Source organism: Oncorhynchus masou, chromosome 25, assembly GCF_036934945.1.
Source record: "Oncorhynchus masou masou isolate Uvic2021 chromosome 25, UVic_Omas_1.1, whole genome shotgun sequence".
Lineage (NCBI taxonomy): Eukaryota > Metazoa > Chordata > Actinopteri > Salmoniformes > Salmonidae > Oncorhynchus > Oncorhynchus masou.
The window spans coordinates 33,179,498-33,323,676 of NC_088236.1; the positions used below are offsets into that span (position 1 = coordinate 33,179,498).

The 144,179-nt window shown below is 41.5% G+C and overlaps 2 protein-coding genes across 4 annotated transcripts; both read left to right on the forward strand.

The window, feature by feature from the left end:
* The first annotated feature begins 1,069 nt into the window (after positions 1-1,069).
* LOC135514161 (multivesicular body subunit 12B-like) lies at positions 1,070-37,656 on the forward strand. The gene is made up of 10 exons (XM_064937411.1): positions 1,070-1,165; positions 3,719-3,840; positions 10,385-10,480; positions 14,180-14,276; positions 15,178-15,307; positions 15,777-15,869; positions 21,754-21,842; positions 32,639-32,694; positions 33,120-33,179; positions 36,693-37,656. Exons 2-10 carry the CDS (start codon positions 3,727-3,729, stop codon positions 36,765-36,767), a joined length of 810 nt encoding a protein of 269 aa, XP_064793483.1. The 5' UTR covers positions 1,070-1,165; positions 3,719-3,726; the 3' UTR covers positions 36,768-37,656.
* Positions 37,657-61,386: 23,730 nt separating this feature from the next.
* Positions 61,387-116,023, forward strand: LOC135513546 (LIM/homeobox protein LMX-1.2-like). 3 transcript variants are annotated; one of them, XM_064936427.1, is made up of 9 exons: positions 61,387-61,600; positions 61,886-62,005; positions 62,720-62,906; positions 108,120-108,352; positions 110,011-110,186; positions 110,953-111,030; positions 111,449-111,515; positions 113,109-113,270; positions 114,701-116,023. In XM_064936427.1, exons 2-9 carry the CDS (start codon positions 61,942-61,944, stop codon positions 114,850-114,852), a joined length of 1,119 nt encoding a protein of 372 aa, XP_064792499.1. In that variant the 5' UTR covers positions 61,387-61,600; positions 61,886-61,941; the 3' UTR covers positions 114,853-116,023. The 3 variants fall into 3 exon arrangements, with proteins under 3 accessions (XP_064792499.1, XP_064792500.1, XP_064792498.1); XM_064936428.1 differs by having other exon boundaries at positions 61,387-61,568; XM_064936426.1 differs by having other exon boundaries at positions 61,387-62,005.
* Positions 116,024-144,179: the final 28,156 nt, after the last annotated feature.

Here is a 144,179-nt window from a genome sequence, read left to right on the forward strand (position 1 = left end):
CACTGGAGAAGCAGGAAATCATTAGGCCTAAACCTTGACAAGAAAATATTAACATAGAGCACACCCCCAATTATGTGCAGGCCCTATTTGATGTAATTATTATCCACAACACGATGGGAATGGGGAACAGAATTTCTGAATTTTGACTTAAGGTAGGCCTACAACAATTCTAGGACTCTTACCTGCTTACATGCTGTTTCGACAAGCTTTTCTACTTAGATAGTTAAAAATTCTGGAATATGTTATTCCATCATCATCAGATGAATGCCTGAAATGGGTATTCCCGAGGTCCTTCCAAAAGCATGGGACATGATTATGTGTGGTAAGGTTAGATCGACCTATAGAGACAGGCCAAGCCTATAAACTACACCAGGGATGGGCAACTTTGATGGAGGTGGGGCCACAAAAAAACCTGAACTCATCATGAGGGCCTGCAGTTGCTTGCGGGTCTACGTTATAGAGTTCATTTCGTTCAATTCTACACATTTTTCCATGAGGCGTAGAGAAAATGTTGCAATTTTAAAGCAAGTTTGCTTCAATTCTACACGTTTTGCCATGATTACTAAATTGAGATAGCTGGTCGCTAGACTAACCAATCCCAAAAAATGATAGCTGACATGGGCTAACTGAGTGACTATCATTGACTGACATATAGAAAAACCCTGCTGATACACAACCAGGCTGCCAGTTGCCCGACCTGCACTACTAAACTGACTAAACTGATTGCAAATGGCTATTGCAGATGGAATTGTGACACCAAACCATACTGTCAACTCACAAAACAAGTCCGATTCTAACATGTCAATGAGACTAGACTAGACTAGACTAGTGAATGGCTTTGCTAGATGCCTACATTATCAATGGAAAATGGGCACACAACTTTGAGTTATGTAGTTGAGGAAATTTGAGTTACGTAGTGAGGAAAAAAAGTTGAACCGTCTCTGGTTGTAGTTAATTATTTCTTAACCATGATAAGAACATTGACACTGGCTCTGTAGTAAAAGACACAAGCAGCACCCTCTAAGGATCCACAGCAGGACGACATTTAAAACAATTGACCAAGGTAAGGATTACAGGCCTACCTGTCTAGCACCATGTGTCCCTCTCTGTCCTATTCCACACGGCAGGAACACTTTACATTTTTTCCAGGCGGTCAAATTCTGTGGTAAGAATCCCAGTTGCTGGCTGGTCCATTCTTGAAAATTGACACACACTTGAAAAATCTGTAAATTGCCATCCATCTGGGTAATCATGCTCTGCAGATGGAAATTAGTATGTTTGAAAGGAATATTACTCACCGATAATAGGCTACGTAGAATACACAGATAATGAATCCTTTAGTTGATCTATCAGATTTGTCTTACTTTTTAAAAACTCTGCATTGTTGGTTTAGGGCTCATAAGGAAGCATTTCACGGTAAGGTCAACACCTGTTGTATTCGGCGCTGGGACAAATAAAATATGATTTGATTTGACGAATGTAATGTTGCTCTCATAAAATGTCTTTAAGCACGCTGGAGACTTTGGCAAAAAAAAATAGTGTCTACACATGTGAAAACATATGATATGATCTGTGGGTACAAAGATAAAAAATAAATTAAAAAATGCTTCTCTGTAACAACACAGGGTAGAATTGAAAGTGAATAAACAGTGATTTCCAAAACCTAATGAGTCTCTAGGGGGGGGTCCTTTTCTAGCTCCCCACGCAAGCGCGAATATCACAGTGTTTGAAAATCAAGGTTTTAAAATGTTACAAATTTTGATGACGTCATCAGGTTGAACTTTTGAACTGTATCATTCTTTCTACAACATGTAGAAATGTCGGGACAACTTCAGCATTTTAGCTAAGCCTCTAAATTGAACACACTTCACCTAACCTTTGTCGTTTTAGTTCCACGAACCTTTCACATAAATTATCCTAACGTTTGTTGTTAACTCACCTCACCACCAATGTACATTCTCCCCATAATTCCCCTTTGTTGTTAGGATGCAACAAACAACCTGGTCACTCAGAGGAAGACATAGCACTATACGTCCTCCAAACTTTTGTCAAATTCAATCACAGACCATGTACTTGTTTCTGTTTCTCTAATATGGCAATTCAGAGGGAATACGCATTTGCCAATGGAATCTCAGATTACATCATGTAATCTAAGTTTTAGAGCCATTTTAGAGTAACAGAAAAGAGGAAACGGTCGGTGGTTGTATTTAACGAAAATATGGATTTCATCAAACATAGATAAGCCTGACTTTACACGGGACAAGCATACTGTTGGTACATGGTAAGGGTTTAAGATTTTACAGTGACTCGATGTAGTCACAGCTACAGTCTGCCCACACTCATCGCTACTCAACTCATATGTACTTGTATATGGAGAGTTTAGATTTTCTCAGCTAGCCCTAGTTCTAACCCAGACCGTCTCCATCACACAAGAGCATTTCTCAGCTAGCCCTAGTTCTAACCCAGACCGTCTCCATCACACAAGAGCATTTCTCAGCTAGCCCTAGTTCTAACCCAGACCGTCTCCATCACACAAGAGAATTTCTCAGCTAGCCCTAGTTCTAACCCAGACCGTCTCCATCACACAAGAGCATTTCTCAGCTAGCCCTAGTTCTAACCCAGACCGTCTCCATCACACAAGAGCATTTCTCAGCTAGCCCTAGTTCTAACCCAGACCGTCTCCATCACACAAGTCTCCATCACACAAGTACATTTGCATGTGGCAACTTGATGGGATGCAGTATTGAATTTTCTCTATTGTTTACAGTTTTGTTGGTGGCCGACTCTTTGATATGTGCACATTTTACAGAGTGTGGCTTAATGGCAGTTTGCCTCCAACTACTAAACTGCAGTTAGGAAAAGCTAGAATGATTAGTCCACAAATTAACATTCTCCCTCCCTAAACTAATTTGCTATCCTGGATCTCTTTCATGAATAAGAACATCCAACTAACATTTCTTAAATAAATAGCTATTCCTGTATTAAATCTACCAAATTCAATAGACTTAATTACAATAAATTCAGTAAACATTTAGATGGAATGCAGTATCTGTGTCACTTACCCCACTAGGATGCTTTAAACATAATTTAATAAAATGGCAAAGGAACCTCTGCAAAGCCACTTAACCTTGTAAAAGCCTTGCATACACATTACGCTATAGCTTCTTTAGACAGGAATAGATAACAATTGATCTGGATTTTCTTGCAAATATGTGATCACTCCATCTAAGCTGTTATTGGGTGACTTCACTGGGTCACCCTTAATTGCTTTTGGTCATGCTGGTCTCACTTGTCATTCGATGCAAAGCTCAGAGGCCACTTTTTCTTTTGGATCCCAAGAAGCTGACAGAAGTCAATATTGGGCGACAGTTATCATTCTGGCCAAGATGAACATCTTTATGGGTTTAGTCATGATGTAGTATGCTTTACTCCAAAATATATGAGCTGTGCTGTTGCTCAAAATCTTCTGTCCAGAAAGTACAGCATTAGACTACATGCAGCCCTATGGGAAAGATCCATATAAGAGAGAGAAAAGTGTTTTTGAAATAGTTCAATACATGGAAGTTAAGATTATTGACTCAGAAGCTAAGATTCTAATCCTTTTCCCCCAGATGTTCACGTATGTTGAAAAGGTCTTTTGTGAGGGAGTGAAGGCCCTATTACTTCTATTACTAGTATCCCAGTAAGGCTCTGAAGTAAACTTTGCTGTCTTTCCAAGGGTCCAACATGATGCCTGAGGTACAGGAACTGTTTGAGGCTCTCCCAGAGCTGACCTCAGAGCCCATCACCGGAGTCGTTGTGGTGGCATGCCGAAGCAAGGCACCTGCTGAATACTCTGTTGTGAGTAGCTTCTCAGAGCTTTTTTCATCATTCACTCTTTTGGACTGAGGATACATGATTAAATAAAAGCATATAGCTTATCATGGAATATAAATGGATTCGACCATACTTCGCTTAACATTTTCCACTTACTTTGAATTCTACCTCATTTGTAGGCAAATCAATTGCATTATGCATATGTTGTGAAGCAGATGCAGTATGATTTATGCATTATGATTTATGTATAAATTCTATATTTTTTGTAATCAGTGATTAATCAAAACCATGCAGGTCTTTATTAATATTACATTTTTGGGGAACTCAGTCTTACTGTTTTGAGTTAGAATAGTAGAATAAACAAGGTGCCATTTTAACATTTGTTGTGCAACAGCAATTTGTCTCTTGTTATGTCAGTCACTGACAGTCCCTCAATTAGCCTATGTAAGCTAAACATTTTTAGATTGGTAAATTAATCTAGCCAGCTATCTAAACTGGTTGTAATCATGGTGGAATTACCGACCGGCCATGCAGGGCACGTGTCCAGGGGCCCTGACCTCCAGGGGGTCCCCATTGATTTTGTTAGTTAAAAAAATAGATATATTTCAATTTTATTTAACCAGGTGGGCTAGTCGATAACAAGTTCTCATTTGCAACTGCGACCTGGCCAAGATAAAGCAAAGCAGTGCGACACAAACAACAACACAGAGTTACACATGGAATAAACAAACATACAATAGAAAAGTCTATATACAGTGTGTGCAAATTAGGTAAAATAAGGGGGGTAAAGGCAATAAATAGGCCATAGTGGCAAAATAATTACAATTTAGAAATTAAACACTGGAGTGATAGATGTGCAGAAGATGAATGTGCAAGTATAGATACTAGGGTGCAAAGGAGCAAAAAAATAAATAACAGTATGGGGATGAGGTAGTTGGATGGGCTATTTACAGATGGGCTATGTACAGGTGCAGTGATCTGTGAGCTGCTCTGACAGCTGGTGCTTAAAGTTAGAGAGGGAGATATGAGTCTCCAGCTTCAGTGATTTTTGCAATTCGTTCCAGTCATTGGCAGCAGAGAACTGGAAGGAAAGGCGGCCAAAGGAGGAATTGGCTTTGGGGATGACCAGTGAAATATACCTGTTGGGGCGCGTGCTACGGGTGGGTGTTGCTATGGTGACCAGTGAGCTGAGATAAGGCGGGGATTTACCCAGCAAAGACTTATAGATGACCTGGAGCCAGTGGGTTTGGCGACAAATATGAAGTGAGGATCAGTCAACGAGAGCATACATGTCGTGGTGGTGGGTAGTATATGGGGTTTTGGTGATAAAACGGATGGCACTGTGATAGACTGCATCCAATTTGATGAGTAGAGTGTTGGAGGCTGTTTTGTAAATGACATCGCCGAAGTCAAGGATCGGTAGGAGAGTCAGTTTTACGAGGGTATGTTTGGCAGCATGAGTGAAGGATTTTTTGTTGTGAAATTGGAAGCCCGTTGTAGATTTAATTTTGGATTGGAGATGCTTAATGTGAGTCTGGAAGGAGAGTATACAATCTAACCAGACACCTAGGTATTTGTAGTTGTCCACATTTTCTAAGCCAGAACCGTCCAGAGTAGGGACCCTGGACGGGCGGGAAGGTGCGGGCAGCTATCGGGTGAAGAGCATGCACTTAGTTTTACTTGCATTTAAGAGCAGTTGGAGGCCACGGAAGGAGAGTTGTATGGCATTGAAGCCCTTCTGGAGGTTAGTTAACACAGTGTCCAAAGAAGGCCATATGTATATAGAATGGTGTCGTCTGCGTAGATGTGGATCAGAGAATCACCAGTAGCAAGAGCGACATCATTGATGTATACAGAGAAAATAGTCAGCTTGAGAATTGAACCCTGTTGCACCCCCATAGAGACTGTCAGAGATTCGGACAACAGGCCCTCCGATTTGGCACACTGAACTCTGTCTGAGAAGTAGTTGGTGAACCAGGTGAACCAGTCATTTGAGAAACCAAGGCTGCTGAGTCTGCAGATAAGAATGCGGTGATTGACAGTCGAAAGCCTTGGCCAGGTCGATGAATACAGCTGCACAGTATTGTCTCTTATCGATGGCGTTTATGATATCGTTTAGGACCTTGAGCGTGGCTGAGGTGCACCCATGACCAGCTCGGAAACCAGATTGCATAGTGGTGAAGGTACGGTGGGATTCGAAATGGTCGGTGATCTATTTGTTAACTTGGCTTTCGAAGACCTTAGAAAGACAGGGTAGGATAGATATAGGTCTTTAACAGTTTGAGTCTAGAGTGTCTCCCTCATTGAAGACGGGGATGACCGCAGCAGCTTTCCAATCTTTGTGGATCTCAGATGATATGAAAGAGAGGTGAACAGGCTAGTAATAGGGGTTTCAACAATTACGGCGGATATTTTTAGAAAGAGAGGGTCCAGATTTTGCAGCTCTTTCAGAACAAATGGGGAGGCTTGGGCAAGTTGCTGGGGGGGTTGCAGGGCTGTTGACCGAGGTAGGGGTAGACAGGTGGAAAGCATGGCCAGCTGTAGAAAAATTCTTATTGAAATTTTCAATTATCGTGGATTTATTGGTGGTGACAGTGTTTCCTTGCCTCAGTGCAGTGGGCAGCTGGGAGGAGGTGCTCTTATTCTCCATGGACTTTACAGTGTCCCAGAACTTTTTGGAGTTTGTGCTACGGGATGCACATTTCTGTTTGAAAAAGCTAGCCTTTGCTTTCCTAACTGCCTGTGTATATTAGTTCCTAACTTCCCTGAAAAGTTGCATATCGTAGGGGCTATTCCATGCTAATGCAGTATGCCTCAACATGTTTTTGTGCTGGTCAAGGGCAGTCAGGTCTGGAGTGAACCAAGGGCTATATCTGTTCCTGGTTCTACATTTTTTGAATGGGGCATGTTTATTTAAGATGGCGAGGAAAGCTCTTTTAAAGATTAACCAGGCATCCTCTACTGACGGAATGAGGTCAATATCCTTCCAGGATACCCGGGCCAGGTTGATTAGAAAGTGTTTTAGGGAGCGTTTGACAGTGATAATTAGTCATTCTCACTCTGATATCATATTAACATGGCATGAGGCATGGCAAAATGTGTAGAATTGATGGAAATTAGCTGAAGAACTGCTAAAACTTGTCAATGTAAAAAATTGCTTTGAAACAGCAACACTTTCTCTGCGTCCCATGGCAAAATGTATAGAATTGCAGGAAATTAACTCAAATGTTTTTCTCTCTACCGTCAAGGGGGCGACCACTCAAATGTTTTGCCACCTCTTAGGGCCCCCAAAAGGCTAGGGAAGGCCATGAAACCATGTTCTTAATAACATTGTTGTATTGTTGTGGATTCTACAGTATTGTCTTTGGAGGGTAGCCATGAAGCACTTGGGCATGTACTTGGCTAGCACTAGTGTTGAGTAGTGTTAAGTTTTTTGTGAGAGGAATTGAATAACTAACTAATTCATGCAGTTTACTTTGATGATGGAGATGATTACTGCAGGCTTATTTGTTGCCATTAGTCCTTCAGCCGTACCAGAGGCTATGGTTTAACAACCCTTGGTGGATGCCCCCCACAGTTCTGGCACTGTGTCCCCATGTTTGTTGAACACTCTCACAGTAAAGAGGGGTTGCCGGCTGTTTGGCACCCCAGCGAGTTTGAACAATCTGGTTGTGAGAGAGGAAAGTGGGACAGCGATATCACTGGCCCGTGGGAGCCATGTTTGTATTTGTGAAAGAGTGAGAAGTGAGAGAGCTAGAGAGAGAGATGGAGAGAGGAATGTGTTTTGTGAATTTAACAAAGCACAAAGCAAACACAGTGATATAGCCTGAAGTGGGCTCAAGGGCAGATCTCTGTTCCTTTTCTTTCTCTACCCTCTCTCTTTTCTTCTTCCTTCCTCTCATCCCCTTCTCTCTCTTCCTGCCCCACCCCACACAGCGCAACTGTTGTAATCTCTGGTGGGTGTTGGTGGGTTGGCATTGTGACTGTGCTTTGCATACTGGCATTGGGATTCCATGCATGCCACATGACAGTGAATGAGAATGAGACTTCCTGCTTGGTTTCTTCAGTAGGACAGATCCCTATGTTGTTACAGAAGGGAGTGGAGGTGTCTGCTTACGTCAATTTTTAGTCATGTTCTTTTACGGTTCATGTTACATTCTAGGCCTACTTTTGTTGTTTCCTTTTTCTGAATTCATCTTCAACGATGACTGCTTTTAAGAAATACATTTTATGCCGTAGATCAATGAGCTGATTAACTCTTTTGCTCTCCACTACGGTGCACTCACATCTCTGAACTTGAACAGGTTGTTCCTACGCAAGAGAGCAGGCCCAGATCAAACACTGTTCCACAGGAATCAGGAGCATTGCTCAAGCTGCAGCAGCCGCCCCACATCAAACAGCTTAAGCAGGCACTGGCACTGGCACTGACACAGACACTTAGGGCCGCAAAGGGAAGCTGTGTGTAATTCAAATTTGCCTGAGCCTATAACAGGCTACCCTCATGAACACATTAACATACGTTTATTTGAAGGTGTGTGGTGCTAGCCTGAGATTTGAGCCCACTGTAATTGGCTACTGCCTCCACTGAATGGGTTTACCAACCTCAGATAGGTACGGTTAATCGTTTAATCAAATATTCGAACGGACGTTAGTATTTGATAACTTGAGTGAGTTTTCTTTTTATAAAAAATGTTTGTGTCTATATTAAGAATCAAAAAGCTTTGTCCAAATGTAATTTAAATGATCCTTGTGACATTGTTACCTTCAAGGATATACCATGACATTTGATATCCTTAATTTAATAAAACAACAACTTTTGAATGTAGTTTTTGGAACACTTTATTGAGCAGTCTGTCCGCTGTTTATCTCTGCCATGTGCATTTGCGTCTTTTTGATTGGTCAAGAAAGTCAAGAGTTCTTTCTTTAATGTATTTTGACTATCCAGATATCCTAAAATGTCACTATATTATTATATGAATATGAAAATAATTTCAAATGTCCATCCCTAGTAGCAGTAGCATTTCATCTGCTTCTTAGTGCTCTCTCTCATTATAACCTCAATGTCTTTTGAGATCTGTCATAGGAAATACCAGTACTCCCAATAGACGTACCTATTCCATGACAGTTTTGAATCATTTCCATTTGTACAGATTTTGGGAATCGGCAGTTGGATATATTAGTTAATCAGCCGACTTGATATGTGTACATGAACATCTAAATGACAAGATCGGATTTCAAAGATTGATTTCAAGTCAGATCCTGTGATTCCTCTGATCTTCAGAATTTCCAGCAACACTTCCAGCAATGAGCTCTGTTGGAAGATGGGAGCCACATTACAGTAGATAGTAAAAAGAAAATAGAGAGTAAGTCCACCAAAACTTTACCCCTTTACCTCTCCCTCTGCGGCTCTGCGGGTGGCAATTCACATTCTGGGCGCGTCGCCCCCTGCTGCCGGAGCTTTGGCAGGATGACGCCTGAGGTGCCTCCTAGGAGCGCTGTGCCCTCGTTACTCCCTTGCTTGACTTTGGGTTTCACACAGCCAGCCCTTTGTTTACGCTGACAGGATGCACTGGCTACTGACCTGGAAAAAGTGGCCAAGACGGGTTGTCTTGTAAGGAGGTGGGGGCTTCTGGTGATGTATGGGCTCCTCATGGGACTGCGCCTGCTTGAGATGCCTGCATCTCTCTCTGCCTCTCACTTTCTCTCTTTTTTTTTCTCTTTTTTTCTCTCTCTCTCTCTCTCTCTCTCTCTCTCTCTCTCTCTCTCTCTCTCTCTCTCTCTCCCACTCTCTCTCCTCCCTCTAGTCACTGGTGGCTTTGCATAAGTCTCTCCCTGCCATGTTTTCCACAGCCAATTGCTAGGGTCATTCATCATTATTGTCAGGATGGTAATTTGTGTGGGTGGGGGCAGAGATCCAGAACTTCTTTGTTTGAATGAACCTCATTAAATTGAATCGTCTTTGTAAAGGATCCTCTCTGAGAATAAGTCTGGCAGTCATTTTGGTGATTTACCGACGATGGCCAATGTAACATGACGTTTCAGCCAAGCTTGTTTGCTGGTAGCTATGGAGAAATGTCTGACTCACTCATGTGAGGGAAGTCTTGGCTTTATCATTGTTGAGTGCATGCACACTTATAGATATGCTGCCCACACTGTCCTTCATAGCCTTTTCTATGATGTGCCTGGGCTCTTGTGCATTATGTTGCCATATTCAGGCACTTATTTTATTTTTCCTCCAAATAATATCTCCCCATCCCCATCAGGATATTTTAGGAGCACAGTGAACTTTGGTTTTTCTTATTAGAGCAGATCTTTGTCAGGTTTTTATTTAATCAGCCCCATTCCAGGGGATGATCTTTTCAGCCACCTATTTGGAGGCTAAGGCTCCATCTTTACCCACACAGGGCACTAATGAGATGGAGCGCTGAGGCAGGCGACCGTTAATTAAGGGAAGTATGCAAGAGAAGAGGCAAAAAGCAACACGCTCACAGCGTACATACATTAACTTTATCCCACCTCATGCATGTTCTTCTCTCCTTGTTGTTTTTTTCATCCTTTTTTCACGTAGGTTGCACAAACAACAGATGGTTCCGACGCCGACCTGTGGAAGGACGGCTTATTCAAATCCAAGGTCACCCGCTACCTCTGTTTCACCAGAGATAATGTAAGTGGAAATGTAAACTTCTCAATTTCCCTAGGCATCATGCAATAACACCTCATCCCTAACACCTTTTTTGGCACTGGTTTGCTTGATTTGCCCTCTCTAGCGTTCTCCTGTGCAGCACTTTGATAATTGAAAGTGCCATAATGTTCAATGAATTTTAAAAGTCTGTTTTTTTTGTATGAATGTAAATACCAATATGAACTTTTGATTATATGATTGCATGTATATTATTGATGTGTGATATCTTGGTGGGCTCCCAGGTTTATATCGTTGACGTTCTTGTGTCCTCCAGAGAGAGAGATTTATGATTATTCATAGTATTTCAATGAGCTTTTATTCACTTTTTCCAATGAACCTTGTCCCTGCAGAGAATCTGTATACCTCCCAGTGATTCTTCAAAGATGATGCACACATCAAAAATGTTGTTCCCTTTATAATAAATGACACTTCAAAAGGGTTGGAAATGGGGCACCTATTTAAAATAACAATAATAACTGTTAATTGAGCTCTCTTTGAACGTTCTCTACATATCAATTGGTAGGCAAATTTGCATGGTCTTTTTTTACACTTAAAATTTGAGAATAGAGAACACCAATTATCCTGCTATAAAGCCTACAGTAGGTTTGATAAATTACCATGAAAAAAAAAACATGTGTATCATCAGTATTCACCCCCCCCTGGATTTATCTTCACCTTTCTTGCGTTACAAAGTGGGATTGAAATGTGTTTAATTCTTTCTTTTTTTCATCATTGATCAACACAAAATACTCCATAATGTCAAAGCTAAAAATGTTATTCTGCAAATATTTACAAATGAATACAAATTAAATAACTAAAACATAGTTGTTGCATAAGTATTCGCCGCCTTTGTTCAGGCCTAAATTAGTTCAGGAGTAACATGTTGCTTAACAAATCACGTAATTAGTTACATGGACTCACTCTGTGTGAAATAATAGGGGTTGACATGATTTTTCAATGACTAACCCTTCAAGTATTGAATTTCAGGCACAGATTAAACTACAAAGACTGGGGAGCTTTCCGAAAGCCACCCGAAGAAGGGCAGTGATTGGTAGATAGGTAACAAATCAGACATTACATATCACTTTAAGCATGGTCAAGTTAATAACTATGCTGTGGATGACCTCCCAGACACATCAAAGATACAGTCATCCTTCTGAATTGAGCTGCAGGACAGGAAGGAAACTGCTCAGGGATGTCACCATGAGGTCAATGGTGATTTTAAAACAGCTACAGAGTTCAATGGCTGTGAAGGGAGAAAACTGAGGATGAATCAACAACATTGTAGTTACTCTACTATAGTGACCTAAATTACAAATTGAAAAGAACAATATAATATACAGAAAAAAAGCACTGAAATTATACTGCAAGAAAAGGAAGGAATAAACTTGCCTAAATGTGAAGCTTTGTTGGGGGCAAATCCAACACAACACGTCACTGAGTACTACTCTCCCTATTTTCATGCATGATGTTGGCTGCATCATGCTATGGGTATGCTTGGTATTGGCAAAGACGGGGAAGTTTTTCAGGATAAAAATAAACGGGATGGAGCTAAACACAGGCAACATACTAGAGGAAAACCTTCTTCAGTCTGCTTTACAACAAACCTGGGGAGAGGAATTAACACTCCAGCAGGACAATAACCTAAAACACAAGGCCAAATCTACACTGGAGTTGCTTACCAAGAAGACAATGTTCCAGAGTGAGCAAGTTACACCTTTGACTTAAATCTGCTTGAAACTATATGGCAAGACTTGAACATGGCTGTCTAGCCCATGATCCCCAACACCTTGACAGAGCGTTTAATTATTTGAAAAGTAAAATGGGCAAATATTGCGCAATACAGGTGTGCAAATCTCTTAGAGAGAGAAGACTCAAAGCCCTAATTGCTGCCAAAGGTGTTTCCAACGTTAACTCAGGAGGGTGAATGCTTATCTAATCAAGGCATATTAGTTACATAAAATGTAACCGTGTTTAACTATGCTTACTATGCTATCATTTTTAAACTTAAACGTAAAGAATTTGAACAAATTCAGATAAATATATGACATGGGTTTACTCCATTCATCTGACTGATCAAGTTAATGGTCCTGGGACCTATACAGTACATGTACATACTTCAGCCCAAAAGACTGATAATATGTCAACAGGATTGTAATGATTAGACAGATATTTCAACCTTTGTTCCTTCCACAGTTTCTGTCAGTGTCTCAGTTTACAGCCTTGCGGTTGGAGTTAGAGGTGGTCACAAAATCAGTTGAATGAATGCCCCTTTGAACAGTCCTCGACTCCACCCTCAGAACATTTTATACTGTCAAACTCACACTTTTCTTTTATAAAACTATGATTTTACCTCATGCCCACATTTGTAGACATAATAGCATTTTTGCAAGTAATGAATTATTTCTCTGTGTTCACTCTGACATATCCTTGTGACAAGTCAATAATGTGTGGTTGGACACTACTACTAATTCTGAAAATAGTTCCATTAGAATCCTTGTGAGAGTAGTTGAAGCCAGCTCTTGTAAATGCACCTCTTAACGGCTGCCTACCTGCCTGCCTACCTGCCTGCCTACCTGCCTGCCTACCTGCCTGCCTGCCTGCCTGCCTGCCTACCTGCCTGCCTGCCTGCCTGCCTGCCTGCCTGCCTGCCTGCCTGCCTGCCTGCCAGCCTGCCTGCCTGCCTGCCTGCCTGCCTGCCTGCCTGCCTGCCTGCCTGCCTGCCTGCCTGCCTGCCTGCCTGCCTGGGACGGAGCTCAGTCTCGTACACAGTTTAGTATGTGTCACACAAATAGCCTTGCCCATGTTCCTGTGTATTATCTTAAAATGTGTGTCCACACTGTTTTAAAGACTTTGGCACAAATAAAACATGACAGAGCCATCAACAAAGGCTATTTTGTCTGCCAGTCAATGTAGCCCCCTCAGTAACTGTCGTGGACAAAAACAGATTCTGCAAAATTAGCCACCGAATTGCGTTGGAAGGAAGTAAATACTTAGTGATTTATACTCTAGGTTGGAGGTAGATGGCCCTTTTGTCAGGTCCTGATGGGGAAAAACAGCTGAAGAAAGGGTTTCATGCATAGTAATAACATTCATCCATATTCCACCCTAAGTCAGAATGAAAACAATCAGTACATTTCTCTAACGGTGGTGACTGCTGGGCAACAGTGGCAGTGGGAATCCAGATTTTCGGACGCGCCAAGTAACGACTCGGTCGCCCCCCTCTCCACTGCCGCTGTGTATGATTGCAATTTACTACGGCGAAAAATTGAAATATAATGACTGGAGGCTGGGAGGCTGAGAAGAGTCATGCTTGAAAATGTCAACTAAACAGTCCCTGATTGTTTTTAACCAAATTCTGATGAACAGGCAAACCGGCCTCCCTCACATACAACCCCGCTGTTTCCCTCCAAGGGTTGAGAATGATTGCAAGTTCACAGATGCATTCTCATTTTTAAGAGAAGCTATTACGGAGTAATTACTTTCACCAATGTGTCAACTCCTCTCTTTAGAGACTTCCCAAGCTTTTAGGAAATCATTGATTCAGTTGTCTTTGTAATTTCTTTTCAGACCATTACAAAAACGGAATAACCCTTACACTTTTGTAATAAGAAGTGGTTCTTACAATCTATTACATCTGAAACGTGCATATGCAATTTGGAATGTTTTCCTGTACATTAGAGCCAGTCGTCAGATGTGCTCCTTGACATGAGGTTGATTGATTTGAAGGACACTCTACCAGAGGGCTTCATACCCATCCAAGAAACAATAGACACCAGTAAGTAAGCATTTCCCCCTAAACCACAACTGTACCTCTGAAGGTTTTTCGGGCCCCTCACTAGCTTTGACTTTGCTTTAATCAGCCTCTGCGGAAGTCCTCTGGGGCAGCTTAGCTTTGAGATAGTGAATGTTTTATGGGTGCAGGTTAGCTTAATTTATGATAGTCTGTGGGAATAAAAGAAACATTTTGCCCTCGAGGTACACGGGAAGAGAATCATGAGTCATTGTTTATCTCAGCTGGAGCTGTGCTTTTCTTTATGAGGGGCTTATTTATTTATGTATTTATTTGGGGAGAGGACGAGTGGATGGGGGTTATCTAATATTAATGAAATGCATTCCCCAATGCTTTAGTGCTCTTTGAGTGCTATGTATTCCCCCTCACTATCCAGGCCTTGAAAATGTAATAATATTGTGGTGTGGTGAGTGAGGACAGATGTTTATTCTTTTTTATTATCATCACATTTACTCTACACTTTCTATCGGTGGTTGGGAATAAATGGAGGAGGCACAGAAGTAATATGGGCACGCATGGTTATGTTTTCTAGCTGGAATGAACAACAGAAAGAGTACGTGTTGTTGGGCCATGGTTTAATGTAATGTTTTACTACTTTATGTGAATCCATGTTTAGTGTATACATCTAACGTGATGTATGGAATGTTATCCTGCACATCCAGTAGAAAAAAGACATTCATATTTGGCAGCATATATTGTGGCTACTGTAGGGGTTAGCATTTGTCTTTCGGTTTCCAGTTATCATTATTGGATTTTGTCAGTGCTTAGCAGTATTCTGTGTGTTTATAGTTCATATCATTATTTTATGCAGAGACGTGACCAAGAGATTAATTTGGCCTCTTGTTCATGATCCCTAATATGCTCTGTCTCTCTCCTTGTCCGTCAGAGGAGCCTGCCTTGAGGAAGAAGAGGCTGTGTGTTAGGCTCGGCCTACGCCTAGCCACAGAGACTGCTGTGTGTGACATCCAGATCCAGGGGAAGTCCAAGCACACCTGTCCACACTACACGTGTATTGGGTGAGTGGACGGACCTGTAAAAGCAGAAGGAATGTCGTACTTAACACCTGACACTCATGGCATTGTGTTTTGACATGCAGCTCTGTGGCAACGTGCGCAGTAGGTTTTCGTTGATTTTGCAAAGTCTCCAATGAGCAGTATCCCTATTTCCCTTCTCAAAACATACTTTGCCTGCAGCCTGCTAGAGGCACCTGCCTGGACATAAACAGGGAACAGTCTGTCAGTAGTACCTCATTTCACCACAGGTATGCAAGAGAAACGAAGGGCTCACTCAGTCTTCTGCTCTGGTCACCCACATGTCTGCTGTTTTATCAATCATATATGAGCTGTACCCTCATCAATTATGTCATTGAATTTGAGTAATGGATTTGGTCTTGGAATCTTTTTGGAATGTCCCTGTGACAGTGTTGCTCATGAATTGAAGAGTTTAATTTCCCATTTGACTGGTGTGTGACTCTTGTTTCTACAGAGAGCTAAACAATATGGACATTTTGTATCGAACGGGAAATGTCCATCCATCCACCGAAACCGCTATCTACAACTCAATGCCCAACACCACAAGGTACATACCGAGTTCCTAATGATACTTTTATAACCAAGCATCAACACCCTCTCTCTAAACTTTTAGTTCAAAAGGACCATGCCATTGTTTTGTGTTTTTAGTATTTGGAAACATGAGTCCCAAGTTCAGATTTGTCCGTTTTGTGTTCCTTTAGGTATGTTTGTGATCCATTAGTCAGTCAATACCTCTTGAGTGATGTAGTTTATTACACACAAGTAATTGACAGTTCATACTCATACAGTACATGTCCTGATAGCTGTGCCTGGTCAGAGAAAGCAGTGAAGGAGTACTGGAGAGAAAGGGAAACTAGACAGGATCCCCTGAATGGGAACATAAGTTCAACTAGGGCCGAACTCCTGCTTTTTGGTCTCTGTCTCAAGTTGGAGAGCCGGGTCGCTCTCTTACTGTGGTGACATTAGTGCTGTTGTACTGTGCAGACAAAGGGGAAGAAACGTAGCCTGGAGAGAGAAAGAGAGAAACAGCTGCAGAGGAAGGGAGGGGAAGACAGAGGCAGGTAGTGCAGAGAGCTCCACCATGCCATACTGTTGCTGTGCCGTACCCCCATCCTCAGCTGCTCTGTCTGCCCTGCCTGGGGCCCACAGAGAAGGAGCAGGCCTTTGTACTGCGGCCAGATCCAACAGCCTAATTATTTATCGCAATGAAGTACTGGGGATTTCCAGAGCAAATTGTAAGTAAACAATCAAGATTCCTTTTGAATGGCGGTGGGGAGGGGGGCATGGCAGGGGTATCGATGGGCTTGCCGGCTTGGAGTGCTGCTCCTGGAATGTTCGAGGCTCAATGTGGAGAGCAGTATGAAGACTACTCCACTCCACAGCAGAGGTCAGAGTGAAGGTGGCCAGACTGACGGAGTGATATTCAAAGGTGAGACTGTTCATATGGCTACTGGTGATGAGAGAAAGCTGTTTGATTTAACGGTATGAAGTGTGCAAACTATGATTTGAGAGGCGAGACGCACAAATCAGAGTTGTGTGAATCGCGAATATTTGGGGAGCAGATAGTTAATGATGTCTGATGTCTCGAAACGATGGAGGAAGCCTAGGCAGTGTACCCTCTCAACTGTTACCAGTAATCCTTAGCTCTTTTGAAGCCCACTTTCAAGTCGCTGGGGCATTGGGGGTAAGAATAAATTGCACCTCGAAGCAACAAACCCCGTCCTGATGCCTGCTGAGATCACAGGCTCATGTTTTTGTATTAACATTTACAAATTCATGCCACATCTTGAGAGCCTTCCCTTTCCTTCCCTTTAGTTAATTTCCATCCACAATGCACAGACACATAGGAGCAAGATGATGTACTGAATAAGAAACTCTCGCCAGCCAAAGTAGACAATGCCATTTTATGAAGTGAATATTGCCGGCATGTTCTTTGTTGGCTGCTCCAGACCCCTCATTATAGACAGATAAACAACCAATGCATGGAAAGGCCACACTTTCATTATACTGAGTACCTTGTGCTACAATACATTGCAATATTTCTGGAGTGTCTATGAGCCATCCCACTGGGCCCAGATGTCAATTCAACGTCTATTCCATGTTAGTTCAACGTAACTTCATTGAAATTACGTGTTAACAACTTTGATTTCACTGTAAGGTCTACACCTGTTGTATTCGGTGCGTGTGGCTAACATCATATGATTTGATTCAACCAGTGTGTGCTCAGTGTCATATGAGTTATGTTTGATTCAATCAGACAAAATAAGTATGTCCATGTTTTCGAACTACTCAGGCAGTTAGTATCTGGTAACTGTCATTTCTGAAAACTTTTTTGCATCACTTGAACTCTTCCCTCATCCATGTTCAGCGTCTGAGAATTCCCTCCTGTACACTGTGCTGTCTTGGGGCTATCTATAACAACTTTATGGCCTTTTGAGAACGGCACCCCTTAAATGTAAGTGCCTTTCACAGTCAGTGGAAAATATGTTTTAAACGCAGTCAATATTGTATACATTTTTTATGACCCTTGTAATTTTGAATGCTGGTGATCCCTTACAAATGTTAGGTTGCCCCAGGCAATGTGAGCTTGTTAGAGTTGTGCTCTGACTTAAACCACTAAGCCACTTAAACTTTTGTCAGCATTTAAAGCTGTCAGCATCTAGGTTAAAGTTACTGTACTTTGGTACTGAATTCTGAGTGGTTTTCTTCCATTTTCATTTGATTTGTACAACCAATTAATTTGTTTAGAATAGTATAATTGTATGACCATCCCCTGCACGTGGTTGGCCTCCACTTCAGTGAGTGCCATAATAGCATCCAAGAACAAGCAGACAGGCCTCGTTTTGAATAACCTGAGCCTTTAGCTAAACTGAAGAGAGCTGTTATGTACTTTTTCTGATCAGTTTTGTCTGGAACATCCTTACTTGCTGCCATGTCCCATTTTAAATTATTGCTTTGGCCTGGTGTCAACCACTTCAGCTTTCTTTCCATCTTGAGAGAGGCCAGTCAGCCACTTCCTGACTCCCTTATGTGGAAAAGCTGTGCCGTCCTGTCAGGCTTTTAATGCATCCACTACAGCAGCCCCATCTCCTTTCATCTACGCTCCTCCTTTCCAACGCTGCTATTTGTTCTCCTGATAAATCTGTCATTGCTAAGGCTGATATTTGACCTCTAGATGGACTGGTGGCATAAATTAGCCTTGTGCTAATATTGCAATGTCTTTTGTTTCCCTGCATGATCAAGTTTTTTTTTTACATTCATTTCTCGTGGAATAATAGCCTGATGTACTGTATACCTGGACACCTTTTAAATCAAATGGCCCAATGATAAAAATGTTAAGGCTAATCATCTTTTCCACACTGGAACATGACCATATTTGTATGATTTGCGGTTTAAAACATTATTCATAAAGTAACTGTCTGATGGGGGTCAGGAAATATAATTGAATGCCACGATTGACATGCATGCAGTCTCCTCTAGCTTTAATATTGTCCTTTCCTCTGCTTTTGACACTTTCCACAGTGTCCCAGCTGCTATGCGGTGGCATTGTACCTGTCCTCATTCCTCGCTGCCTAACCAGCACTGTACCTGATTCTTGAGGGAGGCCATCATTGTCTGTGAGTGGGCTGTTTTGACAGAGCCCCCAGCCAAAACGCCACAGTCAAACTTACTGAAATCACTATTTTTCTTTACTTTGTGGAATCTTAAAAAAGTTGGCAAATGTATATCTCAAATCAAGCAAATGGATGCAGAACGGTGGCACAAACGAGAGAATCATCAAGTGAAATCTGTTGCGCTCTGTGTGCTCAGAGATTTTCCTGTGAATTCATGCAGCTATTCTTTCCAGCACCTGACACAAACCTTAAAGGAAGATAATGATGGGTGAGAAAGCAGCCCCTGCAAAGCAGGACTGTCTGCATATTGAGGAAGGTGTGGAGATGTTGTCATGGAAGAGGCTGGATGAGTGTCAAAACAAGCGCTCCCAACTCCCTCTATGGCAGCTCAGGCTCTTCACTGATATTATTTTTTTATCCTTGTCTTGCCTCTCTGCAGACTACTACTTGTCTGTCCACTGTCTAGCAGATGTTCTCCTCTTCTTTTCAGATAGACAGCTTCATTTTCTTTTACCTCATTTCTACCTCACCGACCACACCGAACAAATATATAAAACCATAAATTGATATTAGGATTTAGACAGCTAATTGATCTTATCAAGCAATCAGCAGTACTCTAGTTTTACTTAGAACATTTTGACTTGAAGATGTGAGCCAGCTCAAAGTGGGTCAGGTTGTTATTTATGCTTATGGCTTTTATGCATATGTGTTTGTGATTACATTCCGCATCAATTTCATTGGGCCAATGGGCTCCTGAGTGAAGTTGTAATTGTTTAAATCTGTCAGGCTATGTTCCCAGTTTTAGAGTAATTTAATGAGGAATTACATTGTAATTAAATATTAAACTTGGGAACAAGTGTCAATATGGCTCTCGTTGCCGAGAATGATGATTCATTGTAGTCAAAACTCCAGTGGCCAACATAATCTGAGCCCAACTGCTACCATTGATTACATAGCAATACACTTGCCATGTTTTTATTTTAAGAATGAGACTTGAATTGCCACATGGTACCCTATATCCAGTACACCCAAATCATGTCCAGAAATCCCAGAATTTGGAATAAGACAGTTCTTTGTGGTTTAAGTTTAATATGAAAATGGAAACTCTTAAACCCCTTACTTTATACTATAACAAGGAGATGCACTTTATGTGAGCAAATTTTTTTCATTCAATACAGTTCTTCGGTAGATTTTATGTTTGCTGATCATTTCATTGGTCCATGAAGGTTTGTTGGTGTGGGAGGTTCAACCATGCTCTATTCTATGGCAATGTCTAATCTTCCCTTGATTTCATTTTGGCGGCAACCCATCATTTCATTATAAAGTGCTTTGTTTTTGTACTAGGAAAGATGCAATATTGAGTACAATAGTTTTCAAAGGCCAGCTAAACATATCTCCATTTTGACCTTATCAAATTGGTGATATTTGAGCAAATGGATGTTTCAAAGTAGGTCTTCTCTGAATTCTTTATTTACATTTGTGTTTCTCAATGGATCGGTTCATTGTTCTATGCAATATCATGAACCAAACCGCTCAAGCGCATTTCTTCAAAAGAGCATCTAAACAATCTCCCTTCAGTTTATCAGTGTTTGTGAAATGTCTCGGCTTGGAGAGACATGTCCCTTCCTTTTCAGCATTGGAGTCAACCTTTGCAAGGTAAGTCTTCATTAAATGTGGCAATCGGTTCCACAAGATTGATGCCAACCTTTTAAAAATTCACCATTGGCCTGGATTTAAGATGGCCAAATGCTGATGTAAATGAACAGGGGAAAAGTCGACCCTATCATGGCAAATAAATCTGAGTTGCAAGCCTTAGCTCATAAATACCACAACCTGTCAGGGAGTTTGTTTTATTGTTTTTGATAGAAATTATAGCATTTATTCATCTAATCAAAAGAGATAGAAATGTAGAATGGCCACAACTCATGCAGTGTTGCCATCAGAATATGCGGATGTGCAGATATGTCGCTAGTCTTTTGGACATTCATTTTTTAGCCCCCTGAAGATGATTTGTCCTAACTGCAAATGGGCAAATACATGTAAACATACACACAATACACAACTATGGTATTTGAGTTATTTGTTTGAATCCTTGTGACCCAAGCTACGGGTATTTAAAGTTCCCATATTACATGAACACCTTGCTCAGCATTACCCTACATTTGGACACACTGTAGCCTATCGCTATATCAGAGTTCTGGAGGAACTCATTTTTAACTTCAATAAATGTTCACAGTCACATTATGCAGCTCTCTTGAAGCTGAGAAATAATTTGCGCTTGCTGTGGATTTATCGATCAGTAGAGCTTAGTCACATGGTGTAATTCATGATAGCCTGATTGATGAGGATTGCAGTCTTATATGGTTTGTTAGCTCCAACTGCCCATGAAGTGCATTGCATGCTGTTTCTTTTGTAAGGCAAGCCTGTAGTATGGTAAAACAGACTTCCCTTGAGTCATATCATTTATATTCCTTTAGCACTAACCAGGCCCTAATCCCAGACCCAAACCATTAAAGACCTACTAAAGCACCCTGGGCAGCTCACGTACAGGTTGGCTTTTATTTCATGTCTCCATATCCAGAGCATTTTCTGTCAGGTGTGTCTCGTCCTGATCAACGCGCTGTCTGACTTGAAGAGGGTGGGGGTGTCGTCATGGGGATGATGGGGTTGGAATCGGAAGATCCTGCCCCAGTGAACCCCTTTTCCTCCAGACACTGAATCCACGCCTTGGCGTTCTTCTCCAGATCTCAGAGAACATGTCACCTTCAATGTTGTGGTACACTTGTCTGACGTGACATGGTGCTTTGTCTCCTCCAGGCAAATACCTGCAGCGCTCCACACCAGCCCCTACAGGAGGAGCACAAGCAGGCCTGACTCAGAGAGCTCCAGTCTCTATACCATATCCGGTAAGCTGTATCTTTACTGCACCAAACTCAACGACACATAGGGAGTCTCACTGTGTATGATATGGAATGTGCAAATTATACAGTATGGTAAGGTGTCTTGCAAATCATCGGAACTGTATTCTAAATCAGTTTAGCTCTCTCACTGTGCCCCAACCTGACCCCCAGTGAGCTGACTTCAATTCCCATCACTTCTATTCATTGCAGAATCACGTTTTTTAAATATTTCTAGCCATATGTTGTTATAAAAGTGTTTAATCTCCACCAACGTGTAGATTGCTCCTTTGGTAATTGATCTGCACACATTTCATGTCTTTTATCACAGACGTGTAAAGAGCTGTGCTTATCTGTAAGAATGAACACTGCTTCCCAGAGGAGCTCAGCATTACACTCAAGAGAACGTTTAACAGCTGTCAAATATGATTCATCACATGCCACGCTCACATTTACCAGCAGTTTTCTGCTGTAGGAGAAATGCAAACTGAATGCTCTTTTAGTAATAATAGAGTGGAAAGTGGAATGAAATTGATCTGGACTGGAACTTAGTTTAAACTTGGCTTAGTCTATGGAGTCAGAACTTGCTGAAACACCGTAGTGTGGGATGGTGCTTCTCCAGACGAGGAGGGTGGAGAGTAGAGCAGGCAGGTTTTATCCAGCTGGAGAGAGACACCATGTGGTGAAGATTCCTCTTGTTCCACAGTGGCGAGATAGCGCGGCTGTGGCATGCCCTTATCATCCCAGTTATCCCTGTCACACACTGACCGTGTCCTTACAAGTTTTTGAAGATAGTCAAGTCTACCAGTCCACTATTATATGATCTCACACAAAGTTCATAACATATAATTACTGATTTAGGGATCATTTTTGTTCCATGTTATTTAGAATGACAACGTTACTGTTTGTAATACCTAACTACAGTACCTGCTACCTACATTGGTCTGGTCTGTGGTCTTCCGTGTGTTATACCTCTGTTAGGACAGTATTTGAGTGACAATAAGAACCATAGTGATTCAGTACACTGCCAGCAATCATCATTTATCAATAGAGGCTGTGCACTATAATCATATGAATGTCGTTGGTATCTGCTCTTTTATCACCATGTCACAAATCCTCCAGCCCTGCTCTCTCTTTGAATCACTTTGTGGGGTTTGAAGAGAGGGGTTCATCTTCCCAGTCATACTGTACAAAGACTTTCTCTTTCAGCTTCATTTGTCTTGAAAAGAGAGCCTTCCAGCCACACATTTAGATTGTGAGAGGCAGTATCTTTCCTCCTTCGTTAACAGTGTGACGACCTGCAGACCAAGTGTGGGGTCGGAGCAGACGACAGGTTTGTGTTAATTGTGAGCTGCGCGGTGTGTGTGGTGTGTTGACAGCTGGCCAGGTTCACGTTGGTCTAAAACCATGTGCGCTCTGTCAGGGTTGTACAGGCGCCTTCTTTAGGATTGATGAATTGCCTGCTTTCTTGATTAAACCCTCCGTCACTTCCCAACAAAACAAAAACCCAACACAAAAAAAAAGAATGAGAGGGGAGGAGAGGCAACATGTCTGGGAAATCTGTCATCTTCAGTCACTTTATGTGGAGATGTGATGTGCAGGCGCTTTGACATTTATAACCAGATTGTTAAAAACTAATTCATATAGATTTTTCAAGCTCCTCTCACTTGACAGTTCAAGCTCATTTTGACAGAGACGAAGTTTTCACAACAGCCCCAACCTTTTGTTTATTTCACCTGTATCTCTTTGATCCAAGTCAAGTTTCTTTGCCAATTATTTCCTATACTTTTGACAGGGGAGCAAGTTATTCCTGGTGCATGTAATTATAATGAAATGTGCATTTATGAAATGTATTGGATTATAACAAAATGCATCTTCAAAGGTATTTAGCCTTCAAACTCAACTCTGGACCTCGAAGCCAGTTCCACTGCATTTTGTTTCATTGTTCCCCTCTAATCAGGGACTGATTTAGACCTGGGACACCTGGTGTGTGCAATTAATTATCAGGTAGAACAGAAAACCAGCAGGCCCCGGACCTCGTAGTGTAAGAGTTGAATACCCCTGGTATATAGTATTCTATTAATTTACATAATTTGAAGTACTGTTTTCTTTCCCTTTACTTCACTATTTGGCATAAAAGGATGGTGTTTTGAATGGAGTTCATATACTATTTGCTTTATTGTGTATCCATTGAACAGCATGTCATATTTAGCAGACATCCTAGTGATAAAAAGTAATACATTAACATATCTATTGCATTAATCAAAAAATCCTGACATTGGCCCAGATATAACGTAATATGGAGTGCAATTATTTCCCAATCCATTCAAAGAAGTTCAATTAACAGACGGGAGACAGTTCATCCATTGGAAGAGAAAAAAAAGGAAGATTCAAAATGAACTTGGGTTTGCAAAATACCATGGCAGAAGGATGACAATGATTTTTGATTTTCTGGAACGATATTAGAATCCTTATTAAACTTTGTGCATCTGGAAAATGCAATGGGGCTTTCCAATTAAAGCGCCACTTTACGCTGTTTAATAATACCCTCATAATATTTTAGCTTATGAAATGACAGGTGAGTCGGTGTATGAATAAAACATAAAGCCCCATAATAAGAGACAGAAAAAAAGGAGACAGTTGTTGGGGGGCTTTTAAATGCTCGATGTAATTTGCATATATTAATCTCCTCTTTTCAGCCTTATCAAGCATTCCACTGTATTTGAAGTTAAAATAGTCGTGACAGGCAGGGGTCTACGCTTCCTTTTTCCAAGGATTTATTACTTGTATAATTCCGGATCTTTAATAAGCCAATATGACTGATCCTATGGGTTTTGTGGAATTCAGTTAATTGTTCCAGATGGTGCTCACTGATTATACAAAATTACTTTCTTTCTCCTCTTTTTCTCCAACTACACCATTTTTTTGATTGACTAACATTGAGAAAAAAGATTATTTTTGGCCCGGCACTTTCATTAAGAGGCTTCTCATAAGGTTTCAAACAAAAGTTCCATCTTATCTCTCTCTGGGGTGCTGGGCTTGCAGGCTAGCCTCTGCAGAGGGAGGAGTTCAGCTCTGCTAATCTCCAACTGTAATCTCAACACACTATGATGTATCTCCGCAGCCTCTACACCAGTGTGGTTATATTTTATAATAACAACGTTCTTTAGGCTGAGGGATTAAAAAACAACCTCCGCCAAGTGACACAAATGTCATCGGCATGTTTTTATTATTCAATGGCCTTGTGGCACCTCTGGTGGGTCATTAAAACACGAACCAGAGTGGTGTTTTCCTCTCCTGTAAGGCATCCATCCAAAGGATCCTGGATTAAGTAAATTGAGCCAAATGAATCTTGCATGGATATTTAATGGGGGGAGGTATTGGGCAGATTTACTGCTGTGTTTTAATTTAGATGGTACAAGATTTAAAGTATGCAATTCCTGTACGATAAAACAATTCTAAATGTCTGAAACAAAGCCAAAGGGTTCGGCTTGCATCAAGGCATGAAAAACTGTGAAGTTTCTTCTCTAACAACCCATTAATGATTTATTCTTATGGTCAGTGTGGAGAGAGAAGCAAAAGAGTGCTTAAACATGCTTACGCACAGAGTGAACATCCCCAAAAGATGGTGATCATTTTACCATTTTGGTTATCAGTATCTTGAATATTACAAATATTTTCTATTGTCAACACATTTTACCTAGACAGTTAACACAAATGGTTTCTGTTTTGATAATCTGCTAATTTCAAAAGGCCATAAATTGAAGCATATTGAAATATATTTACAAACAAAATATATGAATGCAATCTTTCAGATCCCCATTAATAAGTGACTTTGAATAGCTTTGCATTTGCAGACCAGACTGGACTCACATCCCTCATTGCTCTCTATTCTTCCCTGGAATAAAAGCAGGGCTCCATTATTCTCAGTGGCCAGACATGGAGACCATCAATGGATGGCCTGTCACAGCTCCCTCATTCCCTCCATGTACAGCAGGGTTTGTTATCACACATCTAATTAGAACTTGATAAAAAATATTTCCCCCAAATCCAGTCATTAAATATAGTTTAAGGAGATTTATGGACAAATATGCCTTAAAGATCTTTTAATGGCTCTGCTGACTTGTTAAGTTTGTAATTAATGATCTCATAATACATACCGTAGTGTGATGTAAAAAGCACATTGAGATTCTGGAAATGAAGTAGTTTTGGAAAAGGGCATCTGGGGCTCCCAGAAGCTGTATAAAATAGTTCTGCTCAGAGAGGACCTATGAAGTATGCTTTAGAAATGTTAAAACAATCTCCTTTTTACAAAGATGGAGTCATTATGTTTGTGAGCATAGCAAAGAGCCTGATTAAGAAATTGTTCCCATATGATTGGATGAAAATCAGTAAGTCTCTTTTTAGGTGAACCATACACTCACTTATTGTAACATTTCAACTGAATCAATTGTTTTGTCTCTCCAACTTGAAACACTATAGGCCTACTCACCCACATACAGTTTACTGACCTACAGTCTTAGAAAAAAGGGTTCTAAAAAGGGGTCTTCAGCTGTCCCCATAAGAGAACCTTTTTTGGTTCCAGGTAGAACCCTTTTTGGTTCCAGGTAGAACCATTTTTGGTTCCATGTAGAACTCTTTTTGGTTCCAGGTAGAACCCTTTTTGGTTCTAGGTAGAACTCCTTTTGGTTCCGGGTATAATCATTTTGAGTTCCATATAGATCCCTCTGTGGAAAAGGATTCTACATGGAACCAAAAGGGGTTCTTTAAAGGGTTCTCCTATGGGGACAGCTGTAGAACGCTTTTAGGTACTAGACATCACCTTTTTTCTAAGGGTGTACACGTTGATGTGTACAAACATGCCTCAATGTGTCAACCTATCCGAAAGGCCTTAACTAATAACCGTTGCTTGTTTCACCAGGAGAGTAATGGTGTGTTTATTAGCATAATTAATGACAAATGGCGTCGCGGCATTGGTGGATTGGTTTAGGCGGATGATGAATTGGTTGAGGCCCAGCTTAGTGGCTGCCAAGGAAGCCTCTCTGGCTGTCATCCCTCCTGCTTCCGCCCTGGCACAGCTCATTACTCACCATGTGAGGTGCCACTTTACATTGCCTGGTACTGTGAGCACCGAAAACTTAATAACGCCACCCACAACCTCGCAGGACTTGCTGCTCTGCCCACAGTCCAGAGGGCAAGGAGCTCAGAGAGTGCTAGGAGCTGGGGGGAGCAGGGCAGCATGGGGACCATCCCTTACCATAGTGTACAGCTGCTTTGATCACAACGGATCACACGTCACTCTCTGATCCTCTTCAGAAGGCACATGGCCATGTGACACTCTCACCAGTATTCTGGAGTGTTCCTAGTTAGTTTTTTGGGGCTCACCACATCCCTTGCATCATTACAAGTTAGTTTGCCCACAGAACCGCTAATTAAGAGGGGACTTGTGTAATTGTGCCTTCTGCTGTGTCCCATCCTGCGCATGCAATTTACTGTCAGCCCTCTGCCAGATTTAACACTTGTCCAGAGAGGCGTACCCCATTCATACACAGATTCTGCTGCACATTTACCAGCAACCACAGCTGGGGCTCAATGTTGGTGCCACTGTTAAGTCTTTAAAGACAATGTACTGCTTATCAAGTTCTGATGTTTATTCAATTCCCAGAATTGTGCTGAGTGATCATCGTGGTTAGCCTACATTGGAGTTTTGAGACTTTGAAAGGGATGTTTGACTATGTTTACTTTGCAATTACAGAGCACAATACAAATAGCATAATATTTCTTTAACTAGGCAAGTCAGTTAAGAAGAAATTCTTAGCACAATATGTAGCACAATACAAATAGCATGTAGCACAATGCAAATAGCATGTAGCACAATACAAATAGCATGTAGCACAATACAAATAGCATATAGCACAATACAAATAGCATGTAGCACAATACAAATAGGATGTAGCACAATACAAATAGCATGTAGCACAATACAAATAGCATGTAGCACAATACAAATAGGATGTAGCACAATACAAATAGGATGTAGCACAATACAAATGGGATGTAGCACAATACAAATAGCATGTAGCACAATACAAATAGGATGTAGCACAATACAAATAGCATTTTACAAATAAAATGTGCAACCAGGTAAGTTCTCTATGCATGATTGATCATTATGCTATTGTAGGTGTCTGTTATATCATCATATGCATTTAATGTCCATAACAGAGAGACAAAAATATGGGCCCTCAAATAGAAGAAATTATGTGAAATTAGACTGTGCAGCTCCAAATATCCACTGTTGTGCCGTAGTGTTTGTGGCCAACTCACTGTAGGTGTGCCCACTTTCTGGAAGACTGATGGACCAGCGCCCGACTGGGACTGCCTCCTGGCTCCCAACCCAGAACTGGATTTCAAGGGCTGCTTGTCACACAGATGGAAAAAATAACTCTACTCCCTCCTTGCTAAATACTCCTCCGCTTTCCCTCCTCTCTTTCTCTGTGTAAACCTGGGTGTTTAGCAGCCCCACTACTGCCCCTGAGGAGTCTACAGAGACACCCATATAATCCACCGGTACAAATGATTAGCTGCACTGAGAATCATGCCCTCCAAGCTATCTGGGACTAGTAGTGTGTCTTAAAACCATTTAAATCACTCTTTTCAGTATAGGTGTTGGCATTTTACAATTGTCTCCATTTCATAAATATTGTTTTGGTATCTATTTTTGGTGACGGCATCAATCTAACTCGGGTTACCGTGCTACATTAGTAAGTGTATAGAGTCCAATGTCCAAAATGAACCTGTTGTAAAATATATCCTGAATATCATATGAATAACGTCTCAATTGTAATGCTTGTGAAAAAGGATATGAATTATGAATAAAGATAATATATTCAGTTGTCATCCCCAGCAACCCTTTTTTCATTTGCTGTAATCATTAAAAGTAACACTTTTTTGCTTTTCTATGGGACATTTTCAGAATCTTCATAGGTCCCCCCCCCCCCCCAAACTCCCATTCTGTCTGGAGGAATTTAAAAAAAGATAGGGGGAAAAGAATGGAAATCATAGAGCCACAGTCATTAAAATAATCTGAAAATAGCAACGCGCGATCATCTGTTCTCATAGCACGGGTCAGGAGCTCTGACACCTCCTGTCAGGGTAGGGGGCAATTTGTATTCTCTCTCATTAGGCAATTTGACTAATGACCTGCCGCGGCTGCAGAGCTACTGAGGGACCCTGTGCCTCGTGCCCTCTCTCCTACAGCAGCCTGAGAAAACAGCCTCTATTGGAATGGCACAGATGGTATGCCCGGGCGACAAAATAAACTACAATCTGTCTCAGAGATGCTGTCAGGACTGGCCACTATTTCTCATGTCAGTGTCTAGTCGGGGTGAGGGCTGTGAATGGGCAGAAGAGGTCCTCCTCTTCTTGATCTATGTGGATCCAAACTCTGTTTACCTTAAATGAGGCAGATACACTGGCAAGGAACCTAGAATAAAGTATTTGGAGTTGGACACTGGTGTGGTTGTGCACAAAGTTTCTATTGTAAAAAAAAATATATATAGTAGATGCATCAATCCTCAAGGCGCAATAAACAGTTAATATCATGTCTTTACAGGGAAGTGCTTAGATGGAAACTGGAAACTCCCGTAATAACTTTTCAAAACTGAGTCTGTGATAGATTTTGGCCAAAGGGAACTGTTCGGTTTGGTTCTTTTTTTATCTTCAGATTTCTCATACTCGGCTCCCGCTGTCCCCTCACTGTATCTCAGTAGAAGTACCACCGTCTTAGTCACAGTAACCCAAACATTACTGATTCATATGGCCACTTTAAAAATAGATAGGCATGTAAGACTGTATTAGAGTAAATATTCAGTACTTTCCCAGCTGATCCTCGAGTCAGTTTGATTCACCTGAGTAATTATAGTGGACACAGATCAGTGCAGGTATGTTGAATTAGTGAAGCATGAAATAAAAGTTATTTAACATTCTTTCATTGTTAATTAAGAGTTGTGGTTCAGGTAATGGGAGGTATGCTCGATCACCCACACAGTCCTCAATCAGTCAATGTCTGAGCATAACCCTGTATAATTGTGTGTGTGTGTGTGTGTGTGTGTGTGTGTGTGTGTGTGTGTGTGTGTGTGTGTGTGTGTGTGTGTGTGTGTGTGTGTGTGTGTGTGTGTGTGTGTGTGTGTGGTGTGTGTGTGTGTGTGTGCGTGTGCGTGTGCGTGTGCGTGTGCGGGTGCGGGTGCGGGTGCGTGTGCGTGTGCGTGTGTGTGTGTGTGTGCGTGCGTGTGTGTGTGTGTGTGTGTGTGTGTGTGTGTGTGCATGTGTCTGTGTGCATGTGTCTGTGTGTGTTATAGTCCTGTGTACGGGTCATAGCGGGACTGAAGCTGAAGTCCACAGTGACAGCGCGTCCAACTACAGAACTGTGAAGGATTGGTGCTCTGCGCAGCAGACGAGGGAGCCCATCCCGTCCTGAAACAGCCATTCGTCTGCGCCCAGGGGCTGGAGATGACAATGCAGCCATTCCTCATCTCACCTGATAGAGCCATTAATAAGCCAGTGATCCACTCTGGGCCCGTGCTGACTCCGTTCTTTACACTACCATCAGTCAGGCCAAAGGGCCCTTACTCGCTAACACCACCATCATCATCATTGTTGTTATCGTCATGATCACCATCATAACCATCATCATATTCATTAGGGAGTCATAATTAGAGCACATGTATGGACTCTGATTTGATAGAAAATGTCATCATACCAAATACACAATCACTCTACAACGCGCACATTTTTACTACACCATTTACACACATATAGATTGGACCACATGACCAATGGTCAAATATTTGTTTTCCTCACACAAATTGCTGGAACTTGATTCATTGCTCAGACAGACTCTAGCCCTGGCCATTTGAGTAGGTAGTGAATGCTTTAGACTGGGAGTGTTTCAACCAGGAGATTGGACTAACATTACTTCAGCACTTTCCACTACTGTATGTACCTGTGCCTGGTAAAGTAGCAATTTCTCGCCCAGTAAAATCGGCTCCAAGTTCCTCCGTTGGTCTGGGTGTGAGATGGACCCTCCAGTATGGATGGTGGGGGGATACTAAGTGAGATCTGATTTAAAATGTAATCCTTGAACAACAAAGAAGCACCCCAGCCTCCAGCTCTAGATTAATCTGTCTGTTACACACAGATCCATCAACAGGGTGCAATCTGCACTTCCCATTGCTGGGTATTGATTCTAATATATTCCCCCGCCCGCCTACCTCTTTGCTCCCGGTGACACAGTAGCACATGTTTATTCACTTGTTTTTATGGGCTTAAACAAGCCATCATATCCACCCAATCACCCAGCCTGCTGCTGCAGATAGCCCTTCAGCTAGCAGTGCTGCTAAATAGTCCTCCTCTGAGCGGGTTGAAGCACACATGCCAGGGCTGGCTTTCTAAATGGCTTTAGGGTGATGGTAAATGGAGGCCAAAGGCTATTCTCTCATCCGCCCTAACTCATAGTGTAGATTTACAGTAGTGGTTTGTAATGGCGATGGTGGGTTTTAGGTAGGGGTGATATTCAATGTATTTCCCTCAGAGCTCTGTAGTCATTACATTATGTGAGGTCACAGGTAGATTACAAAGACCTCATTGTAGCAGTAAAAATCACATTTATGGGTGGAAAGTACAGTATAATGGATCCCTACTGTTGAGGTACACAAAAAGGCAGTCATAAGTGTCAGAATGAAGGAACGGTCAAATGCCATTGTTTGAAATACTGTTATTAAGTTATATTCTCCACAGACTAATATCAGATCCAAAACAGTGACTCATGAAAAGCATTTGGTTACATTTATTTCTGAGTTCCTTTTCCTGTGCCAGCAGGCTGATGGACTATGGGTAAAATAACACCAGTTGTAAGGTTGGCCTCTTGATATTTGTGGCCCTTCAGAGAGAAAGAGAGAGAGAGAGAGAGGAGCTAGAAGTTGTGTGCTTCGTGATTTGGTGTAGCCGAGCAGCGGCAGTTAGTCACCACCTCTCGTCTGGAAAGGAACGAGAGCCTTTGTGTCCCCTGTCACCCTGCGTTAATTTGGGCCCTAATGTATTTTATAAACAAAGGGCTGCTCTCTAGCCTGACAGTAGTGACACTCTGATTCCTTTGCAGGCTGCGTACAGTATTGGGTTGCACCATTAATAATCAACTGGCAGCCATCATACCATTTTAACCATGATCATTATGATAAAGGGCATACACTTAATTACAGGCCTGCTTAATTATAGCTCTGTTGAAGCTCGTTTGTTTGGTCAAATGCTAATTACACTACCACGCTCTTGGCAAGTCCTCATTTCAATCCACTTTTTGCCTGCCAAACACTGTGGCTTATTTTCATGCAAATCAGTATCCGGTGAATGTTTTGTCTCACTTCTTTCCTCTTTTTCTGTGCGAGTGTCTTTGTTTTGGAGTGGAACATCTCTCTGACAAGACAGAATCAGGAATAATCAAGAGTAATTAAAGAGGAGTCGGGCTGGCGAGGGTTTTGGGGGAAGGAGGGAAGGGGGTGGGTGGAGGTACTCAAGTACAGTGGAGAATAAAAAACCTTTCATCTTCAAGCTATTGAGGAAGGGTTGGGTGGGAGGGAGGTTGAGGGAGGCTGGTCTTCAATTCTTTTTTTCTTTTTTTACACTTAGCCAGGATGAGATACTCAGTATGAAGATTATGGAATGATTGGTTTTGTATGAAATGTATGAAACGTGTTGTCATGTTTTTATTCTTTAATGTTTCCACTCAACATTTTATTTTCTCTTTTCAGCAATGGATGATGTGCCCTTCACAATCTCTGAAAAATGTCCAAGAACCCCTGAAGAAGTGAGTGTTTACAAAAAGCTTTTGAATTATGCCAACTAAAAAGCCTTTTTCTTTTCATCGCCTCTAATTTGTTAAATTGTGAGGTACAAAGTGCTCTCCACACGTAGCTTTTATCCATCCACTTTTCAATTGAGGACATACTGTATGTAGCCTGTATTCTTCCTTCTCCAGGATCTGATCCCCAGTCAGTTCTACACAGCTTCCTGCACTCTCCTCTCTTCTCTTCCAGTGTAGACTGAGTGATGAATGCATGCAGCCAGACAGAGCTGGCTCAATGCAGTCCATTTGGCTGGCTGGCGGCAGCTGTCACTATATCACCTTTTGTATTGAAACAGAGAGGGAGAGGACTAAAGATTTTAAGCTTACTTAGCCATGTGCCTAACGCCGTGTTTCTTGTTTTCTTCTCTCTCTGCTTTTGATTTCAGATGCAGCGAGTCAATTTAATGGGCATTACGATCAAATCCTTGGCAGAGATCGAGGAGGAAGTGAGTAGGGGCTGCAACGCTCGGCTGCCACTGACACCGTTGGCCCAGAATGCAAAGCAAACATTCTTGGGGGTTGTAATTAAGTGTCTGAGACGGGCAAGGCCCTTTTGGCTCCACTAAACCCAGATTGAATTAAAGCCCGCCCAGACTGGGCCTGGTCAGCCACTCTCTCTGAGAATTGACTAGTCTCACTTTGTTCTGCACAAAAACCCTCTGGATTCCATTTGGTGTTCTTTTCTTTTTTTGGTGGTCTTCTCACTATTGAAACTGATTGCCAGTATGATGCACATACTGCATGTGTTTGGTTTCAATTAGCCTTACTTGATCTTTCTTACCCAATGAGACAGCCAGCATACAGACAGTAGAGATACACGTTCATGCAGAGTAAATGAAAAGAATACAGACAGTGTATTATTACAGAGCAACTAGCTACCCTACAGGCATTCCTGGTAAGACAAAAATGAGAAAAGTGTGCGTGTGTGTGTGTGTGTGTGTGTGTGTGTGTGTGTGTGTGTGTGTGTGTGTGTGTGTGTGTGTGTGTGTGTGTGTGTGTGTGTGTGTGTGTGTGTGTGTGTGTGTGTGTGTGTGTGCGCGTGTGTGTGCATGCATATGTTCTTGTGCTTGTGTGAGTGTGTGTGTTCTCACACAGTTATTGTGTGTGCATGAAGGAGAGTGAACCCCTCCCCCTCTCTCTCATTAGCACGATATCTGGGTATCAGAACTGCCAGGAAGTGACAGACCACTGTAAAAGAACAGGTGCTGTTGGGTTTGAGATGTGTTACAGAGCAAACACTCCCTCATCAAACTGGGTGTCTGTTCTGCTCCCTGGCTCTGTATACTGTCACATAGTATAGAAATCACACAGTCGCCATCTTGTCATCTGGTCTCTGAGAATGGAGCTCATTGTCATTGTCAGCTCAGGTACTAATATTATGTATGTGTGTGTGTGTGTGTGTGTGTGTGTGTGTGTGTGTGTGTGTGTGTGTGTGTGTGTGTGTGTGTGTGTGTGTGTGTGTGTGTGTGTGTGTGTGTGTGTGTGTGTGTGTGTGTGTGTGTGTGTGTGTGTGTGTGGCCACTGCGGTCTGCTGATGGAGACAGCCTGGCAGCTCGTCCCGTAGGCTAGCTCTCCTCTCCTCTCAGTTAGTGTGATTAGCAGCAGGACACATGGCGAGCTGAGCCGTGGAGGGGAAGGGAAGAGCGCTAGGAATCATTAATTACCGCAGCGGTAGCTGGAACTGATGAAGTAAATGTGAGATAGTGTAACACGCAGGATTTAGTGAAGTGGACGACAGCACAAGATTAATGGTGGGGCCAGGCTGATGGGGATGAAGTCACAGCTTAGCTTGATAATTAGTTTCCAAGAGGAAACATCCCTCACCATTGTGTTATTTTTACTTCTCTCCTCTCGCATTATTATCCCACTACAATATCTCTAGAGATGGGAAATGAATATCGTATTTTAGTTTGATATTACACATGCCAAATATATATTCTGAGCTTTTGGAGTGCTTATTTTTTGTAAAAAAAAAAATAAAAAAAAAAATTGCATTTTAGGCTCTAAATTGTAGATACTGGTTTTCTGTTCTAGTTTGAAGGCTGAAGCCAAAATATGTAGTCACTGAGCACCTCCTAGTTACTACATAGTAACACCTGCTCATATATGCACAGATATTTACAGTTATCAAAAGCTAAGCAGTATTTTTAATATGCGCTAGATCTTTTTTTTCAGTGTATCAAATCCAATACCACTATGAATAAATAGTGCAATATTTAGTGCAGCCTTTAAAATATGCAGCCACACAAACAGGCCGTTCCTGTTCATGGTGAGTGGTGTTCAGTTGTCCAGCAGAGGTCACTGTCAGAGTACACTGGAGGAGTTCATTGTCTCTCTTCAGGGCGAAGAAAGATTATTATTGTAAAGGACATTCTAACTGACTGATACATTTTTTAAAAGACATACATAAAAGAGAGGGGTATTTGACATGTGCACGTGTAATTGAGGAAAACTGTTGTAATCATATACAGTGTTACAGATAAGAACATTTCCTAACAGGCATCACTTATGCCGTACTTCTCAGATGATGTTGGTTCCAGCAATTAGGCATTCTTTTCATTTCCCAAATGATTCGCAAAACTTGTGGAGATTATAATTGCTTTTATCCACGCATATCTAATTTGTATCTTTTTAAGTGTTAATTAGTAAGCGATTTGAGCTGACGTCTTTATGTACTTTGCACTGCTAGAAAATGTTTGTTTTTGGCGGCTGGCTAATGATTTTCAGAGTTAGCTTGTGAGAGTGTGTCTGTTAGTGTGGATGTCTTTTCATATATGTGTTTGAATCTGACAGACATTTTCATTTGCACCTATGGACGTGTGTGTGTTTCAGCAGTAAACTGTGTGTGTGACTGGGTGCATGTAGTGTGTAAGAGACAGAGAGAGACAGACAGAGAGAGAAGGAGAGAAGAGAGAGGAGAGAAAAGAGAGAGAGAGCTCCAAATAGAGGTGGAATTAATGAAGACAACATGTCACATATTTTTAGCAGTGGAGCAGGGACAGGAAATGAAGCTCTGTTCATCTGGGTGACTGCCGCCCATGTTCTTGTGTGTCACTGTCCTGTCAGCCCGCGTGTAAAAGTGGCAGACAGTGATACATGCTCTCCCTGATAACACCCCATTCCCCCATCCATCATCCACACACAGGCTCACACTTACATATATTTGTTTATTTATTTTGCCAGGTGTCGTGGCTGAATTTCATTATAACTAACCGTCTTGTGGCATGTGACTCGTAACTTATAGTTTCCTAAAAGACAGAGGGGTGTTGGTTGGAGATTCCCAATAAATCCATTGTGCTTAGTTGGGATCTTTGAATATAGATATAAAAACGCATTTGATGATCTTGCAGCATCACCTAGTGCAGTGAGTCAGTATTGCAGATCAGAGTGTATTGAAGTGATGAGTCGGTACGTGCTTGCTTGTTTTAGTAAAATTGCAATAGTAAAAGTTGATACGTGGTACTACTCTTTCAACAATGAATTGAAATATATATTTGACCACAACATCACAATTGATTACTGGAGGGTTTTTTTCTCCAAATATATTCTAAACGGATTTGAATTGCTCTCCTTTATTGCAATGTTTTTTTACATTTGTTTGTGACCAAAGAATATGTTATTTTATCCATTGAGAAAGCCAAGAAGAACTGTGCATTAGATGCATGTATCTGGGAGATGGATGGTGTGAAGAAAAATCATAAGCACTGTGGTTTTATAAACATATTATACATTCTCAATTTATTCCACAAGGGGACAGTATTTGCACACATTTCTCCTTTCAGCTTTCTTCATACTCAAACCCATACCCGGCTTGTAATCTTGAAGGCATAATGATCTGCTACTGAAAGAGCTACTTGTACAAACCTCAATGCTGTTGGTGAAGAAGTGTTTTCATATACAAACAGTTTGTACAGGATATACTGTATTTTAAATCCCTTTCTACTTCTATCCTGTGGCAGTATGAGTACAACTTCAGCACGGAGCACAGCATCGGCACCTCCCTGCCTCCCAGGCCCACCCAGAGCCAGTACTGAGAGAGCCTTTGAGTGAGGAACGCTCGAGAGGAACAGGGACAGAGTAAAAGACTACAGCACAATCACGAATGGTCTCTCATTCCACAACAACGAAGCACTTACTGGAATGATGTCTCTGATGTCCAGTTTAGAGTCTACATTCACAGTAGTCCCTCATGTCAGAAGTCAACAGGTTTCTAATCTATCTCAAATTAACGGCTAACAGAAATCTCACAAACAGGATGTGAAGTTAGTAACATAAAATTCCAAGTATCATAATATTGGAGGTAACTATTCTAAATGTTGTTAAATGTGCATTTGTAATCTCTCCATAGCTCTGTATGTTTCAGAGTTATGGTCAAATGTTTGTATTTGTTATCATAACAATACTGTGCAAACTCCGCTTAACGCTCATTTAATTGTTTGTGCTCACTTATTGCTTGCATGATAAGAGCAACCAAATGACCTCATATGTTGTAAAGCTATCAGAAAATGTATTTTTAATTCTGTTCCACATCTCCAAATACGTTGATACCTTTTCCAGTTTTTATTTAGGAAAAAATTTAATGTTGAGTTAGTACAGGGTTTCCCAAAACTCTGTCCAGGGGACCCCAAGGGGTGCACGTTTTGGTTTTTACCGTCGGACTACACAGCTGATTCAAATAATCAACTAATCATCAAGCTTTGATCATTTTAATTAGTTGTGTAGTGTTAGTGTTTCCCAGCACGTTTTGGTTTTTACCCTAAGGGGTCCTGGGAAACACTAAGTTTAGTACAATCAAATAGGCTATACACATGTTAAATTGATATGATTGTTGAATTGTTTTAAATCTATTGTTATTGAATATATTATTATATTATTCAGTTATGTAATGTATAAGAATGAATAAACACCTTATAAATCTCATGACCACAGAATCTCATGTCTCCCTTTTGGTTGTCAGAGTAACATGTAGGATTGAGGCTGTGTAGCAGTGACTGAGACTCCAGAGAATAAATGGGAGGCTGCCTCACTGCTCTGCTCTGCTCCCACTGACAGACAGACAGATCCAGTCAAGTAGTCAGTTCTCCTTGAAGGTGTATGATGAACACTTGTTTCAGCAAGCACACACATCCATCCACAGAGTCAGTTCATCATGAGCACTTGCAGTAAGAATGAGCAAAGCTTCATGACATCCGAGCTACCACTTCAGAGCCCCCCCCCCACACATTCCAGACCCTATTATAATATGTTATCAAAAATACGCCCCCCCCCCCATAACAAGTTCTGTCTCTCTACATTAATGTAATTTAACAACTACTGAAATGTGTCATTCTGTAGAGATTGAGATATCAGAATCTATTTGCTAATCTCTGCAGATTTAATTAGTTTCTGAAATTACATGAATCGAATGACTTGCTTCTTTAATTAGACTTGCTTGTTACCTTCATGAATTTATGATTCCTGTGTAAGCAGTGTTCATATAATTTCTACCTAAACTCCTAATGGATTTTAGTATTCCCAGGTGTTTAGCGGTGTGTGCAACAGATGACAATCCTATGTGTTGTGGCTGTCTGTCTCCTGTTCGGCGGTTTGAACCTGACCAATAGAGGTGACTAAGGAACACTCTGCTGAGAACCGTTGTTACATCTTGTGGTTGTTGTTGTTCATGAAGGTGACACCCATCACCCCACATCAGTGAAGCCCTAAAGTACACTGACAGCCCGAGACAGAACCTTCATGCACCTCCCCAATGAACAACACACAACTACACTTCATGCACACTCATATGTTTTACTCCAGAAGTAAGCAGGGGTATGTCTTAATGCCACCACATTGCTCTCTTCACAGTTTGAGAAGCTCTCTATACAGTTTGGGAGAAGGCAGGATGAGCACTGTTATGTGACAATGCAGCAGCGGTAATGATAAGGGTAAGTGCTCCCTTATAAAGGTTTGCTATACGCCTGCCACGGTATCTGTTGTATCATACCCTGGTTAGCATTAAACCCATTTTAACCTGATCCATCAGGTTAAAACCCAGATTTTGGCAAACAACATGAGTGACTGTGGACTTTTTTTTGACACCTTTAAAAGAAGCCTATTGTTCTCTAATTGCTCATGGATGGAAAGGTAATAATTGTAACATAGATCCAAGCAGACCAGAATAGAAACACAGCAGGTCATATGTGATATTTCCTGCTGAATTTGTACCCTTAGACTGTGGTTGCCCATGTCACTTGGGCAATTTTGTGGGGGCGTATTGCTGGTGAGCTTGGGAGTGTGGCTGGCCTAGCCCAGCAGATTGCCTCAGAATGGGCCCTCCATCAGAACCACAGCTCCTTCAAAAGCCATGCCCAGCGCCCTTTCAAAAAGCTGCCTCATATGGTTTTACTTTTCGCTCGGCTCCACTTTATCATATTGAAAAATAATAATGATATGCAGAAACCACACTGTAAAATCAAAAAGGAATAGGCCTTCATTTTGTCCCTGTTTTGTGTAAACTCGTGCTGTAATTAAAAGGGTAGAGGCTTGCACATGTGTCTTTAGTGGAGAGGTTTTGGGTTGTTGTGTATTTAAGCACATTTAAGCATATATTGTGGAGCTATTTAAAGGCATCTCTTTGTAACTCCCCTGCTATGCCTGTCACTGCTATATACCACAGTTGTCATGGTGATATCTTCTTTTCAGCTACAATACATGTGAGATTTGACTGATTAAACTAAACTCTGGATCAGCACTTCAAAGCTCCGCCCTCTGAGAGTCAGGCCAGATGCACCATAGTCATTTTTAACCTCACACCCAAGACTTTGGCACGGAACAGTGTGTAAGCTAGTAGACAGAGGTGGATCTGCCAGTTGGAAATTGGAAAAGGAAGTCTGTATTTATGAGGTGGTTTGAGGGGCTGTGTTAAGACTGGCTTAGCCTCTCGCTCTCCCTCTGACAAGCCTGCTTCCCCTGTGCTGCGGTGACCAGGGAGAGGGAAGTCAAGAGAGTGACGGTGTGAGGCTTGTCAGGGGCGATCAGCCCTATAGAACCAGTGAAGGCAGGCAGGTGGCGAGGCATTCAGGTCTCCTGTGATACAGCAGCCCATTGATAAACTCCACCTCCAATGTGAACAGAAGCATAGGGAGCCATTAATCCCAGAGCATGTGGGGCTGTTTTTATATTTGATGTGCTGCAGAGAATATGTCCGTCCCACTGGAGGGACATGTAGCAACGGCATACACACAACTTCCACCAAAACACCACAAATCTGATTATAGCAACGGCACACACAAACACCCAACACACCCATCCTACACTCACAGACAAAAGAGTACGGTTAGGGTACAGTATTGTTCCCAGGTGTACAAAAAGATCAAAATACACAGGGGTACCTTCAGGGGTACACATAAAATCTCACATGATACTGTCCGGTACCTTTTAGGGTATATGTGCGGATAATATAGTACAATGGTACATTCCTGTACCCAATATTTTGAATATAAAGGTACAATCATCACGCGCTCTTAAAAACCACACCCATTTTTACATTGGCTTGCGAAAGTATTCACCCCCCTTGGCATTTTTCCTATTCTGTTGCCTTATAACCTGGAATTAAACAATATATATGTTTTTGGAGGGGGGGGGGTGTTTCGTTTGATTTACACAACATCCCTACCACTTTGAAAATGCAAAATATTTTTTATTGTGAAACAAACAAGAAATAAGACAAAAAAAATGAAAACTTGAGCATGCATAACTATTCACCCCCCCCAAAGTCAATACTTTGGGGAGTCACCTTTTGCATAAATTACAGCTGCAAGTCTGTTTTTATAAGCTTGGCACATCTAGCCACTGGGATTTTTGCCCATTCTTCAAGGCAAACTGCTCCAGCTCCTTCAAGTCGGATGTGTTCCGCTGGTGTACAGCAATCTTTAAGTCATACCACAGATTCTCAATTGGATTGAGGTCTGGGCTTTGACTAGGCCATTCCAAGGCATTTAAATGCTTTCCATTAAACTACTCGAGTGTTGCTTTAGCAGTATGCTTAGGGTTATTGTCCTGCTGGAAGGTGAACCTACGTCTCAGCCTCAAATCTTGGGAAGACTGAAACAGGTTTCCCTCAAGAATTTCCCTGTATTTAGCTCCATCCATCATTCCTTCAATTCTGACCAATTTCCTAGTCCCTGCCGATGATAAACATCCCCACGTCATGATGCTGCCACCACCATGCTTCACTGTGGGGATGGTGCTCTCCAGGTGATGGGAGGTGTTGGGTTTGCGCCAGACATAGCGTTTTTCTTGATGACCAAAAAGCTAAATTATTGTCTCATCTGACCAGAGTAGCTTCTTCCATATGTTTGAGGAGTCTCTCACACGCCTTTTGGTGAACACCAAACATGCTTGCTTATTTTTTTCCTTAAGCAATGGCTTTTTCTCTGTCCACTCTTCTGTAAAGCCCAAGTCTGTGGAGTGTACGGCTTAAAGTGGTCCTATGGACACATACTCCAATCTCCGCTGTGGAGCTTTGCAACTCCATCAGGGTTATCTTTGGTCTCTTTGTTGCCTCTCTGATTAATGCCCTCCTTGACTGTTCCATGAGTTTTGGTGGGCGGCCCTCTTTTGGCAGGTTTGTTGTGGTGCTATATTCTTTCCATTTTTTAATAATGGATTTAATGGTGCTCTGTGGGATGTTCAAAGTTCAGTTTTTATTTATACCCCAACCTTGATCTGTACTTCTCCACAACTTTGTCCCTGACCTGTTTGGCAAGCGCCTTGGTCTTCATGGTTCCACTTGCTTGGTGGTGCACCTTGCTTAGCAGTGTTACAGACTCTGGGGCCTTTCAGAACAAGTGAATATATACTGAGATCATGTGACACATAGATTGCACACAGGTGGACTTTATCTAACTAATGATGTGACTTCTGAAGGTAATTGGTTGCACCAGATCTTATTTAGGGGCTTCATACCAAAGGTGGTGAATACATACGCACGCACCTCTTTTCAGTCTTTTTTTTCACTTCTCCAATTTGTATGTATGTCCATTACATGAAATCCAAATAAAAATATATTTAAATTACAGGTTGTAATGCAACAAAACAGGAAAAACGCCAAGGGGGGTGAATACTTTGCAAGGCACTGTATATTTCCCATCATGCTCTATTGCAGGTTGATTTTTAGAATTGTTTGTTTCAATATGTATGTTTTTGCCTGCACATTGATTGGTTGATTGATCTTATGCCACACAAAGATAAATAACTTACATATTTCTAAACTAATCCAATCTGTTAGTAGTTGGACTTATTGCACCCTTTACTGAGGTGGTTGTTCCCGTTTAGATGGATTATACATTTTCCCTACATTGGCAATCATACTAAATGCAGGTTGTTTGCACTGGTGTAAAGCAATCAATTAAAAATACTTGAAAGTACTACTTAAGTAGTCTTTAGGGGTATCTTTACTTTACTATTTATATTTTTGAAAACTTTTACTTTCCTATAGAAAAGTATGTACTTTTTACTCTGAAACCCAAAAGTACTCATTACATTTTGAATGCTTAGCATGACAGGAAAATGGTCTAATTCACACACTTATCAAGATAACATCCCTAGTCATCCCAAACTGCCTCTGATCTGGTGGACTCACTAAACACATGCTTCATTTGTAAATGATGTCTGAATGTTGGAGCGCACCCCTGGCTATCCAGAAATAAAAATAAAATGGTTTTCGTAATATGTGGAATTTGAAATGATTTATACTTTTACTTTTGATACTTAAGTATATTTAAAACCAAATACTTTTATGATTTTACTCAAGTAGTATTTTACTCAGGGACTTTCACTTTTACTTGAGTCATTTTCTATTAACGTATCTTTACTTTTAATCAAGGTTGACAATTATTAGCTTTTTCCACCACTGATTGACTGTGATTAAAAGTTTACATTTTTGGATACCCTAAATCAAATACTTTTATGATTTTACTCAAGTAGTATTTTACTCAGTGACTTTCACTTTTACTTGAGTCATTTTCTATTAACGTATCTTTACTTTTAATCAAGGTTGACAATTAGTAGCTTTTTCCACCACTGGTTGACTGTGATTAAAAGTTTACATTTTTGGATATCCTAACTCTGGCTGGATTCCAACAGGAATTACATATCACTTTGCAAGTCAGCATAATGTGACCTGCAAGCCAGAGGTTTCAGGCCATTGTGCTGGGTTAAAACTAGGCTGTCAAAATTTAGCCTTATGTTAGACACTCACTTGGTGAAGGATACAGGGCTGAAAGCCATTGAATGCAGCAACCATCTCTCTGTCACTAGCAAACAAAGTCATGGGTGGTACTGGTAACTCTAAAATTCACCTGAAAGGCTCCCTGGGAAAATATGCAAATAAGGCTTTATACCCAACAGTGTTAAAACAACACCCAAAAACTTTTTATAGGTACATGTTTGCGACTTTGAAGGAACAACGAGCATTGTCACTGTTATGGTACCCTAAAAAATGTTTTTTATAGATTTTTTCCAACGGTACACTTTTGTACCTGTACTAGCTTGTCCCCTAAGGCTAGATATGAATAAACAAGAAGTTTAGCTTTGTTTTTTTATCATACTGTAGCTTTACACGTGTTCTATGAAGTACTATGTTAGGTTAACAACACAGATATTATCTATAAATGTTTTCTGCTTTATCTGCAGCCACACTTGACACTGTAGTTTATTTGAATGGCCTTAGAGCTGTGTACCTGGATAGGGCCATCCATGGTAGTGGGAGGTGGTATTGCACTAACTGGTACTTTAGGACTGGTTGAAGTTGACCTGGAGGCCTCTAGTCTCTTTGTTGTTTTGTGAGTGTCGTCAGGTAGTGGAATGAGCCTTTTAGAGGGGAGCTTGAACGTGTGGTCCTCCCTGCACCTCTACCTTAACAAGCCCCAACAGGACTCAGGGGGAGAGGGATATCAAAACCATCTTGGCCAAGTGCAGTGAGTGCTGTGGTGCAATGAGTGATCTCACAGAGGAGAGCAGGGCCTATCCTCGACCCCCACAGCTCTCCTCACTTCTCTGCCATGGCATCTGGGCCGTGTGAGACACATTATTGTAATTGAGCAAGGATGGAGCTGGGTGTGATGTGATCTCTCTCTCTCTCATATTTATCCAAATGTGAGATGACCAGTCAGTCTTTTTTTCCCTCCTGGGAGAGTAGGTCTACAACACAAAGTGCCTGTAACACAGAGATCAATTAACTCCTTTCAAGTGAGATCAAAGGGCCAATGTGCTGTGTCCAGACCTCAGCAGAACCTGCAGCCTCATTAAGCCCTTCTGATTGGACACATGAAGGGAGTTTGCTGCCATGTGTCTCATATGTGTGAGTTAGTCATAAACAAGGGTGATGTGATTGCCTAGGACAGATGTTTGCAAACAAACCAACTTGGCAATGACATTTTTTATATTTCAGATTATTTACATTTTTTGTCCAATTTTGCTTTGTCCACAAATACCAGTATAGGCAAATTCAGCAACCTTACTTGGGTATGAGTTAACAGAATATTAACTTTCAAAAGTTTTCACTGGACAGTTACTGTCGCTACTAGCCCTTTCCTGCAGTCGAATTACCAAAGTGCCCTCTAGTGGCCACATGGGTGGAATGTTATTCATATATTTTTTAAATGTTATAATTAATAAACACATAATCATTTTTTACGCCAAAAATGTGGTGTTTCTATAGCAAATGGTTTTGTTTTATTTTAGTCTCCTGTGATGTATTTAAAGTGTAATATTTGGATGCAAACTCAAAACGTAATACATTTCCACTCTACGTCATGGTACAGGTATTTTGTTTTTTTAAGCCCATGTGTCTGATGTGTATACTTTTGTTTCAAAGTAGATTTGTTTAAGACTACCAAGAAACACTGTGTGACCCTGATTTAACCCATTGCACTAAAAATAATACCACCACATTGTATAACAAACAGGAAGGAGATGGAGGGGTGGTAGAGCTGGAGGTGGTGTGATACAACAAGCTGATCGTCCATGGGCAGTGCCGTGCACAGAATTAATATCTCGAAATTCACAAAATTCCAAATGCCCCCGTAGCGATAACATTGTTGAGCAAAGGTATATTTATTGCTGCAACAACATACTCACTGATCATCACAAAATAAAATCTAAAATTTCAATGTACAATTCCCTACTGAAGATGCAGCTACTCCTCTCTATGGACCCGATTCCGACGTGGGGAATTATGCCATTCTTACTCACGCCTTTTCTACGTACTTTTCAGTATTATGGGATTATAATGATGACAGACCTACTTGAGTTTGTATTTTGAATTTTGTGGTGGCAGGTTGAGATCTGTGGTTGCAAGTATGACTCGTAGATGTGTAAATTTATTTTGAAAGCTTGTATCATGATGTATGAAAAATGTAACATGTTACTTGACATTTGAATTTATTTGAATTTATTTTCAGAATGATAACAAATCCATTTATAAGTATGAATGATTCTGCTGTGAATAAAAAATACACTTGCCGTTTTTAAATCTACACACACTCAGAGTTCTGTCACTGTTGTCACCTTAAAAATATATTTGTACGCTTGTACAAAGTTGTGTATGTTTGTAGAAAGAGATTTCCAAGTAGAACTCCTGACCAATCAGTTCCCCAAAACCACAACCGCCGAACCATTGACTGGATTGTTCCTTGAATCAAATCTCAGGAAGTAGCTCCCCACATGAGCAAGATAGGATGAGGTAAATGAAAAGAAAACAATGTCCTTGAAAGTAATTGTCTCTTATCTGTATTCATCGATTTTTTGTGTGTGAAAAGGCATGACACGTGTGAAACATAATGGTACATTTCAGACGAACTCCAGACCAGTCAGTGCATTGACAGCCACTATTGTGTTAGCTAACTGGCCTCTGACATTCATCCTAGCTTTACTATCAACTAGCTAGCTTTATCAGGCAGCTTTAGATGTGAGGGGAAAACAAATATATGTGACCCGATACAGGAAACTGGCCGTATGTCGAAAGTCACAACTTCACAGGAGAGCCCGTTTGAACGTCTGCATTTAAAAAAAAATCTAAATGTGCTTTTTGGCAGAAATGCCTTCAGGTAAACTTTCATGTGCCTTAATAACAAACTTTTATGCCATCTTTAAATACGAATGAAGCTGTTCATTTACGAGCCTAGTTGGTTTAGCCAAAGAAAAAGTCAGGAACCTTCCCGCTAGCCATGATTGGCTGAGATAATGAGTGGGCTGAACATGCCAAGAGATGAGTTTCAGATTGGTCTGCAGTGTTGCATCTTGTGTCTCAACCTTCACTTCCTGATCACAGGGCACACCAAGTTTGCTCCCGACGGGTGCTTCAGCCTCATCAAGCAGCGCTTCAGAAAGACCAGAGTGAACACTTTGTCTTAGATTGCTGGTGTTGTGAAGGACAGCACTGTGACAGGGGTTAACATCCCACAGCTGGTTAGTACTTTTCCACATCTGGATGTGGCTGGGGGTTATAGCATTTCTTTCACATGATCCATCAATTGAGACAAATGTGTCTCGGTCAGCGTCATCTAATATTTATAAAATATTTTTATCTGGACACTTTCTGTTTACCTGGAATTGCTCCTTATTGAGGGCTACTAACACTTTTAGTCTTAATCTTTACTACACTACTCACTGTTTAGCACATTATCTCACATGTGAATCCTTAAAGAGATGGGTGGCGCTGGCTTAAGACGGTGTGAACAATGATGAATGGGTGTAGACAAAGGAGAGCTCTCCAGTAGGTGCCAAAACATTAAAAGGCCCTTTTCTCAAAAGTGAGTTTACAAGTTTATCAACTTTCAAAGCAGAATTACTTTCTCATTGTTCCTCAAAAATGCAGTGTATGATATATCATTTTGTAGCTCTGAGTCTCTACTTTATCCAATGTAAAAAATAAAAATATTTGTTGTTGTTACATTTGTTGTTGTTGTTACACCAATTTGAGCCAATCAGTCACATATTTGCAGGTTAGTTAACCACCTGATTGATGAAGTTGGTTATAAATATAATGGACTAGCAAGCTAAGTCTCACCATCGTCACTGCTGTGTAGCTAATGTTAGCTAGGTTTCTATAAAAAATATAGACATATTTGAAGCTATTTTAAAGACTTGTTACTGACTTTTGAACTTGTCAAACTACTTCGTTTCACTGTTTATAGATTAATTGGTGACTGAAAAAGTTGTCAAGAAAAATGCCCCTGCAAATTTCACTGCAAATAGACTATTAGGCTGGTTGGGTATCATTTGGCTGATGTGCACATTTACATGAGTGTTTAATTAGCCTTGTTAGTTACTGACTGACTAGTATTATTGTTGTTCAGGTTTTTGTTGCATTTCAGGTGGAGAGGGAGTAAGATTACTAGAAAGGAGCATGCTGCCAGACCACCAAAGGACCCTAGAGGTATCACAGTCAATGTTTAACAACTGTATTTGAATTGCCAGTTTATATCAGTGACACTAACAAAATGGTTTGATCGTTTAGCAACGTGCAGTAAATGCTAACATGGCTTTGGTGGTGAAACATACATAATGTATTTGTTGTCATCTCCCTATCAGGCCACTGCATTCTGTAACACATCTGCTACAAGCTGCCTGCCTGACTACTGGGGCCTTCAGTGGTTCTTTCCCTTTGATTACAGCACGAGTCTCCTTATCTCTATCTCATAGCCATTTAACATGTACTGTATGTAACCACTCAAATTCATGGAAAATGCTGCAAATACAAGAACTGACTTATATTTACTTGTCCCTGGCTGTGTTTAGACAGGTAGCCCAATTCTGACCTTTTTTCCACTAATTGGTCTTTTGACCAATCACATCAGATCTTTTCACATCTGATTGGTCAGAAGACCAATTACTGCAAAAACAACCTTACTTTGGCCTCCTATCTAAACACAGCCTATTTGTCCTATTCTTAAGTCTTGTCTGGGATATATATTTCAGTTGGCACACCTGTGTGATGTCCTTTATACATAAAACATTTTTTGCAACCTGGATATGAGACTTAAACCTTTCTGAATTATAAGCTCTAAGTGTTGTCTTGATGGATAAAGTCTGCATGTTGTCAGATGTTTAGGTTACCATAGTAGTTAGTAAAAATGAGAACAGGCTAAGAAACAGTAATTGTTTTGTAACCTATAAAAAAATGAACGAGTAGTTTATACAAAACTTCATTGCATTTGGTGGTCATCCCCCAAATTTGAAGCCATGATAGTTGCATCCTTCCTCAAGGAACTGTTTATAGCTTACAACATGGTGGCAGGTTTCTTGATGTTCTGCTCTAGAGTTCCATGGCCCGGTAGACTCACCTGGGAACAGAGGGATGGAAGCGTTAGTTTTTATAAAGGTCTGGGAGACTTTTAGTGGGAGGAGAGTACATGTGTTTTGGAGTGAGTACAGTAAATCCAACCAGTGGCCCTGGATAATATGATATGTGTCATCACACAGGCGGACAACCATAGTGAAGAAGGTTTACATGGTGCATCAAGTATATTACCCCCAGCGGAGCTTACTTCTCTGGAGAGATCACAGGTAGTTGATCTGAAGGCTCTGGAGGTCCTTGGAATATTCTGTCTCTAGCACCTGTAGAGAGATGGATAGAGGTACGGAATGCTCTTGCAAGAGAGTTAACATGTATATATTGATTGTTGAGGACTATAAGGATAACTTCCAATCAGTCAAATGGATGAGTAAAAGGGGCAGGGGGTTTCAAGTTGTATCTTCATGTCTGTAACTTCACTCTCACTCCTAAGATCTCACCCCTGACCTCCCATTGGCCCAAAACTCTCTAATCAGTCTCACGGACAAGGAGTTACTCCAGGAGTAGACAAGTGTATGTGGCGTAGGGCTTCTCACTCTGCATATGAGTGGAGTATTAGCTATATGTACAGTATATAAACAATATGATTTACTGACATGGAGTGCTCCATGATCCTGGTGGTAGCAGGCCTCAAACTGGATGCAGGGAAATGTTCTGCTTTGTATTATGATTCTATACATCTTCACCAGGCTCGAGGAAATCATATGACAAACCTACATAGATTAACAACATAAAATGGTAACTGTATTTGGTCAATTGAAGTCATGACAGCCAGGTTCTTTACACAGAAGTGTTTTTTGTTCCAGCATTTCACTAATGCTTCATTCAACTAATTGTGGTCAAAATCTAACAAAACGAGCAGAACGTGGGAGTAAATGAACCTCACTGCTCAAATTTCAGTGCTGGTTCAAGTTACTGAGAACACCAACTACCTTTAATGTGTCATCATTTTTGTAAACAGTTTTACATATTCATAAGCTTAATCAAGTTTACCAGTTTACTTTTATCTAGCTAATATTTTTGCAGTGAAATTGAGAGCGGCATTTTTCTAGCCAACTTTTTCAGTCACCAATTAATCAGTAAACAGGCAGTGAAATGAAGTAGTTAGAGAAGTGTTCAAAAGTCAGTTACAAGTCTTATTTTCTAGAAACCTAGCTAACATTAGCTACACTTTAGTGATGATGGTGTGAGTTAGCTAGCTTTTCCCAGCAGTTTCAATGGCATTTATACTCAACTTCATCAATCAGATGGTTAATTAAATAGCAAATATATTTGTTTTCCTTGCATCTAAAGCGGCTTGATAAAGCTAGCCAGTTGATGGTGAAACTAGGATGAATGTCAGAGGCCAGCTAGCTAATGCAATAGCTGGTCTGGAGTTTGTCTGAAATGTAGCATTATATTCTAAATGATAAACAAACTACTGTCATGCCTTTTCACACAAAAAAATGTATGAATACAAATAAAATAGACTATTGATTTCAAGTAGATTTTTTTAGTTTCTTTTACCTCATCCTCTCTTGCTAAAAAAAACTTTAAAGAACTTTTATTTTTTTATCCTTTCTTGCTCATGTTGGTAGCTACTTCCTGACATTTGATTGATGGAACAATCCAGCCAATGGTTAGGTGGTTGTGGTTTTGACAGAAGGAACTACTTGGTCAAGAGTAAAAGTTGCTGCCCCCAGCACGCAAATCACATTTTGACTTGCCAATCTCTTTCGATTTGCAAATCTCTTTCAAAAAATGTACAAAACTCGGTGACAGTTTAAGAATATCTTGGTAATGTATCAACAGTGACACAACTCGGAGTGTACACAGATTCAAAATCTGCAAGTGTTATTTTGATTCACAGTAGACTCGTAAATGAACTTGTAATAATTCTGAAAATAAATTATACTGGCAAATCTTATTTAATGTATTCAAATATCAAAATGCAAGTTTGCAACCGTTGTTAAATCTTTCACAAATCATGATACAAGCTTGCAAAATTAAATTACACATTTGCGAATCGTGCTTACAACCACGAATCTCAATGTGCGACCACAAAATTCAAAATACAAACCCACATAGGTCTGTCATCATTAGAATCCCATGCAGTAGTTGGTATTCAGATTAATTTTAGGAAGGTGCATAACGGCTTTACATAAATACATGTCATTCAGCTGCTGAAATCCCACCCACTTGCTGGCCAAAATATGTTCTTGTGGTTTACGGTATACCTTTTAGTTAGGCTTTTGTTGACAGACTCAATAAAATATTGACTGGTTCAGCAGAATAATAAGGATCAATGAAGGAAAGCCATCTAAATATATATAAATTCATCTCCGTTTTAGCACCAATTAGTAGATGTAAATATACTCTGATTTTGAAGATTATTTAGGTTTAGGAAAGTGAATCATAAAAAACAGGGTTGGAGAGCCTTTACATGTGGTACTCGTGAGTACGCTGCACAGAGATGAGAGAATCTGTGACCAGGAACATAAAAAAACAGAAACCATAATGGATTACAATGCCACAGAAGGAGGGATGGACAATTTAGATAAGCTGGTGACTGGCTACAGCTGCAAATGAAGAACCCTAAGCTGGCCATTTGTGATATTCTTCAACATCTTGGACATCTCAGCATACAACACGTTTGTCATCTGGATGGCGTTGAACCCAGATTGGAACAGAGTGATGCTCCAGAGGAGACAGCTCTTTCTCGAGGAGCTGGGCAAGGCATTAGTAATACCTCAAATACAGAGGAGGCAACACATAAGGACTCTTGGAAGATTAGTCCAAATGGGGACTAAAAGAGATCCTAATAAAATCCAATCAAATCAAATCCCAAGAACCCCTGCTTCTGCAGCCATTGTGAGGAGGATTCAGGAGGAGGATGCTGGTGCCCCAGCCGCCCAGCCGCCCGTCCCACAGAACCAACAACTCCAATACCGGAAGTGAGTGTGAGTGATGTTGTTGCATGTGTGTGTGTCTGACTCTCCTACCTTGGCCTGCTGTAACTGTATGTATGTATGTATGTATGTATGTATGTATGTATGTATGTATGTATGTATGTATGTATGTATGTATGTATGTATGTATGTATGTATGTATGTATGTATGTATGTATGTATGTGAGTGAGTGAGTGAGTGAGTGAGTGAGTGAGTGAGTGAGTGAGTGAGTGAGTGAGTGAGTGAGTGAGTGAGTGAGTGAGTGAGTGAGTGAGTGAGATGTTAGTAAAATTCCTGAACTAAGTGTTTTCAACATTGTAGATTGCAGCCGCCAGCAACAAGAAGAAGCACTGCAATATGACTGGCCTCAAAAAGGACAGGAAAACACAGTACACATGCATCAAGTGCAAGAAATACATTTGCAACAAACACAGTAAAACTATATCCCTCATGTTGTGTGTAGACCAGCCTTCATCTATGTTCAATAGGGCTCCTTTATAATTTCCATAAATACTGTATGTAAGATTTGTCCTTCCAATTTGTTCCGTTCAAAGCAATTAGCATCAATAGTGATGAAAACCTTGTTTCATTTATATTTGTTCAAGATAAACATTATTTATTCCACCCATGTCTTGATTATAATTGATTTTTGTTAACAAAAATCACATTTTATTAAATAAAACAATATTTATTGATAACTGTGATCTAGCAATGGTAAGTGGCAAATATGAACCATGTATGCTGTCTATATTGCTTGTGATTGACATAAGTCAACATCTGCATATTAAGTATTTTTATGTAAACTGTTATGGCTGTATTGTTTTAAAAACCCAATACCAATAACAAAAATGTGAATAACAAAAACATGAACACCACACAAGGTCAGAATATGCATAAAGAGAAAAGTGCATGAAAAGGGATTAAATGTTCCATGTATGCATGTTTAACTCTGGTTGGAACTGGGCCCTATGTCTTTCTGCCTGTCTGCTGCTTGTATCAGCCAACCAGACCGGATATTGATGATGATGTAGGCTAAATCAAGTGTTATCAAGTGTTAATCAAATGTCATGCTGCTGTGGCAGTACAGTACTGTTGATATTTAAACTAGGTCGCTAGCTTCACACACACTCGACCTGTGACAGCATCTCATGCATGTATGGATACCAAGCACATGCAATCTTTGTACAGGGCAAACTGGGTAAAAAGGATGAGCTCCATACAGGGCAGATCAAAAGGGGTCAACCAATGGGTGGTCGAACTTGATGACATCACGGTGACTTACGGGCATTGGGTTCCAAAAGCAATGACAAAAAAAATGTATACAAAAAATCATTTTTGTGGAAATTATACCACCACCCAAGAAGGGCATTTTGGAGACTAGAAGGGAAAATGGGCATGTGCTCTGCACAGGTAGAGCCCTATCTGTGCATGTGCCTGGCCATGAGGAGAGAGGAGAGACTTACTCCACAGACAGGTGCAGTGACCCTGTACACCCCTGGAGGTGCCACATGCATTTTATTGGACATTTATGGTTGGCCAGCTTTTTTTTAACACAGCCACCTGGATGCAATAAAGGGTCAGCTCTGAGCTCCGGTTGCCCATGGGATTACCCAGCAACTCCCGTGGGACGCTTGCCCAGTTAAGATGTTTATTAAGCTGAAAGTGGTCCGGAGGGAAAACAGAAAGGTATTGAGAGATTTGGGCTAGCAGTTTTCTTGTTAGTTGTAGCGCTCCACAGAGGATTGGTTTATTTCCCCTGCTGAACCCAGAAGGAGGACGTAACAGGGTCAGTTCATAGGGCATGAGTTTGCCAAAGTGGTAACTAGGCACATGAACTCCAGGAAGGAAATTCCTGCAGACCAGCGAGGTCCCTTTCGAACAATCACCCTTTTAGTTACTCCCACATTACTGAGGAACACCATACAGAGCTGACCGATGGCATGTTAGGTGAACATTCTTTAATTGTTGACAATCTTTTTTTGTGACTTGCAGAAAAAAAGCTAAATGGTGCCAAATGTATTTTAAGAACATGTTACATTCATAATCATTAAAACAGTATTAGCAGGAAACCTTGTCCTGTACTGTATGTCTACACAGTAGATGATTGTTTTTCTAGTGACGTTCATGAGTACCACTAGACCACTAGTTCAAAGCCCTGGTCCTCAGCCCCAGGTGGGGTGCTCTGATAACTTAATTTAGCCTGTTAGCTCTCCTTTAAGGGGCTGAAAACACCCACTAATATATTCATTAGACTTTATGGTTCTCTGCTCTGGCTTTCTCATCTTGACAAAAGCCAGAGAGCTTTCTCTCTCTCTCTCTCTCTCTCTCTCTCTCTCTCTCTCTCTCTCTCTCTCTCTCTCTCTCTCTCTCAGTCAGACGTTCCAAGTATTTCTTAGTTTCTGGAAGGGATATACTGAAGTTGTGGTCAGCACATAAGGAGCAGCACGTTGTGATGGAAAGGGGTTTTAGATTACTCTGCCTAATGTTTAGGACAGATTGGAAATGTTTGCTTGTGACAGATGCTGTCTAAATCTTCACTACCAGATCCACCCAGCTGAAAAACATCTGGTGGATTTCTACCTTTTCTCTGAAGTGCAGACTTGTAATGACACACACACACACACACACACACACACACACACACACACACACACACACACACACACACACACACACACACACACACACACACACACACACACACACACACACACACACACACACACACACACTTCCCCAAGAACACTGTGGTACACCTATGGACTGCACAAGAAAAGTGACATTTACCTAAAGTAATGAACTTGATTCTATAAATAAAAATATTTGTCTAAATACCTTTCGAACTGTGGCCCCTAAGCCATTGCACAGCGGTTGTGACCGTAATATGGCCAACACACATATACTAATGGTTTCTGACTTACTTTGCATGCATGTATAACTGCAATAAGTGAAGAAATCATGCCTTTGGTTTCATGCCAGTTTTTTCCAAGTATCTCTATAATGGATTCTCCATAGTGTGGTGTTCATCATGATTATACATCTTTCTGGAGTCCTAAAGAGTCCTAAAGAGTCCATCTTTCTGGAGTCCTAAAGCTAACATGACATAGCCTGGGGTATTTAGATCCATTCAGAATGTCTTTCAGTGCTCTAGCCACAAGGTCTGTAGGAACATGGAGAATGTATGTGTCCCACATGAGTAAAAGCTGTGTACGCCTGCTGTAAATGGCACATATCCCAAGATCATGCTTGGAACTTCCTGCAGCCTTGCTTTCTGTCAGTGATACCTTATTGTCCTGGAGACAAATCATATGAACAACATAACAATCCAACAAAAATCATTGTAAATCGCGCCAGAATTGAGAGACATTTGCCATCACCAGAGCAGCAAAGCAGGCAAAGCAACTAGATCCATATTGCTGCATCTGTTACACTCACATCTTATATAATTATCAAGAAAGATACTCTCGCTGACCATTTTTGTGAGCAAATGGAACTTGTACGCGAGTAAACGGAGGAACGTGCATGTTCTCTATTGTTTCAGCTGAATAGTCTCTGCTCTGGTCTTTCTATCATCTCCCACTCACAGACACAACTCCCCTGTCTGTCTATTTGGCCTATTAACTTATCCAGATGTGGCTTGGTTTTCTATGTACTGTTCTACAGCCCTGTTCTGCAATTACCTCAGTTGCCTAATGTTTCTTAGTCACAGCAATATCCATATGCCAGATGTATCATACCAACCTTAACTATGGTCACCACCAGTCGGGTAGTGTCACGGATAGATGTTGAGTGACTGGCACAGATTTGGTATAAATGGGGTTTTGATCATGCAGAATTCTGCCGTACTTTGATTGTTTTCAATGTGTTTAAGGTGTTTGACATGTTTCTGGCTGTACATTTTGTGTGTGCTTTGTGAAACTTTGCTGTGACGGCAGGGAAAGGAGAACCATCCTTCATTGGCAACCCAGTACTCTTTACTTGGTTCTACATTTGCTTGTTAGGGTTTGTATATGATGTGCCCGTCTGGAATCAAGTCATTTCTGAATGACAGGTATAGTTTTTTATTCTCAAGAAATATTGCTCAGATTATATGACTCACTCATTATATGTGCAACATGACATTACTGTTCACAGTAACTTTGTGTAACAGTTTGACATGCTCAGTTATTGTAGATAACATGCATTCAAGATTTTGACATTACGCATCTGCTACCATATAAGCTGTTAGATAATCTGTTACCATATTCAATTAGAAGTAGTTCTGGAGCTGAAACAGTATCTGAGATTTTCAGTGTTTGTGAATGAACCACAAGTTGAGTCACATAGTGTTCGACTGTCCAGCAGGGGGCATCACTGTAGTTCTGTTATACTATAGAGGAGAGCCGTTGTGTTTCAGATGGGGGTTCTCTCATACGGATGTAGACTGGTACTGTGAAAATGATCATGTCAACACTGTTGTTGTGTTGTTATTTTGTTGTTGTTGATGTATGATAAAGTATGTTTGTCTTTATTGATGTTGCCAGTATACTTACAGCACTCTGTTCCTTATTTATATGTATCTGTAAGAGTACATTCTGCTGTGAACGCTACCTGTTTGTTCAGAGAGGGATTACCACTGTATTTTAAAATGATAATGTCACTTTGAGATTCCTGCATGATATACATATAATATGCACTCATATTTCACAATTTTAACTCATTTTCATGGTGTTTTTTTGGTTCTTCGTTTCACTGTCCTATATTTTGTTTACTATATTATGTTATGTTTGATTGGGCTAAATCAAGGATATTTGTAGTTTGGGATGTTAGTGTATCAAAGAGGGCATGATTGAGTTGCACTATAAAGGATTCTGATGGTCTATTCCTCAGGTGTGGCCTTCAGAAGTCAAGAGGTGAGAGTTGAAAAAAACCACCTATAGTTAAAAAAGTATCCTATGGCTATTTTGTATGATATCCCAGAGACATCTCATATTCTGTGTACCTCAGCCTATGCTTGTAAGCGGCTACTTAAACTAGCGTAAGTCATCTCTTGTGTGGGGCAAACAAGACCGCTAGAGAGGTTTTATCCTTGCCTTTAAAGAAGCATCATGGAGAGCCAAAGGTTTTGAGGATCATTAATTACAAGATTAAAGTGAGTTAAACCACCAATGTCCTCAGCCACTGCAATTTACTGTATGTCTCTGGTGTAATCTTTCAGTCAGGGATGGGCTTTTTCACTAAGATCTCCAGACTAAATAATCTGTCAGTTTTTATGAAAGGGAAGTTTGTTTTGCATTCCTGTATTTCTGTATCCTTTTGTAGCCATTCAATATTTTTGAATAATATTTATTTGACATTAATATCATCCGATCTGATGTATTTCAAGTCTGGTTAGTGTTTTGTAGAATATAAGACCCTTGTAAAAAGCTTTACAATGTTTTCCACAACGTTTCATCTCTAAGTGCTTATTTCTATTATTATGTTGATTATTGTTGGATATGTTGAAAGCCAGCCTACCAATTGTACAGATGTACCAATTGTAACTCAAATTCACCCAATTTGCCCTACAATCTATTCATCCACAAAATACTGTAATATCATAGTTTGTACCCCATGCACAACATTGAAATAAAACAACTTGTATACTAGAGAGAGTGAAAACTGTGTCCATACAAAAGTAATTTTCTACTGCTGTGAGTGAAAAAAACACATTTGACACATTTTGACACCTTGATATTTTGATGCATAATCAATATAGCATTCAAAATCAGGTATTGGGTTGGCTTTTATTGTAGTTCATCAATCCCTATGCAAACACATTATTTTACTTATATTCTGCATGTTCCATTTTAGTGTAAGCAAACGTGCTCCCAAGCTATTCACAAAAGCTTAAAGTCACTTTGAAAATCGTATCATTCATTTCTCTATGCTATAGCCTTCTAGTAACCTGGTAATCATGTTTATGCTGGTAATTACAGTCAAACTAATGTTGCATAAATATTACAATATTAAAAATGTAAAGACTCTCATAGACTTTTTTGGTAAGAGTTTGCATTAAGGTAAATTGCAATATAGTTCCCAAGTTAAGTTAAGTGTATTGAAATACCCGTGAAATACATAACAATCAAATGAATGTCTACTTGCCAATATTACACCACAATTTGAGGTTTTCATTATTATAAATAATAACAATAATAAGAAGAAGAAGAATGGTAACAATAATAGTGCAAAGATAACAGTAATAACAGTAAATCAACGTCAATACAACGAATTTCTGCTGTAATTCAACTAGTTATCACAACATGTTCGAGACCCATCATTATGATGGCGGTAAAGATATAAAGTGGTCTTTGAGTTGTCTTATAAATCCATAATCTGTCTTTGATATAGTTGTTATAACCTGTGTTTAATTCCTTATCGGTCTGTTATAGTAGGTTTGGCGATTATATAACAAGTAACATAAGGTTCTCAGAGCCGATAATGAAATAGGTCTTAACCTGACCCCTCACATCTCTCTCAGTGATCTCACACAAACACACAGTCTTTGCCCCCGGCTCTCACAGTTAACATTTCACGGTATGGAGGGTAAAAACGTGAAGAATGAAGAATAAATCACATTTGGTTGTCATATAAATGTTGAATGAATTGTGCAGGGTTCCCTTCCAAAAGAAACGACGGTCTTAATGAGACTCTCCGATAAAATAAAGGTGAAATAATAAATACAAATAAACAAATGACTTCAACGAATTTATTTGCTTTTTAAATTTTTGCCTTTTGATTTTTGTTCGTTTTACTACATTATTGTCTACTTTACCGTAGGAAAAACGCAATAACAATTGATAAAATAATATATTAACCTGTGTGACAAAGTAGCCTACATTCAGTTGCAGAATATAGTTTTTCTTACGCGCACGACTAAAAAAATTACTCGCATGGGCCTATTTAGACATTTCTGTAAATTAGCAATACGAAGTTTATTATTCGGCTACTTGTTTCGTTTTCATATGTCTTGTATGGCCTGTTGCCTATTTCAAATCTAAATAAAGGCAATGTCGTTGTTGCCATATAGGCCAGCAACGAATTGAACTTGAGCTTTCATGCATTGCATTTAAACAATAACCTCTTACCTTTTCTGTGGATGCAATGGAAATGGGTTGTTTTACTGAAAACAGATTCTCATAACCTTCTTAGCATACTTATTGGGACCTTATCCCAGGGTGCACATGCAACACACCTGCTGCGTGAAGTTTCTTCCATAGTTTAGGGGGAGGCGTTCTCATGTAGAGACCCATTAAACGCCGCGGGCAAAAACATAGCATTTGGTTTATTATTGGCATATGCGATTGGTGTCCGACTGCCAGTAATTTGTATTAATTATAATCGCTTTTGAAATTTCTTGTCGATATGACACAATGGTAGAGAGTAGTATTCTGTTTCAATCCTTTGAATAGTTAGTCCAATATACGGACCACATTTACCAAGTGGAAAATGAGAGGAGGTTGATATCGTACAAACACATCACAGATGTGTCATGCAGGGCTTTTCTAGTGCAGCGTTACATCCTTAGCAGGTTTAGGCAACCATCCTTAGTCAGGCAGGTCAATCCCATAGAAATACGGTTTATGAAGCCTACTACTCTACGTTGTCTATCTATTATAGATATATTATTCTATTGTACTCGAATGATCTATTTCTCCAAATACATTTTTCTGAATCCTCTGACATACAGTATAAAGGCTTAGTAAATAGAATACATGAGTGTCTGTTGAGGCAGTAGTTTTGCATATAAACAAATATATTTCCCCAATCAAATCCAGGCCAATTGCAATCCAGAATATGTCTAAATAGTCGACGCATGAAGCATTGTCGTCAACACAATTCTTCCAACAGACCGAGTCCTTAGCAGTTCTTCTTCTGAACGCCAGAGGGCATCGTAAACAAATCATGGACCAGTTCTATGGCTTTGAACGTTGCAAAGTGGGCTAGTTCACCATATTGTCCACAAAGGATATCAAGAACACATATGGATACGGTAGGCCTAACCTAAAACTAAGATTTTAAAAATGTTATATGATCATTTATTGTCATTTTTGTATTTCGAATTTTGCTTTCCTGTTATTTCATATAGTAATATACCTGGCTATTTTGAATGTCTTAACTGCGATTGTAAATGTATTCTTATTCATATTATTATTGTTATTATTGTTTTGGTTGTTTTGTATTTGATGTGGCTGCAAATTCTTAGTGTAAAGTGCTGTTATTCGCAATCAAATATGAGTTACAATATTTCTGGCATCTTCGACATATTTATTATGCATTATTTATGTATCAACTCAGCAGCAACATGTAACAATATTGCTCAGAGTCGCCTATGGACTAAATGCAGTAAACTATTAGCACCTGATTTAGATCCATTAAGCTATTTAAACAACGGGAAAAAATGCAGCAGTTTCATTTAGTTCGCTGACAAGTAGGTTTGAGATTGATTGAGTATTTATTTGACTACCAGGACATTTAGGATATCCTTTGGATTTAGACGCGCTGCGATAAATAATAGCCGATTCGAGTAATTAACTTAAGCAGAGGCCGTCTCTTCCAACCCACCTCCTGCCCGATGCTGTGCTTGATCAAACTGAGACCAGAATCACATTAGAACCGTAGATCTGAGTTCTCTCCATACCCAAAACTATGGGCTAAGGAATGCTCAAAACCATGAAGGTGTGCATATTGCAAGATCTTCTAGGCCTGTAATTAGTGGTGTATTGGCCTACTGTAGAGATAGAGAGGGATGAGGTATACGAGGTAGGGTATCTCAGAGTGACTGCCCGAAGTGTCCCAATGCCTCCAATGTACTGAATCCCTGGAGTACTACAGAAGGGAAGGCATAACGAACTATGTACAGCACCCTGTCATTTCAGCTACGGGCGACTCGCATTCCTCACCTTTGCCGACATCTTAAAACACAAAACCCGCATTGGAAAGCTAAAATATTTTACATATAGGACAAACATTATGTTATATAGGCTAGGCCTACATAGTGGAAACTCGTTGCATTTAATTTAATTTAATTTAATTTAATGGTTTAACATGGTTTATTTTCTTTACATGTATATCATTGTTTGAAATCGGGAATATTTTAGAATTGAGGAATGTGCCTCTTTTTTTCCGTTGGGGATAGTATATTCGATTCCAAGGCTTGCTTTTCTGAGCCATCCTGTCATGAATAAATCGGTGTGCATCTCAGTCACAACTGAGGACACCTGCGATTGATAAAAACAGATGAAAGGAACAGCCCTCTGCTGAATTATAATGATGGCCTGTGTCCGGCACAGAACAGCATAATTGTGTCAGTATGAATAATTAGTATAACTACACTTATTTGTTTTTGCTAAATGTTGTGATTGCAATGCATAATTGTTTAGTATAATTTTACACTATACCACAATAATAACATTTTCGGTTTCCCACAACCAACAAGAAAAGGATATCCAACTGCATATAATAACTAGGCTAATGCAAATTAGGTGTACAGGCAAACAGGTCGCATTTCATAATGTATTAGGCAACAGTATTATTAACAATTTAACATCAACCTATATTGTTAAAATGATAGCTCTAAATGAATGAATGAACGACATAAAAAAAGGTTCCATCCTGTTTTTAAAATACATTGCAAATGGATATAGGCAACTGCTTAAAAAGTCAGTATAGGCTACGGCATCTACGCTGCACGCTGCTCAGTTATCGCCACCCCATCGCCAGGTGCGTCGGCGGTAGAGGGGTCACTAGGTTCAAGTCTTTGTAGTGGACACAATACCACAAAGCATGTGCACTTCGAACGCGTGATGGTCCAATACTTGATTTCAAAGCATTTACTAACCTATATGAAGACAAGAAGAAGGAGAAGAAGAAGGAGGAGAAGAAGAAGGAGAAGGAAGAGAAAAAAGAAGCATCATCCTCACCAACAAAATCAACAACAATAGGCCTACTGGGCTACTTCTACTTCTATGTAGTAATAATAATAACAAAAATAAGCATTATCAGCATCATTATCATCATCAAAACAATAATAATGCATTATAATCTTAACAATAGTACACTTTTAGCTAAATAAAAATATCTTGCAAATGGTCGTAGCAAGTTACTTGATATACCTTTAGTTTACTATGCACAGTATTTGAGTTGTCTATTTTATCATTGTTGTACACTGACTGTACTTTTTTTCTCTCTCACCATATTGTCTAAAGCTTTGTTCAAAGTGAAAGCCGAAACTCAGTTCAACTCTTTAGAGCGCACCAAAAGTGAGCACCAATAGCATCCCAATGTCAGTAAATAGTCCAAAAAAAAGTGACGTGACCACGGAGGGGTGGGAGGAGGATCTATTGGCTTCAATCTTGGTCTGAGACTGTTCAAGCTGCAGGGATCCGACCGAGGGGCATAGTATTTGAAGAGTTACCATTGGAACATTTCACTCATATTTCTTGGAGTTACAATTGTTGTTGTTTTTGTTGTTTTAGAAGCAAATGTTTGAGCGGATAAGTCCCTCCTCCGTAGCCTTCTCTTCTGGCCACGCTCGGGTGCAAACAAGAAGGTAGCCGAAACGTATTCAGTCCAAATTAACAGGTGACTGCTCAAAATAGTGTTTGTCAAATTTATTGCCGCTTCTTACAATTCTGTGACATCTGAAGATTCTGCTTAGGAGAGCCCCACAAAAAGTGGAGCCGGTCTTAACATTGGGACGTTTTTTTTAATTTTTAATTTTTAAATTAGCGATCTGGGAAGCGATCTGGGAACACACATTGTTTGTGTATGTGTGTGTGCGAGTAGTCTCAGCAAATATTGTGGGCTTTAGCTAGGATTTGAAGCGAAAACAAGTCTGACAGTACATTGTTATGGATATTGCAACAGGTCCCAAGTCACTAGAACGCTGTTTCTCGAAGGGAAACCATTCCAAGTACCCAAGGATGTTAGACGGTATAAAGATTGAAGATAATCCCCATCGTCAAGCTACCCTTGGAGTCATGCTTGGTAAGTCCTGTTTAGTTTCATTTGCATCCATAGTATTAAAAGAGCCGGAGAGTGCAGATAGCACACACAATACGAGACCTTTGATGAACACACCATTGCTGCAATTGTATGTCCGCAGCTATGCAGACTATATCCTCTCATGACCCGTAGGCCTCCTACCTTAACATTTGATATATTTTACAATTTTCTTTAGATGTCATTTTAAATATGAATGTATTGTATTCTTAGCAACAAATAACACAAATGACTGATCACTGTGTTCACGATCTATGTATTACTCTGGCACAATAGCCTGTTTCATTCATTTGTGAAATGATTACTGCGTCAAATCATTTGATGAAAGTTACTGTAATTGATTGCTGCTTGTTAGGACATAGGCTATCACATTCAACAAATATTTTCACCGCTAGCTGGCCTCATTCCTGATTTTAGTGATTTTGGTATAGATATTAAAACACATTCACTAAGCACTCCAGGTCTATATTTCGATGATCATTGTAGTTATTAGACTAGGCCCTACAACCTGGTCTTGTGGTGTGATAAGGACTGCTTGTGTTTTCTATTTTATAGTTACATGTTTATGACATGTTTCTAATCTATTACTTCATATTTAATATCTAAACTGAACAATTAAATTGTAAATAAAGAAATACAAAAATAGAGCTAGTATGAATATTATTGTTGAATTTTAAACTTATTTTGCATCCATTTTAGGGACAGAATACCATCACCGATCTGTATGTGAAGGATGCCAGCGTCCAATATCTGACCGGTTTCTGATGAGAGTCAACGATTCCTCATGGCACGAGGAGTGTTTGCAGTGCGCTGTGTGTCAACAACCTCTCACTACCAGTTGTTACTTCCGGGATAGGAAACTGTACTGCAAACATGACTACCAACAGTAAGGACAATAATACTTATATATGTTGTGTGGTTGTTTTACGCGCAAGGATATATCACCAAGTAGGCCTTGGCTAGGCCTAGCCTACAACCAATTGGGAATCATGAGTATAATTCTGGTTTAGAGTGTGTCCAACCATTTCAGAATTGCAGCAGAATAACCCACTTTGATTTAATTTAAGTCTTCAGGCCTACACTGTTAGCTGATGTGTCCAATTTTCCAATAATTTCACTCTTCACGTGGTCGAATGCGGTCCTCTTGCACAAGCACAGATACGCGCTTCCGTTAGGCCTACTTGTCAGTTGCCTGGACTTATATCGCTCTTTAGAAAACATGGGCAACATTTACGCCCATCATAGACCTATAATTGAAAAAATTAAGCTTTTCAATATTTTCTTTATTTTTATTATATGGTGTGTGATAACAGGTAGGCCTACAGGCAGCCAGTTTCAATTCACGTTAGTGTTAGTCGTAATTATTTTCTAACGTTGATGTAGGTAGCCTATGCAGTGTCCACCACTTGGTCGAAATGATAGTCAGTCACAGAACAGTTGGTTTTTAGTGGCACTTTATTATCTGCAATTTCGTTTCTATTTTATATTGTTATGACGTGGATCTCTTGCGGCAAGTGTTTAATTTGTCGTTGGATTGGAGACCGATGGTAGTCACTGCACCGTTCAGTGGAGCATTTAGCCTAACCTTGTTCATAGTAGTAGGACGGCAAGATTCATGTCTAAACCTCAACCATTCAACATCGGAGCGCATTTTTTTATTGATGCAAATGTTTTAGACAATTATAGGTCTAAATGCAGCGTAGGCCTTTGTCTCGTTTCAAGACAAACAACAACCCAAACATGTAGACCCACCCATTTGAATAGTTTATTGATATTATTTCTTTATTAATCCCATGCCATTGTAATAATTACACACACTCACAGAGAGAGAGAGGGAGAGAGAGAGATTATAAAAAGGAACTAGAAGGAGATACAAGCCTTTTTGCGAATATAGTGGGCCTATATACGAACATGCTCTATTTAATCATGTTCCTTTATTACATTATAGGAATAATAGGTTATCATTCGAACATTTTAAATAACTAAAACGGCCTGCGAAAAGCAACAATGGCATGCGTAAATGTTCTCCATACACTCTGAGAACTAAAAATATTATTATTATTATGAGTATCATTTTGATTGTCATTATTATGATGATGATGATGATTATTATTATTATTACTACTACTAATATTCATAATTATCATTATGACCTTTAAAACTTTTACTTTGGACACGTTTAATTAGACTCGTTAGACTAATTAAACGTCAATGGAAATGTATAGTAAAACTATTTTAAAAAATACATTTATATATGTAGTTTTTTTCTTCTATAACTAACAGCAAGAACATGGATGCAGTAATGATATTTTGTGGCAGATCACATGCATGCGTGATATCGAAAACTTACCGTTGCGCGCATCCAATAAAGCCTTGACAATGGTGAAGCAAACTGACTGATGGCGTTTGCTGTTGTCTCGATGGGGGGCTAAAGTGTATTCTCCCTGCACAGTCTTTGTGTAGCATGTGGACTTAGGGGTGCCCTGTGTTCCCACTCATTGCATCAGTGCTCTTCATGCTTGTCACTCAATTTTAAACTTTTTGTGTCAGAGTTTTTTAACACTGCTACTTCAATCACTGGTACATTATAGCTCTCTGCTAGATACCCTGAATCAAACAATGAGCTACATCTATTGCCCAGTATCACTCTCATTGTCTGCTATTCATCCTGCTCTATCCAACATGACCTTAGGCAGTTAGTAGTAACAATGTGAATTTCATAGCAGCAGCTCCGGGATGCCATTGCCTGGGAGATGCAGCCAGGAAACAGTGACATAGACAAACAGTGCAGGCAGGCACGGAGAGGGATCCTGTTATTTGACCACCTTTCTCTCTGTGGTGTTTGCGTATAGAGTGTGTGTGTGTGTGTGTGTGTGTGTGTGTGTGTGTTTGCGTGTGCGTGTGCGTGTGTGTGGGTGTGTGTGTGTGCGTATGTGTGTGTGCGTGTGTGTGTGAAATTGTGTATGAGGTTGGAACTGGCAGTAGTTTATTTTCACAATTGGAGTGCTGTTTTGGCTGTGAAGTGTTGTAACCGTTGTAATGCTGTGACCTTCCAGGGTATCCACAGCCTCTAAACAGTAACCTGCTGATTCCTGTCATGTACACCCATACTATTATCCATCATTACACCATCCAGCCTCCCTTTCTTCACCTTCCATCATTCTCAGGTCAACAACTAGCAGGGGGGTCCCATGTGTACACAACACTATCTGTATTTATTTGTTTATTTCATTTGCGTTGATGGGATACTTAGAGGTGTAATTGGCACCTTTTTGACTTTTATGACACCAATTTAAGATGTGTTTGTCAGCCCACAAACTGCCATGAGCTGCAAGGCAGGCTCCTTGCCATACAAAGGGAGAGGTGCCTAATTACATTCCTACAGCAAATGATGCATGCCCCATAATCATCTCTGGCTACTATAAATCAAGGGATTGGCAAATGTTCATTTTTACACCTTTGGCACTATTTACAGCTTTATGTTCATACCAAGGAAGTGTATGCTTTTGTGTCCCATTAAATTCTCCCTCCAACATAGTTTTACAAAACCTGGCTCAGAGTTAGGATGAATAATCTTATTATAGGATTAGGGTAGGATTTAATTCTTTAAATGTTCTTAAGACTTTCTCCTGTTGATATATAAACAACTGGATTTAATTAAGTTTCAGAATGGTAGAGAATGTTGAAGTTGATTTTTTTTGTCTCACAATTTACTAAATAGAAGATTTACACATTAGACAAATGCGCAGTTTATAAGATTTTCGAAATTTAGCGTTTTCACTTTTTTTATCAATACATTTTAATAAAATTAAATGGATATCATACAGAATATTAATGACATATTCCACTGGACCCAATAATTTTTTGCAAGTTTTTTACATTTATTAATCACATGGAAAATGTAATGCAAAACTTTGTATATTTATATAATGTTATGTGACTTTTAAAATGTGTTATCTTACTCAATTCTCCATACATGATTGAGCTTGTATGCAAAGTACTTTAGACTAGTACAGGTGACATTGTAAAACCACGACTAACCAAAGTAAATAGGTATGGTTTGTTTGGTTGTCTGCTGGGTGGAAACTGTAACTGTAGAAACCATGAGGTGGTCGTTGGTCGGTCGGTCGGGGAGGGAGATGATGTGTGGGAAGTGGAGAGGAAATACACCATCCCCTTGAGAGCTTCTTCTGACCTGGTGTTGGGAGTTCAATTAGACATCATTAGAGGACACATGTATCTCCCCGAGAGGGGCGTTTTCCCTAACCAAGCATCATGCTAGCAGATACCCATAAACTTCCAGTCTGCTAGCATGCTAGCAGATACTCACAGACTTACAGTCATTGCGCTAGTTAGAAACTTCCTTCAAGCGGCACGCAGAGAGAAAACGGATACAGAGTCTACGAGTTCATCTGACTCTGAGGAAGTAGATAAAGGGCCTCAGTTCCAAAATCCGAAGTATCCCTTCAAGGTATATTATTTCTGAAAATATATTGTTGCAAACCTTTTTATTGTGATGCTCAGACAAGTGCAGGTAGGTGGCAATAGATCTAGTGAAATATTTCCATTAGAATGCATTTTTTTGCTAAATAAATATTTCTGCTATCTATTGCAATATTTACCATTTCTAATCTATGTTGCTAACCACTTGATCCACTATTTGAATATATGTTGAAGCAGCAGTATTGCTCAAGTCACTATGCACATTATTATAACAAACCACTGAACACATGACACCAGAGCACCTTACTATCAGCACTTGGACGAGCCCCTGGTGTGCTGATTGGTGCTTTTTAGGCCTGTTAGGCGTGTCCTCCTGTGAAATGTTGTTTTTTAATTAGCTGTGTTCAGGATGCGGGGTGGTGGATACATGCTGACAGCTAGGTTTCTACAATAGCTGCACTAGCTCACTCTGTATTCCACTCACTGTAGTGTACGACACTCCTGTGTGCATTTGCTCTCGGTGTGAACAGGGATTCACGCAAAATGGTCAAGGTATTCTCATGCTGACTCCATCCCTGTGTACGGGAACATTCTGGAGTAGAGGACAAAGTTACTCTTACACATTGGCTATACTGTAGCTATGTCATGGTGCTTTTGATGATATGATAAAGGACTAGCCAGGTCATAAACAGAGAGACGTATTTTGCAAGACGTAACGTTCTTTGTTCTCTCCTTTTTTCCAAAAGAACGAGAAAGGGGATGATGGAGTGGCTATGGCTAGCGCTGGAATAGAAGTAGAGGGCCCCTGCATAAAGACAAATCTAACGTTAGTTGCCGTAAGCTGGATAATATTGCTTCAGCTTGCCTGGATTCTTAGTGCCTGGCTCGGCAAGGAGCTGACTGGTCTAGCTGTGTTCCTCTGTAAGGAAGTATTGAGTTTTGTGTCAACATTGCCTGGCCTGTCCCAGCAGCATAATATGATGCAATCATCTGTCATCTAATGACTTACAAACCATTTACCCCTACTCATCGTGACCTGTTAATGGTACTTTAGGGGGTATTCATTTGTAATGCCGTATACACTTCTTATTTACTTGGTGCATTTAACAATGGTTAACTGAGTTTGCAATTATAAGATGCTCTTGTCCACCCACATTAAATTATAAATATTTTATTCCCAACATCCAAACCATGGTAATATAGGCTTAGTTGTTCGTTTAATCACAGTGTGTGTTTGTGTGTGTGTGTCTTTGTGTCTTTTTGCATTTGTCCGTGTGTGCATGCTTGCGCATGTGTATGACTGCAGTTGAAAAAGGACGAGCTAGCAAGATACTTTGGCAAGCCACAGAGGCTCAGCCATGTTAATGCCCATCACCACTTAAGAGGCCAGGCTGGTGGGTAGGGATGTGGGGCTACGCCTTGTGGCTTGTTGTGGGGGAGCTGTTGGCCCGAGGAGGAGTGGAGTCGGAATCGGTACTGGGAACTGCCTGGTGGGCTCACATTACTCAGAATGATAGCAAAGGGGGAAAAGCAACTCAAGCATGCAATTTGTTGGTAGCCACAACTTAACCTCAGCTCCTAAAGTTAGAGATCCAGTGTGGGAGTCAGTGGGACCTGTCAGTCAGACAGGAATGCTAATCAGCCATGAGTAAAGGCTTGGGAACATAGGCATTTTCATCAGCATCTTCAACTCCTAAGGGGATCATTGGCAGAGGGTGACAACTATTCAAAAAATACTGAAAATGTTTTAATCCAATCTACAAATTAGACTGAAATAAAAAAGCAAAATCTGCAGTTATCCCTTTATATAGAGAGAAAGAGAGAGTGTTAGAGAGAAGATACAAGGGAAAAGGGACAGGGTTAATGGCACTAGTAGACGTGTCAATTTGTGAAAAAAATATTAGGATGGCTGTTTTTTTCATTGATTTGATTGATGTGAAAAAATTTGATCAATAATTAGAATGCTGTTTTTTTTACAATAATGTTTTAGTGTTTGTACTGTATCTGCAGAACAACCAATCTGTCCATGCCTGTTCTACAAGCACCCCAGTCGAACCTGCATGTGGAATTGAGACAAGGCCTCTTCTGGCTCAGGATTTCAGAGCTGGCCCCCTGCACTCCGTAAATGTGATCACACTGGAATGTTTTTTCCAACACGTAGGCTTTTCACAGATACACAAGAAAGGGGTGGCATCAGGATGGTAAGTGCTGCAGTCCGACTGCTGTGTGCCCTTGGCGCACTCTCACACTAACGACACACATTCTACCACCGCATGAGGATCTGTGCAAAGCAGTATGTTTACCCTCAACCTGTGGATTTTTCTCCATCTCTCTATCTCTCTGTTTCTCTTTCTTCTGCCCCTTGTGCAGTCTGTAATCATATTTTGTTGTAGCAGTTCATTCACTCAAACCTCACAAATCAGTACTGTTACCTACACTCACTGATTAAATGTATATGTCATACTCAGTAGGAATGTAATTGTGTTGGCGCATTCCATGACTTATTTGACATACATACATGTATGTGCTCTGACGTTGATAATGTTAGCACTTGTCATTAAACACACTTTAGTCAACAACAACAAAAAATATTTCTCTGTCACTCTTTTTGTTCATCTCTTAATGAGATTAGTTTACAAACACTGGTATTTCTGCCCAAGCTGACTGACAGAGATCTGTACTTTTATCATAGACTGTGACATTAAGCTGTGGAGTGCTTTGTCCTGGGTGGAGGCCCTGACGGAAACAGGGGCTCCTAATCCCTTTAGTTGTGTCAGGTCCAGAGAGGGGGGAGAATGGTGCAGAATAGGATGGGGCTGCATAATGCCACAGCCCCAACTTCCCCCTAAGCCCTCTTCCACAGCCAAGTGGGCATGAGACTGATCTTATGAGGCACACACACACACACCCTTAAACATCCATTATAGTGTGTGTAGTGTGTGTGTGTGTGTGTGTGTGTGTGTGTGTGTGCACGCGCGCATGTAAGTACAGTACATGCAAGTGTGTGTGCATACACCTGAGCACATGTACAGTATGTCTTTGTGTGTATGTGTGTGAGTGCATGGCTTGCTATAGCAGGAGGTTGGTGCAACCCAGAATGAGATTAATAAACCTGGCCAGTTCCCTGGTAGAACCCCAACATTGGCTTTTGTCTGCAGCTCCCTGGGTACTGTGGGGCTTAGACTCCTTTGTGTACCCTCTTACGGTAATCCATCTCCAGCAGAAGTCCCCTGGGGACACTTTATTTACTCATTCAACTGTTTGGAAGTCTGTTAGACTGCAGATCAGATGCACTGAAACAATCTGGTTACTTTAACCAGGCCTTCAGATTCCACCCCATCCTCTTTCCACTCCCGTCTCAGAGCTGATGTAGGCTGCGGGTGGGAGGGTCACTGGCACTGCTCTGGCTCATCTCCCTGGCTTTACTGTCCTGTCTATCAGCACCCTCTGTCTCTCAGGCCAATGGCGCACAGAGGTGTTATGAATGCTAGCTGTAGAGTAGCCTCCAAGGTGTATACACTATGAATGTTTAGACAATTATCACCTCATAGAGTTACAGTTTTGGCCTGCAAATGAAAGTGTTGGTTGAAGGTCATTCTCTCCACAATATTTTAGGGTATAGGTTAGATATGTAGTGCTGGGACAACTGAAGTAAGGGTTGTTTTCTGCACAGAGGAGACGGGTCTCAGACATATTTAGTACTGTTTGGCTCCCCTGCTCAATGGGCAATAATTCAGTAACAACAAGGACGGCAAGTGAGGTGTCACACTGTCAAAACGAACAGCTCAGTTTTATTGGAAACCAGGAGATGTATTGTGTTCTCTATTTATCAAAGGAGAGCCAGTGCCGTGGTTCTGGGGCTGAATCCTGAAGCCAGACACAGCAGGCTGTCAGGAACTCTAAATATGCCGTTGGCCTATTCCCCTGGAGCAGGAGGGGAGAAAGGTTGAAGTAAACTGCAACGACGACATGTAGACCAGCGAAGGCTTCCTAAACCTCTCTGTTTGAGGATCACCGCTGATTGACCATTGACCGCTGATTGGCAAGAAAAATAACCCTGCAGCGAAAACATTACAGATTGGGTTTCGTTGTCTCTCCCAACCTTTCTGATAAGCCACCCCAAAACCAGCTAAACTGATTTGTGCTCAGGGTCCGGTGACCCATGGAAGCTTCAAAAAGCTCCAAGGGGATATATTTGTATGCTATAGATGAAGGATTTGGAGGAGTGGGAGAGAGGGGGAGGAGTGGGTGGTGAAGGGGTGTGGAGTGCAGATGACCAGTGTAAGACAATGCAGATGTTTAGGCTCTGTGGTACTGTGGTGATGACAGGGGAGAGTGTTCACTAGTGAACTGAGTGGCTGCCTGCCCTGCCCACCCTGGACTCTGCCCTGGAGACCTGGAGAAGACAGACGCCATGTTTGATGTGAAGGTAGGGGGGACAAGCGAGAGAGAAAAATATAATAGAGCGAAAGAGAGGCGAGTGAGGGATAGGGAAAGAGAGAGATAAAGATGGAGGACGGAGCGATAAAGAAAGAAATATACTCAGAAAACGAAGCAGGCAAAGCATGGGGAGGGAAAGATACAAAGGTGGAGGAGGTAGAGACAAATAAAGAAAGAAAGAAGGAAGGAAAGAAACAAACAAAGAATGAGGGAAAGATAGAAAGAAAGAAAGAGGAGAGCAAAAAAGAGGGAGAGAGAGGGAGAAAGAGAGAGAACTGGGATATAAGAGGCATTTCATCATCAGCGAGACGATGATACTGAGCGTCTGTGCCCCTCCTCGCCTTCTCTCGCTGCTGGCTGGATCTTAATATTTCCCAGAAAACAGCCACAATACATCTTCCTGGGAAATTCCAGCACTCGTGAGCTGCAAAATGATCCTGCACCTTGGAGAGGACTGGATAAGGGGATGAAATATGGATGATTTACAGAATGAGATAGAACATTAATTGTGATATATTTTGTTTTGAAGTGTTAATGAAAATCTCCATGCTTTTCAAAGTGTGAAGAACATTGAATAGGAAAAACATATTTAGCTTATGAGACAGTGGATTGTACAGTGAATAGATATTTCGCCGTCATAAATTTAGCCTGTGGTAAGTAATGTAATAGACACCAGCTGTAACGTGATTTTAACCAATCAGCATCCAGGATTAGACCCCCCCGTTGTATAAATTAAGATATTTGTGTCTCCATACTGTTGAAAGTGTGAAGAACATTGACTAGGAAACACATAATTAGGTTGTTGTATCAGAACTGTCACTATATGGATTCAATAGTCTTATGTTTAGAATAGTGTGAGTCTTATTCAATGGCTTCTGGATGACTTGATGTACTTACCATATGTCGTTTAATCTGCTCAGTTCAGTTATTGCCATATCATCATTTACAACGACCTTTACTGTACCCCCAATAATCTCTTTTGATTTGGTTCTCTTTGGCCCTGTGGCTTTTTACATTAGTTTAATACCAGTGCCTTATTGAGATTGTTCACTTGAGTCAGTGAAGTGGAACCCCCCCCGATGGAAATACGTTGTGGTGGGATGCAAATCCAAACTCAGCAGTTTAAAAGGCAAACGTGTGGTCTATGGCAGCCCTATGGCAGCCCAATCTGTCTTGGGCCCCTGTGATTGTCGCTGCCTCCTCCTGAGAGCGGGCGGGTGAGCGGGCCCAGCCCCCTGGGGTGGGCGTCTGTCTGATGTCAGTCCTGCAGGCCTGCCGCTGGGTTCTGCCTCTGCCCCTGCCGGCACAAGTGTCAGGCATCCCACCCCTACACCCCGAGGCCGGAGTCCTGCTCTGAAACCCAAGCCTCAGTCTAGCGTTGTGATCCCAGCTGGAGAGACAGCACTGGCTTTGACCGGGGCCCTCTCATGCACAGTGTGGAACTGGGGTCACGAGTTGCCTCTCTCCCTCTGCTCAGTCTACTCTACACCACTGCAGTGCACACTGGGACTGGAGAGTCCTCTGCTCTATTCAAACTGGTGATATAAGACTTGTTATTGGCAGACTCAAACACAACAGACAGATGGGAAGTAGTCAGTTTGTATCCACAGTAAATTGAAAGCAGCTACAGTATACCCAACTGTATTTGTTTGAAATGTGTCAGATATTTCACAGATGCTGTTTGAATGTAGATTTTTTTTTTATGAAACATTTAGGTTGGGGGGGGTAGTTGTAAGCATGACTACAATGTGACTATTTGTGTGTGTGTGTGTATACTATGTTCATATCTGTGTTTGTGTAGTACATACAGTGAGTGAATGAATGTTTAAGTCTGTGTTTGAAGTGGATCTGTCCCACAGCCAGGCATTGGACACGGTGTTGGCAGATGACACAGTCTGTGGTTTCTCCTCCCGGTTACGCGGCTCTGGAGGCAGTAAGCGGTGCGTGCCACCCAAACCACAGCCCCCCTCCATCAGCAGCAAGCTGGCCCTCTCCCTGCTGTCCCTTCCTGGCCTGTGGATGAGTGCTACATCCTGGCTTTCAGCACAGGGGTTAGCTGGGGATTCGCCTACGGTGGAGGTGTAGTATCAGGCCCTGTCTGTCAGCTCCTCGTTCCCCTTCCGCTCACCCCTCTGCACGGCCAGCCTGCAGTGGCACAACACACACACCCCTCCGGAAGACAGAGTGACTCAGATTTCTTACATGAAAACGAAAGGATTGCCCTCAGAATAGACATATTCATGGCCATGCCAGTGAAAAGAGGCTGTTTAAAACCGTTAAGTGCTCTGGTGTTGTGTTTTCAAACAGACCGAGAAGGCTTTGACACACACACACACACACACACACACACACACACACACACACACACACACACACACACACACACACACACACACACACACACACACACACACACACACACACACACCCACCCACCCAAAACATCTGTATCCCACATGCTCAGAGACATGCTTACACATGTTGTAGGATTTGTGACCATAATCAGATTAATTGGTCCATCTTTCCTTGGAAACATAACATCTCCACATGAAGGCCTCTTTTAGCTTTCAGCTGGAAGCCAGTTACACTAACCAGAACCCATGCACCGTCTGAAGGGGCACTCGGGTCAGAACATTGCCCTCTGACATGTCAGCTCCAATGGAATAGATACTCCAGAGATCTCTCGAAGACTCTACCGAGAGATACCATTTTACACATTCCACTGATATTTTATAAATGTTATCAAATATTAGATTTCTCTTTATAACCAATGAATGAAGTTGTCTTTGTCTTTGTAAATTGGCACACTCTGTGTCCCTCTCTTTCAGAGACAGAAGTAAAAAAAAAAAAATACCGTTGGCCTTGCAAAAGAAAAGTACATTAGCTTGAAGTATGTTTCTAATCCTTATTAACATTCTCCAAAGTCATGCATGAAATATAGGCCTGGTGCCTGCCACGCTAAGCAACATAGCTTTTTCTATTTCTCCACAACTATTTCTCATGAGAGTGATCATCTACACACATGCTGCTGTTCATGACTTTATTACAGGTTTTAAATTCACCTCAACTCTGACATGGAAATTATACAGAGGAAGGAAAAGTATAACAGTTATTTCTCCCCCCCTCCTCCCTGTTCTAAATGATCCTGCATTGGACTACTAATAGTAGTGTAGCTGATGTAGTTGAAGTTAAGAGATTAGATGTTTTTCTTACCATTCATTATTATTTAGATCTTATCGGTAATCACAAAACAAAAACACGACATCATTGAGGCGACTGCAGAGCGTATGCTAACCGCTTTGGTCTTTCTTGTCCGCTTCCCAAATGTGCACAGCAAAGACTGTACTTTATATGTGTTTCAAAGGTTTCCTCTCGTAAATCACATGTATTAATGCACGTGTGATGGAGCGTTGACATACCATGCAGTATTGAGCTTTTGTAGTTACATCGATAACTGCTTGCTGATATCATTAATAGACGTGGTTTTAAATTCTCAATCTGGCCCTCATACCATCACGGTAACCTGATCATCCCCAGTTTACAATTGGCTCAATCATCCCCCCTCCTCTCCCCTGTAACTATTCCAAAGGTCATTGCTGTAAATAAGAATGTGTTCTCAGTCAACTTATCTGGTAAAATAAGGGTTAAATAAATAAAAATGCATTGGCGTAGGGATTGTCATTATTATAAGTGTGTTGTCTGATGGAGTAATTGTCATGTCAGGGTTCTTAATAGTGCGGTGATGTTGCTTAGGGTTTGATGACGGTCTTGTTTATATAGTGTACATGCAAACATCCCAGAGAGGTTCTCCCTCCCTCCCTCCCTCCCTCCCTCCCTCCCTCCCTCCCTCCCTCCCTCCCTCCCTCCCTCCCTCCCTCCCCCTCCCTCCCTCCCTCCCTCCCTCCCTCCCTCCCTCCCTCCCTCCCTCCCTCCCTCCCTCCCCTCCCTCCCTCCCTCCCTCCCATATCCTGGCACTAATAAACTCACACACACACCACATATATACTCTCCCCACCCCCTCAAAGAATACACACATGGAGTCATGCAGCAAATCTGGGTCCAGGGGAGGCGTGTGGTTTTGGAGCCAGTGAGGGAGTCATGTACCGCCGTCCCACAGAGAGATGGCAGGAAGATAAGAGAGAGAGAGGAGGAAGGACCCTCTACAGAAAAACATCCCACTATGACCTAACCTGTGAGAAGAGATGGGGGCGGATCACTGCCTGGACAGATTTGCTGCATTGGCTGATGATGCAGATGGCCATACGTTATAATATGCATCTTGTTTAGTAAATACTCAATTGACCAGATATGTTACATCTATTGATTATTATCAATGTGGAATTTGAATCTGAATCCACAGTAGAAATAGAAGCAGAGTCCGAGCTGTAATGTATGGTAAGAGCAAATAATTTTTATGGATTTTCTAACCAACAACAAAAAAACAGAGCGAGAGAAAGCGACAGACTCTTTCTTGGCAGAGTCATTCTCTGCAGTTATAACTTTGAAAACCGCTTAGAATTTTCAATATTTGATGAGAGAGTTGTGGGGTGCTAGAAACAGCGAGTGGTTTCTGGAAGCGCCGCTTACACACAGATCAGCAACATTAAAAGAGATTTACACCCTAAGTCCTGAAAACAGTTTGCTTTTGCTCAGTGGCTTCTCTTTTCCAGATATTTCAGGGAAGTAATAAACTGCTCTGACAAGGATTTGAGTGGCTCTGAAACATCCCTCATGGGCAGTAGTTCTCCATTTCTGTTGCCTTGTTTGAGTTTTTTACCCTTCTTCTTGTACAATATTAGACTATTGTTATTTGAGTGACTTTCAGGACTTACACTCTTGAATTTGGTTGCCTTGTTAAACAATTACCTGAAGACACACCTAAATTGAACTCTTATAGGAAAACATTTTCGAACTAAGTTAGGAGTACTGCTTGGCTCCATAGTAGCCTCATACAAACTCTGTTTTTCTTGATGGTTTAGTTCTTTTGAAGCTGGCTCCTCGGTCCAGAACGTAGACCTGCACAGTGTAAGATGTCATACTCCCACTGTGCTGACCAACATGCTCTATGGGCCCTGATGTGCCCATAACATTTAATGGCGCCTTGGCAACTGCTAAAGGAAACTCTTACTTTGCCTAGCAATCACGTTTCGTTCCCCTTTTTCTGGCTGTATTTATGTTTTATTTACTATAATTATTCCTTTGCGTCTTTGATATACACGGGCATGAACACATGGTTGAAAGAGGAAGAAATATGCATTATCTGCTGATTGTTATGATTATTGATGGGATAAATAAACCAAAACGAAAGGGAACATTTGTCTTGAGTAAGGCACGGTGACCTGCTTACTGTGCCCTCGGGCTGAATGTTTGTAGTCTTGCTGGGAAAGAGAGGCACATCACAGAGTGTTCCTCTGGAGCTGTCTGCCTGGGCATGTGACAGGGGCTGGGAGGGCAGAGGAGGGCAGAGAGGAGGAGGAGAGGGCAATATCATGCCATGGCACGTGTCTCAGTGTAGGATAAAGAAACTTGTGGACCTCTAACAGGTTGAGAAGTCCAAGCCTGGTTGCGATTGCCTCTGATAAACAATTCCTGTGGTCTCCTCTCTATGCTCTCTCTCTGCAAATCTACTGGGAGCTCTTTTGCTTTTATTGTTGTGTGCTGTGTGTGCTTTGTTGTGGTGGTCTTTGTGTATGTGTGTGTGTGTGTGTGTGTGTGTGTGTGTGTGTGTGTGTGTGTGTGTGTGTGTGTGTGTGTGTGTGTGTGTGTGTGTGTGTGTGTGTGTGTGTGTGTGTGTGTGTGTGTGTGTGTGTGTGTGTCATTACAAGTCTGCACTTCAGAGAAAAGGTGTGTGTGTGAGTTGTGTATAATATCATGTATAATAGTAGATGAGCTCTATGAGCCTGCGGATGTTTTCTATATTCAGGGTTAACAGACAGTGTGGTAGTATCGATAGAATTACTATGGTAGAGTATCGAGGTCAAAATTATAAGTCAGGGTCAGAACCGACTTGTTTACGATAATGTGTCTGTCGGCAGTATCAAAGCAGTCTTAGTAACATTCTTCTGAACAAAAGTCATGTCTAAACTGCCCCTTTGAATCTGTAGAGATGCCTCACGGCAGAGGGCGTTAGGTTGGTTGTGGGTTATTGAGCAATGCCTTTCAAAGCCTCAGATGAAGTTCTTTTCCTGAGATTGGGTGTAGCTGCCATTTTGGCTGCGAGAGAAGCCAGGTACAGTATCTTTGCAGCACAGATAAAGCTTCAGTCACCTCCCTGTGAATAGCATAATGTCCCGATGAGAGAACATTTCACAAGATCCACAACCTCACCACAACAGCAACGTCTGTATAACATTGTCTTAAAGAAATGCAATAACTGAAAGAAGTCCTTGAATGTCCTTTATCCACCAGTGTAATGTAATGATCCCAAGACACTTCAACAGGAGAGCTGGTTGTACGATACATTCTTGTGCCTTGTGACTTTATCTGTTTCTGGACTTCCGTGCAGATGCCTGGCATCAAACCTCATGGTACTAAAAGTGTCGTGAGAAGGTAAGTGTTTACGGTGGAGATCCTTAAGGTTAGAGGGATCAAAGCCCTGTTGAACGGACATTAGGCAAGGAAACAGGAACAAATAAACAAAATGGCCTTATTTTTGTCATGCATGGTTAATCATGCTATCAGATTTACGACTCATCCCATGGTGAGAAACCATGCCGGGGAGAGGCCAATTTCTTTATTATATTATTCTTTATTGCTGTGAAAAAATACAGAAAATTAAAACCAGACCACGCAAGGATAAGAACAATAGCAGTTGAAAGTAGGGAGAGGAAAAACCTCACAGAAACATTTGATATTTCACACCACAGACATACAGTATGTTTTGTTTATGGCTCTTTTATTTTATTGCTCTGTAATATTTTTTTTTTCTCTGTCGAGGACTGAAGCAGAAAACTTATTGGATGAAACTCTTCTTTGACAGCTTTTTCATTCTCAATGCATTTCTGGGTTTGTGGGGAAACGTTGAGCAGCACACTGGTGTGAATAAAGCATTTTAACGTCAGACAAGAGCCTCGTGTATGTATGACTCGGTTCTGTTACTCAGCCGTCTTCTGGTGTTTGTCGGCTAGGGAAGCCTAATTGATCTGACTGTTTTAGGCTTCTCTGTTTACCGATGTTTTTATTGCTGAAATCTAGCTGAGCTTGAAGCTATTGGCCCAAATGGTATTTACTACTTTTCGACTAAACCTCTGCCTAAAAAACAGTTTGGAATAACATCATCATTTTTTGGGGGTGTCGTTTCCGCCTTGTGGTCAAAATGATAAATGATAGTTTCAGACCTGATGTATGGTTTACATCAGTGGGAGAAAAAGTTAGATGTATTTTTGTGAAAATGGTACAGAGTGAGGACAGTAGGTGAATAACTTCTTATGTGTTTCGCACATTCTGACGGACAGCTTTGTATTGGAATGCATCCTTTGTTTCAGGGCTTGGAGCAATGTCTTAGCTGTACCGTGTGTGTGTGCGTGCGTGTCTGGTGTTTGAGGGAAGATGACAGTGTTCATAGTCAGGCCTGTGTTAGGAGCAGTGGATCCTACCACCCAGGTATCTGGAGCTTGTGCAGGTCTAAGTGGGACTTATTACTTGGGAGATAAATGTGGAGATAAGCCGGATCCTACTCTGGGAGATATATGAGGTGTCTGTACACTGCAAGAAGGTGCACCTGATGAGGAAATGAATGGTGCTAGGGTACAAGTGCAACCCCTGCCCCTATCTCCTCAACCCACACTGCAGCACAATAGATCATTCTCTAGCTTACAGAGAAACGGTAGCTTACACTAGCATCTTGAAATTGTCCCTGGCCATTGCTTGCTGTTTGGGGTTTTAGGCTGGGTTTCTGTACATCACTTTGAGATATCAGCTGCTGATGTAAGAAGGGCTTTATAAATACATTTGATTTGATTAGATTTGATGCAGAATTACAGTCCCATCAATAAGATCTGTTTTTACAGTATGAACCAGTCGTTTCTCCTTCTCTGGTTTGTGGGGAAAACATTCCTGGTTGGCTGGTGTGTTAACTGACAGCCTCAGGGCCTACACAAGTCTACCTCCTCATTTTAATGTTCCCTCTCACTCTTCTCTATCTCGCTCTTTCTATAAAACAAACATCTGCCCTTTTTATTTATTAGACAATCCCTCATCTGCAAAAGATGATGAAGAAGACATATTACAGCTCTTCGGGCAGATTGCTGCTATTGCACATAGATTCATGGAAAGTAGAGTGCTTTCTTAGGCTCTTGAACACATTTGAGCTTTAAAATAGAAAACATGTACATGTTAAATGTATCTGCTCATTGACCAGCTGCCAAGACATATTTATAAAAATCGGACAGGATCACTTTAATCTTGCATATTAAAGGTAGACTCAGCGAAATTGGGGCGGCAGGTAGCCTAGTGGTTAGAGTGTTGGATCGAATCCCCGAGCTGACAAGGTAAAAATCTGTCACTGCCCCTGAACAAGGCAGTTAACCCACTGTTCCTAGGCTGTCATTGAAAATAAGAATGTGTTCTTAACTGACTTGCCTAGTTAAATAAAGGTAAATAAAATGTTGCCATGTACCGCAGATATTGAGATGAGTGAGATGTAAGACTTTGCTGTCGCACACAGTATCCGCACGTTTGCTTCGTGCTGTAGCCAGGTCACCAAAACAGTGGAGAAGTTGAGCCTCACGCTTCAACGCTCTTAGTTGTTGCGTTAATTGCTCCACTATGCTATTTAGTATCTACGTCATGCAGCTGACAATCTTTAACAGTAACAACAAAACAAAGACATGTTAATTACTGTACAGATAATATTGACGTATCCCATATTAACCATATCAGACTGAATGGTTACATAACATACTGTACTCATCTGTGTTGATGTTTGATAATATTGTCTTGACTATATTTTCAACAATGATCTTTCTGAATAATGTTACATTAGTGTGGATTAGTCTGTTTTATTCCATTTGTATAATGAGGACGTTTTTGTGGACTAATCACACGTCAGTGTCTGATGGTCATCTGATGTGGTAAACGTTCATCAGTTGTTCATCAGTTGTTCTAATTAAAGTGAGAGCTTCTGGTTTGACCCCCATACATAGAGAGAGTTTCCTAGGCGGCAGGCATGAGAGCACCAGCTGTTCTGGACGACTTTGTGATCTTGCTCTCCTTAGCCGATGTGAGTAACACCATTAAACAGGTTAACATTCACAAGGCCGCGAAGCCAGACAGATTACCAGGATGTGTACTCAGAGCATGCGCTGACCAGCTGGCAAGTGTCTTCACTGACATTTTCAACCTCTCCCTGACCCAGTCTGTAATACCTACATGTTTCAAGCAAATCACCATAGTCCCTGTGCACCAAGGTAACCGGCCTAAATGAGAACACCAAGAACACCAAGGTAACCGGTCTAAATGAGAATTGCCCCACAGCACTCACATCTGTAGCCATGAAATGCTTTGAAAGGCTGGCTCATATCAACACCATCACGCAGACACCCTGGACCAACTCAAATTTGCATACCGCCCCAACAGATCCACAGATGATACAATCTATATTGCATTCCACACTGCCCACTCCCATCTGGACAAGAGGAACACCTACATGAGAATGCTGTTCATTGACTGCAATTAATTGACTACAGCTCAACATTCAACACCATAGTGCCCTCCAAGTTCATCACTAAGCTCAGGACCCTGGGACTGAACACCTCCCTCTGCAACTGGATCCTGGTCTTCCTGACGAACAGCCCCCGGGTGGTGAGGGTAGGCAACAACACATCCTCCACATAACCATCAACACGGAGCCCCTCCTGTATTTGTATTTATTATGAATCCCCATTAGCTATTGCCAAGGCAGCAGCTACTTTTCATCGGGTCCATCTAAATGAAGGCTTTGGGTGAACATGCAGTTGTGTTCACCCACGACTGCATAGTCGCGCACAATACCAACACCACCATTGAGTTTGCTGACCACACGACAGTGGTAGGCCTAATCACAGACGATGATGAGACAGCCTATAGGGAGGAGGTCAGAAACCTGGCAATGTGGTGCCAGTGTAACAGCCTCTCTCTCAATGTCAGCCATACAAAGAAGATGATCGTGGACTAAAGGAAACAGAGAGCCGAGCACGCCCCTATCCACATCGACAGGGCTGTAAGTGGAGCGGGTTGAGAGCTTCCAGTTCCTCGGTGTCCACATCACTAAGGATTTATCATGGTCCACACACACCAACACAGTCGGGCACTAATAAGACTGAAATGATTCTGCATGAGTCCACAGATCCTCAAAAAGTTCTACACTTGCACCACTGAGAGCATCTTGACTGGCTGCATCACCGCTTGGTTTGGCAACTGCTTGGCATCCGACCGCAAGGCGCTACAGAGGGTAGTGTGTACCAGTACATCACTGGGGCCGAGCTCCCTGCCATCCAGGACCTCTATACCAAGCAGTGTCAGAGGAATGCCCCCAAGACACGGCCACCCAAGTCATAGACTGTTCTCTCTGCTATCACACAGCAAGAGGTACCGATGCACCAAATCTGGAACCAACAGGACCCTGAACAACTTTAACCCCCAAGACTGCTAAATTGTTAACCCAACAGCTACCCAGACTATCAGCATTGGCCTTTTGTGCACTAACTATTTTAACTCATCACATGTGCTGCTGCTACTGTTTATTATCTATCCTGTTGCCTAGTAACTTTACCCTTACCTACAGTTGGAGTTGGAAGTTTCCATACACTTAGGTTGGAGTCATTAAAACTAGTTTTTCAACCACTCCACAAATGTCTTGTTAACAAACTATAGATTTGGCAAGTTGGTAAGGACATCTACTTTGTGCATGATACAAGCAATTTTTCAACAATTGTTTACAGACAGATTATTTCACTTATAATTCACAGTATCACAATTCCAGTGGGTCAGAAGTTTGTATACACTAAGTTGACAGTGCCTTTAAACAGCTTGGAAAATTCCAGAAATGTATGTCATGGCTTTAGAAGCTTCTGATAGGCTAATTGACATAATTTGAGTCAATTGAAGGTGCACCTGTGGAAGTATTTCAAGGCCAACCTTCAAACTCAGTGGCTCTTCACTTGACATCATGGGAAAATCAAAAGGCATCAGCCAAGACATCAGGAAACAAATTATAGACCTCCACAAGTCTGGTTCATCCTTGGGAGCAATCTCCAAATGCCTGAAGGTCCCACGTTCATCTGTACAAACAATAGTACACAAGTATAAACACCACGGGACCTCGCAGCAGTCATACCGCTCAGGAAGGAGACGCGTTCTGTCTCCTAGAGATGAATGTACTTTGGTGCGAAAAGTGCAAATCAATCCCAGAACAACGGCAAAGAACCTTGTGAAGATGCTGGAGGAAACGGGTACAAAAATATCTATATCCACAGTAAAACAAGTCCTATATCGACATAACCTGAAAGGCCGCCCAGCAAGGTAGAAGCCACTGCTCCAAAATCGCCATTAAAAAGCCAGACTAAGGTTTGCAACTGCACATGGGGACAAAGATCGTACTTTTTTGGAGAAATGTCCTCTGGTCTGATGAAACAAAAATAGAACTGTTTGGCCATAATGACCATCGTTATGTTTGGATTAAAAAGGGGGAAGCTTGCAAGCCGAAGAACACCATCCCAACCGCAAAGCACGTGGGTGGCAGCATCATGTTGTGGGGGTGTTTTGCTGCAGGAGGGACTGGTGGACTTCACAAAATAGATGGCATCGTGAGGCAGGAAAATTATGTGGATATATTGAAGCAACATCTCAAGACATCAGTGAGGAAGTTAAAGCTTGCTCGCAAATGGGTCTTCCAAATGGACAACGACACCAAGCATACTTCCAAAGGACAACAAAGTCAAGGTATTGGAGTGGCTATCACAAAGCCCTGACCTCAATCCCATAGAACATTTGTGAGCAGAACTTAAAAAGCGTGTACGAGCAAGGAGGCCTACAAACCTGACTCAGTTACACCAGCTCTGTCAGGAGGAATGGGCCAAAATTCACCAAACATTTTGTGCTTGTGGAAGGCTACCCGAAACGTTTGACCCAAGTTAAACAATTTAATGGCAATGCTACAAAATACTAATTGAGTGCATGTAAACTTCTGACCCACTGGGAATGTGATGAAATAAATAAAAGCTGAAATAAATAATTCTCTCTACTATTATTCTGACATTTCACATTCTAAAAATAAAGTGGTGATCCTAACCAACCTAATACAGGGAATTTTTATTCGGATTAAATGTCAGGAATTGTGAAAAACTGAGTTTAAATGTATTTGGCTAAGGTGTATGTGCAATTCCGACTTCAACTGTATATCTACCTCAATTTCTCAATACTAGTACCCCATGTATATACCCAGGTTATCGTTACTTATTGTGTATTTATTCCTCCTATTATTTTTCTATGATTTATCTTTTTTTCTCCTGCATTGTTGGGAGGGGCCTGTAAGTAAGCATTTCACTGTTAGTCTACACCTGTTGTTTACAAAGTATGTGACAAATAACATTTGATTTTGATTTGATGATTGTCACTCAGCTCTGGTGGTTTTTTAATCATTTGATCTGAGCTGGGGACCTCTCCTGAGACCCGAGCGACGTTTAGCAGTCTGTGGCTCAGGACCTCAGGGCTTGTCTAAGCCGTGCCCATATCTGAGCTGCCGTTATTAGCTCTGCTCTCGAGAGCTTGCGGCTCATCTCTCCCCCGAGAGCGAGAGCGGCTGAGAAATGAAGAGCGTCGAGCAGAGCTCAGCGGTGGAGGGGCAGCCCGACATGTAACAGTAATTACTCCACTGATATTCCTCACACAATAACGGTGTCATCAGTCATTTGCATAACCCCGCTCCATTCACCCGGGCAGATGAATGCATATGATCTTGTCATGGGCCTCAGGAGTTTATATTATTTATGGATATATGTTTTTCTCTCATTTATGCAGCTAGTACTAGAAATGCAGAGGCTATGATGAAACAGATGCTGGATTGTGGTTTGGTTACCAGGGCAACGCAATCTATTGTGTGTTTTACTGTATTGGCCCCTGATACTGTAAATGAAATAAAATTGTCTTTGCCCATGGCCTTTGGTCTTTCTGCTGACACAATGGCATTTTTGAACAGTATGATGTGGGTGGGATCAGATTTGTGGGATTTCTCTGAAACACTCTTTTGATAAGACATCTTGACAGAGAAAGTTAGTTGTGATGCCACAGGTGGGTGGATGTCTGTGTGTGTGACACACTCTCCATCTCTATAGATGAAGACTGAGGGGGGACACTGGATGCCACAGGGCTTCGCCCTCAGCCATCAGTTAATGGTCATTGGTCATAGGCTGTCTCCTCTTTATTTATTTTGCTCTCCTGCCCCGTCCTCCCAGCCTGGTCTCCCGCTGGAGTAGGGCCCTCAGGCACCGCATCATTTATTGCTGTCAGGAGCCAAGGGGTGGGGGGGTGGGGGTGGAGGAGATGGGGGCTGGGGAAGATGTGCTGCAGAGGGAGAGAAGCCATTGATGGGGATGGGAGAAGCAGGAGTTCCAGTCAAATCTCAGCTGTTGAATATTTAATGATGCCTGGAGTGTTTATTTAGTTAGCCTGTCGATTTTTACTGCTCTGTCAATAGCAGATCCAATATAGCAGCTACCATGTAGCAGCGTGCTGATGATCTTTAGTGTCTCGCCTCCCAGGAGGCCCGGCGCTAAACGCAATTATGGATTTTCTTCCACCGCAATGTGTTTGATATTTTTACTGATCTAATTTGCAATCTGGTAGTTTATTGTTTGGCATTTTAGTGGCGCTCAAGTGGCGAGGCAAATTTGATTTCCTCTCATAATTCTTTATAACATCATTAATGCTGTTAATGATTTAGCACATTGGCACAGATCTTAAATAAAGCCAGAGAATCCTACCGTAGATGAATACATTCCTCTTTTTATTGTCTCTACCCCATTTTCATTTTACTGATTTCGGTTCTAATGAAAAATAATCTTGGTGGTTCAATGTTTATGTGAAATATGAAATTCTAATAGGATTTGAATGGTTGCTCCCGTTGCTCTGCTAGAAGCATGTATTGTACATTCAATAAAATGTATTGAGCTTTTTGGGGAAAAACAGGGTGGAATCAAAACTGAATTTCTCTCCCTAACATTGTAGACCACATTCTCAGAGACAAATGAGGGCTATTCTCATGACAACCACAAATGGTGTTGAGGCAAAATAATCTATCTGATTGTTTTAGAGGGCTGCATTGTGGTCCGGGGTGTTTTTGCAGCAGAGCTAATGCTGTTAGCATGTAGCTCTGTGAGTGATGTGTTAGTTAGAAGTCCAACATTAGAGCTAGCTAATGATGTTAGCATTTAGCTCTGTGCGAGTGATGTGTTAGTCAGATGCCCAGCAGTAGTGTTAATGTTGTTAGCATGTAGCCCATAAGAGGGAGGTGATCGGTTAGCCGATGATGGATGAGTGTCGTGTCACCAAGGTCTGCTTCCTCACTCGAGGAGCTGTCAACTTCTTAAGTGGACGAGCACAATTAGTGCTGAAATCAGAGCCCACCTAATCTGATGGTATGCTCAACACACAAAAGAAAAAAAATAGCCCTACCAACCAGTGATGAATGAGTAGTGGTTACTTTAAACAGAGCAGTCAAAGGAAGAAGGAACTGATACTCATCTTTCCGCCTCATTTTAAACCATTCAATATGCCTGCAAATGCAAGTGGTACTTGTCATGGACTCTCTCGTGGTCTCTTAGATAAGAAAGTGGGGACATTCGGTGGCTCAGTACATAGGACTCCTATTATACTTTTTGGCCAGCTATGTCTTAAATGCTTGGTTGTTTATAATCTGTTGGAGTTTGAATATCCATTGCATATAGTGAACGGAGTGACTCCAGCCCGAGGATCTAGACATAAGGTTATCATGGCTCATCCATATAGAATGTATGGCATGAGAGGAGAGAGATGTGGGTGTCATAGAGAGCAGACAGCAGCATACCACCAGTGGGTTGACTAGCAGGACACACACACACACACACACACACACACACACACACACACACACACACACACACACACACACACACACACACACACACACACACACACACACACACACACACACACACACACACACACACACACACACACACACACTCCCCATATTCACCCCCAACATTGTTTCCAAAACAAACATTTGATATATCAAAGGCAGACCGCGCCCTGTCAAAGACAAACCCCACCCATTCACATTAGTGCAACTTAACCTGCTCTCACCTGACTGACTGACTGACGTACTTCTCAGCCACATAGCTAGCCGGATTAGATAGCCATAATTGGGAGCTATGTGTGACTTTTCTTTAGCACCACCCGATAGGAGTTTAGGCTCACTGAACCTATGACCTAAGGCTTGTATAGGCCACATTGGACAAGGACTGTAGTATGGATGCTATGATATGACAGGCTAACAAAATGCTACAATTTCACTGTAATATGAGAACAACAGAAACGTGTGACATAGAAAGTGAAACAACGAATACCTTACATTGAATTGTAATCCGAGTTCTCTCCCAATAATAAATTATCTATACTTAGTTATCATTCACGTTTCCAATGTTGCTTTTGTCAGAGTATATACAAAGATTCATTTGGGGAGATGATCTGATCAAAATGTCAAAGGTTTATTTGTTCGAGCAGATTTGGACCAGAGGGCCTCAACCATGAAATGTATAGGTAATGGCTTGGATTTGCATGGAGTGCGATAATTAACAGATCCACAGCTACCTCAGAGAATTCTCAGATTTATTCACCGATACTGTTGAAATACTCTAAAGATCCCCCACCCTTTTTTACACTTGGAGCTCCCTGACATATTTCTGTGTCCATTAGCTATACATGATTTAAATATTATAATCCCATTGAGTATGCTTTTGATTCATATGAAGTACCCGCCATCTCAATATGAGGCTCTTTATTAGGGCACGCCACTCTCCATAAAACAGTGAACACATTCCAACAATTGCTACTGGTTAAACCCTAGCCTGGAAATGACCTTATTGTGTTGAGGCATTCCTGGAAAAAAGACTAAGTCCTCTCTGTCCTCTCTAATTGAACATTCTCATTAAATCATTGTGAACATTCAATGCTCTCATCTCATGTTGATTGTGGTTTTGGAAGAAACTCCAGTGGAGAATGCCGAGTCCCTCTAAGCCAAATCTGAGCAAAGAAAAACTTGCTCCGGTCTGAGAGATGAGCAATGTTTATCCTCCAGTCTTTCCTCCTCTGAGAAAAAAAAAGCCTAATTATTTTATCAGACGAGAAGGGGGAGAGAGCTAGAAGGAGAGGAGGAATTCACTTGGAGAGGAGAATGTCATCCCACCATAATAGTTTATGATTCATCCCTGCACCTTCAACTAAATAATCAGAGATGACAATTAGAGCAAGCCATGGGAGTAGGAATCAAAGGGCTGAGATTCCTCTTGGCAGAGGCAGCCCTGTCTGAGTGTGCTCACAGCAAACTCAATCCAGATGTCACGGCCCGTGCCGCCATAGGCCGAGGCTGCTGCCAGAGCCACACAACAGGGCCTTTCTGCCATCCACCGATCCAATCTCTCAGCCTCTGCGCTGCAAACATGACAAGAGACCCTCTCGGAGAGAGCTGGGTACGGGGGCCCTTCTCCAAATGAAAGAATTCCATCTAGACCCCCTCACAAAGCCAAGGGCTGCGAAGTATCATTTTTGCACATGCTGTGATTTATCTAACCCTTGGTTTGTGTCTGTATCCTTTCCCTCCCTTCCTCACTGCTAGGTCTCTCTCTTCTCTCTCCCCTCTCTGCCTCTGTCTCTCACAACTTACATATGGGAGATCAGTGAAATGATTTGAGGAGTGTGGGAATCACTATCATATAAGTAGGCCTACAATACATTTATATTTAAATATCCATAATTATCTATATTCAATTGTATGCTGACATCTATTGTGCTATAAAACATATTGTCTTATATTTAAGTCATTTCACCCAATAGATAGCTGGGAATTTGATATTCCTTTTTATTTTATAAGGGTTGGGGCGGGGGTTGGGGGGGGGCTCTTGTCTCTCAGCACAGTGGCAGCATCAATGGGCCAATACAGGAAAGAAAAGGCCAATAAAGCGCTATTGATGTGTTTAACAAATTAGCCGTGATGACGGCAGGTGTGATTGTGGGCATGGCAGTGGGGTCAGCTCATCATATGGCTGTTAACAGACACGATATTGCTCTGCAGCCTGATCTCTCCATTCCCACACAATGGCATTAGGGGCACCCCAGGGAAATAAAAGAGTCCCTTTCCCCTATCCCCAGTGCTCTTCAAATTAACTCCCCAGAAGGTTAATCTCCCCGATTCATAATTATTCAAGCCCCTTCCCTCCATCCACCCTCAACCCCTCTCTCTCCCTGCTACTTCTCCTGAGTGGCACTTGCCTTTTTTTGTGGGAAACCCCAGGAATTAGATTAGCTAAACCTGACCTGTGAACATGTAGCCAGATGAAGGTTTGGGATTCAGCTTGATCTCTGCCTGTCTAGCTGTCTTTCTATCTAATCGTGCTGTCTATCTCTCTCATAGCATGTTATTGCTTGTGTGAAACTCCCTATGGATGAGGCATTTTCTGCCTCACCTTTTCTGTAATTGCCTAGGTGTGTGGCTCTCCGAGAGAAGGCCATGGTCATAGATCTCATGGATATCTTTATGATGACAAGAGATGTTATCTGCCGCTGGTGTTTTAGATGTGAGGAGTGAGAGATGACTGTCTCAATGCCTCAGTCCCTTTGTTCCTTCGGCATGTATCAGCGTCACAGACAGAGCCGTAGTACAGGCAACTGACTGACTGCATGGCTTGAGCATAATGTTACTCAAAAATGGAAAAGGATAAATTCACAGTCCACAAAAGGGATTATTTTAATGCCAATGCATAGTGGTTTTACATTTAAAGAAAGGTTTAAAGTCCTTTATCTGTATTTGAGATGTAATATATGATTTTTGTTGGCTGGCTCCGAGTAGGGTTATCATTTCTTCCTCAAATCCCCCATCTTAAAAGGAATTCTTGTGGTGGTCAGAAATAATGTACTGTACTGCTCTTAAAAACAGCTGCATTTCAAATGTCATGCACAATGATTATTTATGGTTTTCAAGGATTTTTCCATTTTGGAGCCATAATGCATTTCTTTCATGCGATACTGTATGGATAATCCAGTAGAGGAGAATAGCAGAACATTATGATTTGCTAATAATTGATAACATAAGAGACAAACATATTTATTGACTATGTATACCAGGGGTTGGCAACAGGCGGCCCCTGGGCCAAAACCGGACCACAAGTGATTTATTTGGTTTTGGTCAAAAAAGACTGTACAATCACCAGTTATTCAGCTAAAAATTTAAATTTAGGAAATATGTTCCCAAGTATTCAACACAAATAAAAAAAGAGACATATGATCAATCGTATCTCAATGTAATCAAGGTACATTATATATACAAAAGTATGTGGACACCGCTTCAGCTTCAAATGAGTGGATTAGGCTATTTCAGCCGTTGCTGACAGGTGTATAAAATCGAGCACACTGCCATGCAATCTCCATAAACAAACACTGGCAGTAGAATGGCCTTACTGAAGAGTTCAGTGACTTTCAACTTGGCACCGTCATAGGATGTTACCTTTCCAGCAAGTCAGTTTGCCAAATTTCTGCCCTGCTAGAGCTGCCCCAGTCAACTGTAAGTGCTGTTATTGTGAAGTGGAAACGTCTATGAGCAACAACGGCTGAGCCGCGAAGTGGTAGGCCACACAAGCTCACAGAATGGGACCGCCAAGTTCAGAAGCATGTAAAAATACATTTACAATAATAAATAGTATGTTCTCAGTTGCAACACTCACTACCAAGTTCCAAACTGCCTCTGGATGCAACGTCAGCACAATAACTGTTCTTCGGGAGCTTCATGAAATGGGTTTCCATGGCCGAGCAGCCTCACACAAGCCTTAGATCACTATGCGCAATGCCAAGCGTCGACTGGAGTGGTGTAAACTCACCGCCATTGGACTCTGGAGCGTAGGGGAAACATGGAGTGATGAATCACGTTTCACCGTCTGGCAGTCCTTACGGACGAATATGGGTTTGGCAGATGCCGGGTGAACGCTACCTGCCCAAATGCGTAGTGCCAACAGTAAAGTTTGGTGGAGGAAGGATACTAGTCTGGGGCTGTTTATCATGGTTCGGGCCCCTTAGTTCCAGTGAAGGAAAATCTTAACGCTACAGCATACAATGACATTCTAGACAATTCTGTGCTTCCAACTTTGTGGCAATAGTTTGGGGAAGGCCCTTTCCTGTTTCAGCATGACAGTGCCCCTATGCACAAAGCGAGGTCCATACAGAAATGGTTTGCTGAGATTGGTGTGGAAGAACTTGACTGGCCTGCACAGAGCCCTAACTTCAACCCCATCGAATACCTTTGGAATGAATTGGAACGCCGACTGCAAGCCAGGCCTAATCGCCCAACATCAGTGCCTGACCTCACTAATGCTCTTGTGGCTAAATGGAAGCAAGTCCCCTCAGTAATGTTCTAACATATTCTTCCCATAAGAGTGGAGGCTGTTATAGCAGCAAAGGGGGAACCAACTCCATATTAATGCCCATGATTTTGGAATGAGATGTTTGAGGAGCAGTTGTCCACATACCTTTGGTCATCTAGTGTATGAAATTATTGTTCATTTCAAATATAATCCATTATTGCCCCCCCCCCCACCCACCTACCCACCATCTACAAAAATCATCTCGCAGTTGAACCTAGTTGACTACCCCTGATGTATACGAATTGAAATGTACTGGAATTATTCTGACAGTAGAATCAGTTTTAACTGTATTTTATCTTCTGCAACTTATTCCTGACCTGTAATTACACAGAGACATTATGTGAGCTGTAGGAAATACATGTTGTGGTGCTCAATCAGTGTAAATCTACATTGGGCAGGTAGGTACTTCTCATTTCCACCTCTGAAGCAGTGGAGCTGCGTGGGTCTGAAGTCAATTGGGTTTCTCCAGAGGCCTCAGTAATGTAATGAGGGACTGGTCTGAGTCTGACTGAGGGTTGGGCTCCTTCTCTTCTCCACAATCACATAATTAATCTCCTGCTTCTATAATGTACAGGGAGGGAGAAAGAGCTCACCGTCGCCATCTCAGATACGTTTGTATTTGGTGCATGATAGTGAAGTGTTCTGGGGGTCCTGCCTCCCTTTTTTCAAATGGTTTATAAACTCATGCCTTCATGGCCTACAGAGGGTTAGTTACAAAACAACCATGTCCCTTTGGGGCCTATTAAGAGACAGAAAAACACACACACACTTCTCAACCAGGTACCCTAATGATATGTCGGCAGTTTAGATAATGACTGGGAGTGAGATAAACTGAAGTGTGTATTACAGGTAATTGGATCTGTAATGTGCTATCCCTCTTTAAGCATCAATGGGCTGTGTATTTTTGCTCTTGTTCCCCAAGCTTACCAGAGGGAGCACGAGATGGACTGTCAATGATAAGTATGTCTCTAAGTCTTGTTTTAATGCGGGCTGATTCCCTGAACCAGGAAGCTTAGACATCAACATAACCCACAGCAAATCAAAGCTGGCTTTAGCTAAATAACTCCAGAAAAGAAACCTGACTTGTATAAACACCAGGCCATATATTGGAGAGGGAGGGCATGTTCTGCAGTGGCTGAACCCATCGTTTGTTCTCAGCTCTATTTTTCTTTGTGTTTTTTTGGTTTTGTTCGGCTCTCGCATGCATGGTCAATTAGTGATAGGTTGACACATACCTGGGGCTGTCAGAATGATGGACTTGAGAAGGCTGTTCAGAGAGGTGGAATAGTGAAAGGTAGCAGTCACAATAAGAGGTGTCAGGCAGGCCTGTGTGGAAAGGCACGAGGACGCGTGGATGGGTAACATTTCAGAGGCATGGTGGAGACTCAGGGCCCTGCAGCTCGGCTCTCCCTGGCCGTTAAAGAGATTAGCTGGCAGTGTTAGACCAGGGCAAGGTCCACCCAGAGGGACAGAGGAGAGAGATATACACAAGCCCATTACTGTGGAGCTGAGGGCCCAACACAAGCTTCATTAATAATCTGATGATGAATCACTACCTTAATTAACACTTTATAGCTACTGCTTGATCCCTAGCCGCCTTCTCTCTTTTGACTTCTTACAGGTACAACACTTCCTTTGCATTCTTTATTGTTGATAGAGGAACTGGTAAAAGAGATGGCGAAAGTATGCACAAAATGTATGATGCCATATTTAAACAGATGGATGGAGCAGTTGGCATGTAAAGAGGAAAATATCTAGAATGCATTATACCCATTTTAATTTTACTCATGCGCACTGTGGTCTTTTATTTTGAAAAAAAAACATAATTTGGGGGGTTTTGTTTTAGATATTTTCATCAGTTTCACCACAAAGTTGTTTTTTGTATGTGACTACATGCAGGGTCAAATTTCTTAAGGTCTTAATTAAATAAGGGACAGGCTAATTAAATCAAATTCATTACCACCCCATCCTGCTCGGTGCTCTAGAAATCAAGCAGTTGTATTGGATATAAGGTTAGTCTCTCCCTCATCCATCATGCCCTAACTAACCAATTTCCAGGCCAGCCTTTTTCATGCAGCATTATTACCTTGTCATAAACAGTTACCTTTCAAATATTTGAATCAAGCCGTTATAGCAGGAGCTTGTATCACATTAGTTTGTTCTACTGTGTCAGCCTCTCTCTGCCTAAGATAAAATACACTCCAAATAATCCTATTACCAATGCTGGGCAGAGACAGTGTAAACGACCGCTAGTTAAAGCTGTCTGATAATTCCCTAGAATTAAGACATATTGTATAATCTCCCACATAAAGGCTTTTTAAATGGGAATATGGTGCTATTTCACCAAACAACAATGTACTTGCACCTTTTTTGCGACAAATACCAAGGGGCACAACTTTCACTGGGGACAGGAGGCGCATGTCCCCCCCCATATTCTGAAATTGCATTTTTGTCCCCCCCCCCCCCCTGTTTTATCATTGGAATGTGATACAAAACGAGGAAACGGTGTGCTTTAGGACCATGCGGATGACTCCGAGCGGTCAGGTAGGCTGTTTGGAGTGTTTATCCGACTGGATAAAAAAAATACTAATAATTATGCCTCCCCCCACTTCTAAAACCAAAGTTGCACCCCTGACAAAGTCTGGTGGATGTCTGTGCTACATCTACATTATCACGGTTCGTCTAACCTGTCAATCAATGAATACTGGTAAAAAATATATATATTTGGCCTGTATGGACTGACAGTTCTGACCACATTAGACACACACTCCCAACGTTGTTGCATTCTGCAGCTGCGTGTTTCAAATCACGCTGTGGCCATTGTCTGAAGAACACAAAAGCGACCAAAATGTTTACTCCCAGGTCAGCTGAACTGTCTCAATGTTTGTCTCTCATTGCAAAACCGGAGGTTCTACCATCTATGAACCTTTGAGGCTAACATTACTATTTATTTGTTTGGGACCGTGGTGGCCACAATATGGTCACAGTATGTTGTGGATATGAGAATGGAGGAGCCTGATATTTATAAGTGTGCACAATACGGCCAGCAGCCCTCAAAATCCCATTCAGTGATGAAAGCGTTCTCAGAAGCACATGGGGCTTGTCTTACTCTCTATGCTGGAAAGTGAATTAGTGAGTGCCACTCTGGAGATACTGATATAAATGGGAAAAGAGCAATGATTTGTTAGCTGTGTATATTACAGCCCATGGGTCAGGGAGAGAGTGGGGGGGGGGGTCATCACTCAGTGTTTACTCACAGTAAATTGAGTTGAAATAATGGTGTTTCTCTGAGGCAAGACAATGGCCCAGGCCGCGGGCCATGGGATCAGGCCGTGGCAGAGCTGGGCCAGGGCACTTCAAATGAAAGGCTGGGCCTGGGGCCATGGTGACACCAGTCGTGAAACAGACACCCCTCTGACAGGCACCTGGGAATGACAGCGGGCGAGGAGAGGGGAGGTAGGGGGATGGGGGTGACGAGGCCTCAGGGCTTTGTCATTCGCGTATAGAGGTGGGAGGTTGAAAGGAGGGTGACTGCCCTGAGGATAGGCGAGCTACAGGCCCTAGTGGGGCAGAGAGCCTCACACCCCCTTACCCCCCTGGGACTGCAGCTCCGGCTGGTGGTACGCATCCTCCTGTTAGTCCCTCAGCACGTCCCCATAACCTCTAGCTGTATCTGTGGTTCACCACTCCATCCTGCTTGGTGCCTACATTCATACTGCATGAGTGGATATTTGTGTACATTTCCTCTTGTGTGTTTCAGATGCTTTTCAGTGGCTTTAAGCTCTGCCTCTTCCCCTTCTTTTGTCATTCTGTAACATAAAGTTCTGCAACTGCATTATCCAAACAGCTGTTTTTTGTCGGCAGGGTCAGAGAATGGGCTGCTCCCAGGCGCAATGAGGGGCTGCACGCGTTTAAAGGGAGTGTAAAATTGGCTGGTGAATACAGGGCTCACCGAGGTTGTCAGTGCAGGAGGAGGCGTTGTCACTTTCTGAAGAGAAATAGAGATTCATGTCATTCATTTGTATAAGGAATGGTGTTTGGTAGACAAGAACCTCATTGTAGACATCTACGTGCGCTGGACATACAGCTGTCACAACGTCACATTCCCTAGAGAGGTTAGATCTCTGTTAACCAGGATTCATCCTCTTACCCCACAGCTGATGGCACTTACATGTTTGGAAGAAGTGTTTAGAAAAAAGTGGTGCTAGAGTGTCTTTGCCCTTAAAAAACACGTCTGACGACACGGGTCAATCCCTTAGTGGCCAGTCAGAGGGGTAGTGTGCAGTCAGGAGCCACGGTTTAACCAGCGAGGTGAGTTGGGTGTCAGTGCTGGTAGGGAATGTGGGGAGTCAGAGTGTGGGTTGGGTTGTGGGGAGATGGGACGTGCTCTACCATGCTTTGCCATTCCTCTCTGTGCCTCGAAGGCTGCACATGGAAAAAATGGAATTTTGTCAAACCTGTTCTCTTCCAGCTGGAGTGATTCACGCAAACACTCAGCCAACTGCATGAAAGAGAGCCGTGTGTGTTTGTGTGTGTGGGAAAGATAGAGGGCAACGCAGACAGACAACCTCTTTGCCAGATCTCTGGAGGCAAAATACATGCTTGAATACATGAACAGAATAGCCTCACGGTAACATTAGATGGTAACATGTAGGGTGGAAAAAACCCTGTCAAGATGAAACACACATAAATACCTCCAATTCAGATACACAACACAAGTATCAGCAAGTAAGGAAAATCTCAGACAATTCATTTATTGTTCTTTTGGGGTGTTATTTGTCTCTTGCACAATGTCTAGACGTTACGGTATGTTATTCTCACCTCTGTGATGCCGAGACATTGCTGTTCATGGTTTTCTCTCTGCAGTGGAGAATATTTTATGTTCTTTATGCCGTTATAGAAATAGCTGGGCTCTCTTCGCCCAGTAAATATAATCATTCCCATTTCACAAAGGAAAAATACTACTGCTCAGGTGCTCTGGCATCTTCAAGACGGAAGGTTTAAAACACAGAACAGACTACAAATTGTTGTATATGTTATTTTAGGCAATATTGCAAACATTGTATTTGAATCTCTCTTCAGGATACTGTGAAGCAGCAGAAATGTTACGGCTCACTATCTGTGAACAAGGAATTAATTGCTAACCCGCTCATTGCCTGCACTTTGCAGTAACTTACCTCTTAATGAATGTTTGCAGACCTTTCCAAATGACTTTATGATTGCCCTCTAGTTTGATGATTCCATCTCAGGGAAAATGCTGAATATTCGTCTCTGATTGTCATCCCTTATTACATAACGGTATCAAATCAAAACCATTAGCATTTGAAAACAACCCAATACCGAATAGTGATGTTTCAGTGCAGGATCTTCTTCCATCGTTTTACTTTGCAGTGGTACCAGACCAGTTCTGTGACTGTGTCCCTGTGTGTGAAAACAAAACCGAGTCATGTCCATGTTACTGTTGTACTATCATACCATAACTGACCTCGTTATGGCATTGCCGGTCCATGCGTCATGCTGTGTCTTTGCCAGAATTTCCTGAATGCTTCAGCCAGTCAGTTTCCCGCCAGAGAAATCCTGGGCCGTCGTTGTAGCTGATCTTATCCTCTGCAGTCTCAGGCTCTCTTTCTTTAAAAGCTCGCCAACTCCCTGTCAGTAGCATGTGGGTGACAATTCTTAGCCAACAAAATGGAGAACACCTGATTTCAGCATTTATATGCACATATGTTCCATCTACTTTAGAAAACAGACCATACGTCACAATGCCATTTTCAGTAAATTAGATGTTTTGTGTGAATGCTTCACTTAATGAATACACTTTTTTTTTTACGTCAATCTTCCTCAATTGGCTCCTCTCCCACACAAAACATAGACAATACAGTGATAATCAGGCACTGAGAAGCTTTGTGATCTCACAATGAACCTTTTTATTTTCCTCGGCCAAAGATACTTGATATTTATAGGTGGTCTGTAAGCAGAATAGTGGAGTAGATTATGCTTTTTTTGTGAAACAGCAGGTTTTTGGTTAGCTCTGTGGTGTGTTCGCCGCCCCTCTGTCTGTCTGACACATTCCAACACTGCCCCCTCTCCAAGGCTCTTAGATACCAGTTGGCTCCTATGGCTACGGCAATACATTCATGCCAGCCCTTCTCACTGAAAGACATATTTGTTTGGCTAGTGTAACTATGTCACACAAAAAGCTTTTTTAGCATAACACCTGCTAATCTTGGATTTATTCCTTTGAAGGGACCTGCAGATCAGAAATTCTAATATATTATTTGCATGCTAATCTGAGTGTTAATCCCTAACCTTTGGGTCCTGAAACATCCTGTCATTGAAAAAGATTGTTTGTTTTTCTTTGGCTTTTTCTCTTATCCTCTCCCACTCTCTTTCATTTGTTCCCTCTATCGTTTTCCATTATCTGTGGCTTCATCTTGTAAAGCTGGTGCCCTTTCCAATGCATACATTTCTGATTTTGAGATCCCTGTCAAGAAAAAGCCTTTGTGATCTTTTCTTGTTGTTGAGAGAACCAGAGTTCACAGAGGTCCCCCAGTGAGCGTCCTCCCTAAAAGATGCAGCAGCGGGATTTAAAGTAAACCTCCTCCTCTCCCGCGCGTCCCAGACATCTCCCTGGTTAATGTGTGCTGTGCTGTGCTCCTTACCTAGAAAATGTATTTTAATAAAGAACACTGCCTCTGTCTCCTGGCTGTGGAGAGGATGTTGTGGTGTCCTCACGCTGAGACCCTCCAGGACATTATCACACACATCTCATGTTATAGCTCCTGCCAATGCTGCCATGGCAACATGCTTTCCCACAAAACAATCTTTAACCAGGTCTTTTTAAGAGCATTACTAGAGTCTGGTTAAATTGCCTACCTTGCTTGCACTCTAGGAATATCGTTGCCAAAACCTTTTCGGATTTAAGAGCACACGTTTTTAAGGGAGTCTTTTGTAAATTCGTCAAAGTATGTGATTATGAAATGATATACATCTGATACAGTATCTTTATATTAGAGGTAATTTTACAACCTAAATAGTATTTTAGACTCAGAGTCAACTAGGGGAGTCAGATGAGCAGCTGTTGACTGTGCCTTGCCGTTTCACAGCTAGGTGCCAACTTCCAGTATATCTATTAAATGTGTATTTGTATACTTAGCCAGACAGGAACATGATGATTGGGTGATCTTCTTTAAAGGACTCTCGATGATTATTGAAATATATTTAGAATTTATGTGATAGTTGTGCTGGAAATGTCCACTTTTGGTGTTGATTTCTTATGGTCAGTGCTTTTCTGTAATGAAGATAATAGGCAGGGATGATCAAAAGTGATCTCCATCTCCATCAATCGGAGCAGTCTGAGTTAAGAGGTTTACGTCACCCAGATAGACAGGGAACCAGTGGAGAGGGTGAAAAAGCAGGAACACAAACAGATGAGTCCGACTCTCATGGACAATGGCTAAACCCCGGCAGTGTCAGATTCTTCTCCCCAGACTGATTTTAGGCTTAGCCAGAATCTCTGTTGAATAAATAAAGCCCCTCATCCAACTATCCACCATCACAATAATCACCACATCATTGCTCATAATTAAAACCTGGGCAAACACTTGTCTTCACACCAATATCCTAAGGATGGGAGGAAGCGGAGGGGGAAAACACACATGGGATTTTCTTCCAGATTGTCTGCCTTTCCCTCTCTACCTATTAATCCAGTATCTTTTTAGCCATGGTAAACTCCACAAGATGGACAGGGCTTGGTTTGGGGTAGAGGGGGGCAGGCCCCATTGGCCTCTGCACGGAGCTGTGGAATTTTTCATTAGCGAACAGCTGGGTCACAAGTGGCACCAAAGCCGTCTTAATATTGTGTTCGCCCACAGATTAGGAGCGGAGAAAAGAAGCCAAAACGTGAGGTTTTCCAGCAGACCCGGCCTTTGCATATTTGCAGGCCTCCGCTTTAGAGCACCTCATATTACTGTTTGTTTTATTTCGTCGTCCAGGACCTTCTGGGGTCAATAGTAATTATAAAGCCCTCCACTCCAAATGTTGTTTTTTAACCATTTCAGCACATAATGTGAAAACAGATTTTCCATATATATTTCTCCCAAGAAATTCCCAAAATATAGTTCTAGTTTTTAGTAATTAGCACCCATTTATTCAATAAAGTTAAACAACCATAGTTTTTTGTGTCTAACTTTTCTTCCTAGATTGATGTTTGATAGGGGATCAGGTCATTCATCATCAGAGACCTCCAAATGTACTTACAGAAAACACTGGAACTGGAGCCCTTACCTTTGGTTTATTTTATGTCCTGTGCTTTCACAGTACAGCCTCTCCATGTTGGAAGGATGATGTCAGCCCTCAGATGCACTAGCTGGTAATGAGCACACAGACTCAGAGCCTCTTCTGCCCTAACTACCCTAACCTGGGCTGAGTACAGCAAGCCTCAGGTCCACTGTTGTGAAAAGCAGACCGTAGATGTGGGCAGTTATAGGCAGCAGTATACTCTACAACATCTGATAGCTATTACTACCAGTGTAGCTAGCCATCCCCAGCTCCCCCTCTCTAAAGGAGCAATCACCCAGGATGCCTCATTGAGTGGGCCAAGCCCTTAATGGGGGGTCTGCTACACCTCACCTAGATTCGCTTGGAAGGGGCAGACAGACAGAGGACCTGCGATAGAGTTATTAAAAATATAAAATGGGTGCGGAGGAATTTACAGTGGCTTTAAATGGAAGCTGTCCCCAGCCCTCCCTCTGTTCTCGGCGGGCTCTCATTTGCAGAGCATGTGCTGTAAAGATGTCACATCTCCAGCAGGGCGGCCGGGGAGATGGGCCATACAAACAGCTTCAGTTACTGTCGGCTGGACTGACTGGAGGGAGTGAGAAGAAGCAGATCACGATTAATACCAGCCTTGTAATTCACAGCCTTCTGCCTCATTTGTAGACAAATAAATTCAGCTGTTTTGAATCGAAGATAAAAGTCCTGTTTAGAGACAGTTACGATGATGTAATGGAATGAAAACCTATAGACAGTCTATTGATTATTACCTTGAATATTATGCTATTAGTTAGTAAATGTGTTCAAACATTAATTTGTTCCTTGTACTGTCGGACTACTAAATGCAACGTAAATTGTATCGTATATGTACTTATCTATCTATTTTAACAGTGCAGTTGGGGCAGCGGTCAGTTCTGAGTGAATGTACAATGTCCCCATATATTTTTAGTGTATGCAGTATGATGGACTCACTGGTTGAAATATGTGTGATGTGAGAATGTATGTGTATTTGATATTTTTAATGTAAGGTGATGCCAAAGAAAAATGTCCATCCTGGATGGACAATAAAGTTTTATTCTATTCTAGATGCACTAATCAGAAAGTTAGTCTATCCTATGTATCGTAAACTCGCTAATTTCAGTGATTTATTTTATAACCCACCTGGGTTGGGGAGTTACATGTGTAAGGGATTACAAAACAATTGTAACTGTAATCCTTTACTTTACCAGCTATAATATTGTAATCAGATTACAAATACTTTGGAAGAACTAGATGAAGACTTTGAGGATTACTTTTAAATTCAGAAAAGATGTTTGCGAAAAAAATCTTTGACACTACTCTGTTTTCTCAATGACATTCAAATCAGCATTGAAAAAAAGGCTGTATTCCACCTGAGCGAGTCTGACCACTGTGATGACACACCAAATGTGTTTGATGGATCGCGGGAAAAGAGCACGAATTAAGCTTTTGTAGGCGACCGTACAAGCTATGTCTTACAGTGGTGCGACTGCTGTCGGCATCCAAAGATTATCCAACTTGAATAAACGCTTGGAGGTATGGATGACAGCAGTGGTGTAATCTACGGCGATACGGATATCACTTATTATTGATATCTACATAGCGCATTGATGTGAATCACACTGCTGCTCTCTCATGTAGCTATTTGAGCCTTACGGATTGTGGTTGTTGTGGATGGTTGTTCACAAATCTAAATGTGTATTTGAACCCAATAATGGTTGAATTCAAGAAGTTTAAGTTGCCTATCAATCATTGTTTTTGAAACCAGTGGACAGCCAGTGAAAAATGCACTCTTGCAACAGCTGCACAGTGCTGATCCCAGCATATGGAATAAAAGTGTTTTATTTTTATTTCTCAATCTAATTCATGCTGATATTTTTTTTATCCATAGGCCTAATGGACACATGCTCAAACTCGCACACTTTTGATAGACAATCTGTAGTTGCTACATCCATTTTTGTACTAGTAAATTATATATATTAATGTAAAGATTTTATTTTATTTTATTATTATATATAGTAACAAGTGATGGGTTAGAAGAGGCCTACTTAACCAACCCATAAAGTACAATTATACATCCATATATGTCCAGCTATGTAAACTTTAACATGGATTTATCCAGCAATATATACATTTTTGTATACTTCTAATGACTCTTAAGGGGAAAGTAAATCTAAAAGTAACTCTATGTAATCAGATTACGTTACTGAGTTTGGGTAATCCAAAATTTGCGTTACTGATTACCATTTTGGACAGGTAACTAGTAACTGTAACGGATAACATTTAGAAAGTAACCTACCCAACCCTGTACCCCACTCTATAATGCAAAGTGAGTGATGACACTGTCTGTGTGGAAGCAGGGCTTGAATGCGATGTTGCATTGAGTGTTCATCCACAGAAACTACAGCTGTCCAAACAGCACTTGTGTACCTGGCTGCCTGCTCGCCCGCTTAGTTGTGTACTCAGCCTCTTCTGCTGGCCAGCGGTCTCACTGTCCTTTCACATTTCAACATGAGCTTTTCTTTCACTGTGTGCTTGAAGCACAACTCTTTCCCTAACATGCAGAGAAAGTTACCTCTCTCTCTGTCTTGACTACAGAGTGACAAAGAGAGAGCTTAACTGTGTGGTGTAATTTGCATCTATTATAAACTCATGAGAAAGATGGTGATGATGTCACACAAGCAGGCCTTTAAGCTCAACATCAACCCTATGGGACTCCATAGTACAGACACGTAGCACTGGCTGTAAGAAATCACAAAGAACGGCAGTCTTAAGTGCACAACAACTTGATCAATGCTTGGAGGCATGTAGGTGTTGCTTCTAGCTCTGTGTTCTGATTGCCGATGCCACAGAATGTCTGGTAAATGATAGACAGAGCCTTATGATAGGCAGCAGCAACACCCTGGTTGATGTCTGGCCTTTTCATATACGTGTGATGAGGCTTTCCCAGTGACAGGTCCTTTTATCCTCCCACAGCTGACTGTCAGGTTGTGCCCACAGGGTTTACAGCATCTGGTGAACCTGGAAGACCAACATGCTGCAGTAGACATATTGCAATGTTAAGGGAACAAACACCTGCCATAGAAGTTCATGCATGTTGCCATCTAAAGCGATGTGTAGACATTTGATATTGATACTGAACGACATAACACAACTTGTTTCACCTTGTTTCATCTCTCGACTAGTGTGGGAAAAACACAATTATTGGCAGGTGATCATTTGAATGTGACGAAAAGCAGAGGTTTGCTGTGTGTAGTTGTGTAATACAGTGATATTGCCCAATCTAACATGACTAGCCGGCTGGCTGTCTGTGTGGCCAGAGGCTTGCCTGAAGAAATCTTTCAGCATTCCAGTACATAGGAGATCATGTAGTCATAGAAACAGTGTGTTCATCTGAGCCAGACCGGCAGTGGGGGTCAAGTGATGAGAATAACACCTCTGTGACTCACTATGTAACTAATGTTTAAAACATAGTGATATCCAAAAACTATGCCATATGTTTTCATTGGCATTTTGGGTCAGGTGCACATGCGCTCATAGCTTCCTTTCAGCAAGGCATCTTAAAAATGCCAGCCTCACTATATAGTATAGAGGGAGAGCCCATGTGTGAGAGAAGTGATGGAGATGGCACCTTTGAGCCGTTAGTAGTGTGTACATTTTCCTCTAATGGGTTACTTTTACCTGCTGAGAGTTTAATTAAAAAACAAAGCGGCTCCATTTGAAGTCCATTACTATGCTAATGTTTTGTTAGCGGGGAGGGGGGTGATTAAGCAGGTTTTAGGGCTGACTGGAGCTGGCCCTGGGGACTAGAAGGATGGCACTTCTTATTTGGCTTCATTACTTTCTACACGTGTCTAAACACACCAACCTAAGATCCATGCTGAGACCGTACTGCCATGGAACCATATCCTTTAGGATTATTAAAAGTAATGGTGCTCTAGATGACCATTTTGTTATGCCCTAGTTTTGAAATGTAATTGAGTGTAAATTAACAAGTTTAGTGTTGTTTTAGTTATGATGACAGCCCATACTCTCGCATGTCAAGTCCCTCTCTATGCTGTGTGTTTTACAACTGTGGTTATCACTGTAAGCAATTAGTAGGGTTATAGTTGAGGCTGCTATATTTAGAACACGTGCCTCTGTGGTCTAAAGTGCTGTCTAGTAGCCAACACAATTGTACATAACAAAGCCATTTTCCAAATGTTAAGGATCGCCATCTATGCACAAAGGAACATCTGGGCATCAAATGTTTTTGTGCGTAACATACATCCACAACCAGTAAAGCTGTTCAACTCTATATCTAATATTCATGCTGTTACTCTTCAGTCTTCCTTGGAACAGAGTTACCATGTTTTTAACAGGAGCTGCTGTTTATCAGTATCCTTGGCCTCTGGCCTCTCCCTCCACCCCTCTTTCCCTCCACCCCTCTATCCTCTGGTCTTTCCCTCCACCCCTCTCTCCTCTGGTCTCTCCTTCCACCCTTCTCTTCTCTGGTCTCTCCCTCCACTCCTCTCTCCTCTGGTCTCTCTGGTCTCTACCTACACCCCTCTTTCCTCTGGTCTTTCCCTCCACCCCTCTCTCCTCTGGTCACTGCCTCCACCCTTCTCCTTGGTTTCCAGGAGACAGGCAACTTGGGCTCTTGTTGGACTGCGGTGGAGATGGATGGCTGGAGAGAAAGGTCAAGCCAGAGATGTAGCCTGTAAATCAATGAGCTTCCAGCCATGCGGTGTTGACCGATTGCTCCACAGGTCCCCAGTCTGCATTCAATGTCCGGAGACCCTCCTGTGGCTGTGACCCTGTTCCATACACCTCATCCCTCACGTCTGGGTGATTGACATGGCCAGCCTTACAGGCCCACCCGCTTCCTAGTGAAACAAGGAGGGCCATCTTCAAAGTGATTGTTTACAGCTGTTCCGTGGGTTAATCCTGATCCTCTCTTTCTTTTGAAGGGGATGCGAGGACATAATAGCCTGGGCTATTCTCCCACTAAATTGTTATGCTATTTCTCTGGTTGTTTAATAGCAAAAGGGGAGTAGGTGAGACGAGACCATGTGTTGCTAAATGTACCATGATTATCAAGCCACAAACTTCTCCATTCCTCTTTCTCATCCTCCGGGCTCCTCTTTTATCCCTTTCTCTCAGCCTGATCCTTATCACTGTGGCAGAAGCATTGAAAGTAATGTCTTTAGTGGGAAATCATTGGCAACATGTGGTGAAAGCTTAAGATGTTGTCACACTTTAAGTTGCTTCTAATCTGTTCAAAGGGAAAGTGCATACTTCTGCAGTGGGCCTTAGCAGGAGAAAGAAAGAAGAGGAACAGGGAGGTGAAAACCCACGACTCCAAAGGCTGAGGCTTCTCAGCTGCACTGAGCTTATCCTTTGACCAGACCAGGGATATATTTTTGTTGTTGTTAAATATCTCTATCTGAGGAAGCTTTTCAAACAGTTGAGTATTCTCCATCGTAAAGTACTTTGAGGGTGCATAGCGGAATTCGCCACAGGTGAATGTAGAGTAATGATGAAATGCTGTTGTTCCATTTACTGTTTTACATTGCTTTTAGCAAGGTGAGAGTATAGGTTCTTGTGAATCTCAGTACAGCTAGCTAGAATGTGAGCATTGCAGAGGGAGAGAGAGAGAGAGAGAGAGAGAGAAGCAAAGATATTGAGTGCTAAGAGATGGAAGGATGATTCCCCTGGGAGCCATCTTAAAAGGTATCTGCTGAGATTATCTCTTATTCTACTGATGAGGTCCAATGCTGAGAACGCCTGGGTAAATATTGGCACTTTGCTGCTTGAAACGTGGTCATTGATCCACACTAGAGGGTCTTATGGGCTGATCTGTGCGCTCAGGTGTGGGAGGAGAGAAACGCAGATCCTGACTGCAAACGAAAGCAGGGACAGAGGATCCTGATGGCTGGTGGTCCTCTTTGTGGTCCGTGCTCTATCTCCGTCCTCAGTAAATGTACAACAGCACAGCTGCTGAGCACACAACAAATAACAGACTTCTTAACGCAGGCTTCAATAGACGGGTCACTATGGGCAGCAGCAGAAACTGATGCATTCTTTTTTCGCTGGTTAATTTTGGCCAGATTCTGATTTCAATTGGCATTTTGAGTCTTTGAGACAGTTTGTCATTTTTGAGTGATATGAGTCGAGTTGTAAAAGGATATTGACAAACCATGCTAGCCCAGCACTACACCAACGGCTGCATCTTATCCCTCTTGCCCCATTAGCTTTTACAAAGAGCTTAGCCTACACTTCAAACTGCAGACCCTGTTCATCTTAGGGCTGGAGTCAGCATGACCTTGATAGTTGATGTGTTTATTATAGTATTTTACAGATCAGCGTGATCATCATCATCTGTGTCTTTCCCCTGTCTCCCGTGGGCATGTTCTCCCCACCGCCTGAGCCTCTATCTGCTAATCAGGTAATGGTATGGAGGTTGAATAGCGTGCCTCCCTCTGGTTGTCCTTCACTGCTCACACACTGGTGTTGTTTTAAAGAGCATTCTTTAGGAGCTGAACTTGGAAAGGTATTAAAGTGGGATTAGGCTCCTCCACAATCCAGTGCTTGTGTCATTCAGGGAGCTGTGTTCTCCTTTCTGCACCGCGACCCCCCCTGTTTGATTGTAGCTAGCCGCGGGAGTCGGAGTGACTGGGCCTTTCAAAGGAGAGGGGTTAAATCCCTAGTCCAGTGCTCCCTGCTAATTCCCCTTGTTCCTTAGAGAAGGATTTACTTCTGCTGCCAGCTTCTGAAAGGCCCTCTCTGCCCATCCGAAAAGTCGCCGTTGCCTTCCTGTGGAGGTGTGGTTGCCATAGAAGGGGCGTCATGCATGGATATTCCATCTGAACCCCACTGAGAATGGGGTACAGGGGCCGACAACAGGCTAGAAGTCTGGATTAGACCAGAGGACAAAGCAGGACAGGAAGATTCCAGAAGGGACAAATAGGAATTACAGCACCAAAAATAATGCAAAGTGACAGAGGGGAAATAGAAAAATAATGGCTTACAAGATTAGAATCGTAGAGGAAAAGAAAGAAAGAAAGAAAAGAAGGGCCTGAATAAGAATGTTTTTATCTGGGTGAGAAGATTTGAGAGAGCGGTTGAAGGTGAATGTAGAATCTGGGACATATCAAAACCATACTAACAAGTCATTTCCTCTGCCTTTCTCCTCTAAGACGCCAATCATTAGCTAAACATTAGAGCTGGACCTCTGGGCTGGTCACCACACATTCATCCCCTCATGTCCCTCAATCCCAGCATGCAACAGTTAGACAGTCCTTCTCTCTAAAGTTATGAATTATTATTCATCTATCTTGTGAATATTTTGATTTGTTTAAACAGCGATAGCCAACATTCCATGCAACTGTAAGCTTGATCCACGAGGACTTTATGTTTTACTCCTACACTTTTGCAGTAGATATTGGATTACAGATGTAGGACCTTAATTTGTTCACTCTTTTGTTGCTGAGAATTTTCCTGCATAGCAGGAAATGCTACCTTTTAGTGTATTCAAGGTTTAAGTTTGTAATTTCCACTTTAAAATTTCAGACTTGATTTGCCCTAACAAAAAATATATCAACCATTACAAAATTATAATTATAATCCACATAATAATTCCCATTTCCTGTTAATGCAGGATTATTTTCCTGCTGTAGCAAACTGGTTCAAATTAAGATCCTACATCTGTATGTCCCTGCTATTATTGTTTGACACAGCTTGAACATTTAATGTGTAATTGCTTGCTGCCCATATAATGCAGGGCTACCTTGCAAAAGATACTTTGGTCTCAGTGGGACTCTGCCTAAACAAAGGTTAAATTAATATTAGGTTATGTTTAAGATTATATGAATTACATATTTTGTTGGATCACAGTAATTTCATCATTGAGCAGATAAGCATCATGCTGTAGGTCTGCAGGTTGCTTTCACAAGAAGTCAGCTTGTTTGCAAAATGTGCAAAAATATATTTTTTAAGCGATTATCCTCTAGGTTTTTCCATAGTTTAATAATAATCTTCTTAATGTATTGTAATAATTGAAAGATTAAAGCATGCGTGTGCCAATTCTGATATCTCTGTTGTTTTGCCATTATAGTGAGAAAACAGTCTGATTTGTAGTAAATGGCCGCTCAAAGATGGAGCTGATATGAGATGTAGAGACTAGAAACAGCAACCAAACGTGTCTCTTGTTTCAACCATGCAAGCAGCTGCTCTACTGAACTGTGTGGCAGACACAAACTCCCTATCAGTTCTCAATCAGCACCTACAATATTATTAACATGACAAAAACTTCATTGGGTTTCTCTTTCCTCATATTTAAACATATTCATCACTATCGCTCATCCCTGTCCTGAAACAGCAGATGATGTCAATTGCTGCTCTCTCTCTCTTTCTCTATTCCCTCCCTCTCGCTCTCTCCCTTGCACAATGAAATAGATGTTCACCACAAATAGATAGGCGGCTGCCAGCTGTCCTCCAGACCAACGAAAACAAAGAGCATGCTAATAAAACCAGCTTCACGGCTGGACAAGATCAACCACACTCTCTGCCTCCTTGCCCAGTTAATGATTCTCCTTCTGAACGACAGCAAATGAATTAAAACTCTCCCAGCCACCAATAAAAGAATACAAAAAGTTTGACATCTTCCTGAAAATACATTATGGAAGATGGAGGTGTTAATGTAGCCGCACACCATACAGGCTGGATGGCCAGATGAGATTTAAAACAGTGTGATGAGTAGGAGGAGATTCATCAGATATAGTGGGTGTAGAAAAGTATGACGACACAGTGGGCATGTTCCAGTTCCTAGTCGTTACTAAAACAGACCATGCTGACAACCTGCAAAGAATCAGATGCTAATCTGACAGAGAAACAGTGATGATGATAAACAAGTAAAAGAGAAAAAAGGACATTTACTGTGTTGATTCTAATTGAGCATCATAACTGACTGAACCCAGTGTCGGTCAGCTGTCTGAGGCTAAGAGGCATTTAGGTGCCTATGACCCAGCTCTGTTGGTGTGGCGTGGGGATAGGGGGACACTAGTCACATACACACATGAACTCCAGTCAAAGGGACCACTCACTGGTACTGGCTGCCCACAGGATCAGCCACAGCGGCCTGCCACCCTCAAACCCTGTTAATCAAAAGCCCATGATGACAGGTCAAGCTCGGGAGATTAAGTTGACCCACCTTGATTCTGTGATCAGATTGTGTTATTAATGTAACATACGTTTTTTATTCATCTGATTAGTAATGGTGCCTTTTCTCTCACCTTCCATAGATTGTTTGCCGCCAAGTGCAGTGGATGCCTGGAGAAGATCGCCCCCACAGAGTTTGTGATGCGTGCTCTGGAGTGTGTATACCACCTCAACTGCTTCTCCTGCTGTGTGTGTGACCGGCAGCTGAGGAAAGGGGATGAATTTGTCTTGAAGGAGGGCCAGCTGCTGTGTAAGAGTGACTATGAGAAGGAGAAGGACCTGCTCAGTTCTGTCAGCCCGGACGACTCCGACTCAGGTAAGACCAAATCCTATCGCAGTCAGTACAGTACAATACAGTACACGCAGAAACAGAAGAATACACACTCAAAAAAGTATGAAAACACAGAAAAGTATGAAAAGGTATTCTGGGTGAGACCCACAGTTTTGAGTGATTTTATTCAGTCATTCATTCATTTTATTCTATGTACAATGGATATTATGGGCAGGGAGCAAAAATGTATTGGGCTAGGAAGTGGAAACAGGGAAGACAAAAAGGCACTGTATTAATGGCTTGTTGGGCCCTTGTGCCGGCGGGCTCTTTTGCTGGAAATAATTAAATCGGTGTATCATGATGACTGACGGGAGGATTTAGGGCCTTTCGACAGAGGGCCGAGCGGAGCTCCTCTTATCTTCTCCTCTGTACCCCTCGCCTCCACACAATGAGGCATCTCGCCAAGCCTCACTGTTCAGACCCATCTGGCTCTCATTTAAACATGCACACAAAGGCAGAGAATTTGTCAAACACATCTGTCTGTGTCAACTTTTGTCAACTTAAAGGAATATTTATTTTACTTCCACGCTTCGTTTTGTCCTAGTGGAGCACATGGGCATTCTTTTGGAGTGTCTCCAAATTCAAGATTTTACATGAACAGAGGTTAACCTCGGCATATACAGAAAATAAAATATAGAAATCAACTGGTGAAATACAGTTTAGCATACTACACCACACTATTTACAGTAGAGAATCAGAACCAGATGACAGCCGACAGAACGAAACCATCATGTATGCATCTCCAAGCCATCACAGGAAGCCCACATCATTTGTTGCTTTAATTGAAAGTGCTGCTGTTTTTGAGAACACTGCTTTTCACTCACCCAGGCCTTGAATGTTGTAATGAATGCATTTGGGATACATGATTTAACATTGGATTTGATCATTATCTTTGTAAACTCATGAAGTTCAGCATTTTAAGTACGAGTATCTTTTTATATTATGTACACTGATATTGCTTGTTAGATTAATGATCTAATGTCCATCACACTATGTGATGATAAAAGATGGCACATTATGTGTGCCAATAGACAGACACCAATATCCCTTTATGGATACATGCAATTACAATAGACAATAACAAAACCCATCAGTTTTCCACCTTTTGGTAAGACTGTCTTAGAACCTTTTCCAATTGTATTCTTTATGCATAGCATCTTTTTAGTATTTTTGTCTGTTGGGACCCAGTGTACATTTTACTATTATTTTCAGGTTCTGAAATCTATATTTGATATTTCCTCTGATATTTTGAGTTCATTTCCCATATGTGGTCATGCTGCCTTTCCATGTTGTGGTGGATCCGCTATGTAGGATTCTTACCAAAGATTTATTTGGTGTAAAACAGCCAAAGCTGAGTGTAATTAATTACCAATGACATAATGTCAAATCCAATGACAAATGTGCATATAACATTGTGCTTTTCTGGTAAGTCCTCTGAAAGTCTAATCGTGCACGTGGCCTATTCGTTTTGTAATAAATTCATAAGAAACTATTAAATCCACGTGTCTCCTTTCATTATGGATACACTTGTGGAGTCGGAATCTCTTGGAATTGGAAAGAACATCTATTTATCAGCAGACTTTCTGAGAAGGTGTCAGCTCAAACCCATACTGATATTGGTGAAAAATGGTATCTCCATGCAGAGAAAAGCGACGATGGGGATCTGGGTATCAAGCAGGAGAAAGGCACCGGAGGCCAGGGCAAGGGAGATGATGGGAAGGACCCCAGAAGGCCCAAGCGACCCCGCACCATTCTGAACACTCAGCAGAGACGAGCCTTCAAAGCCTCCTTCGAGGTGTCCTCCAAGCCCTGCAGAAAGGTGAGACCTTCTCCTCTCCTCCATATGACCTAGTCACTACCAAAGCAGCTCTATTTTCACCAGACAGACAGAGTTAATCCCACTGTCTGCCTACTGAACACTCAACGGAGGTGAACACTAACACTTTGTTTAACCTCTAGCACGAAGGTGGCTAGCTGCAGTTTGAGCACAAAAGTAGCTATGAGGAACAAGTGTATTTAGGCTACAGAGAATGACCTGAAATAATGACCTACATTGGGAAAACGACTGTAAATGTCTGCACTGCTACAGTATACACACAGTATGAACTGAAAGCTGGCTAATGTGAGAAGAGAAGCAACAAAATCAATCTTTTAAGCTTACTTTGAGTTGTTTTTGTAGTATACGGTAGATGCAAATCCAATACTAATACTTCCTAATATCCCCATGGACAGACCGACATGTGGAGAATTGGAGGAATGCCATGAGGCCTACAGTAGTTTTACAAATAAAATTCTCAAATTTGAAAAATCTCCAGCACCTCGGAGCTGTGCTTTGAAGTGGCTAGCAACACTCTGGTCTGTGTTAACTGAGGTAGAGGGTAACGCAGCCCATCTGCCCTGCGCCAAATGGCATTCTGAAAGAGAGGAACTGCATCCATAGTGGAGGCCCTAAAAGCATTCACTGCACCCGCTCTAAAGCCTTGAAGAGGCAGTAACCAATAGGCCCAAAAAGACTGCCACAATCTGTAGTTAGGTGTTTGTTTTCTTGTGTGATGTTGAAATGCATTTGTGTTGACTTGTTAAAGGTAAGGGAGACCCTAGCTGCTGAGACAGGCCTCAGTGTTCGTGTGGTGCAGGTGTGGTTTCAAAACCAGAGAGCCAAGGTGAGAGCACAACCACCAGAAAGGCACCGTTTGTGATAATTATGTTATTTGTTACTAATCAAGAGACCAATGTAGTAATAGCAATGCAGTACACATAGATTGGCAGGAGTGTTCAAACATTACAGTATTGGAGCTAACAAGTCACCACAGATATCAACAATAAATGTAACTATTTCGTTGCATTCCATTTAACTCTGTAAAGTTAAAGTGCAATGCATTCACATCTACCTCAGTCATACGTTGGATGTCTACATCCACCTCCTTTTTTGATATTATCTTAAAAAGCCTTTGATAACAAAGTACAGTCAGATACGTGTTCCTATAGTTCACTCAGGGGTGAGCAACAAGAAGCATTGTTTTCAAATGAAAAACAGCACGTTAGTTTGGGGAGTTACTTAAAACTCTGTCTTTTTTTTAGATGAAGAAGATGGCAAGGAGACAGCAACAGCAACAAGAACAACAGAATTCTCAAAGGCTTGGCCAAGGTACAGTATACAGTCTACAGTTTGGGCTGAAGAGAGCCAATAACCACTGCCCCAGAATCATTTTCAATAGCCTTTCGGTAGTTTAAAAACAGATGTTGCTGCTTCCGTATTACCATGGCTTTAGACAATTATTTTGCATTTGACATGGTGTTAAAAATTGTGATCTGGGATTATCACATAACATAAATAAAAATGATGATTCAGCCAGCTAAACGTGCAGCATGGCACTTCAATGAGAAACACAGAGGCAGGATAATCACATACTGTATACCACAGCTCTGTGTGACCACTCCAAAAGATGGCATTAATTGAGGCAACATGCAAACCTTTGGAGTAGAACGGACGTAATGGCTTCTGCTCGTGTGTGACCTCCCACGCATTAGCCCTAGTTTCCACTGGTGTGTGTGTGAGTGTGTGAGTGTGTGTGTGTGTGGGGGGGGGGGGCAGCTAGCGTCTGTGGCTCCAGTCAGGCGTGGTACATGGGAGACCGTGTCAGCTGTCTGTGTGGGTTGGGAGATTTCCAAATGAAAACCTGTTAATCAGTCTTGTATATAAAATGACCCATCCTGTGTGAGAACTGAACTGTAGTGTCTATGCTGTAACCAGGTCAAACACTCACGTTCCCGTTCAGAAACTCCAATCCTGTAATGGTGTCATACAAACTGTTTGTCAGGGTTAGAGCCACACCAACAAGGGTTCAGAGGCAATCTTCTCAAAATTCAAGACAAATGCCTTGGCACTGTACCACACCGTGAGGAAGAATCACTCGTAAAATGTTCACAAATCATATTATATTTGGAATTTTAGATAAAATGGTAGTAATGATATGATTCCAGGCACAGACGAAAGCTTAATTGAAAAACACACATCCACTATGGAGAAAGGATTTGGTTTCACAATCTTGTAAGAAAACAAAAGATATATAACAGTGAGGAGGAAGAATCTACACAAAGTATACACAAGACAGAAGACACACGATTTAAGAGATGTTGCACACAGTACATAAATATAGCTGTACAAGCTAAAGCAGCTACCTGGAAATCCCAAGGCTTACATTGACATTTTATTACTCAACAGCTCTAGAATATTTTGTCAAACTCTGTAGGGAAAGGCATACAGTATGCCCCGAAATGCTGTTGCCCAAAAGTGCATATTGTGAATACTGGATAGGATAGTATGTGAGGAGATATATGTATTTTAGATAACAAAATTTACTGAGTACAGTTAACTTAAACAAGAAAGCATTACAGCAGACATATGTGATGGAAACTTCTGGAACCCCAAATAAATGAATGACAGACATCTTTTCACAAGGGCTCACCACTGTAAAGGAAAGTGCAGGGTGGTGGGCTCCAGTCTCAAACCCACAAGGGCTGTGTGTGCGTCCCACTCACCGCTGAGTGAGTCAAGAGCTGCCTTCTTCAAGGGAATGCTGGGAGAATCTCCCTTGGCCACAGCAGAGCAGAGAGGGTTTCCATGGAGACAGTGCTCATGGTCTAGTTTCTGTATTAGATTTAGAGTTGATGATTTTCCTCCCAGGAACACAAGAGTCTTCATGTAAAGTCTTTCTCCACGTGATTGGCTGTGTTTCAGAGGTGATGTCCAATCGAATGGAGGGCATGATGAACTCCTTCACGCCACTGGCCCCGCCTCAGCAGCAACTGGTTGCCATGGATCAGAACGGCTACAGTACAGACCCCTTCCAGCAGGGCCTCACTCCCCCACAGATGCCCGGAGACCACATGAACCCATATGGTGAGCAGCCACCCCCCTACCCCCCTGCTCAACCTTACATGCTCCCCAGTGTGGGACATGTGTTCAGGCCACAGAGCCCTGGCTTAGGCTGCTCGCACAAAGTACAAGCAGCCCCCTTCCACATGAGATGACACAAACATACTCACAGGCCTCTGGTTTATTTTGAAGTTCATTTCAAAATCAATCCAATATGTTTTCTACTCCCCCTCCCCCTTCCGCCCCACAATCACTCAATACGTTCTCTCTGTCTGTGTATGGGGTTTAGTGGCATGCAATCCTATGCTATCTGACAGTTTGCATTGCGGACTATGTGAGGAGATTTTAGATAATCCAAATGGCTTGCGGTAAATTATAATCAAAACAATGGTGAGAATGATGAGTGAAGTAATGTACCACGATGCGAAATAACCATTGTATGTGACAATCACAGGGATTTGTATTTGTTTTTTTTTCATTTATCCTTTATTTAACTAGGTAAGTCAGTTAAGAACAAATTATTATTTACAATGACAGCCTACCAAAACGCAAAAGGCCTCCTGCGGGGGTGGGGGTTGGGATTTAAAAAAAATTATATATAATATATATATATATATATATATATATATATATATATAGGACAAAAACACACATCATGACAAGAGAGACAACACTACGTAAAGAGAGACCTAAGACAACAATATAGCATGGCAGCAACACATGACAACACAGGGATGCAAACAAAACACAAATGTTTAAATAAAACTTGATTCAGTTATTTTATTCTTCCGTTTAATTTACATATACGGGTTGAAACTGGTAGAAGACCATTTTGAGCAGTGTCTCCAACCCCATAAAGATCGTTTACTAAACATAATATCATTTCTGAATGCCTCCATTTTGTGTCTTGCAGTTGCAACACCCAAAGTCCCAGTCTCATCACACTTCTTCTGTTTTTATGGGATAAATAGAGGGAAGGATGATATTGCCAAAACGTTAAAAGATATGTCTCTTCATCACTCTGTCCCTGGCTTTTGTAACAGTGTCATTAAAATGTGTGCAATAAAGTTAACCATTCCCACAAGAAAAATAATAGGAAGAGAAATTATGAGATACGTAAACATTTGCTATTATTGAGCTCTTTTGGATAGATGCCTCTTGTTGACATGTTCCTCTCAGATCGATAGTAACTGTCCCAGAGAGGGACAATGCTCTCAGAGAGCTATTGTCAAAACACTTTTCAGAATTGTAATGGAATGTAATACCAATCATTCAAAGAGGGCATCAAGACTAACAAGTATAACTTTGCAAGACAGTCATAAATATATCAGATTTATTATCAGTGCAATTGGAAGTTGCAGTTTGCTTTTATTCAATGCCCTGTGTATAGTATTTTCTTTGACTGTAAATTATTATATTGTTGCAACTATTTTTTCTCTTTCTCTCCTTTATAGGTAATGATTCAATTTTCCATGACATAGACAGCGACACATCTTTAACCAGCCTCAGTGACTGCTTCATGGCATCTTCAGAAATGAACATGCAAGCACGTGTGGGACCCATTGACCGACTCTATTCCATGCAGAACTCTTACTTTGCATCATGAAAGAATCACATACAGAAATTATATTATGTAATATAGCAGATCATCCACAAACTCTGCTTCTCGCCTTCCTCAACTGCCTCACATCAAGGAGTTTCCACACTGCTATGGACAAGACAGAAGCAACGACCTGTTCCAATGACTCCTGGATCATGTGCAGACAATGGACTCAAATAGAGAAAAATAGTTTCTCAACAGTGGAGATTCCCTGGGAAAAAAACAACAATTTTCTTCTTTTTTCTAGAGATTATTGGTAACATATTTGTATATTACTGCCAGAAAAGTTGCACACCTTTCTTTGTCAACAAAAAGAAAATCAATGGAGCCACCGATTTTAAAAATGCAAACCAAATACTACAGGCCCACCAGTTATCATAATGCATGACTTCATAGTTAATCGTATGACCATAAAACTGAAAAACCCAGAAAAAAAAACCTGTGAGTTGTTGAGATGTGTCCACTTTATAATGCATTCAGCATTAGCATTTTGATCACATTGATAGTTTTAGCCCTAAAGAGAAGATATTGTGTTCATAGTAAATAGACTGTGTGTTCACAAGAGACAATGTGGGTATGTGTGTGTGTATTTGAGTAAGAGTGTGTGAGAGATATAAACATTCAGAAAAATAAAGATGCATTGTGGTGTCCGTTTGGTGTAAATACTTCCCCAAGCAGATTGGTTGTGCATGTTAAAATGGAAAACATTCTATTTATTTAACTATAACATGCTCTTGAAGGTACTTATGAATCTGAAAAGCTTTATTTAAACAGGAGAACATTTTGTTATGTAATTAGTGAGTACATGATTATCACAATTCATTTGTATGCCATTTCATTATGAACCATAACCCTTTTTTCAGACTGGCTGTAAAATGAGCAAAATTGTGCTATTTATTTCATACAGACTTGAGACCATGTCAAATGTACATTTTCAATTGTTAAGAAATTGCTAAATTACCAAAGTCGATTGGTTCATTGAATAAACAATATTTCTTCTCCTGATGATAGCTTAATTCATGCTACACTGAAACACATTTGTACTAAAAAGACTGAACCTCATAATAGCAATTGCATCATTTTGTGACCCAGAAGGAATTGTAACCTGTATTTTCATGGTACAGAAGTTGTTCAAGAGATGGAACGCAAGGTTTGTAGTTTTTTGGATTAAACTGTGTGAATGGATGAAATTTACAACCATGTTCATTTATGATTTGAGAGAAAGAGAGAGAGAGAGAGAGAGAGAGAGAGAGAGAGAGAGAGAGAGAGAGAGAGAGAGAGAGAGAGAGAGAGAGAAAGGGAGAGATGAGTAGTTTGGGTCACAGAGAAAGAGAGCAGGATCATTTAACATGGCTTGAGTAGGCTCCAGACACCCACCCTTAATTGCTAATAACCCATCCGCAACCGCCCGACGATATGTGATAAAGTGAAAATCTGAGGTCTGCACCCGACCCTTACCCGCAAATATAGAAAATGTGCTGTACAGTTCACTTTTTTTCTCTTGAACATTTATTGAACAAGGATGGTTTTCTTCAACATTTCCTGATTTATTTATTGAATATTTAGGATCTACATTAGCTTTTTCTGCCCAACTTCCCAAAAGCATTTGGAGATTGGCATGTACTTGGCATGCATACAGTTAGGACCTAAAGCTTAAGCACTAATGCCAGATACAAATAATGAAAGAAAAACCTCTGCATAGCATATAGATATGAATTCCACAAGAATTATACATTCATGGATGTTTTTTTCCCCTTATCTTTATTCAACCTGCCCACCACGCACCCACCCTTCATCCACACAACATGTCATGGCCCTAAACCCGCCCGCCCTACGGATATAACCGCAGGGAGTACGGGTTATGAGTCAACCCGTGTATCACTACCAGACACCCCCCCCCCCCCCAGTACAGCCTGGAGGGGATGTAGCACGCAGCTAGGAAGGCAGTGGCTGCTTGAATGTAGTCTAGCTACCACCTGTGTGCTCCTTCATCTACCTGACAGCTCCTCAATGCGGTCAGACAAGCTGACACTTCCTCCAGATCCCAGCCTGGCCACCTGCCTGCTGCCTACAGTCTCTTCTCATCATGAGGGGTTATCTGAGCTCTAGTTTATCAATTCAAAATCAAATCAAATTGTATTGGTCGCAGACACAGTATAGCTGATGTTATAGTGGGAGCAGCAAAATGCTTAGGTTACTAGCTCCTAACAATGCAGTAAAATGTCAAACAAGCACACAAATAAGCAATAAAAAAAACTAAATTAAGAAATGTCGGAGCTAATTAAATTAACAACCCGAATATCACAAGAAATCTAAATGCAATCTATACGTATATACTGTACACCAGATTAATTTACATAAGATATACTAGGTAGTGTACAGTACAGTAGAACAGAACATACGGTATTAGAATGAGGCATTACTAGAATACAGTGTTTAAGTTAACATTACAAAACCTCATGGCAAAATGTATAGAATTGCAAGAAATTCCAGACCAGAGTCCGGAATATAAATATTCAGTACCAGTCAAAAGTTTGGACACACGTACTCATTCAAGGGTTTTTATTTATTATTTATTGTATACCACCACTACCTTGTCACAACACAACCGATTGGCTCAAACACATTAAGAAGGAAAGGAATTCCACAAATTAACTTTTAACAAGGCACACCTGTTAATTGAAATGCGTTCCAGGTGACTACCTCATGAAGATGGTTGAGAGAATGCTAAGAGTGTGCAAAGCTGTCATCAAGGCAAAGAGTGGATACTTGGAAGAATCTCAAATATAAAACATAGTTTGATTTGTTTAACACTTTTTGGTTACAACATGATTCCATGTGTGGTATTTCATAGTTGTGATGTCTTCACTATTATTCTACAATGTAGAAAATAGTAAAAATAAAGAAAATGAGTAGGTGTGTCCAAACTTTTGACTGGTACTGTATATGTATATTAATGGTGTGTATAGACAGTATGGATAGTATGTGAATAGAAAACAGCAGTTATATAGGATGACTGGGGCGGCAGACATGACAGGGGCGGCAGGGTAGCCTAGTGGTTAGAGTGTTGGACTAGTAACCGAAAGGTTGCAAGTTCAACCCCCTGAGCTGACAAGGTACAAATCTGTCGCTCTGCCCCTGAACAGGCAGTTAACCCACTGTTCCCAGGCCGTCATTGAAAATAAGAATTTGTTCTTAACTGACTTGCCTGGTTAAATAAAGGTAATAAATAAATACAGTATATACTGTAGGGTTAGTATATACTGTACACTGAGTATACAAAACATTAAGAGCACCTGCTCTTTCCATGACCAGGTGAATCCAGGTGAAAGCTATGATTCCTTATTGATGTCAACTGTTAAATCCACTTCAATCAGTGTAGATGAAGGGGAGGAGACTGGCTGAATAAGGATTTTTAAGCCTTGAGACAATTGAGACAATGTGGCATTCAGAAGGTGAATGGGGCAAGACAAAATATTTAAATGTCTTTGGACAGGGTATGGTAGTAGGTGCCAGGCACACTGGTTTGAGTGTGTCAAGAACTGCAAAGTTGCTGGGTTTTTCTCAATCAACAGTTTCCCTTGTGTATCAAGAATGTTCAAGGACATCCAGCCAACTTGACACAAAATGGGCCAGTTTCCCTGTAGAATGCTTTCCATGTCCCAACGAATTGAGGCTGTTCTGAGGGCAAAAGGGGGTTCAACTAAAAATTGGAAAGGTGTTCCTAATGTTTTATGCACTCACTGTACATATAAAGTGGGCAAAACAGTATGTACACATTATTAAAGTGATCAGTGATCAATGACTCTGTGTATACATAGGGCAGCAGTCTCTAAGGTGCATGGTAGAGTACCGGGTGGTAGTCGGCTAGTAACAGTGTCTGAGATTCAGGGCAGGGTACTGGGCAGAGGCCGGCGAGTGATGACTGTTTAACAGTCTGATGGCCTGGAGATTGAAGCTGTTTATCAGTCTCTCAGTCCCCAGCTTTGATGCACCTGTACTGTCTCTACCTTCTAGATCAGTGGTTCCAAAACTTTTTATAGTCCCGTACTCCTTCAAACATTCAACCTCCAGCCGCGTACCCCCTCTAGCACCAGGGTCAGCGCGCTCTCAAATGTTGTTTTTTGCCATCATTGTAAGCCTTCCACACACACACACACACACACACACACACACACACACACACACACACACACACACACACACACACACACACACACACACACACTCACACACACACACACACGCACGCACGCACGCACACACGCACACACACACGCACGCACACACACACACACACACATACACACGCACGCGCACGCACGCACGCACGCACGCACACACACACACACACACTATACGATACATTTATTAAACATAAGAATGAGTGTGAGTTTTTGTCACAATCCAGCTCATGGGAAATGACAAAGAGCTCTTATAGGTCTAGAGCACAAATAATAACATAATAATAATCAATAATTTTGCTCTTTATTTAGCCATCTTACAGATGACATTTTATTGGTTAATCAAAAATTGTGAATGACTCACCACAGGTTAATAAGAAGGGTGTGCTTGAAAGGATGCACATAACTCTGCAATGTTGGGTTGTATTGGAGAGAGTCTCAGTCTTAAATCATTTTTCACACACAGTCTATGCCTGTATTTAGTTTCATTCAAGTGAGGGCTGAGAATCCACTCACACATAGGTGCATGGTTGCAAAGGGCATGAGTGATTTGCCAAGTCAGGATACTCTGAGCCCAGCCCAATACAGAAATCTTGGCAGTGGCTTCTGATTAAATTCAATTAATGGAGTCAGGGCATGAAAACGGGATAACAAATCAAGTTGTTTGTGTCATCCGTTTAGGGAAAGTACCTGCGTAATTGTGCACCCAACTCACTCAGGTGTTTCACTATATCACATTTGACATTGTCTGTAAGCTTGAGTTCATTTGCACACAAAAAATCATCCAATGATGGAAAGACCTGTGTGTCGTCCTTGTTAATGCAGACAGAGAAGAGCTCCAACTTCTTAATCATAGCCTCAATTTTGTCCCGCACATGGAATATAGTTGCGGAGAGTCCCTGTAATCCTAGATTCAGATCATTCAGGCGAGAAAAAACATCACCCAGATAGGCCAGTCGTGTGAGATACTCGTCATCATGTAAGCGGTCAGACAAGTGAAAATGATGGTTAGTAAAGTCCTCTTGTCTGATGAAACAAATATAGAACTGTTTGGCCATAATGACCATAGTTATGTTTGGAGGAAAAAGGGGGAGTTTTTTAATTGTTTTCTTCGTCATTCTACACACAATACCCCACAATGACATAGCAAAAACAGGTTTTGAGAAATTATATCAAATTTATTAAAAAGAAAAAACAGAAACACCGTATTTACATAAGTATTCAGACCCTTTGCTATGAGACTCGAAATTGAGTTCAGGTGCATCCTGTTTCCATTGATCATCCTTGAGATGTTTCTACAACTTGATTGGAGACATAAGCCACTCCTCAGTAAAAAACACATGACAGCCCGCTTGGAGTTTGCCCAAAGGCACCGAAAGAGTCTCAGACCATGAGAAACAATATTCTCTAGTCTGATGAAACCAAGATTGAACTCTTGGGCCTGAATGCCAAGCGTCACGTCTGGAGGAAATCTGGCACCATCCCTACAGTGAAGCATGGTGGTGGCAGCATCATGCTGTGGGGATGTTTTTCAGCAGCGGGGACTGGGAGACTAGTCAGGATCAATGGAAAGATGAACGGGGCAAAGTACAGAGAGATCCTTGATGAAAACCTGCTCCAGAGTGCTTAGGACCTCAGACTGGGGTGATGGTTCACCTTCCAACAGGACAACAACCCTAAGCACACAGCCAATACAACACAGGAGTTGCTTCAGGACAAGTCTCTGAATGTCCTTGAGTGGCCCAGCCAGAGCCTGGACTTGAACCTGATCAAACATCTCAGGAGAGACCTGAAAATAGCTGTGCAGTGACTCTCCCCATACAAGCTGACAGTGCTTGTGAAAATCTGCAGAGAAGAATGGGAGAAACCTTCCAAATAAAGGTGTGCCAAGCTTGTAAAGTCATACCAAAGAAGACTCAAGGCTGTAATCGCTGTCAAAGGTGCTTCAACAAAGTACTGAGTAAAGGTTCTGAATACTTACGTAAATGTGATATTTCATGTTTTTGCTTTGTCATTATGGGATATTGTGTGTAGATTTATGAGGAAAAAAATCTAGTGGAAAAAGTCAAGGGGTCTGAATCATTTCTGAATGCACTGTACAGTATGTGTATGTATATTCATTAATCTTTTAGCTGCTGTGATCAGGATTTTACCTTGGATTGTTTTGTATCATCGTTGGGTAGTAGCTGCCCTTTCATTTTGTGCTGTGTGTTATCGTGTGTGCTTCATGCACAACATACATGAGAGAGGGAGTGAGTGAGTTTCTGCACAAGTAATAAATTAATGTTGAAATCCACTGCCTTTATGGTGACGACCGACGCTTAGAGGGCGTGTGATGTTCGTGAGGTGCTGAATGCCAGCTCTCTCTGGTAGAGTAGTATATCTTTTCCTTATCAACCCAAAATATCTGCTGTCACAGGTGTTGGAAGGTATGGCCGTTCGTCATCCCCTGTCACTCTGGCATTATTCCTCCTCTCCCTAAAGGAACATTGCTGACATCACCACTTTAGCCCAAACACCTCAGTGGTTGACCTGTCTTCAGATGCAAATGGAGGGGAAATGTCTTCCACCCGTATCAGCTTCTTAACCTCTACGTAACTTATCGCCTCTGGCTGAATTCTTGTCATTTCTCCACTGCAACACTCTTAGAAACAGCCTAATGCAGTTCTCCATTTCTACTGTACAATGTAGATTACAGCTAACATCCCCGCAATATACAGTAAGCTCCAAAAGTATTGGGACAGGGACACTTTTTGTTGTTTTGGATCTGTACTCCTGAGGGGTATTGCATAAATCCGGATCAGTGATTTAGCTGATCTGTCAAAATGTTCCGCTTCAGAAAGAGATCTTGAAAGCAAGAAATCATAGCAACGAATTGCTCTGAAGCAAACCTGCAACCTACTAGGTTCATTTGATCTCCACTTCAATCAGTGTAGATGAGGGGGAGAAGACATGTTAAAATAAGAATTTTTAAGCCTTGAGACAATAGAGAGATGGGTTGTGTATGTGTGCCATTCAGAAGGTGAATGGGCAAGACAAAATATTTAAGGGCCTTATGTTACGGATCCCTTTTGGCCCGACAGTCTAGGGGAGATGGTAGCGAGACCGTAACATAAATTGCATGAGTTATAATAGTGACAAAGTAAAAGTGAGAACGAAATAACCACGACAACTGAAATCTACTGTCAAACTCAGGGTTTATTAGTAAACACATGGCAATGGGAGGAGAGGAAAGAACACAGGATACACACGCACACACATGCACACACACGCACGCACACGCACGCACACGCACGCACACGCACGCACACGCACACACACACACACACACACACACACACACACACACACACACACACACACACACACACACACAGGATACCTGTACCCGTAACACTTTGAACAGTTGAACAGGATATGTAGTAGGTAGTCAAATAAACCAATTTGCGCTTCACTTAGCCTAATAATTTCAATGAGAAGCAGCCGTTCTGGAACCAAGAAATCCTGGACTCTCTCATCTGGTTAAGACAAGCCGGATATGTTCAGGAAATCCTACATTTGTTAAACCATCTTTCTGGAATACCCCTCTGCAGTTTGGATTTGAAATGATACAAGTGCAGATTGTCAGCTTTAATTTGAGGGTATTTTCATCCATATCGGGTGAACAGTTTAGAAATGAGTTTTGTATTTGGTCCCATATTCTTAGCACACAATGATTACATCAAGATTGTGACTTTACAAATGTATTGGATGCATTTGCTGTTCGTTTTGGTTGTGTTTCAGATTATTTTGTGCACAATATAAATGAATGGTAAATAATGTATTGTGTAATTTCGGATGAACTTTTATTGTAAATAAGAATAGAATATGTTTCTGAACACGTCTACACCATGATTACAGATAATCCTGAATGAATCATGAATAATGATGAGTGAGAAGGTTAGATGCATAAATATAATATCCCCAAGACATGCTAACCACTCACCATTACAATTTGGGAGTTTGATATTTATGGCTCTCTAATTTTCTCCCTCATTGGGACAGTGGGACAGATCCCACAGTGATGTCCAGGGATTTCCTATGATCTTCCATGTAGAAGAACCCTTTACCTTTTAAGGACATAGAACACTGCTCTAGCTCAGCACCCATTAATCGCACAGGCTAATGGTTGGTATCCGCAGATGCAGAAGAAATAGACAAATCCAAATACAGAATGTATTTTTTATTTATCCTTTATTTAACCAGGCAAGTCAGTTAAGAACAAATTCTTATTTTCAATGACGGCCTAGGAACAATGGGTTACCTGCCTGTTCAGGGGCAGAAAGACAGATTTGTACCTTATCAGCTCGGGGGTTTGAACTCGCAACTTTCCAGTTACTAGTCCAACACTCTAACCACTAGCCTCCCCTGCCTCCCCTATAAAAGGAGTCAGAAGCATAACATCACGCCAGCGTGATTGTGGGACTCAAAGTGTTAACTAAGACTCAGACTATTCTCAGGAAGCAGGTTGAGTTGATTGGCTCATTGGGCCATTGAGTCATGTGTGAGAGGACAACAGAGTAAAAACCACAGCAAACAGGTATAACAAAATAGTTTAATGTACAGTAAACACCCAGAGAGCTGCCACACCCACAGTGGGTTTGCATTTCAAGGAGAGCCTAGATTGGTCAGGACCTCACCGAGTGGAGATCAGGCCAGGTGAACCCACGGTGTAGGGTTCTGAGGACAACTGAAAGCCCTGTCACCAGCAAACACATGCCATAGTAGCATGCTGTAGTATTGTAGTGTGCTGAGTTGTCATCAGATTTACCCTTTATGTGTTTCACTTTTTGTTTTGTGAATCCATTATTTCTAGATAAGTCTTAGTAGTGAATACAATTACATGTATCTTCTAATCTAAACCTTTTTGCTCTAAGACACCTCTAGATCTACATTATGTACTGGCTGTTTTATACCTTTTATGAAGGTCATTTCGCGAGCCAATGCTAATTGGCATGATCGCAATGACTGGATGTCAAATCAAATCAAATCAAATTTATTTATATAGCCCTTCGTACATCAGCTGATATCTCAAAGTGCTGTACAGAAACCCAGCCTAAAACCCCAAATAGCAAGCAATGCAGGTGTAGAATCACGGTGGCTAGGAAAAACTCCCTAGAAAGGCCAAAACCTAGGAAGAAACCTAGAGAGGAACCAGGCTATGTGAGGTGGCCAGTCCTCTTCTGGCTGTGCCGGGTGGAGATTATAACAGAACATGGCCAAGATGTTCAAATGTTCATAAATGACCAGCATGGTCGAATAACAATAAGGCAGAACAGTTGAAACTGGAGCAGCAGCACGGTCAGGTGGACTGTGGACTGCAAGGAGTCATCATGTCAGGTAGTCCTGGGGCATGGTCCGAGGGCTCAGGTCCTCCCCGAGAGAGAGAGAGAGAAAGAAAGAGAGAAGGAGAGAATTAGAGAACGCACACTTAGATTCACACAGGACACCAAATAGGACAGGAGAAGTACTCAAGATATAACAAACTGACCCTAGCCCCCCGACACATAAACTACTGCAGCATAAATACTGGAGGCTGAGACAGGAGGGGTCAGGAGACACTGTGGACCCATCCGAGGACACCCCCGGACAGGGCCAAACAGGAAGGATATAACCCCACCCACTTTGCCAAAGCACAGCCCCCACACCACGAGAGGGATATCTTCAACCACCAACTTACCATCCTGAGACAAGGCTGAGTATAGCCCACAAAGATCTCCGCCATGGCACAACCCAAGGGGGGGAGCCAACCCAGACAGGATGACCACATCAGTGAATCGACCCACTCAGGTGATGCACCCCTTCCAGGGACGGCATGAGAGAGCCCCAGTAAGCCAGTGACTCAGCCCCTGTAATAGGGTTAGAGGCAGAGAATCCCAGTGGAAAGAGGGGAACCGGCCAGGCAGAGACAGCAAGGGCGGTTCGTTGCTCCAGAGCCTTTCCGTTCACCTTCCCACTCCTGGGCCAGACTACACTCAATCATATGACCCACTGAAGAGATGAGTCTTCAGTAAAGACTTAAAGGTTGAGACCGAGTTTGCGTCTCTGACATGGGTAGGCAGACCGTTCCATAAAAATGGAGCTCTATAGGATAAAGCCCTGCCTCCAGCTGTTTGCTTAGAAATTCTAGGGACAATTAGGAGGACTGCGTCTTGTGACCGTAGCGTACGTGTAGGTATGTACGGCAGGACCAAATCAGAGAGATAGGTAGGAGCAAGCCCATGTAATGCTTTGTAGGTTAGCAGTAAAACCTTGAAATCAGCCCTTGCTTTGACAGGAAGCCAGTGTAGAGAGGCTAGCACTGAAGTAATATGATCAATTTTTTTGGTTCTAGTCAGGATTCTAGCAGCCGTATTTAGCACTAACTGAAGTTTATTTAGTGCTTTATCCGGGTAGACGGAAAGTAGAGCATTGCAGTAGTCTAACCTAGAAGTGACAAAAGCATGGATTCATTTTTCTGCATAATTTTTGGACAGAAAGTTTCTGATTTTTGCAATGTTACGTAGATGGTAAAAAGCTGTCCTTGAAATGGTCTTGATATGTTCTTCAAAAGATAGATCAGGGTCCAGAGTAACGCCGAGGTCCTTCAGAGTTTTATTTGAGACGACTGTACAACCATTAAGATTAATTGTCAGATTCAACAGAAGATCTCTTTGATTCTTGGGACCTAGAAAAAGCATCTGTGTAGAAGTCTATTGGTATCTATTAGCATGCACGTAAATAAGTCTATGGGCAATGTTCCTTCAAAAATGTTCCCCCAAATTTCAGGTCTGCTGAGCGCAAACTTGAATGTGGTGAAAATTCTGTGCAACTTCCAGGATGTGTTTACTGTGAAAACTGAGGCTGTACCCGCTTTAACCTCTTGAAACTCCCCATCCCGGATCCGGGATTGTGACTAAGCCTCAGGCTCATTAGCATAACGCAACGTTAGCGATTTCTGAAAATCGCAAATAAAATTAAAATAATGCGTTTGCTCTCAAGCTTAGCCTTTTCTTAACAACACTGTCATCTCAGATTTTCAAAATATGCTTTTGAACCATAGAAATTGACTAATTTGTGTAAGAGTATGCAAAGCTAGCATAGCATTTTGTGTAGCATGTAGCACGCAACATTTTCACAAAAGCCAGATAACCAAATAAATAAAATCATTTACCTTTGAAGAGCTTCTGATGTTTTCAATGAGGAGACTCCCAGCCACATACCAAATGCGCAGTGTTTCCTGAAAGCGTCTGTGTGTAGGAGAAATCGTTCCGTTTTCTACATTGCGCCTGGCTACCGAAACGAACCGAAAATGCAGTCACCTACAACGTGAAACTTTTTCCGGATTAACTCCATAATATCGACCGAAACATGGCAAACGTTGTTTGGAATCAATCCTCAAGGTGTTTTTTCACATATCTCTTCATTGACATGCAGTTCTTGGAAGCTTGCTTCTCTCTCTGTGCCCCATGGAAAAATACTGGCAGGTGACTTTGCGCACCAATTTCGGCGCAGGACACCGGGCGGACACGTGGTAAATGTGGTCTCTTATGGTCAATCTTCCAACGATCTGCCTACAAATACGTCACAATGCTGCAGACACCTTGGGGAAACGACAGAAAGGGCAGACTCATTCCTCTTGCGTTCACAGCCATATAAGGAGATCATGAAAGACAGAGCCTCAAAAATCCTTGTCATTTCCTGGATGCCAAGTCATCTTGGTTTTGCCTGAAGCTCACGTTAAAGGGCACGCACAGAGAAGATATTTGTATTTCTGGACACGTCAGAGTGTTTTCTTTCGAACAGTAGCAATTATATGCATAGTCGAGCATCTTTTTGTGACAAAATATCTTGTTTAAAACGGGAACGTTTTTCTTCCAAAAATGAAATAGCGCCACCATAAGTGTAAGAGGTTAACCTCTTGGAACTCCCCATCCCGCATCCGGGATCGTGACTAAAGCCTCAGGCTCATTAGCATAACGCAACGTTAACGATTTCTGAAAATCGCAAATAAAATGAAAATAATGCGTCTGCTCTCAAGCTTAGCCTTTTCTTAACAACACTGTCATCTCAGATTTTCAAAATATGCTTTTGAACCATAGAAATTGACTAATTTGTGTAAGAGTATGCAAAGCTAGCATAGCATTTTGAGTAGCATTTAGCACGCAACATTTTCACAAAAACCAGAACCAAATAAATAAAATAATTTACCTTTGAAGAGCTTCTGATGTTTTTAATGAGGAGACTCTCAGTTACATACCAAATGCGCAGTTTTTCCTGAAAGCGTCTATGTGTAGGAGAAATCGTTCCGTTTTCTACATTGCGTCTGGCTACCGAAACGAACCGAAAATTCAGTCACCTACAACGTCAAACTTTTTCCGAATTAACTACATAATATCGACCGAAACATGGCAAACGTTGTTTGGAATCAATCCTCAAGGTGTTTTTTCACATATCTCTTCATTGATATATCGTTCGTGGAAGCTTGCTTTCCTCTCTGAATCCCATGGAAAAATACTGGCAGCTGACTTTTGCGCACCAATTTCGGCGCAGGACACCGGGCGGACACCTGGTAAATGTGGTCTCTTATGGTCAATCTTTCGATGATCTGCCTACAAATACGTCACAATGCTGCAGACACCTTGGGGAAACGACAGAAAGGGTTGACTCACTCCTCTCGCATTCACAGCCATATAAGGAGACAATGGAAAACAGAGCCTCAAAAATCCTGCTCATTTCCTGGATGCCGTCTCATCTTGGTTTTGCCTGAAGCTCACGTTCTAGGGCACGCACAGAAAATATCTTGGTAGTTCTGGACACGTCAGAGTGTTTTCTTTCGAAAGCTATCAATTATATGCATAGTCGAGCATCTTTTTGTGACAAAATATCTTGTTTAAAACGGGAACGTTTTTCATCCAAAAATGAAATAGCGCCCCCATAGCATCAAGAGGTTAAGTTTGTTTTAACAGTGGTAAAGTAGGCTACGGTGTCTATTTGATCATAATCTAGGCCTACCAGAGCGGCCTAATATCAAAAACAATGGAGAAAATGCATCCCATAATATTTTAACATGGACATAGCTGTTCTATCAGTCACCCTACAGTAGCAGCCAATGTGTGGTGCTCAACGTAGGTCTACATTCCATGAGACATGCAGGGCTTGACATTAACCTGTTTATCCACTTGTCCTTCAGACAAGGAGGTGACTGAAAATGTTGTTGTGTTGTTTGATGCAAGAAACCACTTTACAAAATAAAATGTATCATTATTCCCATACCATTATTAGAGAGAATCAGACAAATTATGCTACCCTCTGCCTATTGGCTTGGTATGTTGCATAGAAAGTGGCCAATACTGCGCTGATTCGATCACAATTCCCACACTACAAAGAAAAGTTGATAGTGTTAACTAACAAGGAAAACTCTAGAAAGTTGAGTGAAGTTCAATCTCATGCTTCTCAGCTTAGAGGGAACATGCTAGTAGATTCTAGTAGATACCCATAGCATGCTAGTAGATACCCATAGACTCCCAGTCATTGTGCTAACGCTAGTTAGCATTGGTTGGCGAAACTACCTCTAACTTCCGTCATACTGGAACCGGAGACATAAAAATGGTATCCACAATTTAATCTGACTCTGTGGAAGTTGATAAAGGGCCTCATTGCTAAAATCCCGAAGTGTCCATTTAAGCTTTCCAAATTATAATTTCTTATTCCATCACTGTGCCTTCCCATCCTGTCATTTCAAAGCACAAACCCCTTATTGTCCTTACAAATATGAGGTTCTACCCTACCTCCTCATCATCAATGCAAACCTTGAGATTGTATTTTCTCAAATTAGAGCAGAACTAATCAAACCAAAACAGTGCAGGCAGCGGGTGAATGCTAGCTTGTATCACTGCCTGCTAGGAGATTCAGCTAGCCCAGAGAAGACCCTGAGAGGGATTAGTGGGGTGGCCTAGTCAAGAAAAGAGCACTCCTGAAACATGAGCTGACCTCTACCACTCGCACACACACCCACACACACTCTGACACACACATTTCACTTTGCTAACCGTTGGCCTCTGTAGACTTTTCACACATTTTCTCCTCTGCCGCTCTGGCACCACATAGGAAATTAGCCCATCAATAATATTTTCATTAGATTACCAAAATCCCACACTTCCACCTGAGAGACAGTTTTTGGCCTGTAATCCATTTTTTCTCCTAGCTGTTTTCTTTATATTCCGCCCTAAGAAAAAGCATGTGTATGGTGTTGTTTGTTTATCCAAAGTATCAAATGAATGTCTAGATATATTCTCAGCAGCAGGCCTCTTAATAACACAGCATGAAGGGAGACAATCGATAGTACTGTGTCAGTTTGTGACCTTATAACCCATCCTCTCTCCATCACTTAAACCAGAAGAGGCCCATCATTCATTCATCTACTGTAACAGATGACTGGGTTTGCTATGAATATCCCACAATACATGATTTTTTATCTGACTATTGTTTTCATTCCACACCATATCTTAACACAATAACGTCCTCTAAGGGATATATTTTATCACTATTATTTCCCAACCTTACAATTAGAAGTGACCGAAACCACATTTCCCTCAGCCCAATTAATTACAGGCTAGGACAAAAACATTCAGGTCTCCGTGGGCTCACCACTGTCTGGTTCTCCCTGCTCTTAGCACAATCTTATGAGTTCAACGCTAGTCCAACTGGGGATTAGAGGAGCTTCTCTCTATTTTTGTTGGGCACTTTTCATTGTGTGTGGTTAACTGTTAGTGAGAGTGTTGGTAACCAATGTCTGTCTGACTGACATTTTCTTCAAGCCAGTCATTTTTTTAGAATCTTGAAGTGAGCACACAACTGAGGCTGACTGACTGTGCTGTGGCTGTGACCAAATAGAGAGGTCACAGCCTGCCATCCAGCCAGGTATTGCCCCCCCCCCAGAGACGCTTTGGGTTCAGGCTGTCAATCAAAAACACCACACTATTCCACAGATACTGGCTGGCCAACTCTGTGTCCTGCTGAGAATGAAATGGAGTGGGATTCACCTCTCCATGCCTCGATTTGCAGACATAGCCTTGGATAGTCTCGGTAATCCTCCCACACTATTGGACACCATCTGTTTTGCTTTTCATTTTCCAGCATTATTAGTGCTTATTGTTAAACGGCAGAGGAATGCAGTCTGACTGTTTGAAGTCTGAGGAGGATGGTGAGACCAGTGGCATTGGATGAGGTAGTGATGCCCTCCAGGGCTAACACAAGCCAGCTCCCCTAACCTCCTGGCGACCCACCTTTAATGCAGCCCTACAATACTAAAACTTTAAAAAAAGATTTTTGGACTTTGTCCATGGGCCAGAGGAACAAATTTCACATATTTGTCCACTTTGGGGTTGCAAAGTCTAATGTTGGTATGATAACCACTTATCGGAGGTAGATAAATGTGGGTATCAGTGCATGATATGTGATGACCCCTATGCGGTTAGTTGGACAGGATTGACGGAATGAAATTAAATGTTGTACTGTCAGGGAACAATCTTCTCATACTAAGGCAATTCATATATTATTAAATTCATATTACAACACAAACTAAGGTGTAAAACAATTGGATTGGTAATAACATGTCTATGGGCCCACCTTGGAGTTCAAAATGCATACATGTATGACCTATGGAGTACATTGAGACAGAATTGGCAGTACTGCGATTTGGTCACAGAACCACATCGCAGTATTTGCATCTCTTATTTCTATTTTTAATTTTTAAACAAATCAATGTACAGTGGGGCAAAACAGTATTTAGTCAGCCACCAATTGTGCAAATTCTCCCATTTAAAAAGGTGAGAGACCTGTAATTTTCATCATAGGTACACTTCAACTATGATAGACAAAATGAGAAAAAAAAATCCAGAAGATCACATTGTAGGATTTTAAATGAATTTATTTGCAAATTATGGTGGAAAATAAGTATTTGGTCACCTACAAACAAGCAAGATTTCTGGCTCTCACAGACCTGTAACTTCTTCTTTAAGAGGCTCCTCTGTCCTCCACTCGTTACCTGTATTAATGGCACCTGTTTGAACTTGTTATCAGTATCAGTATAAAAGACAATATTTACACAAATAAATGCAGTTGACAGTGAGAAGACGGTCCTTTTTTTGCTGAGTTTATATGGTGTCTAGTTTCACTATTTATGGTAAAAATTGTATATTGTAGTATATGGCCTACTGAAATATATATTGGTTAGTGGCTGCAGAGGGTTGTTGAGAGCATCAGCAATAGTCCAATTGCTAAAACGCTGTCTTTTTCTAATCACCCATTGCATAATTTCAATTAAGGGCTCAATTCAATAAATGACACAGATTGAGTGATAGAAATGTAAAGGTAATTTCTGATTTAGCTGACATATGCAGCATTTACCGTGAATGCAGTCCCTGCTATAACAAGGGAACATTGCCTTCAACTTGCAATCATGCTGCATAACACAAGGCGAGACCCAGATGCAGACACAGGAGCAATTGGTTGGAGTCTTAGATGTTTAGTAATCCAAAAAGAATTAGGCAAGAGAATGGTCGTATACAGGCAAAACCAGATCAGAGTCCAGAAGGTACAGAGTGTCAGGCAGGCTCGAGGTCAAGGCAGGCAGAATGGTCAGGCAGGCGGGTACAGTCCAGAAACAGGCAAGGGTCAATACCGGGAGGACTAGACAAAGAAGAAATAGCAAAAGCAGGAGAACTGTAAAAAACGCTGGTTGACTTGGACATACAAGACGAAATGGCACAGAGAGACAGGAAACACAGGGATAAATACACTGGGGAAAACAAGCGACACCTGGAGGGGGTGGAGACAATTACAAGGACAGCTGAAACAGATCAGGGTGTGACAATTCTAAAATGGTTAGGGATAGAAGAGCTTATAATCACCAATGTGTTTGTGTTTAAATAAATCTTTGTGTTAACTTGATGGGACAACTCAACAAATGACAAGAGCACACCTTTCATCTTAGCATGCTGAGTATTGTTATACAACAGACTACTATAGGTGGTAATCATAAAATCAATATGCCACCAGATCTGGATCTCTTGGACATGTATTATTTCCCTGTATGATATTTGTAACATTTTGTAAAATTTTTGTTTCAATGATGAGTCAGTCTATGTAAATCATTAGATCTGATGGCAAAAATTAACCACATCCCCTGGTTTTTAAGATGAGATCATTTTCAATGAGCATGTGAACATTTCAACTTGCATCAAAAATGATTTCATTGCATAGACTCCTATCAGGTATGAAGGTAAGATCCAGATGCAGACCACATTGAATAAACAATCATTTAATATTCCAACAGGGGCAGGCAATAGACAGGTCAAGGCAGGCAGGGGACAGTAAACCAGAGGTGGGGCAACAGTACTGGGCTGCAGGCAGGCTCAGGGTCAGGGTAAGGCAGAGGTCGGCAATCTAGAGGGGAGGCAAGGTACAGGTCGTCAGGCAGACTCAGGAGCAGGCATTGTGGTCAGGCAGGCAGGCTGGGAGCCAAGACAGACAAGGGTCAAAACCAGGAGGGAGAGAAAAGAGAGACTGGAAAAAAGCAGGAGCTGAGACACAAAACGCTGTTTGACTTGAACAAACAAGACGAACTGGCAACAGATAAACAGAGAACACAGGTATAAATACACAGGGGATAATGGGGAAGATGGGCGACACCTGGAGGGGGAGGGGGGGCAATCACAAAGACAGGTGAAACAGATCAGGGTGTGACAGACTCCCATACTGCAATATATATATATAAGGCAGTGAAACACATAGAAATCAACTTTTTTTGGATATATCAATTTGATCAGGGGCTTGTGGGGAACAATTTAATACCATCAAACCTTTTCCACCCCAAAGTGGGAAATTTTATGTCTTACAAACTAAAACAATTTGTTGTCCAGGGATGTCAATAGAGAATAATAATGAGTCGAACAAGAGTTTTCCATTTGCTGCATCTAATTAAAATAGACAAACAGACAGACAGTATTATGCTCCTATTATGAAACCTAAGAAAGCGTCTATTCAGTGTGGATAAAGAGGATTTTTAATTGGAAAACCTAATATCCTGCTTGTGGTCTTACTTTAATTAGGGTTTTGTTAGAACACTATGCAGTGGCAAAGTTATTTATTGGATGCAGAGTAAATACATGTATTGATCTTTTACTATAGTGTTTCATAACCATGAAATGCAATGTAAACTGATACCTGTGTGCTTACCATTATTAAATGACCTAATTTACCTCTTGGCAAATGCCCAGGACACTGACATTTACTGAGCTAACTTTTAAAATTCACCTGTGCTGTTATATTGGATTTGTGCATCACTCAAAACGGAACACAGAATTAAACCGGTCACTGCTTTTTCTCTCTAGATGAAATTGGTCTGAAGGCTTGAAAGGGACTGTCTGCAGTGTCATATTACTCAGGCAGTTTACAAACCAAGTCAAATAAAGAGCTCTATTTAACGGTTTTATTCCGTCAGGTTCCCTCCCCCAAAAATGGCTGCCTGCATGTCATGAAGAAACATTATTAGTTTATTTGTATAGCCTGTTAAAGCCTAATAATTTCTGCACGGTGATCCGATAACACTTGTATAGCTGAAACTAAATAGGATACAACTTGTCCAGCTTCACGCAGGGCAGGGAAGAGTTAGATGACAGGCTTACAGCAAGCTGGGTCCCTCCTGACAGCACACACAGTCCTCTGGGAAGTAGAAGAAACCTTTGAGTTACCCTGGGATGTAATACAGGACAAGATGTTCCGACAGAACTAACCATTGGCTAATAAATCACAGGTAGGCAGAGAACTGGCCGTAGACAGTAAATCTTAAAGTCAACAGTCAATAACTGGTCAACTAAACTGGCAAGAATTCTGCATTTGACGCTCATCCTGTCATGTACTTTCTATTTATTACATAACGTGTAATTCCTCCAATAAGAGACCCCTTTTCTCTGCTTCCTGGAGGCCAATGCTGACTTGTAAGACATACATTTTCTCTCAAAATACAAGTTTTCCTCTGTTCTTTATGAAGGAAGTTATAAAAGCAAACCTGTTTTTAAGGTCTACATTTGTTTGCATAAATGATCTAACATTTAAAGTCATGTCCAAAGGTCTTTGAAAAATAGTACATCTGTAACTGGTGAATGCAAAACTTCTTGAAGTGACACCGTAATTGTTTTATCCTAATCTTGAAAATGAAAATAAGCTGATGCCTCTAGTTTGAAGCATATTTGACTCACATGTAATGAAATATTTACTCTGACTTGCAGAATTGCAGTAAACTTCTGAACAATGAAATCATTGCCTTTTAACTCACGTTATAAGCTAATCTACCATTCTTGAAGTTTTATAAGAATGTCCTTAGGTCTGTATGAATAATTCAATTTCTAAACAAGGGCAAAAGGAATACCTCTCTCACAGAGAGCAATGAGGGTCTACATTTTCAAACTTCCAATTCCATGGCAATGTGAGCCACATTGTATGATATTCAGGGGGGAGTAACTGCAGTAGTAAGGACCTTTGGGCCATGTTCAAGAGAGATGGTCCAAGTCATGCAAAACAATGAATAGAATTGTCTGACTTCTCAATTATTTAAGCCCTCGCTAAACCCCACACAGGAATCCTGGTTAACACAGGTTGCAGTGACAAAACTATTACATGCTTCTTTAACAGTGCAAACCTAATGACTTGTGGGCTGGATTCTGAACCTTGTAATGCCACCCTGTGTGACCTATGTATGACCTATGTAACCTATCTGATAACGGGTGTTTTCTCAGAGAAGATTGAGCTCACTACTACTGTCACTTCCATGCCCTTCCCTCTGACCTTCACTGAGATATTACTACGTCTCCAGAGGTTTTGTTAGGTCATCAATGCCATTCTTTTAATATGAACATGAATATTCTTTACATTAACGCTGAATCAAATGTATTCGTAGCGTGAGCAAAACATGATTCCATGTGCCTCTTCAGAGAGTCTTCTCTCAGTGGCTGTGTCCTCCCAGACCGTATTGTCTGTATCAGAGGCCTGACTGAACCCCAGCACCTTCTGTTCTCAGCTGACCAACTGGAGCACCACACCAGAAGACCCTTACTCTCAGACGGGCAGCTTTTGACTGGCTTTGACAGCTTTATTATTAGGCTTTAAACATCCCAAACAAACCTCATATTAACAGCCCCGCTAGACTTTTCTTCAAAAGGTTAGTACATTCACTATATGGATTTTGGGGGTCTTCCTTAAATGTCATGGTTTAATAATTAACCGTGGGGTCAATTTGTAGAGAAATTGCACTTTTACAATATCACTGTGTGGTGAGGTTAAGTGTTGCTGTTGTTCGTCCTCTCCTTTTCATAATGAAGATGGATATTTTAGATGGACTCGTGGGTGTCATAACAGATGTACCTCAATAGATCCACATGAATATGTAGACATAGAACATCGCAAATGTTTGTCAAATAACTGGATGTTCCTTTGATCACCATGTTATATAAATGTCAATCTCATCGAATATTTAGCTGTCAGTGTTAGAATGAGGAACAGAGTAAAATTGTAGTTTTTGATAGTAGATTTCTTGGAAGGAGCAATAATCTCTGCCTCCAGATTACAACCGAGCACAGACATCAAAGGTCGTGAACTCCCAGAATGACCCTTTTGTGCTGATATTGATTACCTTACAGTCAATAGCCTAAGTGGACCCACCAGAGCAGAAGATAGAGTTGTAGTGTTTTTCTGAAGAGGCTGTAGAGGCTTTGGTGACCTGCACTGCCCCAGCCTCAGCCTCAGCCCCTGGCCTTGTACCCACCGCTACCACCCTGCCCGGTCCCCTTTCCAGGGATTTGTGTAAGCAGGTTTTATGTGTCCATTTTCTTTGTGTGTTGATGTGTACAGCAGACCACTCATCCGGCTGTGGCTGTGCGTGTGTGCGCGTACGCGTGCGTGCATGTGTATGGGGCTTGAGTTTCACAGACCTTCCCTCTAGTCCTACTCCTTCTGGCTGGGAGCGGTCACACCATCACATCAGTGAGCCCAAGCAGGCTTTGGAAAGTCAAGGTTCCTCCAAGGCATTCACTGGTTTTCTCCCAAGGTGGTGTGGAGGTATATGAGCTCCTCGCCCACCTCCCTGTATGTCATCAGACTCACTGTACCCTCCTGACTGAAAGATCTCTGTAGACTTCCTCTGCTGAAAAGGGAGGCCTGACAAGCTATATGGTGTTGAGCGCTAAGGTCTAAGCAGTGCCATGAATTAGGATAAGTAACACACTGTTTTAAGTACACTGATCTTTATGTTATATAACTAGCTTTTTTCCTATGTGAAAATGTTCTTGGAGAAAAGGGATGAAGTTTGAGAAATATGTATTTTTCAATTAACATTACTCATGCGTTCTAGATTTCTCTTGTCATAGTTTTATGTTGACGACATATTACTCAGAAAACAATATAATGCATTAGCTGCTCAAAACAACATTTTAAAATGCCTTTTACTTCTTGAGCAGTACTGTTGCAGATCCAATCCTTTTGTTGAGATGCACAGCAGTGGTGCCAATCTCAGCTTGTGACTGGATCACCTGATTTGCCTCAGAGGCAATGTGATGCAGCAGCAGCCTTCTGGGAAGGAGCAGGAGTATAAAGGAGGCTCGGGTGAAGGCAGCAAGCCCCGACAGAGAGAGTTCTGTGTTCCGAGCCAGCATGGAATGAGCTACCATTGCTCAGGGGGAAAGGCTACCCACAAACCCCTTGCCTGTGGCTGTCCTTTTGAAGGTGCATGTCATTTCTTGTCAAGTTGCCCTGGGAACACTGGGTTGCCTCTTCTCTGTCTTAAGGTTGTGTTCAAACTGTCTGGAAGACGATTCAAAAGATAAGCCGTCCCAGTATCAGGTGAGGGAAGTACAAATTCATTAATCCTTCAAGTCCACATAAACTGTAATAGTAAAGAGCGTAAATGTCCCTACCCAGCCCGCCCAGTCATATGTCTATTAGATAGCTACAAGTCTGACATACAATTACAGAATGATGTGTATCCTACATTTTTTTATCGCTTACAGAGAAAAATAGAATCATTAGATAATAGTATAGTTTGTTAGTGCTCTTTGTGGTCTGCTGACAAAGAGAACATGATCTCATCTTGGATTAACCCCTGCAGTAGGTTGCATGCCAACAATAACTACACTCACACTGCAGGGATGATGGCAAACATGGCATATTTCTGTCACCACAGCAATTGGAACAGAACAACATTAATAGACCATGCGGGTGTTAATTAAATTAAGGGATAAATACAGGGGTGTCAGTTGGGTATGGCAGTCGCCATATCCCTAGTTCAAGGCCAAACATGAAAAGTCTGTTATAAAAAATTAGACTACAATCCTTGCAATCCCAAATAAAATGCATAGGATGGTTTAGCATATTGGTTGGCTGGCTTTAGGACCATCACCAGAGAGAAACTGCCAGCCTGCGATAGCAGAGACAGTGCCAGACAGTTTACTTTGCCGAGCTGTTTAGGCAGTGCAACAATTGCTTTGAACTCAATGTTGGCATTTGAACTAGGCCTTGTAAGCCTCCCAGCCAGCTATTTTATGCACCAGTTACTTTCACATTGATGTCGGCTTAGGCGACGAGTCCAATAGGCTAGGTGAAAGTAAGCTTCCCCTAAAGTAAACTGAATTTGCAAAAATGGTCGATATCATTACTCATGCCTATAAATAAATAAATAAAATAATTAAAAATATTACACCAGAGATCATGATTTGGCCACAGAGGATCATTAGCTTATTTAAAAAAAGAGATGTGTTGCTCGCAATTTGGGCAGTGTGCATGTCAAATAGCCTACAAAAAAGCCCATTGTCTGAAGGACGAACGGTACTGGATCTGGAGCAGCATGTGAACAGCTGTCTGTGTGGAGTCTGGAGTCATTAGGGCAACGGGTCTGCCTGTACTGCTCGGAGAAGTTGAGAGGAAGAGCACAGGGGTTCAGAACAGAGAAGATAAAAAAAACTCAAGGAAATCAAGGCAGCTGTACAGATAACTCATCCAAAGGGATTTGCCTTCTCACACATGGCAAAAAGCTAACACTACAGTATATAGTGTCCCTTCCCCTTATTAATTCAGCCACTTACTTAGATAACTAGCAAGATAAACTTGGTGGTTATAATGCAGAATTATGTATTTTTTATGGAGAAAAAAAAGGATAAAACGCATGAGGAAAATACAGTGGGGCAAAAAGGTATTTAGTCAGCCACCAATTGTGCAAGTTCTCCCACTTAAAAAGATGAGAGAGGCCTGTAATTTTCATCATAGGTACACTTCAACTATGACAGACAAAATGAGAAATAACAATCTAGAAAATCACATTGTAGGATTTTTAATTCATTAATTTGCAAATTATGGTGGAAAATGAGTATTTGGGCAATAACAAAAGTTTCTCAATACTTTGTTATATACCCTTTGTTGGCAATGACAGAGGTCAAACATTTTCTGTAAGTCTTCACAAGATTTTCACACACTGTTCCTGGTATTTTGGCCCATTCCTCCATGCAGATCTCCTCTAGAGCAATGATGTTTTGGGGCTGTTGCTGGGCAACACGGACTTTCAACTCCCTCCAAAGATTTTCTATGGGTTTGAGATCTGGAGACTGGCTAGGCCAGCTCCCTGCACTTGCCGTGCGAAGGTGGTCCTTTGTCCAGGACGCCGCTGTGCCAGCTCTACGATCCAGACCTCCAGTGCACCTCCACGTCCCAGTATATCCTGCGCCGGCCCTACGCACTGTGTCTCTGGTGCGCCTTCACAGCCCAGTGCGTCCTGTGCCAGCTCCCCGCACTTGCAGTGCGAGGGTTGTCCTTTATCCAGGACGTGTGGTGCCAACTCTACGCTCCAGACCTCTGGTGATCCTCCACAGCCGGTCTGGTTCCTCCGACGACGATCCACGGTCCGGAGCCTCCGACAATGATCCACGGTCTGCTTCCACGGAAGGGGGATCCATGAGCGGAGCGGGGTCTACATCCCGAACCGGAGCTGCCCACCCGGACCCTGCCCCATAGAGTCAGGTTTTGGGAAAATGTAGTTAGCCACCAAGGAAAACTATAGTTGCATCCCCCATCACTATATTGAAGCAAAAAAAACACTGTTGACTTTCAATATCAAATGAAACCCCTGTCAATACACAGCTGGACTTACTTGCTTCTGCTTACTTCCGTTGTGCTATTTACAAACAAACATGTGACTGGCTAAATTGCTCTGGGGAAATACTGTAAGCTTCATAATGTAAAATTATTCAACAGGGGAAAATAACAACGACATCTGCTACAGTGGGGTAAAACAGTATTTAGTCAGTCACCAATTGTGCAAGTTCTCCCACTTAAAAAGATGAGAGAGGGCTGTAATTTTCATCATAGGTACACTTCAACTATGACAGACAAAATGAGGGGGAAAAAAATCTAGAAAGTCACATTGTAGGATTTTTAATGAATTTATTAGCAAATTATGGTCCCAGCTCTCTGCAGGTCATTCACTAGGTCCCCCCGTGTGGTTCTGGGATTTTTGCTCACCGTTCTTGTGATCATTTTGACCCTACGGGGTGAGATCTTGCGTGGAGACCCAGATCGAGGGAGACCATCAGTGGTCTTGTATGTCTTCCATTTCCTAATAATTGCTCCCACAGTTGATTTCTTCAAACCAAGCTGCTTACCTATTGCAGATTCAGTCTTCCCAGCCTGGTGCAGGTCTACAATTGTGTTTCTGGTGTCCTTTGACAGCTCTTTGGTCTTGGCCATAGTAGAGTTTGGAGTGTGACTGTTTGAGGTTGTGGACAGGTGTCTTTTATACTGATAACAAGTTCAAACAGGTGCCATTAATACAGGTAACGAGTGGAGGACAGAGGAGCCTCTTAAAGAAGAAGTTACAGGTCTGTGAGAGCCAGAAATCTTGCTTCTTTGTAGGTGACCAAATACTTATTTTCCACCATGATTTGCAAATAAACTCATTCAAAATCCTACAATGTGATTTTCAGGATTTTTTTTCTCATTTTGTCTGTCATAGTTGAAGTGTACCTGTGATGAAAATTACAGGCCTCTCTCATCTTTTTAAGTGGGAGAACTTGCACAATTGGTGACTGACTAGTGGCAGACGCTGATTGGCTGAATACCTGGGGCACAAGGTGGTTGGAGTGGTTAACAAAAAATATGATGACAAGATTTCAAACTACCGGTAGTTTATTTAATAAGATATATGAAGCAATCTGTGCATTTGAACAACAGCATGAATACACCTATTTCCCTTTTGCATTTCAAAAACCGAATAACCACTGCTGCACATGCTGTTTTGAACAGATTAGATTATACTAATTTACAACAAGGAGCCAGCTCACGAACGAACGAGTGCACCAGGGAGAACGCAACCAACATGCAGATGCAATAAGTGAAAACACATTATCAAACTGGAGATAGCTAGCTGACATAATGTCAAAAAGCATGATGCGCTAGCCAGTTAACATTAATTCAGAAATAACTATATAATTCTGAGTTAGTCAGATATTAGTTTAGTCTTTTACTGCAGTGGGCTAAATCAGGGTCCCACAAAGTGTTTCTTGGTAGTTTTAAACAAATCTAATTTAATACAAAGTACAGTGCCTTGCGAAAGTATTCGGCCCCCTTGAACTTTTGTCGCAAAGTTCAAGGGAAAAGGACGCAAAGTTCAAGGGGGCTGAATACTTTCGCAAGGCACTGTATACACCTGACGCACATGGGCTTAAAAAAATAAGAAACCTGTACCGTGTCTGATAGAGTTGAAATGTATTACATTTTGTGTTTGTCTCCCAATATTATACTTTATATACATACACAGGTGTTTTTTAATAATATTGATTAATTATGAAATTATGAAAAACATTAATAGCATTACACCCATGAGGCCACTACTAGAGGGCGATTTGGTAATTTGACTGCAGGAATGGGCTACAAAGACTTGAAATTGGCATGGGAGCTAACTAGCTAGCAAGATACCAGCTAACCAGCTTTAGCTAGCTGCTTATCAAAAGGTAGATAACTTGTTAATTTGACCAAAATTCGACCAGACTATTTCTCAATGTTTCTCAAAATGACTGTATCTGGCTAATTCATTGGATCATGCTTTGTGATACACCCAATTTTATGTTGTTTGGTCCACACAACATTTTGCCCTGTCACCTACAGTGGCAAGAAAAAGTATGTGAATCCTTTGGAATTACCTGGACTTCTGCATAAATTAGTCATAAAATGTCATCTGAACTTCATCTAGGTCACAACAATAGACAAACAAAGTCTGCTTAAACTAATAACACACAAACAATTATACGTTTTCATGTCGTTATTGAACACACCAAGTAAACATTCACAATGTAGGGCAAAAAAAAGTATGTGAACCCTTGGATTTAATAACTGGTTGACCCTCCTTTGGCAACAATAACCTCAACCAAATGTTTTCTGTAGTTGCGAATCAGACCTTGCACAACGGTCAAAAATAATTTTGGACCATTCCTCTTTACAAAACTGTTTCAGTTCAGCAATATTCTTGGGATGTCTGGTGAATAGTTTGCCAGTAGCGCTGTGGAACATCCAGGTGCACTTTTGCAAATTTCAGACTTGCAGCAATGTTTTTTATTTGGACTGCAGTGGCTTCTTCCGTGGTGTCCTCCCATGAACAACATTCTTGTTTAGTGTTTTACATATCGTAGACTCGTCAACAGAGATGTTAGCATGTTCCAGAGATTTCAGTAAGTCTTTAGCTGACACTAGGATTCTTCTTAGCCTCATTCATCATTCTGCACAGTCTCTTGCAGTCATCTTTGCAGGACGGCCACTCCTAGAGAGTAGCAACAGTACTGAACTTTCTCCATTCATAGACATTTTGTCTTACCGTAGACTGATGAACATCAAGGCTTTTCGAGATACTTTTGTAACCCTTTCCAGCTTTATGCAAGTTAACAATTCTTAATCTTAGGTATTCTGAGATCTATTTTGTTCTAGGCATGGTTCACACCAGGCAATGCTTCTTGTGAATAGCAAACTCAAGTTTTGTGAGTGTTTTTTTATAGTGCAAAGCAGCTCTAACCAACATCTTCAATCTCGTTTCACTATGTTTGTATATTGTTGTGACTTAGATGAAGATCAAAAGTGATGACCAATTGATGCAGAAATCCAGGTAATTCCAAAGGGTTCACATGCTTTTCTTGCCACTGTACAGCAGAACCTGATGAACAACGAGGGAAATTGGCCATGTTTTGTTGTCCTACCAGATCTGAGATGAGAAGGTTCTAGATAGTGTATCCCTCTGTCCTTCGACTCTTGTTGGATGTAGTTTTCCGGTTTATCAGGTCCCAGGCTCCCATGAATATTACAACTATTTATTTACCATTTAATTACAATTAGCTTTTTGCTTTGCCTGGATTGTTTTATCAAAACAATCCAAGCAATGTTCGCATGTCCTATGCACCCAGAGGCAGAGCTGCTGCTGGTGGCAGTCACTGAGGGGCAGAGCAGTTAGTAACAGAACAGCTTGTATTGAATAATATATTTTTGAAACAGGAAAATGTACACATTTACTGTACTTTTATGAGCATTTAAAACATAATCCATGAATTATATTATATATATATATATATATATATATATATATATATATATATATATATATATATATTTTTTTTGGGAGGGGGCAATCACAAGTGGGTCGCCGCCCCTAATGCCCTTATGGGCAGGCCGACACTGACACCAACACATGCATGAGGAGAGAACGACAATGCTTCTTCACCCCCAGGAGGCTTAAAAGATTTGGCCTTGTCCCTCAGATCCTGAAAAAGATCTACAGTCGCAGCATTGAGAGATCTGGAGTGGCTGCATCACAACTTGATATGACAACTGCTTGGCATGAGACCCGCAAGGTGCTACAGAGGCTAGTGCATTTGGCCCAGTACATCACAGGCGCCGGGCTCCCTACCATCCAGAACCACTATACCAGCCATGTCAGAGGAAGGCCCTAGAAATTGTCATAGACTTCCTCCACCCAAGTCATAGACTGTTCTCTCTGCTACTAAATGGCAAGTGGTACCAATGCACCAAGTCTGGAACAAACAAGACCCTGAACAGCTTCTACCCCAAGCCATAACACTGCTTAACCCAATAGCTACCAGTACTATCTGCGATGAGCATATTTGCACTAGCTTTTTTGACTCATCACATACACTGCTGCTACTGTTCATTATCTGTCACTCTATCCCTAGTTATGTGTACATATCTACCTCAATTACCTTGTACCCCTGCACATCGACTCAGTACTGGTACCTCATGTATTTTCTCAACTTATCATTACTCATTGTGTATTTATTATACATTTTATTATTACATGTTTTATTTTCTTTCTTGCTGCATTGTTAGGAAGGGCCTTAAGTAAGCATTTCACTGTTAGTCTACACCTGTTGTTTACAAAGCATGTGAATAATAGCTGGTTGAGAGAATGCCAAGATTGTGCAAAGCTGTCATCAAGGCAAAGCGTGGATACTTTGAAGAATCAAAAAAAAAGAAATTGGGTTACTACATGATTCCATATTATTTCATAGTTTTGATGTAATCACTATTATTCTATGATGTAGAAAGTAAAAATAGTAAAAATAGTAAAAATAAAGAAAAACCCTTGAATTAGTAGGTTTGTCGCAACTTTTGACTGGTCTGTACCTTTAAACCTAACTTTCTGGTGATAATTAATGGCTGGTGTCATTTTTGTTTTGTTTTTGCTCTTCCCCAAATATAATTGTATGAGTTTTTAAATTGTGTAGTGTATGCAGTGAATGAGCTTCAATTCCCCCCCCCCCCCTCCCCTGACATCACTGGATATACAGTATGTGAAGTACGTGACTGTATGACTGTTCTGAAGTATCAATGTAGACAGGTGTACGTCATCTTTAGTGTTTACGACAAAGCTCCGCCAGCAAATGATGTCATTGTGGCCTGATGTAATTAATGAATGATGTCTGTTAGATTGGATTTCAGCATGAGTTCAGCCTATAAAAATTTAAATTGTTAATTTCTCAGCAGGACAAACGCTGCTCTAAAACAATAAAGTCCTCATCATTGGAAATGTAT

Coding starts and splice junctions, on each gene's coding strand:
- LOC135514161 (XM_064937411.1), top strand. CDS start 3,727: ATGATGCCTGAGGTACAGGAACTGTTTGAGGCTCTCCCAGAGCTGACC. Junction 3,841..10,384: donor CACCTGCTGAATACTCTGTT/GTGAGTAGCTTC, acceptor TTTTTCACGTAG/GTTGCACAAACAACAGATGG. Junction 33,180..36,692: donor TGGCAGAGATCGAGGAGGAA/GTGAGTAGGGGC, acceptor ATCCTGTGGCAG/TATGAGTACAACTTCAGCAC.
- LOC135513546 (XM_064936426.1), top strand. CDS start 61,870: ATGGATATTGCAACAGGTCCCAAGTCACTAGAACGCTGTTTCTCGAAG. Junction 62,907..108,119: donor TGCAAACATGACTACCAACA/GTAAGGACAATA, acceptor CACCTTCCATAG/ATTGTTTGCCGCCAAGTGCA. Junction 111,516..113,108: donor TTCTCAAAGGCTTGGCCAAG/GTACAGTATACA, acceptor GCTGTGTTTCAG/AGGTGATGTCCAATCGAATG.